This window comes from Sorex fumeus, unplaced genomic scaffold (assembly GCF_029834395.1).
Source record: "Sorex fumeus unplaced genomic scaffold, SorFum_2.1 ptg000129l, whole genome shotgun sequence".
Classification (NCBI taxonomy): Eukaryota; Metazoa; Chordata; class Mammalia; order Eulipotyphla; family Soricidae; genus Sorex; species Sorex fumeus.
The window spans coordinates 616,423-760,601 of record NW_026606186.1 but is presented as its reverse complement, the minus strand read 5'-3'; positions in this window follow the sequence as shown (position 1 = coordinate 760,601).

Below are 144,179 nucleotides of genomic sequence, written 5' to 3'. Positions count from 1 at the left end.
ACCCTGAAAGAGCCTCCAATGTGGCATTTGCTAAAATCTCAGGGCTAGGATGAATGGAGATGTTACTGATGCCTGCTTGAGGAAATCGATGAAAAACGGGATAACAGTGATACTGTGATATATCAATGAACAATGAGAGGACAGTGTTACAGTGCTACATATATATTTAATTGTCCACTTTCATTTGTTTAGTTTTTGGTCATACCCAGTTGTGCTCAGGGCTTACTCCAGGCTCTGTTCACCGGGATCACTCTTGATGGGACGCAGGGGACTATGTCAGTGCCAAACCAAGGTCTTATCTGCTGTGCTATCTTTCTGGCACCCATAATTGTATATTTAAAGTGAATTAAAGCCTATGTGCTGGGGAGGAGAATGAAATTGTCAATTATGTTTGAAACAGACAGTGAAATACAATGTGAATAACAAGGGTAACAGATTTAAAAAAAAAGCCTAGAAATACAGTGCATGATGTCTAAACTGGCAGAGAAAAAATATAATAAGCTTGTTTTTATTAATAAGTAAAAAACAAAATATTAATAAATAATGCATAATCAATTTAAGTATAATTGGTACATAAAATAATAATTTGATATTAACTAAAACATATTTGATGAAAGTGCTCTCCTATGTTAATCACTTAATCACTTAATCACTTAACTTCCCGTTAGTCGTGGATTTGCTCGAGCGGGCGCCAGTAACGTCTCCATTTGTCCCTGTCACGTGCTAGTGTAGCCCAATGGCATCTGTTCGCTCCGGGAACATGAAGGGCCTCAAACCGATCGTTCATGATCTTGACGAAGAAGTCTGACCATCTGGTAGGTGGGCGGCCACGCGGTCTTTTGACATCCCGTGGAATCCAATCAGTAACAGCTCTAGTCCAACGGTCGTCTTTAAATCTCATTATGTGACCAGCCCATCTGATTTTCGACACCTTGGCAAATGAGACAGCGTCCCTGATCCTTGATCGTCAACAGATGTCAGAACTCCGGATTCGTTCTCTCATTTGAGTGAAACGTGATATTCCAAGCATAGCTCTTTCTATTCTTCTTTGGGAGACCTGAATAGCGTTCTCATCTTGTTTGCGTAGGGCCCAGGTCTCTGAGGCATATGTTAATGCAGGAAGAACAGTGGAATCAAAGAGATGTGCCCGGAGCCGGAGGTTCTTCGTCCTCTTAGCTATTTCTTCGATGTTCTTGAAGGCGTTCCAAGCCGCTCTCTTCCTCCTGCGCAGCTCGGGTGCCAGGTCATTTGTCATGTTGACCTCTCGACCTAGGTAGACATAGCTGTTGCATTCGGAGATGGTCGTTCCATTGAGAGCGAATGGGGCGTCAGAAACAAGGCTGTTTCTCATAAACATTGTCTTTGTAAGATTCAGCTGTAGTCCTACCTTTCCACACTCACGGTCAAAGTTGGCCAGCATTTGTGCCGCTTGGCTGATGTTTGGTGTTATTAAAACAATGTCATCAGCAAAGCGGAGGTGGTGTAATTGCCGACCATCTATCTTCACTCCCATTCCTTCCCATTCCAGTCGTCCCATGATGTTCTCGAGGGTGGCACTGAAGAGTTTCGGTGAAATGGTATCACCCTGCCGCACCCCTCTCTTGACATCAACGATCACTTCTTTGTAGAATGGTGAGATCCTGGTAGTGAATCCGCAATAGAGCTCACGGAGGATCCTGATGTATTGGGCTTGAATGCCCTGATTGGCTAGGGCTTCAATGACCGCTTCTGTCTCAACAGAATCAAAGGCCTTCTTTAAATCAATGAACGTTAAGCAGAGCGGCATCTTGAACTCCCGAGAAACCTCAATGAGCTTGGTTATCGTGTGGATATGGTCGATGGTGCTGAATCCTTTGCGGAACCCTGCTTGCTCGCATGGTTGTCCTTCATCTAATGTTCTGCCAATCCTATTCAGGATGACTCGAGTGAACAACTTGTAGATGACAGACAATAGGCAGATCGGGCGATAGTTGCCAATGTCATGGATGTCTCCCTTCTTGAACAGTAGTACGGTCCTGCTGGTTTTCCATTGGGACGGAACCTTGCATTCAGACAGGTAGCGAGTGAAGAGCCGAGCCAGTGTATTGATGAGTACTGACGGCAGGTTCTTCAGGTGTTCAGGTCTGACCTTGTCTGGGTCTGATGCTGTTTGTTTCTTTACCAACGAAATGGCGTGTCGGATTTCGGAGGGGAGAATGTTGGGAACAACATACCCATCCTGTGGAATTTGGTATGTTGGCAAGTGGACATGGCTATCGAAGAGATTTGAGTAGAAGTCATGGATAATCTTCTCCATTGCCGTTCTGGAGGATGTGATGGATCCATCAGGACATCGGAGGGCAGTCATCTTGCTCTTATAGTTGGCGAAGGACAGGCGGGCCTTACGAATACTTTTCCCGGCTTCTGCCGCATCTACCAGTACTTCTGCTCTTCTCTCTTTGAGGTCTTCCTTGATCGCATCTCTGCACTGCTTTGCAAGCTCAGACGTTAGCTTGCGGTTGCCTGAGGCATGCGCCAAACCACGCTGGCGAATTAGCTCAAGAGTTTTCGAAGATAGGCGACTTTTTGTGGCTATCTCTCTCTTGGCGTTCCTCGCACATTCATGGAGGTGCTGAACCAGTCGATCGTATTCCTCGTCAATGTTGTCAACAATGGCATCTTCCCATGTTGCCGCAATAGTACCAAAGAGTTCCCAGTTGGTGGTCATTCTGGGAGTTCTCTTTTTGAACTTTGCAGCCCTTTCTCCCCGCTCTGTGAAGTAGAATTTTGCACGAAGGAGACGGTGGTCCGATCCTGTTCGAAATTTTGGGACAACAGCGACATCAGTCAGGCAAAACCGTCGATTGAATATGATGTGGTCTATTTCGTTGTGGAATCGTCCACCGGGAGACTCCCATGTCCATCGTTTAGATTCTGCCTTCTGGAACTGTGAGTTACCATGGATGGTCTTGGTCGACATGATGAACTCTGACAGTCTCTCACTCTGTTCATTCCATTCTAGGCCATGGGTCCCGATGTGAAGTTCTTCAGCTGATCTTCTCGGTCCTATCTTGGCATTAAAATCACCCACAATGATCTTGTAGAAGGTGTGGTCTTCTTTATAGAACTTCTCTAGCTCCATGTAGAACTTCTCGATTTCTCTTTCATCATAATGAGATGTTGGTGCGTAGACAACGAAGATAGAAACTGCAGGCAGTGAGCCACATCTATTCAAATGTAAACGTCCGATTCGGGTTGTTAGGCATTCGAATGAATCAATGCTCTTGGCCAATTTTGTGTTGACAAGGACACCGATGCCTCCAACACCTCTTTTATCGCATGTTCCGAGGAACAATTCTTCTCCAGTGTCGAAAACGGCATGGTGAGATTCGTGCCTTCTTGTCTCGGTCAGACCAATGATGTCGTACTTGATCATTCGCGCTTGTACCATCAGGTCCTCGATGGATGCATCTGATGCTAGCGTACGTGCATTGAAAGTACAGACGATCATTTTTGTCTTCCTTCGTTGTGGCAGCCTAGGTCGACCTTGAGATTTTGTCGGCCTCTCCTTTCTCCTATGTTAATAGAACATATTTTATATGTTAAATTTTGTGTATAACAGATTCCTATTAAAATTAGAAAATATTTAACACTAACCAAAATTATTACATATAAATACCTGTGATATACTGGCATAGTAGTACTTAGAAATTTTTGAATATACATGTCTTTATTTTCTATAGTGATAGAAAACTAAAAGAAATAATTTAATTTGATTTAGTTAAATTTTCATTTTTCATTTCATTTCATCATCCTGTTATTCGTCGATTGCCTCAAGCAGGCCCCATTAACGTCTCTTTCATCCTAGCCCTGAGATTATATTCAAGGCTCTTTAGGAGAATGAGACCCATCATTGTTACTGGTGTTTGGCATATTTGGTACGACACGGGGAGTTTGCCAGACTCTGCCCTGTGGGCAGGCTACATTCGATAGCCTGCAAGTTTGTCCAAAGTAGGAATGAGATAATAAGATGTCATAAAAAGATGTCCTGATAAGATGTCGCATGGCCGCAAATGTGGCCACGCGGTTCCGGGAGCTGGATTTTATAGTCTCTGGCGCCGTGTAATCCCATCAACGGCCAAGACTCAGAGACTATAAAATCAGCTCCCGGACAGAACAGCGCAGTCTTCTGCCCCCGCGCCTGGCTGTTCCTCGCCAGAGCCCCCTTGGAGGGGAGCGGGTTGAGCTTTCCTCCCTGCCCCGACCAGGGCTCCGGCAGCCGAAGACCTCCAAGACCAGCCACCACCATGCTGAGACCACTCTCCGCACACATGAAGGTACTGGCAGAGGGACAAATCCACGCGGGTTCCGGGGCCGAGATCTCCCAGCCTACTCGGATTGGAGTCGAGCATCCTCCACCCAGATCGTCCAAATTCCAGTAGACGGGGGTCACACCCAACACCTGGCCCCCTGGCGCCGTGTAGTCCCATCAACGGCCAAGACTCAGAGACTATAGTTAAATATCACAAAATAAACCAAAGAAGCAAACACAAATAACAATGGTAAGAAGAAATGATAAATACAATAAAAGGACTTTACCAAAAGACATAAGTTACACAGATCTCATTAATACAAAGGAGAATGAGCATTAAAAATAAGGGGAAAAGTTGAAATGTTTCAAAAATAAAGGAAATAGCTAAAAGATATATCACTATATTTCCATGGAAGAATTTTATATAATAAAAACATTATGAAGAAATATATGGTAATAAAATTAAAGATTTAGATGAAGCGAACAACTTTCCAGCCAAATGTGTTAGCAAAATTGCCTGAGGAAAAATAGTAAGATTAAACAAGTTTAGTAAATTATGGAATCTTACCTTACCTAAAGTACCAAAGTTTCTATGAACAAATAATTCAAACCATATACAAATGTTCTTGAGATTGGGCAATAAAGTAAAGCTACTCTACTGCTTTTGGATGGCAATATATATCTTAATACTCAAAGCAGACCTCCATATTAAAGAATGGAAAATTCTGAAGATAGGTACAAAAATTACAATAAACTTTAAGATTAATTTTTGACAACATTCTCTTAATTAGGACTAACAATAATAACTGAATGTTTTTTTTTTCAGTAGCACTGTAGAGACATACCAGTTAAACAGAGGATCTATATGATGATGCTTTCAATGACTGCCTTAACAAATATTACATAGGAGATTTAAGGAACACAATAAGTTTTAAAAAAATTAAGAGGTATGAAAAATACAAAAAAGGAGTCTGAGAAATAGTACGGGTATTAAGTTGCTTACATTACATGTGGCTGACCTCAGTGTGACTCCTGGAACTCTATAAGAACCCCAAACACTGCCAGGAGTGATCCCTGAGCACAGAGCCAAGATTAAACTCTAAGCATCAGCAGATATGGTTCCCAAAATAGCAAATTTGTCATATCAAGAAAATATTGGTCATGAAATCCATGAAAATTTACAACAATTGGAAGCAATAAGAAAATATTCAGTAAATTTTATAAATACGAGATCCAAATATAAGTTAGTAGTAGCATTCTTACATACATATAATTCAACTAATAAAATGATGGTAATAATACAGTAAATTTAATTGCCATAACAAGAGTAAAAACTGTGTGCTAAGTTATTGGTGTACAAAACTATATATTTTTATCTTTTAAAACACTGAATAGGAAATCATGTTCCAAAAATTTCTGGAAGACCCAGTATCAATAGATACTACTTCAATTTTGCTCATAACCCATTTCTTCCTAAACTGAAAAATAGTCTCAGAAAAAAACATGTGTTTACTGGAACTTACCAAGCGTATTTTAAAATTAATATACAGGAATAAAGATCTTCACATTTAAAAGAAAAATAAAATAGAAAGAACATTTTAAGATATATTTATTGTTGGCATAACTGAAATAGTCTAAAGAACTAAAATAAACCAGTAAGCAAGTTGTCAAAAGACAGAGCTTTTATATATATTGATGGATATGTATTGAATTTTATATGTATTGATGGATAAGAGAAAAGTCATTATGAATAAATGAGAAAGAAAGTTTGCTATAAATAGCATTAGAACAATTTTTTAATAAAGCAAAATATTCCATTAATCCAGATGGATAAGAAGAATACTCATAGTGATTATATTCATATGTGATACATCACCAAAACAAAATAATAAAGTAAAATTTTAAAAAGAATGAATGTTTAGACTATCCTAATGAATTAGCAGTTATCAGAACAAGAATAAGAAAGAAAAAAGAAAGAAGAAAGAAAGAAAGAAAGAAAGAAGGAAGGAAGGAAAGAAAGAAAGAAAGAAAGAAAGAAAGAAAGAGAGACAGCAAGAAGGCAAGTAAGCTCAAGCAATCACTGTGGGGTAAAAGATAGGAGGCTTTACCTTCCCAATTTCAAACTGTTCTACAAAGCAGTGATCAATAAAACTGCATGGTATTGGAATAAAGACAGATCTGCAGACCAATTGAATCTGGTTGAATATCCTGACAAAGACCCTCAAATATATCATGACTTAATTTGAGCAAGAAATGTAAAGTGAAGAAAGGAAAGACTCTTCAATAAGAGGTTCTGGAAAAAATGGACAGTTACATGCAAAAAAAAAATGAACTCGGACCTCTCTATAACAGTACTCTATAATCCATGTGATATATAAAGTCAGATCACATGGATTAAAGACCTCAATATCAGATTTGAATTCATAAGAAAAATGGAGGAAAATGTAGGCATAACCCTCCATGACATTAACACTAAAGGCATCTTCAAAGATGAAACACCACTGATAAGTAAGTGGAAGCAAAGATAAACAAATGGAAGTACATTATGCTAAAACTCTCCTGTATCTCAAAAGAAATCATAACCAAGAAACAGAGAGTTCACAGAACGGGAAAAATTATTTACCCAAAATGTTAAGGGGTTAATATCCAAGACATAGAAGGCACTATGTATTCGTATATGTTTTCTTTACAAGAAGAAAACATCCAAGCCCATCAAAAAATAGGGAGAAGAAATGAACAGAAACTTCTTCAAAGAAGAAATACAAAGGGCCAAAAGACACATGAAAAAATGTAGTACATAGCTAATCATCAGGGATATGCAAATCAAAACAACAATGAGATATCATCTTACACCACAGAATGTGGCACACATCCAAAAGAACAACCAGTGCTGGCCCAGATGTGGGGGGAAAAGGACTCTAAATCATTGGTGGTAGGAATGCTGATTGGTCCGGCCTTTTTGGAAAAAAAATATGGGGATTCCTCAATAAAACAGAAATTGAGCTTCCATATGACCCAGCACACTGCTTCTGGGACTATACACAGAGAGCACAGAAACATACAGCAGAAGTACCGTCTGCACTTCAGTGTTCATTGTATCATTGTTCACTCTAGTCAGAATCTGGAAACAACCAAGTGCCTGAGAACAGATGACTGGTTAAAGAAACTGGTACATTGACACAATGGAATTATATTCAGCTGTTAATAATTATGAAGTCATGAAATTCACTTTTGATGGATAGACATATGTAGTTATCTTGTAACTACTAAGACCCCAGGGATGAAGAGACAGTCCGTTCATCTAGAGCAGCAAATCTCAGAGATTTGCAAGTGCAGCTGAAGCATAGGCACCCAGAAGGTCCATAGACTCGTTGTCATTTGACAAGGTTTATTAGAAAAGGCAATGATTAAATAGAAGCTGGGGGATATTGCCGACATGCACTAATCAACAAGTGGCAGAGGGAGGCAGCATATTGTTATGACTAGGAGGAAACTGCTAGAACACTGTCTTTATTGCTTTAAGGTAGAGGCAAGGTTGAAATCTTGCTGACACACAAAGATGTCTTTTTTCCACATCTCAAGCCATTTGCAGGCAAATCAAGGCCAATTAATCTATGTTATTCTTAGAAATGTCAGGTTCTCCTGGCAACAGCCCAGTCAGTTCTCTTCTCAGAAGCATGGAGACTCACTACAGGACCAGTGACCTCTATTGGTCAAGGGGTCATTCCGGGGAGACTCCAACAAGCATGGAGAGTATCATGCTAAATGAAATCCATCAGAAGGAGAGGTTCAGACATTGAATGACTGCACTCACTTGTGGGATATAAAAAACATAGTATGAGAATAATAACCAAGAACAGTAGAAATGAGGGCCAGAGGAGTGGTCCATGGTATTGTGGGAGAGGACAGTTGAGATAGAGAAAGGACCATTATGACAATGCTGGTTGGAAGTGATTGCTCTGGATGGGAGATGCTTCCTGAAAGTGGATAAAGGGTCAAACATGATGTCCTCTCAGTATCTGTATTGTAAACCGTAATACCCAAAAGAAGAGAGATAGAAAGAAGGCAAAAGAGGGACATAGATAGATAGACATAGGTAGAGAGGGAAAAGCAAAAAGTGCCCTTTTTAAAGGGCAGGAGGAGTGTGGTGGCAGGAGGGATATTGGGGATGTTGATGGTGGGAAATCTACACTAGTGGAGGGATGGGTGTTGGAACATTATATGACTGAAACCTCATCATGAATAGCTTTGCAACTGTATCTTACAATGATTCAATTAAAAAAAAGAAAAGAAAGGAAAGAAAGAAAAGTGAGGTAAAATTGGGTAAAATGAGCCATTTCTATGGTGGAAGATAGAATTGGAGTGATAAACTTAATCTAGTGTATACTGACACCACTTTATAATAATGCACAAATGAAACATTTAATAATAAAATTTACTAATAAAATTTAATTCGAATAATACAATTTACTTACAAATTAGGATAGTCAAACATTTGAAAAATTTGAGTATAAAAAGAAAAATTTAAAACTTGTAGAGAAAATACATAGCATATACCTCCATGATTTTTGAATTTGATAAAGATATATTAAATAAGACCTAAAGTGAAAGTTCATTGAGAACTTATGCATTTGCCTACACTACCAATAAAAACTTTATATTTAGTAAAATACTACAAATCAAGTGGAAAGAAGTCAAGGAATGAAAATTTGTAGTTGCGTAGGCATCCACCAATGAATGACCATGTACTCAAATAAATAGTACCAGCTGTAGATGCTTGCCTTACAAACAGCTCACCCCAAATTCTATCCCCAAACACTGCTTATGGTTCCTTCAATGTTGTATAAATCATCCCTGAAATCAGAGCCAGGAATAAAATCTGAGAACTACTAGGTTTGACCCCAAAACAAAAAATAAAGTAAAATAAAATACCATAATAAAATAATAAAATGATATAAAACATGGATGACAAATACATCTTGACACTCATGTTCAAGGAACTTGTACATACACATAGAAACACATACTCTCCACAATCTCGGATTCCTGATTTTGTCTTAAAACAACCCCATAGTCCCCAAACAGTCTTGGATTAAAAATAAAACGTGGTTCCACAATTCGGACTGTGGAGAGCAGCTCTTTAAAAAACAAAGTGGAATAAATTGTTGAAGTGTGATTGAATTTGGGGTGCTGCTATTGTGACCTTCGCAGGAGAAAACTCAGTTTCTCAATTGTATGATCTTTTTCGGACATATACTAAGTGCATAGCACATCTTTAGTTACAGTGGATCTTATCCCCCCTTCCCAAATGCTAATACTGTATAATTATGGTAACTGTCTGTCCTAGTTTAGTAGCAGACAGTGTTGGACTATGGAACAAACATTTCCTGGCCAAGCTAAAAAAATGTGGCCATGAAAATCCCAGAGTGATCTTTCTGCCAATGCCAAATCGTCTACTGGGCTGGAGAAAGCATTCCCTTCACATATGGTCTCCCACCTCACAATTGCTTCTTTTGTCCTGTGTGAGAAATCAACTCAAGGGATCTCCCAGATTTTATACCTCGGTTCATTTCTTTGGACGTTATTTGGCATGTCTTTATAAGCAATGTCTTCTTCAATAAGAACGAACTACTTACTTCTGATGACACAAATTCTTGAGTAGAACTCTGACTGGGACACACATTGCCTAAGGCAGCAGGCTGGGATCATTGGCTTCTTCAGAACAATCCTACTTTCAAGTCCCAGTTACTCAACTTCTAGCACAGCCAAAATTTTTCTCACGCCAAGTTTTTCTGGACAAAAACCTTTCAGGATACTTGCTTCCAGCCAGTAGAAGACTCCAGCCGGATATTGTACACGTCAAATAAATTTAATCACAAAAAGAAGAACATATTTGATTTTTGTTTCTGTTCTTTGTAGTATGGAAGCCACATGCTTATATGCCATCCCTGTGTGTAAATTTTCTATTTTAATTTAATTTCTGTGTTGATTTATTCCTTCTGTGCATAGACTTTCTCCAAAGAACCATGAACGTGTTTTAATCATAACATGAGTCTTTATTTTAGTGGAGACTATTCTAGGTTTTGTATGGTCCTCTTCACTTTTTTCCCATTGCATTTTACCCATCTTTTTCTCATTTCCCTACATTTCTGTAGTCTTGACCTGAGGTTCATTGTTTTCTTCCATAGCCCATTGAAAATTTATGAGGACGAGTTATATGAGTCATAGATATTTTTTTTCCTTTTTTTTTATTAGTGAAACACCATGAGGTACAGTTGTAGATTTACAATTTTTTGTGCTTGGGTTTCGATTATACAATTATCAGATGCCCATCCCTCCACCAGTGTCCATTTTCCACCACCATGGATAATATCCCCCCCACCCCCATCTTCCCTTCCCCCCTGCCTCTGTGGCAGGGCAATCCCCTGTGTTCTCTCTCTCCTTTTGGGTGTTGTGGTCTGCAAAAGAGGCATTGAGTGGAAAACATGTTCAGTCCATAGTCTACTTTCGACAAGAGTCATAGATATTTTAATCAATAACTTTATTCATCTGTCACATCCTGGAGCAAGTTCATCTCTGATAGTTCAAGATCATCTCTCTAATTAAACAACTGATCTTTTAATTCACTCAGATATGAACATTGTTCTATTCTTTGAGACGTTCCTGTTTATTTGTTCTTTTGGTTTTCACGTACCTTCATATTTGCTCCTTTCTTCCCTCTTCAAGTCAGATGAAATGATCCAGAATTTCAGTAATTATTCTAATAGAAGTATAAGTTTATTGGTCTTTATTCCTCAAAAAACTCTAATGCTGTATTAATTCCATCATCTTATTTTAAAAATGTGTATCAGTTTCTATTTGAAATCACAAACTCTTTCACTAGCAAACTTTATCTACTATGTTCTAAAGGATTATTTCAAGCTTTTCTGTCTTCAAACTGCAACTTCTTTCTCACCTTCAGTAAAACATAATTTCATCTGATAATATTACTATTTACTTTCCAAAGGAAAATAAAATTCCCTTAAAAGAATCAATAAAATTCCTGATATCTAATCCAGACGCCTATCTGATGTGCATGCATTTTCTACTGTGGGTTCTGCTAAAGTAGGCGTTCTTTGACCTAAATTTCTTCTTCTGTCTCTCATGGTCTTCTTTCACGCTCTCTACTTTCCTCTGAATTTTTGATCTCCACTTTTATTAGATCCTTCCCATCATCCATGCCTAATCTAACCATTTTTTTTAAATTTCAGTAAGACTGAAAACCTGTATTTATTCACTATTTGAATTAATTTTCCTGTTAATATTTTGTTCATTTAGTTTGTGTACTTTCTACAAGGTAGAAGTTATCTCGTCTGAAAGGGACTTAATAGATATATACAGAACACTTCATTCTGAAAAAGTTGAATATACTTTCTTCTCAAGTATACATGGAACATTCTCCAAGATAGAGGACATGATGGGCCACAAAACATACGCCCATAAAATTAAGAAGGTAGAGATTTCATCAACGATCTTCTCAGACCATGATGTGCTAAAAATAGAAATGAATCAAACACAAAAACAGAAAATAAAATAAAACACCTGAAAATTAAACAGCTCACTATTGAACAACGAGTGGCTTAGAAAGGAAATAAAAGAGGAAATCAAAAGATTTTTGAAAAACAAACAAAAACTAAGACACGAGTTACTGGAACTTATGGGACATAGCAAAAGCTGTGTTAAGAGGAAAGTTTATATGCTCTATAAGCATTCCTGATGAAGGAAAAATGAGCCCACATAAGTAACTTACCCTCACAGCTTAAGAGCTTGAAGACTGATGAACAAAAGGAGCCCAACCCAGGCAGGTGGAAGGAAATAATAAAACCTAGAGCAAAAAATAAGGAGATGGAAGCTCAAAAACAATCAAAAAGATTAATGAAACCAAGAGCTGTTGCTTTGAATATTAAACAAGATCAATAAACCTCTAGCAAGATTCACAAAGAAAGGGATAGAGAAAACCCTAATAAACTGAAAAGAAAAGAAAAGGGAGACATCACAACAGAAACTACAGAAATTCAAAGAATCCTCAGAGATTGCTTTGAGAATCTTTATACCACGAAACAAGAAAATCTCAAGGAAATGGATAAATGCCTGAATTCCTATAGCCTCCCAAAGCTGAACAAGAGGACCTGGAGTACCTGAACAGACCTATTACCATCGAGGAAATTGAAATGGTAATAAAATGTCTTCTCCTGAAAAAACAAAATTCTGCAATACAGGCATTGAGTGGCAATCATGTTTGGTCTATAGTCTACTTTCAGCATGCTTCTTCCATCCTGGGAGGATCCTCCCAACACCCTTTATTTGGTGCTACTTTCTCTATCTTAGCTCCCTTTTCCCCTAGCATGTGTGGCTGGCCTTCAAACCGGAGCAAACCTCCTGGTACTAATCTTGGCCACTCTTGGGTGTTAGTCTCCTAGTTTGTTACTTTATGTTCCTCAGATAAATGCAATCTTTTAATGTCTATCCCTCTCTTTCTGACTAATTTCACTTAGCATGATAATTTCCATGTAGTACCACTTGTATGTGAATTTCATGACTTCATCTTTTCTAACAGCTACATAGTACTCCATTGTGTAAATGTACCAAAGTTTCTTTAACCAGTCATCTGTTCTCAGGCACTCAGATTTTTTTCAGATTCTGACTATTGTAAAGAGTGCTGCAATGAACAAACAAGTGCAGATGTCACTTCAACTATACTTTTTTGTCTCTTTGGGATATATTCCCACTTTGCAAACCACAACACCCAAAAGGAGAGAGAGAACAAAAGAGAATGCCCTGCCACAGAGGCAGGGTGGGATATGGGGGAAGGGGAGTGGGAGGGATATTGGAACCCAAGGTGGTGAAAAATGGGCACTGGTGGAGGGATGGGTATTTGATCATTGTATAATTGAAACCCAAGCACAAAAATTTGTAAGTCTACGACTGTACCTCATGATGTTTCACTAATAAAAATTTAAAAAAAAACCAAAGTTCTGACCCAGATGGATTCACTAGTGAATTCCAAATTTTTAAAGAGGACTTACTCCCAATACTTTTTAAGCTTTTTCAAAAAATTGAAAAATCAGAAACACTTCCAAACAATTTCTATGAATCAAATATCTCTCTGATATCAAAAGCAGACAGAGATACCACAAAGAAAGAGAATTACAGGCCAATATCCCTAATGAACACAGACACAAAGATCCTCAACAAAATCCTAGCAAACAGAATCCAACGACTCATCAAAAAGATCATACACCATGACCAAGTAGGATTCGTTCTGGGGATGCAAGAATGTTTAACATTCACAAGTCAGTCAACATAATCCATCATATCAATAAAATAAAAGATAAAAAACATATGATCATATCAGTAGATGCAGAGAAAGCATTTGACAAGATCGAGCACCCATTTATGATGAAAACTTTCAGCAAAATTGGCATTGAAGGAACTTTTCTCAAAAGCCATCTACCACAAGCCCATGGAAAGCATCACTCTCAATGAGGCGACACTAAAAGCCTTCCCTCCAAGATCGAGGACAAGAAAAGGTTTTCCACTTTCACTACTCCTATTCAATATAGTACTAGAGCGATAGCACAGCGGTAGGGTGTTTGCCTGTGCACAGCCAGCCCAGCCAAGCTGGGTTCGATTCCTCTGCCCCTCTTGGAGAGTCTGGCAAGCTACCAAGAGTATCTGGCCGCATGGCAAAGCCTGGCAAGCTACCTGCGATGTGTCCGATATGCCAAACACAGTTACAACAAGACTCACAATGGAGATGTTACTGGGCCCGCTCAAGAAAATCGATGAACAAAGGAAGGACATTGTTACAGTGCTACTAAAAGTTGTGGCCATAAAGTTAGGCTGGAAAAAGATATCAAGGGTATACAGATAGGAAAGGAAGAGGTTAAGCTATCACTATTTGCAGATGATATGATACTAAGTAAAGTAAAAGTAAAGGCCCTCCCGTTGATCATCGATTTGCTCGAGCGGGCCCAGTAACGTCTCCATTGGAGACTTTGTTGTTACTGTGTCTGGCATATCGAATACGTCATGGGGAGCTTGCCAGGCTCTGCCGTGCGGGTGAGATACTCTCGGTAGCTTGCCGGGCTCTCCGAGAGGGGTGGAGGAATCGAACTCGGGTCGGCCATGTTGGCCGCTTGTAAGGCAAATGCCCTACCACTGTGCTATTGCTCCAGCTGGAGCTGGGCTGGAGCGATAGCATAGAGGTAGGTCGTTTGCCTTGCACGCAGCCAACATGGCCGACCCGAGTTCGATTCCTCCGCCCCTCTCGGAGAGCCCGGCAAGCTACCGAGAGTATTCGATATGCCAAACACAGTAACAACAAAGTCTCCAATGGAGACGTTACTGGGCCCGCTCAAGCAAATCGATATGATACTATACTTAGAAAATCTAGAAAAGATCCTCTGGGCCCCATAAAAATATCCTCTTTTGGGGGCTGTAGAGATAGTACAGTGGATAGGGAATTTGCAATGCACATGGCCGACCCAGGTTTGATCCCTAGAATTCCATATGGTCCCCCAAGCACTGTCAGGTGTAATTCCTGAGTGCAAAACCAAGAGTTACCCTTGAGCATCCCTGGGTGTGACCCAAAATAAATAATAATAATAATTAATAATAATAATAAGCACAAGCTCCTAGAAGCAATAGATTTGCATAGTAAAGTGGCAGGCTACAAAATCAGCACTCAAAAGTCCATGGATTTCCTATGTATGAATAATGAAAGAGAAGAAAGAGGTATTAAAAGTCCCGTACACAGTAGTAGCACTGTAATATTGTCCTCCCTTGTTCATCGATTTGCTTAAGTTAGTACCAGTAACGTCTCCATTGTGAGACTTGTTACTGCTTTTGGCATATCGAATACACCACGGGGAGCTTTCCAAGCTCTGCCATGTGGGCGGGATACTCTTGGTAGCTTTCTGGGCTCTCCAAGAGGGACAGAGGAACTGAGCCTGGGTTGGCTGCATGCAAGGCAAATGCCCTACGTGCTGTGCTAACGCGTCAGCCAATTTGTGAGGTATACAACAGTACCTCATAAAATCAAGTACCTCGAAATCAGCTTAGCTAAAGAAGTAAAGAACCTGTAAAAGGAAAATTACAAAACACTTCTTCAAGAAATAAAAGTGTGCAAACCACAGTACCCAAAAGGAGAGAGAGAACAGAGGGGAATGCCCTGCCACAGAGGCAGGGTGGGATGGAGGAGATGGGGGGTGGGAGGGATATTGGGATCCGTGGTGGTGGGAAATGGGCACTGGTGGAGGGATGGGTATTTGATCATTGTATAATTGAAACCCAAGCACAAAATTTGTAAGTCTATAACTGTACCTCATGGTGTCTCACTAATAAAAATAAAATGAAATTTAAAAAAAGAAATAAAAGTGTACACTAGGAAATGGCGACACATCCCCTGCTCATGGATAGGGAGGATTCACTGTATCACTGTATCACTGTCCTCCCATTGTTCATCGATTTGCTTGAGCGGGCGCCAGTAACGTCTCCATTGTGAGACTTGTTGTTACTGTTTTTTTGCATATCGAATACGCTACAGAGAGCTTGCCAGTCTGCTCTGTGGGCGAGATACTCTAGGTAGCTTGCAGGGTTCTCCGAGAGGGGCAAAGAAATCCAACCCCGGTCGGCTGCGTGAAAGGCAAAAGCCCTACCCGCTGTGCTAACATTATCAAAAAGGCAATACTCCCCAAAGGACTACACAGATTTAATGCTGTCTCTATCAGGATACCCATAACATTTTTCAAAGAAACAGACAAAACACTTCTGAAATTCATATGGAAAAATAAACCTCCACGAAAAGCTACAGCAATTCTTGGGTAAAAGAAGATAGGTGGCATCACCTTCCCAACTTCAAACTGTACTACAAAGCAGTAGTAATTAAAACAGCATGGTATTGGGCTAGAAACAGACCCACAGAGTTGAATATTCTGTCACAAAGACTCTCAAATATATGATCACTTAATCTCTGATAAAGGAGCAATAAATGTGAAGTGGAAGCAGGAAACCCTCTTCAGCAAGTTGTGCTGGGAAAATTGGACAGTTACCTGCAGAAAACATGAACTCTGACCTCTGTCTAAATCCAAGCCAAAAAGTCTGATCAAAGTGACTTAAAGACCTCGATATCAGACCTGAATCCATAAGGTACATGGAGGAAAATGTAGTCAGAACCCTTCATGACTTTGAGGCTAAAAGCATCTTTATGGATGAAAAACCACTCATCAAGCAAGTGGAAACAAGTATAAGCAAATGGTACTACATTAGACGAAGAAGTTTCTGCACCTCAAAAGAAACAGTGACCAAAATACAGAGAGAGCTTACAGTATGGGAAATAATATTTACCCAATACCCATCTCATTGGGGATTAATATTCAGGATATACAAGACTCTAGTAGAATTGTACAAGAAAAAACCTCCAACCCCATCAAAAATGGGGAGAAGAAATGAACAGAAACTTCCTCAAAGAAGAAATACAAATGGCCAAAAGGCACAAGAGAAAAATATTCTGCATCCCCAATCATCAGGGAGATGCAAATGAAAGCAGCAATGAGATATCATTTACACCACAGAATGTGGCACACACCCAAAATAACAACCAGTGCTGGCACGGATGTGGGGAGAATGGGACGCTTCTTCACTTTTGGTGGTAAAGCAGATTGATCCAGCCTTTTTGGAAAACAATATGTGCATTCTTTCAAAAACTCAAAATTGAGCTTCTATATGACCCCCCCCCCAATACCATTTCTGGGAATATATCTCAAGGATGCAAAAAAGCATAGTAGAAATGACATCTGCACCTGTATATTTATTGCAGCACTGTTCACAATAGCCAGAATCTGGAAAACACTCAAGTGCCCTAGAACAAATGACTGGTTAAAGAAACTTTGTTATATCTACAAAATGGAAAACTATGCAGCCGTAAGGAAAGACGAAGCCATGAAAATTGCTTATAAGTGAATGGTCATGGAGAGTATCATGCTAAGTGAAATAAGTCAGAAATAGAGGGTCAGACATAGAAGGACTGCACTCATTTGTGAATATAGAATAATATGAGATTGACACCCAAAGACAGTAGACACAATGGCCAGGAATCAGGAATATTGCTCCATAGCTGGAAGCCTGCCTCATGAACTGGGGGAGAAGGCAGCTGGAAAAGTGAAAGGATCATTAAGTCAACGATGGTTGGAGAAATCGTTTGAGTGGGAGATGTGTGCTGAAAGTAGATAAAGGATCAAACGTGATAGGTTCTCAATATTTATATAATAATAATATTATATAAATAATATTATAATTTATTATAATAATGCCCAAATGTAGAGAGAGAATATGGGGGAAAATTGTCTGCCACACAGGAAGGGGGGGACTGGGAAGGAGGGATACTGGGGACACTGGTGGTGGAAAATGTTCACTAGTGGATGGATGGGTGTTTGATCATTGCATGACTGAAACTCAAACATGAAAGTTTTGTAACTATATCTCCTGGTGATTCAATTAAAGAACAAAAACTTAAAACTACTAAAAACTATTAAAAACTGAACCGAATGAAAAAAATAGAAATTTTCTGCCTGGGCCTAGTGCTGGAGCACAGTGGGTAGGACATTTGCCTTACATGCTGCCAACCGGGTTGACCGGGGTTTGATTCCTCCGCCCCTCTCCAAGAGACTGGCAAGCTACCTATAGTATCTCACTTGCACAGTAAAGCCTGGTAAGCATTCCATGACCTATCCTATATGCCAAACACAGTAACAACAAGTCTCACAATGGAGATGTTACTGGGCCTGCTCGAGCAAACTGATGAACAACGGGAGGACCCTGCAGTGCTACAGTGCAGGGCCTGGAGAAATGGTATAGGAGTTTGGCAGCTGACTCCAAGTCAATCCCTATCACCACGTTTGGTCTATCTAGGGCAAAGAACAGGAGTGATCTCTGATCACAGCTTGGGTCATGATTTTCTAGCCTAATTAATTTTTTCACTATTAAGAAATTAAATTTTGTTTTCTTTTTAAATAAATGCAGCATAAAGTTTTTTTTCTTTCACTCAGAAAGGGTTCATAAAGGACAAAATCTCTCTCTAGCAGAATGTGTATTACGTCAAAAAAGTAGTTTGAGGATCAAAAATTTATTATATAATCTAAATGCTATAATTTTATTTTCTTTAATTTCCTTTTGTAGTTTTCCTATCTTTTCAAATCCTTAGAAAAATATTAAATTCAGCTTTCCTTTAGCATTTAGACTTTGCTGACCATGGTTTGAAGTGATCACAGGCAATAAATTTTTAAAAATCTTCACAATTTCCTCCCAGACCCAATAACTCAAAGCTGTAATTTCTTGGTTCCTAATTTTGATGTTTAGATGCCTTGTTGGTTGATATGAACAGACTTTTTATTGGCAGTTTATTTTGGTCAAGTCTTATTCTTGCAAAAGCACTTGTTTAATGAAAGAATATAATAAATCTGGTTTTCAGAGTGCATGGAAAAAAATGTGGATCAACGACAAATTCATGGAAGGTCTAAGTTATGATCCTCTTAAGTTTTCAAATTTCCCCAATATTATTTATTCTTTTTGTTTTTATTGTACATTTATTTTTACATGGCTGTTTACAATGGGTTTTCAAACCAAAGTATTCCCACCTCTGCTCCTTAAACTCCCCCTTTCCCCTTCTCTTCCAGATTGTCGCCACCTCCTAATTTGACTCTTTAATTTTTATTTTTACGGTCACGGTCCTCCCGTTATTCATTGATTTGCCGTGCGGGCGAGATACTCTCGGTAGCTTGCCGGGCTCTCGGAAAGGGGCGGAGGAATCGATCTCAGGTCGGCCATATTGGCAGCTTGCAAGGCAAATGCCTTGCCTGCTGTGCTATCGCTCCAGCCCTTGTATTTTTAATTGTAGTTTATTTCTCATATTTATGGTTAAATGTAGTGTTGAACTAGTAATTTAGAATATCAAATTTTTTTAATCATACAAGCATCCTCTTCTATAAAACTGGTTCTTGAAAAATCAATGTGTAACACTGACACAAAAAAAATGTATACTGTTTTGGATTCAAGAGGACATTCAATATGTGGGTTTTACTAAAGACATATTCTGCTCTACCACTGAAATTAAAGACTAAGAATTTGAAATTATAACTATACTTATCATGAAGGATTATTAAACATCTAGCAAATTTACTCTTATATATGGTAGAGTTTCATTAAAAATTGATAATAAAAATTCTTAAGTAGTATTGATTTTCTTTCTTTTTGATACACTGAAAGGAAAACAATAACTGTGCCTCTAAGACACTTGACAGTGTTTCTTCAAGAGTGTCATTAATCTGTTTCTCATAGTCATCATCTGATATTGATAAAATGCCTGGCTCAGCTGCCATTGTTACTCTCTGCCCCCAGTTGTGTCTATTCTGTGACACCATTCATTGATTTACTGGATATTGTGTCCTGCAAACACAGATCATCCTTGTTTTCTCTGTACTTGAATGCTGACTACCCCACTCCAGGAAACAGCCGAGACTCTCCTGGGAGGAATCCTGATTCCAGTCCCAGTTTTGATCTGTCTTAGCATTGACTTTAACTTTGTACATAATTTTAATGATCCTCTTTTCACCAGATAGTTCTTTAAAACTCAAAGATTCATTTGCTTTAACTGCCAACTCCATGCTAACAAAAGGACTGAGAAATAGCTCAGTCTTTCATCTTCAGCATAAATTAGAACTATTTCTTTCTCACCCATACCTATTGGGATAAGTAATATGAGCAAACAAAACCTTTGGTAATAGAGAAGATCTGAGTACTACTTTCCAAGAGAATGTAAATTATTAGACAAAACAAGGACTGGTGGCCTTGATCTGCTGAGATAAAAAGGCAGAAGGAAAGAGTGCAGAAAAATTAAGGCTAAAAAGAGAAATGTGGGGGCTGGAGCGATAGTACAACAGTTAGGGCATTTGCATTGCACACAGCCGGCCCGGGTTCAATTCTCGGCATTCCCTATGGTCCCCTGAGCACCACCAGGAGTGATTCCTGAGTGCAAAGCCAAGAGTAACCCCTGAGGATCTCCTGGTGTGGCCCAATCCCCCAACCCCACCCCCCCAAAAAAAATTTAGTTAAATAATCGGAAATGAAGTTTACCTCTTTAAAAAAAGATAAATGTGATAAATTTAGCAATTTTACCTGGATCAATCACTGTGAATAGTTTAACTGCTATTGCTATTCAGAGAGTAGGAAGCAAATTCCTTTCTTCTATCTCTCTCTCTCTCTCTCTCTCTCTCTCTCTCTCTCTCTCTCTCGGTGGGGGGGGGGTGCGAGGTGGGTTACACCTGGTGATGCTTAGGGGTTACTCCTGGCTCTGCACTCAGGAATTACTCCTGGTGGTACTTGGTGGAATATATGGGAATCCAGAGATCAAATCTGGGTCAGCCACATGCAAGGCAAACACCCTGCCCTACCCGCCGTACCCTCTGGCCCCTAGCTAGCAAATTCTTTTCCCTCAAGACTGAATTCTTTGCAGAAGACTCCTATTCTGAAGTATGTAGAGAAGTTTATAGGGTCAGAGGAGACTACAGGAATATACTCTTTATAGTAGAGTGTATTGATTCTTCATTTGGGCATGTGGAACTGCCCAAGTAGTTCTCAGGTGGCTGAAGGCCCCCATCACCATGACGATTCTCTGCCAACCAATCCCAGATACTCAGTTTGAAAGCCTGAGGATGAGGTGCCCTCTGGCCTTAAAGCACAGGGACTACAGAGGGATTACAGGGCAACTCTAGAGATGCTTAAGGGTTTTCAGCACTGCATCTTGCAGTGTTCAAGGGACCATATAGTGCCGTGAATAGAATGTGGGTCAGCACACGCTCTTTAACAGCTATACCACCATCTCTTGGTACCTGCTTCTGAGTTTTTTTTTAAATTCTTTTTTTTGGGGGGGGGGCAACACCTGGTTGGGTACAAGGCTTACTCCTGACTTTGTATGCAGAGATCATTCCTGGAGGAGTTCAGTGTGAAATAGATGCTGCTGGGGATTGACTCTGGGTCAGCCACTTGCAAGGCAAATGCCTTATCTGCTGTACTATCATACCAATCCCTTTCTCTGAATTTTTAAGGAAAGGATGGTTAAGCCTAAGTGAATTACTGTCACTGTCCTCCTGTTGTTCATCGATTACTCAAGTGGGCCCATTGACATTGTGAGACTTGTTACTGTGTTTGGCATATCGAATATGTCACGGGTAGCTTGCCAGGCTTTGCCATGCAGGCGAGATAATCTCTCGGTAGCTTGCTGGGCTCTCCGAGAGGGGTGGAGGAATCGAAGGAAGAGTAATTGAATTTAGGTTAGCCGGGACGGCCATGTTAAAAGCAAACACCCTACCTGATGTGCTTTCGCTGGATATAATATGTATCAGATATACCTTGAGTATTTATTGTGTAATAGATATAACAGGATTCAATAGGAAAGTGTTTAGAGGAACACAGTGTTTTGTGGTATTTACATTTAAAGACCAAATGAAAACCAACTATAGATGATTGATTGCCTAAGTCTTTGCATAAGGAATTCCCAGTATTTTTCAGGAAATTCACTTTAGAAAAATCACACCATATACCACTTAAACTTCATGCTAAGTCATGTTCTATATTCCAAGATTTTGCAGATGAAGATACCTCTTTTAAAATTTATAACTATTATCTCCTACACTGGCTGGAGCGATAGCACAGCGGGTAGGGCGTCCGCCTTACAAGCGGCCAACATGGCCGACCCGAGTTCAATTCCTCCACCCTTCTCGGAGAGCCCGGCAAACTACCGAGAGTATTGGGTATGCCAGACACAGTAACAACAAAGTCTCCAATGGAGACGTTACTGGGCCCGCTCGAGCAAATCGACGATCAACGGGAGGGCCTTTACTTTACTTTACTTTATCTCCTACACTGATAAAATCAATGGTTATAATTCAGTTTCAATTTTTTTATAATTATGTCATAAAGATCAGGAAGTAGTGTCATGCCAATTTCAGATCTGCCTAAAATACATATTGTAGGATAACATTGCCACAGGCAGCTTAGGTTTATCTGTTTACACCCATCACAGTGCTCCCGAGTCACTCCCATTCCTCTGTTTATCTGTAAACTCTTCGCTGTGCTCTCCTCCCCAGCCAGTAAATCACCTTTTATCCCTAATCAGATTATGTTAGCTTGTAAGATCAGATCCTTCTAAAGACACTGAACTTGTATTGTAAGTTTTGCATAGTTTACCTTAAAGCAATGTCCTTTCTGTATAGACACAGGAAGACAGTTAATGTTATGCTTTGTAACTTGAGAGTTATTTGACTCCAAATAATATTTATTCCTGGGCATCTGCTTTCTTGACTCAGTTGTCTTTAGTTCCTAGAACCCCAAAAGCAGGGTCCCAATGAGGGACTGAATGGACCCAGGGCAAGCTGTGAGCTACTCTGGCATCGAAATGAGGTAGGCCAAAGCACCACGATACTCAACTATAAGTTGAGGGCATGATCATGGACAAATGCTGTCATGATCCAGAAGTAAGTAACGACGAGACTAGGACCCTGCTGGGGCTAGGAAGACTAACCTGGCCTGAGGACTACAGAATATATAGTTAGATGTCCTCAGGAAGAACCAAACTGTAAGTTTATATCTCTTACCATGCTCATACAGAATGACATTGCTAGAAATATTGGAAGTAGACTTTCTACAACTATTTAAGTAGATTACTAGCTGAGGAAAGAACACACCTTTGTTGGGATCCCACCCTTGAGCATATCTCCTAGTAATCTGGAATAATCTCTTTAGATGAGATTTTTTATCTTGAGTTAATCTCCTCGAGGAGTGGTCTTACCTCTCTTTGCTGACTTGTTAATGTTCAACCCACCTTTGTGTCACCACCTTACATGATTGCTATATAAACTAAGACTGTAAACTCGAAGGGAGAGAGAAGGCACAGGCGCAGTGAGAAGGTGGCTGAGGCTCAGACTCAGGCTCAAGCTTGGGCTGGGGCTTAGGCTCAAGAGAGCAGAGACTGAGGCTCAGGCTAAGGCTCAGGCAGAGGCTCAGGCTGAGGTGCGGGCTCAGGCTTGGGAGCTGGGGTTCCAGAGGGCAGAGTCATAGGTGAGAGTGAAGATTGGAATAAACTACAATTGATACCGACCAGCGTGGCCCTCGTTCATTCCTTCACCTGCCAATGGTGATTGACCTCCCCCGGGTGAGGGAAGTGATGTGAGACTACCAAATGCAGGCGGCAGGAGAGATAGATCACCGCTGGACCTTCTGAAAACACACAACATATAATACACCTTAGCATTTTAACAATTACATTACAATCATAGGATAAGAGAGACAGTTTTTAATTTTATGATTAAATCTCAGTATTTTGAAGGGAGTGGATGCTTTTTGCCACACCCATCAGTGCCCAGGGTTTACTCCTGGCTCAGTGCTCATGAATCGCTTAATGGAAGTGTTCAGGGAATCACATGTACTTCTGCATGTGGCCAACCAAAAGATTTTATCAGGATTGGCCACATGCAAAAGTATCTTAATCTTTATACTATCTCTCTGGCTCTAAATCTCAGTCTTTTTAGAAGTTTAATTGTATTTCTATTCATATTTTTTTCTGGATCTAGAAGAGTTTTATTAACTTATTTTTTATAACACACATTCAAAGTATTTCCCCCCAAGACTTTTGGTTTTGGCTTCGACATAAAAAGAACTTGGAAATTGTCACTCTTGCTCTATGAGAAGAAAATGAATAAATTGAAAATAAATGGCATTTCTTGGACTCTGGGTAGAATTATAGTACAAAGCAAACCTCTACTTTAAAATCTATAAATACAGAGAGTCACAGTCCAGACCCACTCACCTGACACAGAAGCCATGAACTTGTTAAAATTATGTAGCAATTTTGATAAATTTCCAGATACTTAGTGGAGTATGGGAAAGTAAAAAGTATCTAAACTTACAATCTAGACAAAATAGGAAAAGCACACTGTATGACCTTTATTTACAGAAATTATACTGGGTTCTCATGATAAAGAGCCAAGAAAAAGAATATTCATAGTTTGACTGAAATATAGTAAGCATCATCATTATGAAATAGATCAAAAAGATTTTCACAACAAGGCCTATTTTCACAGGAAAAGATTTTACCTCTGAAAATTTCTTCTGAGGTAAAAGTACTCTCTGACTTTATCACTCTCTGGCATTACTCACCGTATAATCTAAAGAAGAAGACTAAAAAACACCATAAAGCTTATAAACATCACAGAGAAAGACAAAGCCCTGTTAAAACCAATTGAGTTTAATAAAAAAAAGTTAGAGAATATACTCACTTTTGTACTACACACCAACTAAATTAAGTTCATTAACATTGGTTTAGCAAGACATAAACTCTGTTTGAGGAAATCCTTAGGGAAGTTCAAAGTTAATAGAAAGACTAAAATAAAGGTTATTAGAGTAATTTAAATTGTGACCCAAAGGTCAACAGTCAATATTATATAGAGTTTGACTGGCAAGATCAACACAAAGGCTCTCACTGGAGGACTGTTTGCCTCACTTTCCATCCTGTCTAGTTTTTAGCAACTAAAGGTTTTATTATTTTTTTTTACAAGTCATGTTGAAAGCACTGAAAGCATTAAAGATCAGTCTCAAGAGACAGAACAAACATCAGGATTAGTCACAAGTGTTGGAATTTTCAGAAAAATTTTAAATAATTATTATTAATCTATTAGGTACTGTTATGGGAAAAGTCAACAACAGGAAATAATAATTGGGTAAATGAAAACAGTGTGATGAAGAAATCTAAGAACGAATAAAAAATCAAATAGTAATAGAAATGAGGAATGTGTCCCATAAAAAGACTAGCTTAGGTCAATATAAATTTATCAAACAAAAATACAAAGAAAATATGATAGAAACATAACAATATTCAAGAACTGTTGGATAATTTCAGTAATTCTAATATATATATATTTGTATATATTAATACTTAATAAAATAATTCTCCTATTCTATTCTGAATAGAATAGGAGAATTATTTTAAGTAATAATGATCAAGACTTTTCTAATTAACTGTAGATATTAAGTCATGGATTCCAGAAATTGAGAGAACATAAAACATAGTAAGTACCAAAAGAACATAAAAAAATCATAGTCAGTAATTTTTAAAAAGTATAATCAGTAATATACAAGCTAGAGAGTGCAAAAGAAAAATAAATTTGAAAATAATATTGAAGGAAAATAGAACTTTACCTAAAGAAGAAAAAAGCAGGTTAATAGTTTTAGTGAATTTCTATTCAAAAACATGCATGTAAGAAGAAAGTGGGATTACATATTTAAAATGTTTAATTACAAAATCACCACACTAGAATTTTATATTCAGTGAATTTATCTTTCAAAACCATAAAAGAAATAAAAATTTCTCAGACAAAAAATGGAAGGGATTACTATCATATTTGTGTGTCAAATATTTTAAAAAGTTGAGCAAAACCTATTATCATTAGTTTATCAATCTAGTTATATGGCTTCTTAATGGGTCAAAACATACATAAAGGAAAAGCATTTGACAATAAGTATATTAAACATGAAACAAGCTCTCCTATTTTTTTTACAAACAAAAATATAACTGTTTAAAGTAACAATAATGGGTGGAGTTCATGCCCAATTCAATCAGCTAATCAGTGGCTGAATAAATAGCAGTACTCCTACATTTAAAAAAAAAAGAAACAAATAAAGTAACAATAATGATGTATTGAGTGACTATAAAACATAAATAATCAATGTCAATTTAGTAATATATGAGAGATGTTAATAGTTTGCTAGAGCGGGCCCAGTAACGTCTCCATCATGAGACTTCTTGTTACTGTGTTTGGCATATCGAATACGTCACGGGGAGCTTGCCAGGCTCTGCCGTGTGGGCGAGATACTCTCGGTAGCTTGCCGGGCTCTCTGAGAGGGGTGGAGGAATCAAACTTGGGTCGGCCATGTTGGCTGCGTGCAAGGCAAACTCCCTACCGCTGTGCTATTGCTCCAGCCCATGTTAATAGTTAATACTTTTAAAAAGTTTGTGCTTTATAAGTAAAGCAGTACAGTGTTATTTGAAAGGTGATTATAGTATTTAAAATATATATAACAATTTTTTTAATTTTCATTTTTATATATTGCAATTTTTAAGACAATTACTAAACTATTTTAAAAATAAATACTATTGATTTTCTAAAAAGTGTGATTATAAAACAGGCATATAAAATGTCCATTTATATCAAGAGTAAAAGATGTAGTTAAATTAGTATTGAGTGATTTTTTTTTTAATTTAAAAGAGTTTGAGAGAAGATTCTGTTCACATGACACCAAGAAAGAGCTTTCACAACTTTGCAGATATCCAAGTCACACAATCACAACCATCCTGTTATTCATCGATTGCCTCTAGCAGGCCCGAGTAATGTCTCCTTCATCCTAGCCCTGAGATTTTTTTTAAAAAACTGCCATATTCAAGGTTGTTTCAGAATTAGGAGAATGAGACCCTTCATTGTTACTGGTATTTGGCATATTGGGTACACCACGGGGAGTTCGCCAGACTCTGCCGTGTGGGCAGGTTACATTCGGTAGCCTGCCAGTTTGTCCAAAGTAGGAATGAGATGATAAGATGTCGCATGGCCGCGAATGAGGCCGTGCGCTTCCAGGAGCTGAGTTTTATAGTCTCTGAGTCTTGGCCGTTGATGGGATTACACAGCACCAGGGGGCCAGTTGGTGGGTGTGACCTCCGCCTACTGGAATTTGGAGGATCTGTGTGGCCCTGATCCGAGCAGGCTTGGAGATCTCAGCCCTGGGACCCGCGTGCCTTTGTTCCTCTGCCGGTACCTTCATGTGTGTGGAGAGTGGTCTCAGCATGGTGGTGGCTGGTATCCAAGTCATAAACTTGTTTCCTAATGTCTAAATGACTTTACTTGTCATTAATTTGTCAATTGCTCTTGAGGCTTGTATATTCATCGACTGAGTTACCTAAAGAGATGACAGAGAACTCTAAAAAGTCAGTTTTATGGCTTCCTAAGGGCTCTGTAAAGAAAGCACTGTCCACACTGTCCTCCCATTGTTCATTGATTTGCTCAAGTGGGCACCAGTACCATCTCCATTGTGATACTTGTTGTTACTGTTTTTAGCATATCGAATATGTCACGGGGAGCTTGCCAGGCTTCGCTGTGCAGGCAGGATACTCTCGGTAGCTTGCCAGGCTCTCCAAGAGGGTTGGAGAAATTAAACCTGGGGTCGGCAGTGTGCAAAACAAATGCCCTACCCGGCATGCTATCGTTCCAGCCCTTACTGTAAAGGAAAATAGCATAAATTCTTTATCATATTCTTTATCTTACTTCTAGGATTGACAAGATGATCAGAACAGGGTCATATCCTTGAAACAGTTAGACATTTTATAGATAGTGAGTACTTCATTACTTCTACTGCCATTTCTGTTGTCAAGCCATTGTCAATTTGAGCTCAAATTATGAAGTCAAAACTGTGTTTTCAGCTTTTGATTCTTTTTTCATGATGCCATTTAAAAACAGTTTGAATAAACTAGATTGTAATATTTTTACCCTTAGAAACAATATATGGGTAATGTGTAATTTACATTCATTGATTTTCTACCACTAGCCATTTTATTTCTTTAGTCTTTCGTTATATGTTTTGTATCTGCTTGGAAAATAGTCTTTGTGATTGTTATTTGCTAAAACTCTTAAATCACAAACATTTTTCCTTCATATTATATGCTATATTTATATATTTTTCTCACAATCACCTTACATCTAAATAAAAAGTAATATTCAAAAAAAAGAGAAAAAACAAGGTTGAAAATGATCCCTTAAGAGACTTTTCAAATACATGACTACTTGAAGAAATGGTAGCCAACTCTTGATATATTTCATTTTTAGTAAATAATTTATAATAAAATATGTGTAAATATTAAAAAATACATAAATAAATATATTTTGTGACTTTTCACAGTAATGGCTATCTTTGATGTAGAACTCTAGGCCAGGGACTTTTGTTTCCCTGTTTGTAGATGACACCATAATACACATAAAAACCCTTAAGACATCACCAAAAAAAGTACTAGAAAAAAAGTATAATAAAATGACAGGATAAAAAATTAACATACAGAAATCAATTTTATTTCTATCTATGAAAAATAAATTGGAGAATAGCAAAATTAAGAAAACATTCCCATTTGTGATTTTATTAAAAAATATAAAATACTTATGTGTTTACTAAATAAGAAAGTAAAATCCTATACGAGGAAAAATATGACATCCTTAGACATGATCAAAATGCAAATGGAAAGACAACCTATGTTTATGCACTGGAAGAATGAATTTTATTGAATATTTGATGCAATATTTGAGATAATATTCAATGTGATCCATATCAAAATAGCAATGATATTTTTAAGGGTAATAAAGCAAACAAATATGACATGTATGGAAAAAGAAAAGGCCATAAATAAGTAAAGTAATCCTAAGAAAAGGTAAAATGGTGATATTATATTTCTTGACTTCAAAATATACTGCAAAGCAATGTTAGTCAAAATAATGTGGTCCAGTTGGTAGGGTGTTTGCATTGCATACGACGCCAGGTTCAATCCTCAAAATCCCCCTATGGTCCTTTGAGCCCACCAGAAATGAAACCTAAACACAGAGTCAGAAGTAAGCCCTGAGCACCTCTGGGTGTGGCCCCAAACAGTCAAACAAACATAATAGCAAAACCTGGAGCTAAAGACAATCTGTTAACTGGGATGCAAATTGATGCAGCTTCTATAAGAAACATCTGGAAATTTCTTTAAAGGATTTATAAGACCAACACAATAAACACTTGCCTTACATGTGACTGACGCACTGCAGCCACCTCACCTCATAGATCCCCCAGGTACTGCCAAGAGTGATTACTGAGCACACAACGGGAACTAAACCCTGAGCAAAACAGAATAAGCAGCTCCTCAAAAAAAAAAACAAACAAAAATGAGTAAATAAAATTTTAAATCAAATTATTATATAATACATTGATACTATTCCTAACCACTTATCTGAAGGACATAAGACCTCTTATTCAAGAAGATTCTCCTACCTTAATGCTCACAGCAACAATAACACAATCGTGGCATCAACAAGTGATTGGAGAAAGTATATGCCATAAATTCACAATGGAAAGCTACTCAGCAATTAAAAACAATAAAATCATGCTTTTTTGGTGATAATATGTGTGCAATCTTTGGTTATGAAGCTAAATGAAAGAAATCAGGAAATAAAAGACAATTACTACATGGTTTCACTCATATATGTGATATAAATAACTATAGTGAATGAACTGGAAAAAAATGAACAAAGGAAACTGTTAGAGTCCGAGCAAACTTTGGTGGTTACCTGCAAAAAGGAAAGAATAAAGGTGGGAGGAATAGGTATAAAAATCATTTTGACAGTCAATTACTCTGGAACTTTGGTAGTGGTTCTGCTGAGGCATATATTATACAAAAGTGTGAAACTATGCTTCTGCAATTCCTTAATTCTTTAAACATGATAAACAAATAAAATTAAAAATAATTAAAATCTGGGGCTGGAGAGATAGCACAGCGAGTAGGGCGTTTGCCTTGCACTCGACCGACCCGGTTTCGAATCCCAGCATCCCATATGGTCCCCTGAGCACAGCCAGGAGTGGTTCCTGAGTGCAGAGCCAGGAGTAACCCCTGAGCATCACCGATGTGACCCAAAAAGCAAAATAAATAAATAAATAAATAAAATAAAAATAATTAAAATCAGATTGAAAATAAGAGCAAAAATGAAATGGTTGTAGAAGGAAGTTTACAAAAACTTGTAAAAAAGAAATAATTTTCCAAAGGGGAAACCATGAAATGAAATCAAGTTACACAAACGTAACTTTCAGATTTAACTATTAAAATGATTATCTTATTAAACATAACTGAAAAGATGAGATCACATGTCTATTATATATTTTTCTATTGGATTTTGTATAATTCTATAACTGTTTTCGTGTTATATGTAAGAGAAAGTTTTAAAACTCTGTTCCAAAGGACAGTCTTTCAACATTTTTTTCTGCAACAATGCCAGGATATCTTACATCATAGATATCTATGTACCCAAAGATTCATTGTGCAGAAACTAATTCCAAAATATTCCTCTTTAAAAGATGCTTACTCATTTCCTTATGTAAACAAAAGTGAAGAGAGTCAGACATAAGAGAAGAATAAGAATGCTGATACATTTACAAAAATAAAAACAATATCTGTTTTTAAATTCTGTGGCATTTCAATTAACCTAAAGAAAACCTCCGAGAGAAACTATAAATGGTATACTCCAGGAATGCACATTTAATAATGACTAGTACATATGGTATTTGTAAATATGGGAAGAAAATCAATGCTTCTCATTGAAAACAGTCTAAGAGTGGAGAAAAGACTCAGAAACAGAATACTTGTTATGTAGAATCCAGTGTCAATCAACCCTTAAACTTAGCAAAATAAAATCTGATCATGGTTTTTAATAATTAATGATCAAGGTTTTTATATGATTTATAGACATGATGTCTCTTAATCTTCTCCTCCAGACTGAAATACACGTAAGTACATATCACTTGATCACTTGACATTCATTACTCATCTATTTGCTTGAGAGGGCACCAGTAACATCTCCATTCATCCCTGTCCCATGCTAGTGTAGCCCAACGGCATCTGCTCACTCCAGGAACACGAAGAGCCTCAAGCCAATAGTTTAGGGTCATGACGAAGAAGATGGTCTTGATCATCTCGTAGTTGGGCAGCCATTCAATCTTTTGACATCCTGTGAATTCCAGACAGTAATGGCGCTAGTTCAGTGGTCATCTACAAATAGCATTACACGTCCGGCCCATCTGATTATCAACACCTTGGCAAATGAAAAAGCGTCCCTGATTCTCGATCATCGACAGAGGTTGGAATTCTGAATTCTTTCTCTCACTTGACTGAAGCGTGATACTCCAAGAATAGCTCTTTAGATTCCTCTTTGGGAGACCTGAATAGAGTTCATATCCTGTTTTTGTAGGGCCCAGGTCTCTCCAGGCTTATGTTAATGCAGGAAGAACGGTGGAGTCAAAGAGATGTGCCCAGAGCCAAGGTTCTTCATCCTCTTAGCTATTTCTTCGATGCTCTTGAAGGCATTCCAAGCTATTCTCTTCCTCCTGCACAACTCAGGTGCCAGATCATTCGTCATGTTGAGTTCTTGACCTAGGTACACATAACTGTTGCATTTGGAGTTGTTCGTTCCATTGAGAGTGAATGAAACCTGCCCATATATCAAATTCCGCAGGATGGATATGTCATTCCTAACATTCTCCCTTCCGAAATCCAAAACGCCATTTTGTCAGTAAAGAAGCAAACAGCACCCGGCCCAGACAAGGTTAGACACAAACACCTAAAGGACCTACTATCAGTACTCATCGATACACTAGCTTGGCTCTTCACACGCTACCTGTCTGAATGCAAGGATCCATCCCAATGGAAAACCAGCAGGACCATTCTACTGTACAAGAAGGGAGACATCCATGACATTCGCAACTCTCGCCCGATCTGCCTGTTGTCTGTCGTCTACAAGCTGTTCACTCGAGTCATCCTGAATAGTATTGGCAGAACACTAAATGAAGGACAACCATGCGAGCAAGCTGGGTTCTGCAAAGGATTCAGCAACATCGACCATATCCACATGATAACCAAGCTCATTGAGGTGTCTCAGGAGTTCAAGATGCTACTCTGTGTAACGTTCACTGATTTAAAGAAGGCCTTTGATTCTGTTGAGACTGAAGTGGTCATCGAAGCCCTAGCCAATCAGGGCATTCAAACTCAGTACATCAGGATCCTCCATGAGCTGTATTATAGATTCAGCACAAGGATCTCACCATTATACAAGGAAGTGATCATCCACGTCAAGAGAGGGGTTCAGCAGGGTGATACCATTTCACTGAAACTCTTCAGTGGCATCCTTGAGAACATCATGTGACAAATGAAATGGGAAGGAATGTGAGTGAAGAGAGTCATGGTCACGGTCACGGTTCTCCCATTGTTCATCGATTTGCTCAAGCGGGCCCAGTAACATCTCCATCATGAGACTTATTGTTACTGTGTTTGGCATATTGAATACGTCACAGGTAGCTTGCCAGGCTCTGCAGTGCGGGCGAGATACTCTCGGTAGCTTGCTGGGCTCTCCGAGAGGGGCGGAGGAATCGAACTCGGGTCGGCCATGTTGGCCACTTGTAAGGCAAATGCCCTACCACTGTGCTATCGCTCCAGACCCGAGTGAAGAGAGATGGTCAGCAATTACACCACCTCCGCTGCACTGATGAAATTGTTCTAATAACACCAAACATTAGCCAAGCGACACAAATGCTGGAGAACTTCAACCGTGAGTGTGGAAAGTTCGTACTGCAGCTGAAATTCATGAAGACAATTTTTATGAGAAACTGACTCATTCCTGACGTTCCATAAGTACATAAATGTGTGTATATAATATATATATATATCTCAACTAAAGAAGAAATAGATTCAGAGGTTAAATAATTAATGGAATATGTACAGTCAGATAGTAGTGGGGTAGAATCTGAGTCCAAATGTAACTCAGACGTCTTGACGCTTTTCACGTCTGCCTGCTTTAAATTATTTCTCCTCGAGAGAAAACCCTAATAAACCGAATCAGAAATGAAAAGGGGGTCATTACAACAGAAACTACAGAAATTCAAAGGATCCTCAGGGAATACTCTGAGAAGCTTTATGTCACGAAACATCAAAACCTCGAGGAAATGGATAAATTCCTAGACTCCTACAGACTCCCAAGGCTGAACCAAGAAGACCTGGAATACCTGAACAGACCTATCACCATCAAGGAAATTGAAATGGTAATAAAAAGTCTCCCCAAGCACAAAAGCCCTGGCCCGGATGAATTCACTAGTGAATTCTTCCAAATCTTTAAAGAAGACTTACTCCCAATCCTCTTTAAGCTTTTCCACGAAATTGAAATATCAAATACACTTCCAAACAGTTTCTACGAAGCAAATATCACACTGATACCAAAAGCAAACAGAGATAACACAAAGAACGAGAACTACAGACCGATATCCCTGATGAACACAGATGCAAAGATCCTCAACAAACTACTAGCAAATAGAATCCAACTACTCATCAAAGGGCTGGAGCGATAGCACAGCGGGTAGGGCGTTTGCCTTGCACGCAGCCAACATGGCCGACCCGAGTTCGATTCCTCTGCCTGTCTCAGAGAGCCCGGCAAGCTACCGAGAGTATTTGATATGCCAGACACAGTAACAACAAAGTCTCCAATGGAGACGTTACTGGGCCCGCTCGAGCAAATCAATGATCAACGGGAGGGCCTTTACTTTACTTACTCATCAAAAAGATCATACACCATGACCAAGTAGGCTTCATCCCAGGGATGCAAGGATGGTTTAACATTCGGAAATCAATCAACATAATCCATCATATCAACAAAAGAAAAGATAAAAAGCATATATCATATCAATAGATGCAGAGAAAGCATTTGACAAGATCCAGCATCCCTTTATGATGAAAACCCTAGCCAAAATGGGTATAGAGGGGACTTTCCTCAACATAGTTAAAGCCATATACCACAAGCCTACAGCAAGCATCATCCTCAATGGGGAAAACCTGAGAGCCTTCCCGCTAAGATCAGGGACAAGACAAGGATGCCCACTCTCTCCACTGCTGTTCAATATAGTACTGGAAGTACTTGCAATAGCGATCAGGCAAGAAAAAGATATTAAGGGCATTCAGATAGGAAAGGAAGAAATCAAGCTCTCACTATTCGCAGATGATATGATACTATACTTAGAGAACCCAATAACCTCCACCAACAAACTCCTAGAAACAATAGACTCGTATAGTAAAGTTGCAGGCTATAAAATCAATACCCAAAAGTCCATGGCTTTCCTATACGCAAACAGTGAGAGAGAGGAAATCTACATGAAAAAATCAATCCCGTTCACAATTGTGCCCCAGAAAATCAAGTACCTAGGAATCAGCTTAACTAAGGAAGTAAAGGACCTGTACAAAGAAAACTACAAAACGCTACTTCAGGAAATAAAAGAGGACACAAGAAAATGGAAAGATATCCCCTACTCATGGGTCAGGAGACTTAACATTGTCAAAATGGCAATATTACCGAAAGCATTGTATAAATTCAATGCAATCCCTATAAGGATACCCATGACATTCTTCAAAGATATGGAGCAAACACTCCTGAAATTTATATGGAACAATAAGCCCCCACGAATAGCTAAAGAAATTCTTGGGGAAAAGAAAATGGGAGGAATCAACCTCCCTAACCTCAAACTTTACTACAAAGCGGTAATAATCAAAACAGCATGGTACTGGAACAAAGGCAGAACTGCAGACCAATGGAACAGAGTTGAATACACGGACATCTCCCCTCAATCATATGATCATCTAATCTTTGACAAAGGTGCAAGAAATGTGAAGTGGAGTAAGGAAAGCCTCTTTAACAAATTGTGCTGGCATCACTGGACGGCTACATGCAAAAAAATGGGCTCAGAACTCTGCCTAACACCATGTACAAAAGTAAGATCAAAATGGATTAAAGACCTCAACATCAGACCAGAAACCATAAGGTACATTGAAGACAAAGTTGGCAAAACCCTCCATGACATTGAGGCTAATGGTATTTTCAAAGATGCCACGCCACTGGCCGAGCAAGTGAAAACAGAGATAGATAAATGGGACTATCTTAAACTAAGAAACTTCTGCACCTCCAAAGAAACAGTGACCAAAATACAAAGACAGTCTACAGAATGGGAAAGAATATTCACCGAATACACATATGACAAGGGGTTGATATCAAGGATATACAAAATACTGGTTGAACTCCACAAGAAGAAAACATCCAACCCCATCCAAAAATGGGGCAAGGAAATGAACAGAGACTTTCTCAAAGAAAAATTCCGAATGGCAAAAAAGCACATGAGAAAATGCTCTACATCATTAATCATCAGGGAGATGCAGATCAAAACCACAATGAGATACCATCTCACACCTCAGAGACTGGCCCACATTCAAAAGAACAAAAGCAACTGTTGCTGGCGCGGATGTGGCGAGAAAGGGACACTCCTTCACTGTTGGTGGGAATGCCAACTGGTTCAGCCCTTTTGGAAAACAGTATGGACGTTCCTCAAAAAATTCGAAATTGAGCTCCCATTTGACCCAGCGATACCACTCCTGGGAATATATCCCATAGAGGCAAAAATGTGTAGTCGAAGTGACATCTGCACTTGTTTGTTCATTGCAGCACTCTTTACAGTAGCAAGAAACTGGAAGAAACCTGAGTGCCCAAGAACAGATGACTGGTTAAAGAAACTTTGGTATATCTACACAATGGAGTACTATGTAGCTCTTAGAAAAGATGAAGTTATGAACTTTACATACAAGTGGTACAATATGGAAAGTATGCTAAGCGAAATGAGTCAGAAAGAGAGGGATAGACATAGAAAGATTGCATTCATCTGGGGGATATAAAATAACAAAATATGAGATTAATACCCAAGAATAGCTGAGATCAACACCAGGAGGATTACTCCATAGCTTAGAGGCCAGTTGGGTATTCTAGGGGAAAGGAAAGTTCAGATAGAGAAGGGAACACCAAATGGAGGGTGTTTGGAGGATCCTCCGAGGAGGGGAGATGCAGGTTGAAAGTAGACTGGACTGAACATGTTTGCCACTCAATCCCTCTTTTGCTGATCACAACACCCAAAAGGAGAGAGAAAACAAAAGGAAATGCCCTGCCACAGTGGCAGGGGTGGATGGGGGGAATGGGGGGGAGGGATATTATCCTTGGTGGTGGAAAATGGGCACTGGTGGAAGGATGGGTATTTGATCATGGTATGACCGAAATCCAAGCACAAAAATTTGTAAGTCGACAACTGTACCTCATGGTGTTTCACTAATAAAAATTTAAAAAAAAATTATTTCTCCTCTCTTTTTAAAATGTCTTTTTCAGACTAGTTTTAAAGTTGCTTTACATATTGTACTCTCTAGCATGCTCTCAAATTTTCACTCCTCTTACCAATTTGTCTCTGTCAAGTCTGAGTACTTAATTGAAATTACTATGGAAAAAATTTAGAAACATGTGAATTCAGTACTCATCTAAGCAGGGAGTAAATAATTACAAGCAATTTACATTTTAGATCCTCTTTTCTTTCTCTTTTACTCTCTATGGTTACAGAATACTTTTTCTTTTAATTCAATTTCATTTTATTTCTATAAAGTTGTTCACAATAATTCATTACATTCAAACATCAATCCCACCACCATTGCACCAAAATATTTTGTGTAACCATCTATCCATTAGTACTAAAACAGTAACGTGAAAAGTTGAGGAATATTGTAATTGGGGCTGGAGAGATAGCAGAAAGTTAAAGAGCTTGCTTTGTACATATGTGACTCTGATTCTGGTTTGAATATCTGGCACTACTGATAGTCTCTGACCACTGAAGAGAGTGATCTTTGAGTAGAGAGTGAGGAGTAAACCCTGAGCACAGCCAGTTCTGTCGCCCCTATCTCCACCACCCCCAAATAAGGATTTGTATATTTATTCTTTACCAGTTTATTCTTTACCAAATCCCTGATGCATGCCTGAGCTTATTTAAGTTCTCCCCTTCAAGGTAATTTAACTTAAATGCTTTTAAAATTAAATTAAATAATTAAACTTTTAAATCTGAGAATTTTCCTCTGAGTAGGAGTTTAACTTATTAATCTAAGATAACAAAAGAGGGGATAATCCTTAGCACAGTAGTAAAGTATATTTCCTACTCTATACATATGTGTTATTATTTCCCTATGTATAAAAACAGAGTAGACATTTTTTAAAAGACCAAGTCCCCCAGATTTATGGACTATCTTTTGTTAAACTTTACATTCTAACACTTGTTAGTGTAATCTAGTCTTCAATAAAATATATAACTTCATTGAAGTCTGATGATCTATAAAAAAGTTACAAAATATATCATGGGATCTTTGAGGATTAAATAATATGTTTAAAGGAGACATGAGGAATTGGAGATCATGGCATTGATAGGAGGTAGCAGACACTCTGTGGGTTTGCTGTTATAAAAAAAATTGTATGCATAAAACACTGGCATGAACAGTAAATTACAATATTCCAATAAAATATTAAAAATAGAGGATTAATGAACTATCAGTAACTTGAAATTAGATTGAAACTATATTTGCCATATATCAAAGGTCATATTTTATTTAGTTCATGAGATTTTCACAGTAAAGCTCTTACAAGGATAAGAAAAATAGTTTTGACTAGACTGACTGCACAGGGGAATTTAAATATATGAAGGACAAATGATTCCTCACGCTAGCCAACTAATCTATCAAAATTGAGATCTGGTCCCATCTCCACTGTGTTCTCTATGTTCCAATTATTTCTAACCAATGACAACAATCTTGCTATAAAATTGAAGTTGAAATAGACATACAAGAAATAAACATTTTAAAATTATACACACATATGATACATGACCAGAAAATTTGCATTAGATTTAAATTCTCACAAACAGAAATGTACTCTGACAATAGTAGAATATCATTTTCCCATTATAAATTGTGCATAAAGGAATATTTAATTCTATAGAAAAATATTCTTAAAAATGTTGGATTTATTTATTTATTTATTTATTTTGCTTTTTGTGTCACAACCATTGATGATCAGGGGTTACTCCTGGTTCTGCACGCATGAATTACTCCTGGCAGTGCTTGGGAGACCACATGGGATGCTGGGGATTGAATCTGAGTCGACTGCATGCAAGGCAACTGTCCTGCCTGTTGTACCATCCCTCCAGCTCCCAAAGTGTTAAATATATTGACAATCTGTTAGCATTGTCACCTAGTTTTAAAGTTGCTTTATATATTTAATATAAAAAATATATAGAGAAAAGACAAAAATGCGCAGTTTAAATGGCCCTTACAAAGGAGATGATTGAGCTCTGTATTTTATTTTATTCTATTTCCTAAAATAAATATACTTTCAAGATAATAAAATAAAAAATTCTGCTTAAAACTAAAACAAGAGGGTGTGTAGGGCACTTGTCTTGCATGTGGCCGACCTTGGTTGGAACGCTGGAATCCCATATGATCCCCTGATCCTGCAAACCCCTGAGCAGAGTCAGGATCAAGCCCTTAGCACAGCCAGGTTCACTTGATCACTTGACATCCGTTACTCATCGATTTGCTTGAGCGGGCACCAGTAACATCTCCACTCATCCCTGTTGCGTGCTAGTGTAGCCAAATGGCGTCTGCTCGTTCTAGGAACACGAAGAGTATCAAAACGATCATTTAGGGTCTTGACGAAGAAATCTGACCATTTCGTAGGTGGTTGGCCATGTGGTCCTTTGACATTCCATGGAGTCCACTCAGTAACAACTCTAGTCCAGAGGTCGTCTCCAAATCTCTTTACATGTTCAGCCTATATGATTTTCAATGCCTTGGCAAACAAGACAGCATCCCTGATTTTTGACCATTGACAGAGGTTGAGGAGGTTGAGTGAAACATGATACTCCAAGCATAGCTCTTTCAATTCCTCTTTGGGAGACCCGAATAGCATTCTCATTCTGTTTACGTAGGGCCCAGGTCTCTGAGGCATATGTTAATACAGGAAGAACAGTGGAATCAAAGAGATGTGCCCAGAGCCAGAGGTTCTTCGTCCTCTTAGCTATTTCTTCGACACTCTGAAGGCATTCCAAGCTGCTCTCTTCCTCCTACACAACTCAGGTGGCAGGTCATTCGTCATGTTGACTTCTCGACCTAAGTACACATAACTTGCATTTGGAGATGGTCGTTTCGTTGAGAGCTAATGGAATGTCAGGAACGAGACTGTTTCTCATAAACATTGTCTTGGTGAGAATCAGCTGTATTCCGAGCTTTCCACACTCACAGTCAAAGTCGGCCAGCATTTTTGCCGCTTGGCTAATGTTTGGTGTTATTAGAATGATGTCATCAGTGAAGCGGAGGTGGTGTAGTTGCCGACTGTTTATATTCACTCTCATTCCTTCCCATTCCAGTCGTCGCATGATGTTCTCTAGGATGGCACTAAAGAGTTTTGGTGAAATGGTATCACCCTGTTGAATCCCTTTCTTGACATGGATGATCACTTCTTTGTAGAATGGTGAGATCCTGATAGTGAATCTGTAATACAGCTCATGTTGGATCCTAATGTATTGAGTTTGAACGCACTGATTGGCTAGGGCTTTGATGACTGCTTCTGTTTCAACAGAATCAAAGGACTTCTTTAAATCAATGAACATTAGACAGAGCGGCATCTTGAACTCCTGAGAAACCTCAATGAACTTGGTTATTGTGTGGATGTGGTCGATGGTGCTGAATCCTTGAGGAACCCGGCTTGCTCTCATGGTTGTCCTTCATCTAGTGTTCTGCCAATTCTATTCAGGATGACTCGAGTGAACGGCTTGTAGATGACAGACAATAGGCAGATCTGGCGATGGCGATAGTTGCCAATGTTGTGGATGTCTCCCTTCTTGTACAGTAGAATGGTCCTGTTGGTTTTCCATTGGGATGGAAATTTGTATTCAGACAGGTAGCGTATGAAGAGCCAAGCTAGTGTATCGATGAGTACTGACGGCAGGTTCTTCAGGTGTTCAAGTCTGACCTTGTCTGGGCTAGGTGCTGTTTGTTTCTTTACTGACGAAATGGCATGTCAAATTTCGGAAGAGAGAACGTTGGGAACTACATATCCATCCTGCAGAATTTGGCATGTGGGCAGGTGGACATGGCTATCAAAGAGATCTGAGTAGAAGCCATGGATAATCTTCTTCATTGTCCTTTTGGAAGATGTGAAAGATCCATCAGGACGTCAGAGACAAGTCATCTTGGTCTTGTAGTTGGTGAAGAACAGGTGGGTGTCACAAATGCTTTTCCCAGCTTCTGCCAAATCTATCAGCACTGCTGCTCTTCTCTCTTTGAGGTCCCTTTTATCGCATCTCTGCACTGCTTTGTGAGCTCGGACATTCACTTGTGGTTGCCTGAGGCATGTGCCAAGCCACGTTGGTGAAAATGCTCAAGAGCTTTCGAAGCCAGGTGTTTTTTTGTGGCTATCTCTCTCTTGGCATTCCTTGCACAATCATGGAGGTGCTGAACCAGTCAATCGTATTCCTTGCCAATGTTGTCAAAGGCGGCATCTTCCCATGTTGCAGCAATAGTGCCAAAGAGCTCTCAGTTGGTGGTCGTTTTGGGAGTTCTCTTCTTAAACTTTGCATTCCTTTCTCCCCACTCTGTGAATTAGAATTTTGCACGAAGGAGGTGGGGGTTCGATCCCGTTTGGAATTTTGGGACAACAGCCACATCTTTCATGCAAGACTGTCGATTAAATATGATGTGATCAATTTTGTTGTGGAACCGTCCATTGGGAGACTCCCATGTACAACGTTTAGATTCGGCCTTCTGGAATTGTGAGTTACCATGGATGGTCTTCGTTGACATGATGAACTCAGACAGTCTCTCACCCTGTTCGTTCCATTCTAGGCCATGATTCCCGATGTGGAGTTCTTCGGCTGATCTTCTTGGTCCTATCTTGGCATTAAAATCACCAACAATGATCTTTTAGAAGGTGTGGTCTTCTTTATAGAACTTCTCCCGCTCCATGTAGAACTTCTCAACTTCTCCTTCATCATAATTGGATGTTGGTGTGTAGACAATGAAGACAGAAACTGCCGGCAGTGAGACACATCTATTCAAGTGTAATCGTCCAATTCGGGTTGTTAGGCATTCAAATGAATCAATGCTCATGGCCAAGTTCATGTTGACAAGGACACCAACACCACCAACACCTCTTTTGTCGCATGTTCCGAGGAACAGTTCTCCAGTGTCAAAAACGGCCTGATGTGATTGATATCTTCTCGTCTCAGTCAGACCAATGATGTTGTACTTGATCTTTCATGCTTGTACCATCAGGTCCTCAATGGATGCATCTGATGCCAGCGTACGTGCATTGAAAGTACAGACAGTCATTTTTGTCTTTTTTTGTTTTGGCAGCTTAGTTCGGCCTTGAGATTTTATCAGCCTCCACTACCTCCACTACCCAGCCCTCGCCATGCTCCAGGAGGCTTTCTGGATGCTCGGGCCAAGACTCATGCACGAGTGAAGCCCCACAGAACAAGATAAGTGGAAATCTGAGAACTTGGACTCCAGACTCAACAGACCTGGGGACAGAGACATATCATGAGACACTTAATTCCCATCTTCCAGGATTGCAGAACCATATTTCATAGAGTTCAAATATGATTTGAACCATGGGAACACCTACAAGGGCAATTAGAGGCTGTCTCCAAAACCTCTATCCCTCTCAGAGAGCCTGGCAAGCTACCGAGAGTATCCCGCCCGCACAGCAGAGCATGGCAAGCTATTCGTGGCATATTCAATATGCCAAAAACCAGCAATTACAATGGGTCTCATTCCCCTGACCCTGAAGAGTCACCAATACGGCAGTGTTGAGGAGGGTGTGGAAGGACCCAGGTTCAAAAAGCCTAAATTAATTAATTAATGAAACTAAAATTAGAATTTTTCATTGTCTTTTTGTTTCTTTTTTCTCTTACACTCACATTATTTTTCATTTACTTTTACTGTTTCCCTCATTTTATTTTCTTCTGTAATTTATTTCTTTCCACCAAGATACTTCGGTTTTCATCTCTTTAATCTTAATTTCTTTCAATCCTAAAGACTTTTTCTAATTGATATTTTTATCAACCTCTATCCCCCTTATTCTAGAGTGGTCTAGCACTTTAGAGCAAAGCCTAAAAATTTTAAATTCTTAGATTATAATATGTAATGCAATAAATCTAGAATATGCGGCAAAAACATTCATTAAATTTATATGCCCTTTTATAAGAGAGTAGAAAATCACTATCTACCTGTCAATATTTATACAGTCTCATCAATAAACAAATATCCTTTTTGTATAAAATTGAATTCACCATAATTTCTAGAAAGCTTGGAGAAACAGGTTATAATTTTCAGTGCCCCACTTAAGAGATTAAAAGAGGACTCAATTTATAATTTAAAGTGAAAAGGATTAAAATGGACAAAATGTATGGATTTTGAATTTCATAATAGGTAGAATAAGAACACTAATATCAGACCAATATGTTCTAATTGTATAATTGTCTTGAACAATAAATAATTTTGTTACTAAAATTTAGATTTTCATAAATGCCTTTTTATAAATATTATATATAATACAAATATATATGGTCTGGATTTGCTCAGAGTCTTTATATTCATGCTTGTTCATACTTAAATGATAAAAACATAGTATAAATATTTTGATTAATATTTAACTTTGGGTGAAGTAGTGCACTAAATTTAGTTTATTTTTCCAGTAACTGGATTAACTAGAAATTTTTGAAGAAGGAAAGAGGTCTTAATTCATAGAACATAATATCTGAAAACTCTTAGAAATCTGAAATTTAGAAAGGAATTAGATTTGTTTCTGAAGGTTATATTTATGAGTGCTTTTCTAAAATAAACAATTTTAAAATGAATTAAGTAACTTCTTAAGTTGAAGGAATGCATTTTACAAGTTTCATAATTTGAATAATTACCAACAAAATTATTGTGTACACTTGTATGTTATATGTTTAAATAAGTCAAACATTTAATTTGAAAGACTTATTTGAACTGAATAGAAGATCACATTTTTCCATATATTTTAAATCTTTGTAATCAGATTATTTTATAAAATGTGTATTCAACAGGTAAATTTTTAGATTTACTTTAACAAAAGCTATTTTAATAATGCTACCATGATCAAATAAATTCACAAACACATACTTTTTATAATGTAGAACTTTATAGTTTCAAATGATTTTTATTTGTGTTTGCTTGTTTTGGGAACTCAGCTGGCTGTGCTCAGGGCTTACTCCTGGCTTTGCAGTCAGGGATCACTCCTGGAATCTTGTGCTTTTATTCACTGTAAACGTATCACTGTCACTGTCCTCCCATTGTTCTTCGATTTTGCTCGCTCGGGCCCAGTTACTTCTCCATTGTGACACTTGTTACTGTGTTTGGCATATTGAATACATCAAGGGGAGCTTGCGAGGCTTTGCCATGCGGGTGAGATACTCTCAGTAGCTTGCTGGGCTCTCCGAGAGGGGCGGAGAAATCGAACTCGGGTCTGCCATGTTGGCTGCGTGCAAGGCAAACGCCCTACCCACTGTGCTATCGCTCTGGCCCCTGTAAAAGTATAAGATACAATAAATTATATAAAAAACTTAACTAGTTTCTAGGTTAATCTAGTGAGAGAAGTATTGCCTAGCATATACAATATTCTTACTTTTCCCCAATTTACTGTTACTAATTATAATATATGCAACTTTCCAACTATAGTTCCGAATTTCTTTTTTCTATTAGTCCTATCAATTTTACTTTATATATTTTGAATTTTTATTATTAAGTCTTGTACCTGTTTAGTTATTGTCTCTTCCTGTTGGATTGACAATTTTATGATAAATTATTCCTGGCTCTTTCATTAACATGTTTTAATTTTTCTAAAATAATAATTTTTATTTTTTATTTTCACTTTCCAGGAGCTGATTTTTATAACTATTTTAATTGATTGAGATTCTGTAAATTGCAAAATATTATTAGTAATGGTTTTTCATTTCATCTTACTTTTTTTCCTGGTTCATCTTTTCATGTTTTCCCCCCGTTATCTTGTTTTTTAAACTGTTTATTATAAGTAGAACACGATTGTGCTTCAATATTTTTGTAATCTGAGATTCTTAGCTGTTTAATAAAACTTTGAATTTATATAAACTTAATTTACTTTTCCTGAATTATTTGAATAATATCTTTACTACATTTCTTCCCCTGGGTTTACTGTTTTTTCCTTTTGAAATTTATTTATCATTATTACTTTTTGTTTGTTTGTACTTTTTCCTTCCCTTCCCTCCCCTCCCCTTACCTCTCTTCCCCTCCTCTCCTCTCCCTTTCCTTCCCTTCCTTACCTTTCCCTCTTTGTTTTAGTTTTTCTAAGGGATTCCTCCTGTTTCTGTGCTCAGTAATCATTCCTGGGGGTTCTCACAGGACCCTATACAGTGTCTGATGGAACCTGGGTTGTTCACATGCAAGTCAGAATCTCAGGCCCGGCAACTACGTATTTTCATTCTACAAATTTTTAGAAAATTTTTATTTTAAGTGGTTCACAAAAAAGTTATTGGTATTGTTTCATTCATAAAATATTTCTGTACCACACTGTCCACTTTCTTTTGTCCTTACTCGGTCTCTTTCTGGACTTCTAATGATAAATGTTAGTAACTTTACCTTCTCTTTGGTATTTTATTATTTTGTATTTTTTATATTTTTTATTTCACTTTAAAATGTCTAATTGTCTTCAAAGTCTCTGATTCTGTCTTCTAATGTGTTGAATCTATTGGTTAGCTTGGCAAAAATTATTTGTATCTTATATCATGCTTTTTATTTCTACCATTTTCCTTTGGCACTTGATGGTTTTGATTTCTGTTAATATCAATCACTTGTTCAGCGCTTTCTACGTTATCCATTACATTCTTTAATATATTGCTGGGATATTTTGTTGGGGCTGTGCACACTGCCAGACATACTAGATCTGGTGGTAAGAACCTGATAGCTCAGTTCTCAGGTCTAGGGGTGCAGGCTTGGCTGTTCTTTGAGGGATTATCAGGATTATTGCATGTGTTATTTTGGCAGGCCATGCAATGTAGTGAATATACCAGAATTTCACACATATGCTAGGAATGTTCTTTATCACTTGAAATATCTCCCACCCTACAGAACTATTTTTATTTGTTTGGGGGCCACACCTGGTAATGCTCAGGAGTTATTCTTGGCTCTATGCTTAGGAATTAGTCCTGGTGGTGCTCTGGGGGACCATATTGGTTGTCAAGGATTGAATCAGGTCAGCCGGCTGCACTATTGCTCCATTCCCCTACAGGAGTATTTTTAAAGTGCCCTGTCTGGCAATTACAGTGTCTAGATAATCTGTCTTTGTTCCTGTTATTCTATGATGCTTAACCATAAGCAATAGAACAATTTTCATGCATTTTTGTGTATTTTATTATTTTAAAATAAATGCGTGACATTGTAAATGAAAATAGTAGAGCCCAAGATAAATATTACTTATGCCAGGAAATAGAAAACTGGTTTCTTAGTCAGACTGTCACATTTTGGACTGAATCAATGTAAAAAGTAACTTAGTTGGTTTTGGTTTTCTTGTCTTAGTTAACTTCAGTGTACCACATTCCTCAGATTCCTCTAGTAATGGATGATATTTTGTGCTCAGTATGCAGTAAGAGGCTGATGTATGAAATAATTTTTTTCAGCATTCTTGCTCCAACCCCAGATTTAAGTAAACCCAGGAATCTATGCATTAGATGGTTTCAATGCTCCTTTGTTACTTGGTGCAGTTTGTGATGTTTGTGCTTTCTTATTTCTGTTACTCTAGTTTTCGTCTCAGACAACTATTATACCTGAGTCCCAAATGTAAAAAAAGGGAATTTTTTTTAAGTATGTTTTTCTTTCTGAATAAGACAGCCTCTGCTTCTTACTCTTTAAGTCACAAGCAAGACTTTTATTGCATTGTCCCATTGGCATTGAAAACCTTCCTTCTATCATGAGATCTGGAATGCAAGTGGATCCTATGCTTCTGACATGTAATAGTTTTGTCAGAAGACACGCACAGGATTCTGGATAGGACTAGGTAATTCACCCCTCACTAAAGGGATATATTTTGTTTATTAATGACTTGCAGAGTCTGGTGACATGGTTATGGGGGCCTTGTTTTATGCTCCCTTCCGGGAGAAGCAGCCGTGAGTTCTGGAGGATAGCCGATGAGATTATCTGGCTGTTTTTACTCGGGGTGCCCCACCACAAGGGACCCAGCCCTGGCAGCTGACCTCCACTACCCAACCGCCACCACGCTCCAGGCCATTTTTCCACATGCTCAGGCTGAGCCTCACATAAGTGAACATATTCCTGGACATATCATAAGACACTCTCAACCCATTCTCCATAATTACCACACCATATTTGATGGGGTTCACACAGTAGGCAATAAATCACAGAGGTAAATATATATATTTATTATTATTATTATTATTATTATTATTATGAGCAATAGCACAATGGTAGAGCATTTGCCTTGTGTGCAGCCAGCCTGGCCTAGCCGGGTTTGATTTCTCCGCCCCTCTCAAAGAGCCCGGCAAGCTACCAAGAGTATCTCACCAGCATGGCAAAGCCTGGCAAGCTACCCGTGACGTATTCAATATGCCAAACACAGTAACAACAAGTCTTAAAATGGAGATGTTACTGGGCCCGCTTGAGCAAATTGATGAACAACAGGAGGACATTGACAGTGATACACACACACACACACACACACACACACACACACACATATGTATATGTATATATATAGATTGGAGCGCCCAGCAAGCTACTAAAAATAGCCTGCCCGCACAGCAGAGCCTGGAAGCTCTCCGTGGTGTATTTGATATGCCAAAAACAGTAACAATAAAGGGCCTCATTCCCCTGACCCTGAAAGAGCCTCCAATATGGCAGCGTTGGGAAAGATGAGTAAGGAGAGGCTGCTAAAATCTCAGGACTGGGATGAATGGAGATGTTACTGGCACCCGCTCATGTAAATTGATGCACAATGGGATAACAGTGATACAGTAATACAGTGATATTAATGATGCATATTATAACATGTAAATGTTCTACCCTTCCTCCAGGGCAGCTGGCCTTTCCTGGACTGGGCTGAGTAAGAGAGCTGCTTCCTCCTCCTTTACAGTTTAAAGCAGAGTCAAGTTATGGGGGTTTAATGAAGTTGCTCATTCCTATTTAGAAATGGTCTTTCTTTTTTATAATAGAACTGTGGATATCAGTGAGCTGTAGGACTGTCTCCTGTGCGATCTGATTATCGTTACTTTGTGTTTTTACAGGGTTCAAGGTGCAGATGGATTTTTGCGGGGATTCCTGGTCCATTTTTCTTAATTTTATCAAAATTTGAGAGCCTACCAATTTTAGAGTGACTCAAATCTTTTTTGTAGAGTTTTGATCTATTTTTGTGAGCAGCCAGTGGAGGAAGGCCCATGTACAAAAACTAGCATCTGTTGGTAGAATTCGATTGTTTCTAAGATCCAGAGGTCCTAAACTATCATACCATTCCCCCCCATTAACTTAAATTTTGCTGTTTTTTTTTTGCCAAAAATTGTGATTTTTGTTTGTCTGTTTTGTTCTGGAGCTGCAGGTTGCAGTACTCAGGACTTAGTCCTGACTCAGTTCTCAGGAATTCCTCCTGGCAGTGCTTGGGGTACCATATGAGGTGCTAGGAATCAAACCCGCGGTGGCCACATGCCAGGCAATGAAAGGGAGGCCAAGGTAGCACCATGACAGGCTCAGTGAAGTACTTGGCCTGACTAGGCCTGAGTTTTGTTTTCCAAAACTTAAGTCGTAGTCTTCCCAAAATAAAGTGACAAGGTCCGCAGAACAACTAATCAGACATGACACCAGCTAGAACATCTAATCTAATGAAACCAGGAAAGACCCCACCATGCACGCCCTGTAACCTCGCCTCCACCCATGTAACCTCAACCTCCACCCACTCAACCAAGTAACGGAAAGTCCCCTAGACTGTTGCCAGAGGGAAGTCCCCGCTGTGTAACTGTTATGTATAAAAACCCCCGCGCTTTAGTGGCTCTGTATCGCTAGCTCTGAGTAAGTTGCTGTGTCAGTGAGCCGGACAGGGGATCTAGCTGGGGCTAGTCCTTGCTCAAGCTAGTCAATAAAGATCCTCTTGCACTTGCATCAGAGTCGGCTCCTTGGTGGTCTTTTGGGAAAACTGAGTCATGGGCTAATAGCAAGCGCCTTGCCTGTTGGGCTATCTCTCCAGCTCACCTAATGACATTCGTACCTCTCTTCTTTAGGTGGGTTTCGTGCTTGATAATTGAGTTCTCTTGTCTGATCATACTAACCCTCTAAAAGGCAAAAAATATTTTATTGATTACTTAGTTTTGCTTCAAGAGGTTCAGAAGTTGCCATTATGTATTTTCTGTTTCCTCCCTTTCTATATTGCTATGGGAGTCTACTTCCAATCTTCAGAGTGTTTTGTTTTATATTTTTTTGTTGGTGGAGGATGGCACATCCAGCGATGCTCAGAGCTTACTCTTGGCTCTGCAGTCAGGTATCACTCCAGGCCACTCGACGGACAATAATGGGGTCCCAGGGAACTAGGGATAACTGTTCCCCAGGCATTACTGGTGATTGGGGGACCATGGATAGAACCCTGATCACATGCGTGCAAGGCAAGTGCCCTACCTGCCATTCTGGTCCCTTTAAGGTTGTTTTTCACACAGAATTTTAGAGTTAAATATTTTCTCTCAACATTTAAAATTTCTCATGTTACCACGCTCTATATGATGTTCTTTTCTGTGAGTTTTTAATGAATTCCCCCCCCCCTTGGCATTTCTTATTTAGTTTTACTACTATTATGCCGTAAATTTTCTATACTATGATACCTTTCCTTCAGAGTTTACCGAGATTCTGTTTCTGAAAACTCTTAGGCATATCATTTCAGTAATTACCTCAGTTGTATTCTCTCCTTCTGGAACTTCGAGTTTAGATTTTGTTATACTTTTTTCATTCTGCCTACACTCATCTTATGGTTATGTTTATGATAGTTATTCATTCTTCTCCTTCCTTGTAATTTGATATATATTTTTTTTCTTTTGATTTGATTTTCAATTTACTGATTATGACTTTTACTTTGTCTAACATAAATTTATTCTGAAATATATGACACAATCTGATAAACATCATAATATAAAAATAAATGTTTTTAAATGGAGAAAATATTGTTTAACTGATAACAAGGCACATCAGTTTCTAGTCTTGTTTCAGTATTTTTGAAAGATCAATTTGCATTATATCACAAAAATAATTCCAATATTGAGTCTTAGAATACCATGTTTTTTCCATTTGGAAATAAAAATGGGTAGGTTTTGTTCTTTTTATATATATATATGTATATATGTATATACATATATATATTTGCTGGTCTCTATGCCCTTTACAATTCATTCCTGAACATTTTTATTTTTAATTTAAATTGTATTTCTATTTCTTCAAATCTCTAAATATCTTCAAATGAATTAAAATGTGATCCAGCACTTACCCAGACCCTACTCAATGTTCTTATTTGCAACAGCACGATTGCTACATATCTTTAATTTAAACCAGGGATGGCAAATGGATTGAATCTTGTATGGCAGTTCTAATCAAATGGAAACATATTTTAAGCGGTTTGAAAAGATTCTCAAGGCACATCCAAGCTCAATATGAAAATGCACCAAGATAATTTAATGGGGTCAGCAATGTAAAGAAAAAGGAATAGTGAAAGGCAATGCTATTGGATCTTTGTTAAATTGGACACAAAATTTAAAATTTGGAAATATTTTGTTAATTAAATTGAAGCTTACTGAAGACTCATAACACAATAACAAAGGAGAAACTTCTGATTTGATTACTATTTTATTGAAAGATGGTTAGTAATATGAGAAGTTCACTGAACATCTCTGCTGAGCTCATGTTTTACTTATTTTTGTGTTCTGCTATAGGATTTGTCTAGAGTCTGGTGGTAAAAGCCCACTAAATAATTTTTATTTAATTTAATTAATACTATTTTAAGTTACAAACAGTTTAAATTTAATGAAATGTTTAATAGTGTTTTACCAAAAATGTAACCATGTGATACAGAAAAACATTTTATTTACATAATGTATTTGAGAGACGTAAATATAGAAATAGAAGGAAGATTTCTGTTTCAACAATTTAAAATATATTTTGAATGATTATATTATTCCCAAGCTATTGGGGAAAATTGATAATTAAAACTTATTTAAAAGGGCTTTCAAAAAATTTATGATTTTTATTATTCGGAAACAGTCTTCTTACGAGGGTCTCAGAGCTTACTCTTGACTGTGCTTAGGGACTTCTTTTGGTGGTGTTGAAGGGACAAAAAGTGGTGCTGGGGGACCCAATTAGTTTTAGAAAAATGCAATGCTAAGACTGTACATTCTGTATTGCTTTTTCTGGCCCGAGAAACATCTTTGAATCATATACCTGCAAGATATCATCTTTGGGCAATTGTAATTAATGTTTTTATTTTTTACCATGATACCTATATCCTTCATATAGAAATTATTCAACTATTTGTTATTTGATATATCTAGAATAATAGAGAAAGTTGTAAACATACTACACAATTTAATTTCCATAAGTAATTAAAAAAGATATTAAGTGCTAAAAGGACACACAATAGAAACAGAAATCCTATAATCTCAATATTTTATATCTAAAAGACAGATGTATAAAGACAACAAATTTACAATCTGAGAGCTAACTTTTCCTGGACTAACTACCAGTAATCATCCATCCTTTTCTTCTTACAGATGTTTCCAATCTGGTCTCCACCCTGCACTTCTCATTTCCTGCCCCACTAAACCATTTGATGTGTGACATGCTAGAATACTGAGGAGTGGAGTACATTCATCAAACAAGAAAATAGAGCTGAACATAGAACTAAAGTCCCAGTTTTAAGGAAAGCTCAGTAGAATTCAAAGTTTCCGCTTCATGCTGTAGGGTCTCCACTGTGATTGAAAATGCTAAATAGACACAAAACGCTTTCATTACATTGTATTAATGAATGTCCTTGACAAAAATATATCTTTAAAATATAAAAGAAAAAAATTTTAAAAAGTACAAAAGGTGTTTAGGCTTATTTTCTAGTAAAACACTTTTATTTTATTTATTTTTATTGAGATATAATTGACAAATCACTGTAAATTTAAGGTATACAATATAATTCAATATAGGCATATATTGTGAAATAATTGCCACATTAAGTAAACACATCAATCAACTTACATAGCTCTTATTTTTATGTATTATTAAATATTTAATTCTCGCAGCAACTTTTAAGTAAATATCTTGTACATTAGACCCCAGAACTTATTCTTCTTAAAATTAGACATTTTACCCTTTGACCAATGTGTCTCCATTTCTATACCCATACCTCTAGCCTCTACATAGCACAAATAAGTGAGATCATACAGAATTTATTTCTATCTGACTTATTTCACTGATCATAATATTAGAAGATCCATTGAGGAGATTGTACATTGAATAAGGTGTTTACCTTGCACATAGACAATCTTGATTTGATTCCTTGTACTACATAGAGTACTCTGCGAAAAGTGACTTCTGAGCACAGAGCTGGGAGTAAGCTGTGAACACAACCAAGTGTGAACTTAAAGCCAAAAATCGGAACCAAAAAATATATTTGCCATAAATGGCAATTTTTCTTCTCTGTGAGAAACTGAGGTTTCAAAGAAGTAATGCTAATTGTCAAAGTCTCATATATATCTGATGACAGAACTTGAAATGGAACCTAAGACTGAATGCTATTATTTTTGTGTTGTATCCAAGTTTTTTTTTAAAAATGTGAATGCCTAGGGAAAACATTAATTGTATGTCAACATTATTATTTATTTATGTAAATAATACAACTTCGGTATTATCATCTTATAGTTCATAATTCCTCAGATATGTATAGGATGATACAATGCTAATGCTCTTATTGATGCACCATTAAGATAACTACCTCTGGGTTGCTTTTTTTTAAAAAATGTGCAGTTTAGTTATTATATTTAATATTATTGGCAATAGAAGAGAATTCTTTTTTTCTTGTCTTTATAAGTGGTGAAATTTCATCCAGTAAAATTGTCCTCAGCAGTTTGAAGAATTACCACTGCCTTCATCTAGCAATAGAAGCAATAATCATTAGTAAGAAATTTAAGCATTTGATTGCAGGCAAAACTCATAGATATTATGATCCAAGAGCCAGATACAGCAGAGAAAATAAAATGCACATTACCCCATTTGTATTTTTACTGGTCTATGAAGTCAAATAGAATAAAGGAATTGTGATTCTTGTACACGTTCAGTATTATCCTGCGGATAATGGAGAAAGAGAGAATGAGCTGGAAACCTATTTGAGGTCTAAATAATGTATTCACAGACAACATGATTCATTTTGGCTAATTCAAAGCAGTGTTTAATATAAATCAAATGTTATTTCCCAGTAACTAGAGTCTCACTGAAGTTGTACAATTCACATGAGGTGTTTTGTCATTCCAAGTTGGTTAGCTAATTTGAATAAGGAACCCAAATGCATTCTTTCTTCCCCAGACTTCTCTTAATAGTAGTTTATTTCCTTTCTCATATCCAAAACACAACTATTTAAATGGGAAATGTTAATGAAATGTTAAGAAACTCAAGAGAACTCCTTTAAATCTTCAAAGTATAAAGTATGAGTGGGACTTGGTACATGACTCATGGCTGAAATATATTTAAGCCAGTGTTCAGGACCTCTGTAGGGCATAATTCCAGAGTCATTTCTAACACTTTAAAACACAAATGGGCACTCAGACTATTCGTATACTTAAAATACAAAATGTCTAAGAAATGGGGTAATGGAACAGTATCATATATCAAGAAAACATGAACTATGTGAAAAGCTTTGATGCCAGTGAGAAAGACACAAAGAAGAACATGTTAATTGTGGGTAAAAGAGAAGGAAATGAATTAATAGTCTAGTTTGGGGAGCATTGCAATCATGTGGGAGACATAGATTCCTACTGGAGATCCCAAAACTAGAGTGGAGCCATAACAACCCCAGTTTCCTGTGCTTTAAGTGCTCAGTCCCTGAGATCCCTGGGGCGCTTTTATTTTTCCAATGATGCATGAATCCACTCTTCTCACTGGACTCAGAGTTCCTTAATAAAATTGTGTGCCACCACCATGATTGAAACTCTTTAGGATCATTCCACATACGTGTCTTGTCTACAATTTTTTCCTTTTTGGGTCACACCCAGCAATCCACAGGGGTTACTCCTGGTTCATGCACTCAGGAGTTACTCCTGGCAATGCTTGGGGACCATATGGGATGCTGGGATTAAAACATGGGTAAGATGCATGCAAGGCAAACACGCCCCAACTGCTGTGCTATTGCTCCAGCCCCATTGTCTACAATTTTTTGGACCTGTACTGGCCTCTCCATTTATGGCTGACTCAAAAATTTTTTTTTAATTTTATAATTTTGGTTTAATTGGTTTAATAATTTTGATTTCTATTTATATGTTTTAGGGGTACAGCATTACCACACCACTCCCATCACCACCGTCAGAGCAGTCGACATTCCCACCAGCAATAGATGAGGATTCCTTTTCCCCCTCATCCATGCCACCACTGATTATTATTATTTTTTTATTTTTTATTTTTTATTCGATGGGCTGGACATGTAATGAGATTTGGAGACGACCACTGGACTAGAGCCATTGCCGACTGGATTCCACGGGACATCAAAAGATCGTGTGGCAGCTCACCTATGAGATGGTCAGACTTCTTCATCAAGACCCTGAATGATAGGTTTAAGGCTGGTTCGTGTTCCTAGAATGAGCAGATACCATTGGGCTACACTAGCATATGACAGGAACAAATGGAGACGTTACTGGTGCCTGCTTGAGCAAATCAATGAGTAATGGGATGTCAAGTGATCGAGTGATTTTTTATTAGTGAATCACTGTGAGGTACATATACAGACTTGCAAACTTTCATGCTTGCATTTCAGTCATACTATGGTCGAGTACTCATCCCTCCACCAGTGCCCATTTTCCACCTGCAATGGTCCCACCACCCCCACCCCGTCCCCTCTACCTCATCCCACCTCTGTGGTAGGGCATTCTCTATTGCTCTCTCTCTCTCTTTTTGGGTGTCGTGGTTGCAATAGAGTTAAGTGGCCATCATGTTCAGTCTATAGTCTACTTTCAGCCCGCTTCTCCCATCCCAAGTGGGCCCTCCTAGCACCCTTTACTTGGTGGTCCCTTCTCTATCTGAGCTGCCTTTTCCTCCAGCATGTGAGGCCGGTTTCTAAGGTGCAGCACTGATTATTTGTGTTCTATTTGATGTGAGTCAATCTCACTGGTGTTACCTTGCTTTCCTGTAGAAAAATGATGTGGGGCATTTTTATATACTTATTGGCACCTATATGTTTTCTGTGAATAAGTTTCTGTTCATCTCTTCCCTCCTAATTTCTGATGGAGTTAATTTTTGTTGTTGTTTTGGTTGTTTTACAAGTGTGTGATACACCTTGGATATTAAAACTTTCTCAGATGTGTGTTGGAAAATTATTTTCTTCCAGTTTGTGCGGTATCCTTTTATTCTACTTATTTATTTTGTGGTGCAGAGCCTTTTAAATTTGATATAGTCCCATTTTTTTTTTTGCTTTTTTGGGTCACACCCGGACATTGCACAGGGGTTACTCCTGGCTCTGCACTCAGGAATCACTCCTCGCAGTGCTCGGGAGACCAAATGGGATGCTGGGAATCAAACCCGGGTCAGCCAAGATGCAAGGCAAATGCCCCACCCGCTGTGCTATCACTCCAGCCCCCTATTCCCATTTCTTGATCCTTATTTCTGTTTGATTGGCCTATGGCATTGAATCACTGAAGATTCTTCTAGATTCAGTGTCATGAAGGATCCTGGTTATGTCTTTCTCAGTATATTTAAAGTTTGATAGAGGTGTTTAATATTTTTGAATAGAACTGTGTGTAAGATGTGAGATGTGAGATAGGGGTCTGAGTTCATTTCTTTTCCTTGACCCTCTCGGAGAGCCCGGCAAGCTACCGAGAGTATCTCGCCCACACTGCAAAGCCTGGCAAGCTTTGAATACCCATGACGTATTCAATATGCCAAACACAATAACAAGTCTCAAATGGAGATGTTACTAGGCCCACTTGAGCAAATCGTTGAACAATGGGAGGACAGTGTGTGGACTGTGTTTGTGTGGGCTGCGAAACAGCTTTCCTATTGACTATTTGCTTAAGAGGCTTTCCTTGTTCCTAGTACTCTTTGCTCTTTTTTGAAGATTAGGGGTCCATTTACCTGATGATCTGTCTATAGGTTCTCAATCTCATTCCATTGTTCTGAGAATCTATTTTCTGAGAATCTTTTTTTCCAGTTTCAACAGTCTTGACAGTTTTGATTATTATAAATTTATAGTGCATTTTAAAATTGGGAAAAGAAATGCCTCCCATCTTCATTATTTTTTAGAATTGCCTTGGTTATTCAGGGGTGTGGGATGCTAGTGCTTCATATAAAATACAATTGCATTTAGTCAATATATTTTTTATAATTTTATGGTATTTTTATATCAACTGCACTGAATGCCGACATTTTGGGGGGTAAGATTGTCATTTTGACAATATTGATCCTCCCAGTCCATTAGCAGGGATGCCTTTCCATTTGTTTTTATCTTTTCTTTCTTTTATCAGTGAATCTTAGTTTTCTCTAAATAATTCTTTTGTTAAACTGAATCCAATATACCTTATTTTTTAGGTACAATTATGAATGGAATTTCTTCATTTTTCTCTATATTCTATTTATTGTTTGCATATAAGAGTGCTATAGGTTTCAGTGCCCTCATTTTATAGTCTGAAACATCATTGCAGAATTTTATTGGTTTTTAAAAATTTTTTTTATTTTTTATTTTTTTTTAGAATTTTATTGTTTATAGAAGTTTTTGTTGTAGAGTCAACCCCCTATTCTTTGTGCTAAGTCATTTAGCCTGCTTCCTTTTTCTAGAATAGAATAAGTGTATTCACAGTTCCTCTGTGTAAAAAACTACCCAGAAATATTTTTTTTTTACCTTCTCCTTGGCATACATATGTCAGTTCAAATGTTACTTCCTTAGTGATGTCCTTCCTATCTAATTTAAACATACACACCTCTGGCCTAAGCTTATCTATTGTGCTTGAGTATTTTTTATTTATGCAGTATGTTGTTAGTTATTTAAAATTATTTTGAATTTTAAAAATATGTCACTTGCTTTGTCATTTTGTTCTGCTACCAAAGTTTTTCCTGCATAAACTTTGACTGGGATATAGTAGGCACTTAATAGATATTAAGTGAGTTAATCACTCACCAGATTAACTCAAAATTACTTTGCCACTAGTTATAGCTTTCAGTCAGTGAAGAGAAAATGCTTCTTTGGACCATATTCTCTGCAACAAGGAAAATACTGATTTAGTCAATGAGAATAATAGCAGCTTTAGAGAATGAGAACAATGTTCTTGGAATTAATGATAAGCTGTGGAAAGGAATGCTGAGAGACAGCCAGACATCTCTCAGGATTTCAGAAAAGTACATTTCAAAAAAGAAAAAGACAAATTAGGTATAACTTCATGGTCAATGACTCTGAAATGAAAAATTACTTCAGAGAGATGAAAGATTAACAATAGTATTCTCATAATACAGTCACTGATTGTATCTTAAAAATGAAAGTATAACCTTTGATACTGTCTAGAATAAAATCCTACGTGTAAAAAAGCATGAACAAAGCCAGGGAGATAGCTCAAAGGACTAGCGTTCGTATTTGCATGCAGGAGGCCTGGGTTCAATTCCTGATACTTTGTGGTCATTTGAGCACTGCTGGGACTGTCCTGTGAGCATGAAGCCAACAGATGGCCCTATGCACCACCAGGTGTTTCCAAAAAAAATAAAATATAAACCAAAAAAAAAAAAGAGTGTGTGTGCAAAAGATAGAGTGAGCAGTGTATAACCAAACCAAATCAAACCAACAAAAAAACCGACAAAAAAAAAACAAAAGAAACAAAAAGAAAGCAAACAATCAAACCCAAAACAAGAGTGATATAAGCACAGTCTGTGGAATACACAAATATAATATAGCACTTTTAAGCAAATACAATTAGTCTTGCCTAGAGTAAGAAGAATACAATAGGTCAAATAAGTCCTGGTTAGAAAGAATAATGTTAGTAAAAGACTAAATTTTTATTGTGCTTTTCCCAGCTCTTTATCAAAGGATTTCTGTTCAAAGTGATAAAAGAAAAATATGGAGAAAAGAAGCTAAGAAACAAGATAGAATGACAACAAAATGAATGGAGAGGGCAATACAGTTCAGGGAATTAAAACTAGCTGTAATCGCACAATCCTTTCAAGGCCCATTTGCTCGAGCGGGCCCAGTAACATCTCCATTGGAGACTTTGTTGTTACTGTGTGTGGCATATCGAATACGTCACGGGGAGCTTGCCAGGCTCTGCCGTGCGGGCGAGATACTCTCGGTAACTTGCCGGGCTCTCCGAGAGGGGCGGAGGAATCGAACTCGGGTCGGCCATGTTGGCTGCGTGCAAGGCAAACGCCCTACCACTGTGCTATTGCTCCAGCCCAAAAGGGCCATATTGAATAATATAGAGGAGGGGGAGAAATGCCTGACCTTAAGGCTCACAAAGAAGGGAAAGGATTTTTATTAATCTATTTTATTTTTTATAAGCTATTAATTTGGGTTCTTTGTGGTAGCTTTCTACAGCATGTTTGTTGAGTTGTAAAGGAATGTATCCTAAAGGGCATGCCATTTCCATGCCACGGATAAGATTAAATGTTGAAACAAACAAATCAAAACAACTGTCAAACCAGTCTCATAAGCTTGGAAAGTTTAGATAAATTGAAATTTAGAAAAGACGTCTTATTCCTGCAAGACTCATACTATACATACCATTTCTTAGATGTAACATACAATATATCTAAGAAATGGTATGTATAGTAAGTACATGGTATTTCTCAATCATGAACTTATTTTTTCCCTTTTTTATAGCATTCCATAGAATTACTATATTGAAAAATGTACTTGGGGAAGTGCTGTTCTGGTGACAGGCTGTAACATTTTTTGTTTATATTTATGTCTCTTCAACTCTTTCTAATTTTTTTAATGAAGAAAAATAGGTCTATTTTTCACATCTCTAGCTAACAGTTAGTTGGGAGAGAGATGGGTAATATGATGGATGGGACTGAGTCAAGTTTTTTAAAAAAATATTATTGCAGGTTGAAATATTGGGCTGACTATCAAGATATCGTTGTGTTCCAAGCTTGTCTCAAAAGATAGGAGACACCTGGTGTAACAGTGCTCTGAGAACAAAATCTAGAGGGTTTATTTGACTGTAAATGCAATGAGCCAGAAGCATATGTTGCCCTTGCAAAAGAAACAATGTAGTAAAATTTTTTCACTGGAATGTTTTCACAGATAATAATGAACCTTGACAGAGGCACTGCCAACTTTATAATGTTATGTACTGACCAAACATATGGACACTGGAGTGAAAGACTGTCATGTGCTCAGTTGAAGGGTCACAGGAAAAAGGAAGTTTCTAGATGCTGTGTCTCAACAGTAACAAATAATTGGAAATATTTTGTCTATAGAAAAGAGTACTTCAGTGAGACTCCATAAAAAGAACTACTTTTTAGTCTTCATATTTCAAGAAGAAAAAGAATAATACTAACTTATGAGGTTATGTGCTCCTCACACTGCTGAATATGTTTAAGTAAGGCTGGGTGATCATCTTTTTCGGATGTGGTAGGTAGAATTCACTCCTACTCTTAGTCTGAGTGGTTTCTAGGCATCTATTCTATTGTGTATTTCAATATATTTTTTGGTCATTTGAATCTTATAAGATTTTCATACACATCAGTATAAATTATTAGATATGGAAAAGCCTTAGAGATAATCTCTTTTTAGAGGCTATAAACCAAACTCATAAAATTACTTTTCTTTCATTTGCCAGATGTTTCCTGGTTGCTTGGTTTGTGCAAAATCTTAAGTATGTATGGAGAATACCATGAGCAAAGAGATTTTGTTTGACATGGCTTATAATCTAGTAAAGACTGACAAAAAGAAAAGTCAAAATATGAAACAAATTACAGAGCATGCAGTTAAGGAATGAACAATTCATTCTGAAGAGAACATTAGGAAATGGAAAGTTTTCCAGAAAAATTTATTAGCAAACTTTTATCAAGCTGAGTACCATCTGAGAATTTAGAATACTAAAGTCAGTAAAAAAAAGCATAAGGATTAATTTCTTTCAATTTTTTGCTTTATATGTTTCATAATTAATTCATTCACTATATACATGTGAGTAAATTATATACATATGTGTGTATACATATACTGAGCACTTACTGTGTAATTTATTGGGGGCTAGAACTAAGTAAATGAGTAAGACAAAGATCAATGTTCTCAAGGTTCTAAATAATTAAAAAATGGCATTTCTACAAATAGTAGAAATAATAATAAATCAATGGACTGGAGCGATAGCACAGCAGTAGGACATTTGCCTTGCACGCAGCCAGCCCGGCCAAGCAAGGTTCGATTCCTCCACCCTTCTTGGAGAGCCCGGCAAGCTACTGAGATGTATTCAATATGCCAAAGCACAGTAACACTGTGGGATGGGGGGTTAGGGGTGGGAGAGATACTGAGACCCGTGGTGGTGGAAAATGGGCTCTGGTGGAGGGATGGGTGTTTGATAATTGTACAATTGAAACCCAAGCACAAAAATTTGTAAATCTACAACTGTACCTCATGGTGTTTCACTAACAAAAATTAAAAAAAAAATGTAAATGATGGAGAATGGGCACTGGTGGAGGGATGGGTACTGGATCATTGTATAACTGAAACCCAAGCACAAAAACTTGTAAGTCTACAACTGTACCTCATGGTGTTTCACTAATAAAATTTTTTTAAAAAAATTAAAAAAAGAAAAAACACAGTAACAACAGGTCTCAAAAATGGAGACGTTACTGGACCCACTCAGGCAAATCGATGAACAACGGGAGGACAGTGACAGACAATAAATCAATATTTTAATTTCCATACAAAGTTATGTGAAATGTATATTTGACACAGAAAGCCATCAATCATCTAGAAGGACTAGAGATCATTTTGAAAATAGTTTTATACCTACTATATTAATAGGTGGACTCAAAAAACCATTTTGTATATTTTTTGAGCATTTCATAATAGCAGTTGCAATGGGAATATTCCTTGTTACTAATATTATCCTATGTCTATTTTTTTTAAAGTAAATGCTGAGTTTTCTCTCTTCTATTGAAGCATACCCTAAATACTTGGCTACTCACTTTATGGTTAACTCGGGTTTTCAATTGAATCTATAAAATAAAATTGGTAAGTCTTTGGAGAGAGTTCTTTCTACATTCATAAATGATGTCAGAAAGTCCCATTTCTATCTATAATGACAGGAACTGCTGTTTTTAAACTCTTCCATATCCAGGTTGGAAATATAGGCTCACCACCAGTGAACGTGTAGCACAGTTCCACACGGCAAATAAAACAGTTAGCACATTCATCGCTTGACTTATATGGGGGAAGTACATAGATGCCTGGGCTCCAAAGGCATGACTTTGTACAACTCTGTTTGTAGTTACACATGGTCTGTATAAACAGATGAAGGGTCCTTGGCTTCCTTTTGACCAGGAAGGGTAGTAAGATTCTAGCAGCCAAAAGCAAAACACTGATTGTTGGCTACAAACAAGTTTGATCAATGGCCTGGGAGCTTCAACTCGCCATTCTATTTCCTTAGCAAGCACTTCATCTTATGCCAACCACTGCTGTGTGCCCTGTTTTACTTGGGGGACTAGCTATTCATCATCTTTTGGTTTTTCTCAAGAAGTATAAGAGTGCCAGCAAGGCAGTTTGCTGCCTCAAGATAGCAGGTGGCAATGTTGGCAGTTAAACAGTCAGAAGGTGCCAATCTTACTTTATTACTTTGTTCCAGAAAACCTAAGGACTGAAAGGGAACCCATTTCCTCACACTCAGAGTTTTTTGAACTGTCAAATTGTTTAAAAAGAAAAAAATAGGAGGTTCTTATAATACAAGGACTCTGATAACTATATTAATAATAACTACATAATGGAGCCTAATATTGCAGAAAAAGAAAATACTTCTTCATAGGTATTTATAGATGTAATATGGCAACTGTCTCATAGTAAGAGTATGAATGGTTGTTTGATTGATTCATGTCAATTCACACTCTGTCAATCTCAGCACAAAGAATACTTTAGAACAAATGTTTTCCCAGATTAAAATAAAATATGATGATACTTTATTCTCTGCCTAGGTCAGCTCAGAATGATTTCACTTGTTTCTTTCTGGTCTTCTACCATCTTCCGCTTCCCTCAGCTTCTTTGTATTGTGTCCTTTAAGGCTAACAACTGTCCCTTATTTTTTTTCCTTAAATTTTTATTAGTGAAACACCATGAGGTACAGTTGTAGACTTACAAATTTTTGCACTTGGGTTTCAGTCATACAATGATCAAACACCCATCCCTTCACCAGTGCCCATTCTCCACCACCACCAGTCCCAGTATCCCTCCCACCCCCTTTCCCCCCATCCCACCTTACCACTGTGGCAGGACATTCCCTTTTGTTATCTCTCTCCCCTTGAGTGCTGGGGGAGGGGGCAGCTCGGATAGAGAGGGGAACAACTGCCCCTTATTTTAAGGGACCGTCCTTAAGTGCACAAGTGCCTTCTTTACAGGTACAGAGAGTTGGAAAGGCTTGGGAGATACTGATTGTCAGAACAATTCATAGTGTATAAGATAGACTCTGTAATAAAATTTACATTATAATATCTTCTAGAGATGACTGCAATTAGGCCTTTTCCTCAGTTTTCTACCTGCTCCATCAGCAGCCCCTGGGAGAACTTCCTTAACAAATAACCTACACAATCTCACAGGTAATTATTTTGAAAAGATCCCTTGGGCAACCATACAAACAGCAAGTTGCCTGAAATGACATGCAAATAAATACTGTCTCTTAAATATTAAGCATAGATTAAAGGTAATTTCTCTAAAGTAGAATAATCTCTGAGGGTTAGTGAAATCTAACTTTCATGCTAACCAGTAGAATTTTTACAACAACTTCTATTATACATTATCTTAAGCTTGAAAGTCTAAAATTTACTACAAAAATTATTTTTCACATAGTTTCAGCTCTTATAAACTTATAATTATTATTATTTTATTAATATGCTAATAATATTATATTTTATTTTTCTCTAGAAGTTCCTTTGAGAATGGAATTTTTCATTTAGGGACATTTTATATAAATTTGATTTAAAAACAATTGATATTCCAAATATCATATTAGGTCCTCTGGCTTATAAAAAATTTTTGACATTGACTACATAGTTTTGGATTAAGGCAATCTCTATAAACCTTTTGTTAAATACAAATTGATTGGAGAGTAACATGAGAAAAAAAAGACATTCATTCAAGAATAATGCCTACTGCAGCATTAGAACTTTCAGTAGATGAGTAACAGGCAAGTAGACTTTGATGGGGGATGTAGAAATCCTGATAAGAGAATCAGCACAGAAAGTGAGAATACATTAAGATTTTGTTACTTATCTTTCTAGAAATTCTGCGTGACATGAGGTGTTTGAGACAAAGAAGAATACAATAAGTAGACAAAATTTATATTTCTCAGATTGGTCTGTCATAAAAATAAATTTCTGGGGTTTGAGCAATGTAGAGGGTAAGATTTTGCCTTGCCTGCAGCAAGCCTGGGTTTTATTTCCGGCATCCCATAAGGATCTCTGAGCACCACCAGGAGTAATTCCGAAGTGCAGAACCAAGAGTAACTCCTGAACACAACCAGGTATGGCCCCAAAATGAAAAAATATATATATTGTTTATTTTAACAGATACCTAATTTGCACAAGCATGCACTGTAGCATTGTCCTCTCGTTGTTCATTGATTTGCTTGAGTGGGCACCAGTAATGTTTCTAGTGTGAAACTTATTGGTACTATTTTTTATTGGCATATCGAATACACCATAGGGAGCTTGCCAGGCTCTGCTGTGTGGGCGGGATACTCTTGGTAGCTTGACAGGCTCTGGGAGAAGGATGGAGGAATTGAACCCGGGTTGACAGTGTGCAAGGCAAATGCCCTACCCTCTGTGCTATCGTTTCAGCCCAAACATAAACATAAGGCAAATATTTCCATTTAATATACATGCTTACAATTTTTATAAATGAACTATTTTCTTTTTTTGGAGGAGAAGGGTTGTCTCTCAAATAGTGCAAATAGTGCTCAAGAAGGGCTGGAGCGATAGCACAGTGGGTAGGGCTTCGCCTTGCACGCAGCCAACATGGCCGACCCAAGTTCGATTTCTCCGCCCCTCTCGGAGAGCCCGGCAAGCTACCGAGAGTATTCGATATGCCAGACACAGTAACAACAAAGTCTCCAATGGAGACATTACTGGGCCCGCTAGAGCAAATCAACGATCAACGGGAGGGCCTTTACCTTTATACTTACCCAGGAAATTAGTAAATCCAGTGCCAGGGATTACCTAGGACATGTGGGAAGAGCTCAGAGAGCTTCCGGACTGCACTCAGTGATGCTGTAGCATGTAAGACTTATGCCCTTGTTCCTATATTATTTCTCCAGAGTCATCCTTTGGTTATATTATATGAAGGAACCCTGCTGCTAGGAATAAAATTCAATAAAGTACTTTTGGTTATCAGAAAAATACTGTGACAGATAGAAATAACTTACCTGAATAGCAATTTTGGGATAAACCTCTGAGCATATAAGTCAAAGTATAAAACAACCTCATGGCTCTAAATTACAGTCATTCACATAGTCTAAGATTTTAAGATCTTAGGGCATATAAACTTCGAAAGGCATAAAAAAATCCAAAAATCATAGGTTAGTGTAAAAATTATTCTCTGGGATTAGTTAATATCTTCATGAGGAGACTAGTTTAATCTATTTTTAATCTTGGCCATTTTTCTTTATGCATTACCCAACAATTAATGAATAAACATAAATGAACAGACAGTAAATTATTTGTGACCTAGGCATCTGGAATTTTGTAATTTAACCTTGCTTATACAATAACAACATTTTTAATTTTAATCAGCTTTATTCATAAACTTTAAGAGGATGTTTATTTTTTAAATGTATGCCTATAATACTTTTGAATAACATACTATCACACCAATTACATTTATTCAATCTTATCCTTAATTTCTAAACATTTAAAAATAAAAAACACTGATCTAGAGCTCCAAAGTATTAGCTGAAAACCTGGGAAGCTTAAGGAAAGCCATCATATCGTAAAATCAAAATATATCAGAATTTTTCCCCCTATGATGACAAAAGGGACTTTTAGTGATATGATTTCGGAAACCACCCTCAATTAGAATATTCTTCAATTAGAATGGGTTCTTCTAAAGTTAACTATGCACATACTCTTATTTTAGCAGTATTTGTTTTTGTTTTGGATCCTATGTCTGGTTGTATTCGTTGCTTACTCCAGGCTCTGTACCCTGGCAAGGCTCAGAGAACTATATTTATAGTTCCATTTGGGAATGGAACCAGGCACAAGACAAGTGCCATACCTTCGGTATTGCCTCTAAAGGCTCCAATTTAAAAAAAAAAAAACTACCAAAAAAGCAATTTCAAATATTTCTAGGAATCCCAGGGAAGAAATTGGATTCTCTTCATCACACTGACTTTATAATACTTAGCTTTTAAAAGTGTGAACAATAACAGAAGAGTTGGGGAGAGACAGGAAAGATAGCTTCTTTCATCATGCTAAGTACTACCTCTAAAACTTAGTAGACTCATTGAGTCTATTTGGTTGTTTTTGGAAACTAAGCGAGGGCCGAGCTTCTTTCTTCACTCCAGATTCCCTACTGGTACTGGGCTTACATCCCAGTATGAGTGGGAAATTAGCGTTTCATTGAATTATGAGTTAAACTGTGTGGTTTCAACTGATAGGGAAGACAGCTGCCAGACCACTGGCATAACCATACATTGTGCAGGATTTCTAGCAAAAAGTATCAAGAACTCTTCAGAGAACGCACTTGGAAAGCACATAGTGGTCTCTCTTCTATAATAATCATATCCTATAAAGACCCTAAAACTAGTACTTGAGGCACACACATACACAGGGATGAAGCCAGCATAAACAGGAAAGAAATGTATGTAGGTTTGCATACCCAATAGAATCAGTGCATATTTTTTGTTTGTTTGGAGGCCACACCCAACTGTGCTCAGGGCGTACTCTTGACTCTGTGCTTAGGGATGAATTCTGATGGGGTTCAGGGAACTCTATGTGTTGCCAGGGCTCACTCAAAACCCTGGTGGGCTGTGTGCAAGGCAAATGCCTTTCCCTCCAATACAATTTCTCTGGCCGAAGCTTCAGTGTCCTTTATGCCTTTTAGAAAATCTCAAACATCCTCTGAATTATTTATTCACCACTTAGTCATATGTTAGGGTGGCTACTGAGTCCCTATTAATTTGGGAGGTATAAAGATGAACATCACAGACATTATCAATAATGAGATGACCTTATTTAAAATATAGACATATAAGGAAGAAAGACACAAATGCACTAATTGAAATATGCATTAAGGGTGATGATAATATATAAGCAAAATAAATTTCACTGAGGTAGCAGGGCTGAATCTGAAAGAATGAACAGCCTTTCTACAGAGGGGCTTTGGGTGGTAAAAACATGTTGAAGAACTGGATTCACAGAATTGGAAAATGCATATATAAAGCATATCAGGCTAGGAAAACCATAGTCTTTTGGGAAACTATAGAAACTGACTTGTTATGTTTGATGCTTAAATATGAGAGGCAGGTAGGAAGTATATAGGAAAGGTAGACTATAGGTTGGTGTTTTAAGACAAAATGATAAAAAGATATATATCGAATTATTGGTTCAGCATCAACAAAATTTCCTTCTACATTTTAGAGGACATATTAATCAACTTTGTGCTGAAGTTAAATGCTAATTACTTAACCTATATAAATTTATTACATAAGTTGTTACCAAATAGACTCTACAAGAAGACAAAATTAGACAAAAACAGGCAAATATAAAACTCAAGATTATCCATTCTGCTATGCAGTAATATGCTATTACACAAGAAATATGTGAAAGGTCTGGACAGTTAGTTCAGCAGGTGGGTGCTTGCCTTGCAAACAGCTGACCTGGGTTCAATCCTCAGCATCCCATATGGTTCCCTGAGCACCACCAGGAGTAATTCCTGAGTGAAGAAGCAGGAGTAAGCCCTGAGCATCGCTAGGTGTGACTCCCCATAAAGAATTTTGTCCGAGTGTGAATCAACTGTGCTTTCCCCCTCAGCTTCAGACCACAGTATAGCTCATCATATAAGACTGCAAAAATACACAACTTTCCTAGATTTAATACATAGCTTGCTATATTTAGATAGTATAAAATACTTTTAATACACGTTTTTTACACAACATAAGTCAACTGCTTTGCCAGATGCTTGACCAGAACAAATGTCATATTCCAATGAACTGGATTAGAATACTTGAAAGGTACTACATTGCTCATTTAAATTTTTTTATTTTTAAAAATTTTATAAGGTAGTTCACAATATTTGATTACATTTAAAATTACATTTAATATTCAAACACCAATCCCACCACCATTACACCTTCCCACCACCAAATCTGTCATGTTTCCATCTCAACCCCTGATTCCTGTCTCAAAGCACAACCGAAATAATAGATTTTGTATTGTCTGTTATGAAGAACCACTGAAAACGCTTACAAAAAAGTATTCATATGGGATACAGGGTGAAGATTGTTCTATTTTGACAGGGGCCATTAAGACATTCTTTAAGATATCACTAACATGTTGTTAAAGGTTGAATGATGTGAGCTTTCGTGTATATATGAAAATATGTACATATGCATATATATTTCCCTCTATGATTTATTGCCTACTATCTGAACCGCATCAAATGTGGTGTGGTACTTATGGAGAATGGGTAGGGAGTGTCTTATGATGTGTCACGTGGCCGCATTCCCACCAAGAGTATGTTTACTCATGCGTGAAGCTTGGCCCGAATATGTGGGGAGCAGCCTTGAACATGGCGGCAGTTAGGTTCTGGAGGTTTTCTGCTGCCACGTCTGGGTCTCTTGGAGCGTGGAGGGCTCTCACCCACCCCCTACTACGTGGCTTTTTAATGTTTCAGTTATTAAGACATAGAATTTTGTTGTCCTTTTGTTTTTATATTTTTTTTGTTCATACCCATCAGTGCTCAAGGATTCCTCCTGGCTCTGTGCTCAGGGAAATCTTCTAGGGACCATATGTGATTTCAGGTGTTTAATTGGGAGCAATCAGAATCTTTTCAACCTCTAAGACAGGATATTTCTGATTTTCTGTTATTGCTTTTGGGTCACACCTGTTATGCACTGGGTTTGCTACTGGCTTTGTGCTCAGAGATCACTCCTGGTGGTGCTCAGAGGACTTTATGTGGTGCCAGGGATTGAACCAGATTGTATTCAAGGCAAGTGCCTTACCTGCTGCACTATCTCTCTTTCAGATTTACACAAATTTCAAACTTTATTTCCTGTTTTGAATCCTAATACTGATAAAACAGTAACTTCACAGTAGCACTGTAGCACTGTCCTCCCATTGTTCATCGATTTGTTTGAGTGGGTACCAGTAACATTTCCATTGTAAGACTTGTTGTTACTGTTTTGGGCATATCAAATATACCACGAGGAGCTTGCCAGGCTCTGCCATGCTATGCCGGCAGGATACTCGCTAGCTTGCTGGGCTCTTCGAGAGGGACGGAGGAATGGAACCCGGGTCAGTCACGTGCAAGGCAAATGCCCTACCCGCTGTGCTATCACTCCAGCCCTTTAAACTTCACAGTGTATGATTAAAATTGAAAACTGAAAAAGTATGTATTATGGAATTATATTTTTCCCTTTTCTGATTAATAATTCAAGGTTTTGTATATATTCAGTATTTCATGTCAGAGACAGAGACTGGGAATAAAAGATCATGCTGGGGGAAGTTTGAAGAATAGAACTTAATGCCAGGAGTTGTAAGGGGTAAAAATGTGGATAGATTAGAAATAAATTAAAAGTTAAAAGCTAGACAAATAATATGAAATATCCTTTTCTAGAGTAGGAATGTTGGCTATGCTCTATTGTGGTTTGTCTGGGCAGAAATTTCTAACACTATGTGTGAAATACCACTGATGTGGGAAGTATGTATGCATGAACGCATGAAGAAATACATTGATATTCAAATCTACTATCAACTGAACATGGTCTAATGGGAAAAATTAGATAGACTCACAAAGAATGCAACCACAAAGAATTATATTTTAATTCTATGAATACCTGAACCAAATATGGTTCCTCAATAAGAAACAAAATATGGACTTTGTTTTTTCAAATTAGATAGAACCTTAGAGAATTTATAATAGAGAAATAAATTAGGGGATATGTGAAAAGTCAAGATTTCCTATAACATCTTAGTAAGTGAAATAGTGTATAGAAAACCCCTAAGATGGTTCATAAATGGTCCTTCCTAAGATTTAAACTGGAAATATACTCATAAATAACTAAATTAATATTGTTAATATTGTATTCTGTGTCTTTAAAGTAGAAGTAGGTTTTAAAGACTATTTTAGGGGAGGTCAGAAGAACCCATAATTTGGAAGTTGAATTTAATTTGTTTGAAGGAAGAGTGAATGTAAAGTCAGACATAAACAAACACAAACTCTTCAGACAGAGGACAAATAGTTTAAATAAAAGTATAAAGGTGGGTCTGGTCCCTGGCATCACATATGATCATCTGAGCTCACCAGGAATGATCCCTGATCTCAGAGTCAAGAGTAAGCCCTAAACACCACCGATTATAGTCCCCAAAAGACTTCATGTGTTAAAAATTAAAAGACAAAGTATAGGTAGGAGAGATAAAGCAGTGGTTAAGAATTTTGCTTTGCTTTTCTCATTTACTCAAAAAAACTTTTTTTGCTTTGCACATAGCTGACATGAGTTGAATTTCTCAGAATCATATATGGTTCCCAAATACCCACTAGAAATGATCCCTAATCCCAAAGCCAAGAGTAAGCCCTGAGCATAACCGGGTGTGGTCCCAAAGGAAAAAAAACAGATAAGAAAGATAAATATATTATCTTATATTATAAATAAAAATAATACATCTCTTTGGAAGATAGCCTTTAGCTTTTTATAAAACTAAACATATTATTACCAAATAAGAATTAATTACTTAATCAAATTAATTCAAACCTTTGTTCACACCAAAATATAAGCATGAACTTTATAGTCATAATCAGTCAAATAAAATTTTAATTGTCAAAATTTTTATTCAATAGTTGAATAGAAGAGTGGAGAGAGAGTACAGTGGTAGGATGCCTACCTTGCATGTGGCCTACCTGAATTCAACCCCGAGCATCCCTTGCTGTCTCCTATGCAAAGCCAGAATTAATTCCTGAGTGCAGAGCCAGGAGAAACCCCTGAGCATCCCGAGTTTTGGCCCCCAAACAATGTTGTTTAGAAATAAAGGAAATATGCCATCATTCACAAAAAGACGTGGGAGAAACTTAAATGCATGTTGATAGATGAAAATAAAACTTGCTATGTGATTATAAGGCTTTCTAGAGAAAGTAAAGTTATGGATAAAAGTAAAATATCAGTGGTTTTGGGGAGTAGAAGAGATTAATTAAGATGATTAGGTGGAACAAAGAAAAAATTTAAGATAGTTAAAACATTCTGCATGATACTGTAATGGTAGTTGCATGCCATCTACATTTGTCAAACTTATAGAGTGAATAACACAGAGACCTCTAATGTAAACCATGGGTTTTTAGTTAATAATAATGTATCTATGTCTAATTTTTAGTCATAATTCATGAACTACATTTACATAAGAAGCTAATTTTTAGATGAAATTATCTTGGGAGTATATGGAAATTCTCTTTTTTCTCCAATTATCTTTGAATAAACAAGAAATTTTTAGGAATAGAATGTATTAAAAATAAAAGATAACAGGATATAGAATGAACAAGCAGTTCTGAGTTATGTCTGTGTAGTGAAGTTCCCACAGGACAGTATTGTAGCAGATATTCTTAATGATTTTTTAGGAGCCAACTGAATAACTTGCTAAAAATGTAAGTTTTCAATCCTCTCTCTGCCACACATTAAAGATGAAGGGATCTAGGATTAGATTAGATTCACTCCATTTTAGGGTTGCTTAATTCATTGGTACAATTTGAAAATTAAATTGCCATCTCAACATCTCAATCACAAGAAAACATTTCTTGAGTAATAATTCAGACCAAGAACTGTAATTTCTCTTTTCTTCTTTAATTATATAATCTATACACTTGGTATAGTTCTATATTGAAAATAAGCTGAGAGAGAACAAAAGACATTAGGAATTGTATACTGATCACCTGTGTACGAACATAGATCTGAGAAAAGAGGTTTTGTTGTTTGGTTTCCCTTCTGTCTCTATCTCTCTGTCTCTTTCTCTGTCTCTCTGTTTCTGTCTCTCTCTCCTTAGCAATCACTCCTTATAAGTATTGGCATAGTGTTAAAAGTAAACAAGACAAAGTTCATGGGAAATCAACATAAGTACAAGAAAAAATTTCTCTAGTTACTGGACATAAGAATAAATCTTTCAAAAACATGTAGCAGAAAAAAATTTATATTATTTTGGCTCTCCTTTAAAATTTAATGTTTCCTATTTTGCAAAAGGTATAAGGAAAAAAGTCAGACAAAGTTAATTAAACACAATGAGAAGGTTAGAAAAATGAAAAGGGAAAAGAAATTACAAGAAGAAAGAAAGAAAGAAATGTGATACACAATATCAAAACTAAGAAGAAATAAAGATTTCAACAGCAGCAGATAACTCAACAATTGAAGAAAAGAAAGAAAAAGTTCCCTTTTAATATATTTTGAGTCCCAGTATCATAGTTGGATTATATGCTGGATAAATTCTGCAGTTCAGAAGGAATGATCACTTTCTATTATTTTCTATATTTTCCTTTAATTTATGTACCTTTGTCAACTCCACGTATTGTGCAGAAAGCTACATAATTTAACCAGGTGTTGAGCTGAAGTCTTTTGTTATTTTTTTAAATAAAAGAATACATTATTTCTGCTATTTTTATTTAGCACTTATAAAACAAAACTATTTTCAGGAAATACTCTGCCAGCAGAAACTTTCTTCAGCAATTTCTATAAAACAGAGCCACACATAGCAAAACCTTGCCAAGTATGCTGAGTAAATATTTTTTTGCATGGTCAAAAGTCATGCTAAATGGACTGAATAATTTTAATTAAGAAAGACCAATAAACCACCCAGGGTCAAATTGTAGCTGTCACCATACTCCCGTGATGAGCATATATTAACATTACTGTTTTATATATATATATATGTGTGTGTGTGTGTGTGTGTGTGTATGTATGTGTATCTTAAAAACCTTATATCAAGTAGTTATAGACTTGAAGAAATAAACTTAAAATATTTAGTTATAAGCCCTAGGGATAAACTATGTATAATAGGGACTATAGTTAATGATTTAGTATTATTTATTTCAAAGTCACTGAAAATATATCTTAAAACTTATAATCACAATAAAAAACTAAAGCCCTTTGTGGATATGAATGTTAACTAAATGTTAACTAAAGTTAGTGGCAAACATTTTGCTTTGTACATATTTATATGCACGGACTGGAGTGATAGCATAGAGGGTAGGGTGTTTGCCTTGCATGCAGCCGATCTGGGTTCCATTCCTCCGTCCCTCTCAGAGAGCTCGGCAAGATACCGAGAGTTTCCCGCCTGCACAGCAGAGCCTGGAAAGCTCCCCATGACATATTCGATATGGCAAAAAACAGTAACAACAAGTCTCACAATGGAAACATTACTGGTGCAAATCAATGAACAATGGGAGGACAGTGCTACAGTGCTATATATTTATATATAAAAATTTGTTACTTTATATACTTAAAAGCAAAATATTATATTTTAAACATATTCCAAAATTTAAAAATATGCGAATTATGCATATTAAATTATACAATATATTTAAGGAATAATGTATAGTAATTATATGTACTAATATTTACAACATATTTGCACCCACGCTTGTTTTACAAAAGTGGAAAGAAACCTCGTGTACTCTTGGAAAACAATCTATATCATAGCACCGATTGCTTGCTGGTGAAAATTATTTTATATTCTTTTATAATTTCTAGATATTTTATAACAATTAATTTCTTAAATAGGAAAGTATTTTGATATAAGTATAGACATGTGCATTATTTACATTCCTCAATTTAAAAAGAGTTGACATACAACATTTCTCCTTAATTATGATTAAATAACTAAAATTGATACTAATTGCAAAAAAAAATTGATACTAATTGCTTACTTTAAATTGAAAAAATATTTTTAAAAAAAGCCTCTTTCATATATGGGAAAGCAGGAAATCCAGGACTAGGATTCCTAAGAAAAGGGGAAAACTGAAATGAGTTTTATAACCCATACTGGTGTTTTTGCTAACTTCCAAAACTAAATACAGGGCCAGAGCAATGACATAATAGGTAGGACATTTGCCTTTCATGCAGCCAACCCGGGCTTGATTCCTGACATCCTATATGGTCCCCCGACCATCACCAAGAGTAATTCCTGAGTGCAGAGCCAGGAGTAATCCCTGAGCACCACCGGGTGTGAACCCAAAAAAGCAAAAAGAAAAAGAAAAGAAAAGAAAAGAAAAGAAAAGAAAAGAAAACTAAATACAGAGGTGAAGGGGAAGGGTAGGAAGAATTCAGAGTTCATTTGTGGGAAACTAGGTATAATGTTCTTGAAGGTAGGTATAAAGTTTCTAAAAAGGGGGATCTTCACAAATATCACACTGATACCAAAAGCAGACAGAGATACCACAAAGAAAGAGAATTACAGGCCGATATCCCTGATGAACACAGATGCAAAGATCCTCAACAAACTACTAGCAAATAGAATCCAACTACTCATCAAAAAGATCATACACCATGACCAAGTAGGATTCATCCCAGGGATGCAAGGATGGTTTAACATTCGGAAATCAATCAACATAATCCACCATATCAACAAAAGAAAAGATAAAAAGCATATGATCATATCAATAGATGCAGAGAAAGCATTTGATAAGATCCAGCACCCCTTTATGATGAAAACCCTAGCCAAAATGGGTATAGAGGGGACCTTCCTCAACATAATTAAAGCCATCTACCACAAGCCTACAGCAAGCATCATCCTCAATGGGGAAAAACTGAGAGCCTTCCCTCTAAGATCAGGGACGAGACAGGGATGCCCACTCTCTCCACTGCTGTTCAATATAGTACTGGAAGTACTTGCAATAGCGATTAGGCAGGAAAAAGATATTAAGGGCATTCAGGTAGGAAAGGAAGAAATCAAGCTCTCACTATTCGCAGATGATATGATACTCTACTTAGAGAACCCAATAACTTCCACCAAAAAACTCCTAGAAACAATAGACTCGTATAGTAAAGTTGCAGGTTATAAAATCAATACCCAAAAGTCCATGGCTTTCCTATACGCAAACAGTGAGAGAGAAGAAAGCAACATGAAAAAAACAATCCCATTCACAATTGTGCCCCAGAAAATCAAGTACCTAAGAATCAGCTTAACTAAGGAAGTGAAGGACCTGTACAAAGAAAACTACAAAACGCTACTTCAGGAAATAAAAGAGGACATGAGGAAATGGAAAGATATCCCCTGCTCATGGGTTGGGAGACTTAACATTGTCAAAATGGCAATACTACCGAAAGCATTGTATAAATTCAATGCAATCCCTATAAGGATACCCATGACATTCTTCAAAGAAATGGAGCAAACACTCTTGAAATTTATATGGAACAATAAGCCCCCACGAATAGCTAAGGCAATTCTTGGGAAAAAGAAAATGGGAGGAATCAACCTCCCGAACTTCAAACTGTACTACAAAGCAGTAATAATTAAAACAGCATGGTACTGGAACAAAGGCAGAACTGCAGACCAATGGAACAGGGTTGAATACACTGACATCTCTCCTCAATCATATGCTCATCTAATCTTTGATAAAGGTGCAAGTAATGTGAAGTGGAGTAAGGAAAGCCTCTTTAATAAATTGTGTTGGCATCACTGGACGGCTACATGCAAAAAAATAGGCTCAGAACTCTGCCTAACACCATGTACAAAAGTAAGATCAAAATGGATTAAAGACCTCAACATCAGACCAGAATCCATAAGGTACATTGAAGACAAAGTTGGCAAAACCCTCCATGACATTGAAGCTAATGGTATCTTCAAAGATGCCACGCCACTGGCCAAGCAAGTGAAAACAGAGATAGATAAATGGGACTATCTTAAACTAAGAAGCTTCTGCACCTCCAAAGAAACAGTGACCAAAATACAAAGACAGTCTACAGAATGGGAAAGGATATTCACCGAATACACATCTGACAAGGGGTTGATATCCAGGATATACAAAATACTGGTTAAACTCCACAAGAAGAAAACATCCAACCCCATCCAAAAATGGGGCAATGAAATGAACAGAAACTTTCTCAAAGAAGAAATCCAAATGGCAAAAAAGCACATGAGAAAATGCTCTACATCATTAATCATCAGGGAGATGCAGATCAAAACCACAATGAGATACCTCAGAGACTGGCCCACATTCAAAAGAACAAAAGCAACCGATGCTGGCGTGGATGTGGCGAGAAAGGGACACTCCTTCACTGTTGGTGGGAATGTCCACTGGTTCAGCCCTTCTGGAAAACAGTATGGACGATTCTCAAAAAATTAGAAATTGAGCTCCCATTTGACCCAGCAATACCACTCCTGGGAATATATCCCAGAGAGGCAAAAATGTATAGTCGAAGTGACATCTGCACTTGTTTGTTCATTGCAGCACTCTTTACAATAGCCAGAAACTGGAAGAAACCTGGATGCCCAAGAACAGATGACTGGTTAAAGAAACTTTGGTACATCTACACAATGGAGTACTATGTAGCTGTTAGAAAAGATGAAGTCATGAAATTTACATACAAGTGGTACAATATGGAAAGTATCATGCTAAGCGAAATGAGTCAGAAAGAGAGGGATAGACATAGAAAGATTGCATTCATCTGGGGGATATAAAGTAACAAAGTATGAGATTAATACCCAAGAATAGCTGAGATCAGCACCAGGAGGATTACTCCATAACTTAGAGGCCAGCCGGGTATCCTAGAGGAAAGGGCAGTTCAGATAGAGAAGGGAGCACCAAATAAAGGATGTTTGGAGGATCCTCCCAGGAGGGGAGACGCATGTCGAAAGTAGACTATGGACTGAACATATTTGCCACTCAATGCCTCTTTTGCAGACCACAACACCCAAACGGAGAGAGAGATCACAGGGGATTGCCCTGCCACAGAGACAGGAGGGATGGGGGGATGGGGGTAGGAGGGATATTATCCATGGTGGTGGAAAATGGGCACTGGTGGAGGGATGGGTATCTGATCATTGTATGATTGAAACCAAAGCACAAAAAATTGTAAATCTACAACTTTAAAATAAAATAAAATAAAATAATGGGGAAAAAAAAGGGGGGGGATCTTCAGAGAGATCCTACTCAATCTTTGGTGAATATTAGGCCTGACATGTAAGTCTGTGTACAACATGACAAACTCGTTCTTGGCAAATTGACTTTTCAGCAGATGATAATTACAAACTCTGGACAAAATGCAAAATCAATTACCTGAATGAATTTGAGAGATCAAACATCAGGAATATTCTCTAACTTGGAAGAAAAAAAAATTTATAGAGCTTTTACCTGGAGGCCAAGTTACATTAGGATCATGTGGATGGCTAAAACTCAATAAAAAAAGACACTCTTCCAGACCAGTGAATAGCTGCAATAAAGTGAACAGGACACATAAAAATGTGTAACCGAGAGGAAGAATCACAGATTTTGTGCAGATCCATATTCTGTGAGTCTCTACCACATAAATTATTATGACTGCATGAAGATGAATTTAAACTACTCACCTAAAAATTAGAGACTTGAACAGAAGATTGAGCTGCTATCTCCAAGATACATTTTTCAATGAGTTTAATTAAGGTGATAGTCCACAAAACAAACTGAACTAATATGGCAGGATGCCATATTAGAATCCCCAGAACATATTATCAACAATACCAACATTCAATCCAAAATTCTCAACATTTGCAAGAAAACAAAAAATAGAACATTCTCAAGAGAAAATATTAACAGATATTTTATTTTACTGAATAATGGTTACACACCCATTTTTTAGTAAAAAATAGGTTACAAAACATTTTATCATGTAATTATTCCATCAGGGCTGGAGTGATAGCACAGCGGGTAGGGCGTTCGCCTTCCAAGTGGCCAACATGGCCGACCCGAGTTCGATTCTTCCACCCCTCTCGGAGAGCCCGGCAAGCTACCGAGAGTATTCGATATGCCAAACACAGTAACAACAAAGTCTCCAATGGAGACGTTACTGGGCCCGCTTGAGCAAATCGACGATCAACGGGAGGGCCTTTACCTTTACCTTACCTTTAATTATTCCATCATATAATTCTTTTCAGCATGCCACTTTAGAGATAGAGAAGAAACACATTAACCAATTGCACATGAATGTGTTTGTCTTCTCATGCATTGTTAGCTGCAATCTCAGTGAATTTTTGTTCTCAATTAATTTTGAAAATTGACTTGTTTGGTTTATTTAGAGCACTGTAGCAGTACTAATGGTATTGTTACTCAACCCAGTGAAGAATCTTGGTGTAAGAGAAACCAAGAGGGAGGAGAAGCTGCTATATGTATGTTACATGATATGATAAGATTCAAATTTTGAAAAAGCTAAATTGCACCATTCTTATTTCAGCAATACTCTGAAACAGCCATTTTTGGTCATTTTAGATCATTTCGGAAGGAAGTTATGTCATGAAAGAAGTGAAGCAACCTCTCCATGAAAATGAATGCAATAGGTAGTATTCTCAGTGATTGAATATCTCTCTTGAAGCCATTGAATGTATGAGCAAATTACAACTTAAAGACCCCTGGTGATGTTTCTCCAATGAGTGGAAGATAAGCAGTGATCAACGACTGCCATTTGCTGGATATACTAAGCTGCTACCCTTATAACTGCTATGCATAGGATTAATTATGAAGTGGAACCTTATAGCATAGGAATTAAGCATCAAAAACTGCAAAGAGACTGGAATATTTTGAGGCAGGCCTTTCCTAATAGTATTCAAGGTTTAATCCTGGCTTAGTGCTTGCTCAGGGGTCAATTTCAATGTGCTTTCACGAAATGAATACAAAGCCTCAGCACTCTCTTACTGCTTGCATTCAGTCGTCTTGGGCCACTTCTCCCACCCAGACAGCTGATGACAATGTGCAGATGATGGAGGAAACTTGGACCAGGCTGGTTGGTGATCAGTTGCAGTTTATTCCAATCTTGTCTTGATTCTCTCCCATTCTCCTTGGAGCCTATTCCAGCCTCACTGAGATCTCCATTCCTGTCTCCTCCTGTCCCCCATGCTAGTCTCTCCAGGCCCTGTTTGGCAGCACTGGTCTCCTGCCCAACCTCTAAGCATTCCAGGTTGCAAACTACATCCTGGTGATACAGCATAATCAACATATGAAAACCCTTCCTTCCTGGGAAAGGTCTACTAAGAGAGACAAAGATCTCCTGCAGCCAGGAAACCTGTGAAATACCACTTAGGGGTGTGTTTCTCCTTTCCTTAGTCTGGCAACCATCTTAGATTTACTTACCTCTAAATAATCTTTCTAGTCATTTTGTATGGACACAGTAAGAGATATGTTAAGCATATAGGGTGGCTCTCCTGGGGCCATCTCGCTATAGATCCCAGACTACAGTGCTCAGGCCAGATTAGTCTTTCCTAACCTGAGCAGGATCCTAATCCAGTTGCTGCTCTACTACCTTAATATACCAAATGGTAACACATCTTTGGTCTTCTAGGAAACTCTAGTTTTTGTATAAATTGAATAAGCTGGATAAGTTGAAGAGAATCATGACTTTTGCTTATTTTGTAATCATGAATACCTCAGTCCCCAGTACTAAGTACTCCTAGTACTAAGTCACTGGGATTTTTTTCTCCCATAAAATATTGCCAAAGAATATTATCAGCTTTATCAAATGACTTCCACAAAAAATGAGCTCATAAAGAATATGAAATTTTAGCATAGGCAGTTAGAAACCAATATTTTTGTGCTGCTTCAACTAACTCTCCTTTGTTTGATGTCTGATTTATTCTTTGGTAGATGGAAAAAACTAGTAAAATATTTTTTATTATATAGCATAAAGTCTTTCTATGTCTTTTTAATGTCAAAGATCTTAAAGTAAAAACTTAAAATTTATTTATAAGAATTTTAGGTTTATTTTTCAGTTGCTCTATGCAATTTTATCAATTATAGTCAGACTACTTTGACTAATTGAAAATAAAGTTTCAAATCAGTAGTTTTTGATCAACCAATAATATGTAGTTAGGGTATATTTTTTAATATGATGAATAAAATGATTTTTTGGAAATAAGGAAAAGAATAGCTAGAATGGAAAATTAACATTTTATTTTAATTTTTTAGTTCTTTAACTAATAAGGATATCTTTTTTATAAAATATAGGGAAACAAGGGGAAATATCCTTGAACTTATTAAAACAGAAAGCCTTCCTATTTCTCTGTCTTGTGTGTGTGTATATTTTTCTTCTTACTCCAGCTAAATTTAAGTACATTTAAGGTATGTCTAGAGAAAAATCCAGTAATTTAAGAAATCACTTAAACCCTATTTTAATGTTAGTGTAATAATTTAGAGTTAACACACCAGGAGTAGTAAGAGTCCTATGAGCAATGCCAACTGTATCAAGGATCGAGATAAAAGAAGACCTTGTATAACTCAGTCACTAGCTATGACAATTGTCAGCAATGCTCTCAGAAGATACTGTTAGAAGAACTTTTATCTTTCTGTACTGGATCCCTGATATGTGAGACACCTATGCCTCCATAGGTTACTCAGACTACGCCTCCAAAGTCCCAGTCTACTTTCAGTCCCTTCTCTATTAGGTAAACTATTCCTAAAGCAATTGGATGCATTATCACTGTAGATTGAAGAGAATGCTGGTCAAAGGGGCAAAGACAGGGTGTGGCAGAGACAATCCTTATAAATCCTTATTAATCCTTTACTTCCTTATAAATTCTCCAAGAATAGGGATAATGTCGATGGGCCCCATGGGTGGCTTATATGAAGCTGGGAAGAGAAAGACAGTCACTTTCTCCCCATTCACCTCTGCCACCTGGGATCCAGGTTGGCTGCGTTCTTGTCTCGCCTTGGATGCAGAAAAGAATTTCAGGAGTAGACAAAGAGTGAAGGAAACAGATTTTATATGGAGATTTTTGAAGAAGAGGAGGAAGAGAAAGTGAGAGGGAATGGAGAGTGATGTGCTCAAGAGAGAACCCCGGCTTCTCCAAGGACGGAGAGAGCCCCTACACATATCCCAGCATTAGACAGGAAGGCATGAAAGTATACATCTCAAGAGGGGAGATGCAGGTGACCCATATGCTCAGCCATATTGCTAAGGAAGTTGTCTAGAGGGGTAGGGTTTGGAGTGGTGATGGTCTTTGAAATTCCTTTCCTGGCTTTCTGTTCTGCTGTAGCTTCTGGGGTGTGTGGGGGTTGAGCCTCCTCAGGGTCTGTTATAGACTGGCACCAGGTGGGGTCTTATCAGGACTTAACTCCTGGATATCTGCAAGGTGGGCTTCAGGGCTATTACTTCCCAGGAAATTTACTGCTATTGCCATGGGAGGGGGCCTTCCCTATCTGCCTGCCTGCCTGCCTACATCAAGGAGACAAAAAGTAAAATATATTAAAAAGAAAGGAAGAAAGAGTAACTGATGAGCCAAGATTGTGGTTCGCAGGAGAGTACATGCCTCACATAGAAATTAAACTCTTGAGTTTTATTCCCAGTATTGCAAAAACCAAAAGCTTGATTGCATAAATCAGCATGACTTTTTGACCAACTACCATGTATGCTGCACTAGACACACTGGAAATTTAAATAGGTAGGTTATTGTCACTGTCACTGTCCTCCCACTGTTCATCGATTTGCTCTAGGGGGCCCAGTAACATTATGAGACTTGTTGTTACTGTGTTTGGCATATTGAATACATCACAGGTAGCTTTCCAGGCTTTGCCATGTGGGCAAGATACTCTTGGTAGCTTGCCGGGCTCTCCAAGAGGGGCGGAGGAATCGAACTCGGGTTGGCCGAATCGGCCATGTGAAAGGCAAATGCCCTACCCACTGTGCTATCGCTCCAGCCCCAGTAGGTTATATTTGTAAAGATATATGCATACATATATACATAAACATAAATGGAAGTTAGAAAGCCACTTCTCAATTTGCTTACAATCTAGTGAACAGGCAAAACAGTGAAGAGGCTATTTCACTTAAAACAGCAAAAGTAGAATTAATTCATATATATGCATACATATGGTTTAATAGATAAAAAAGAATAGATTGTTACATTGTTTTATATTTTTTGAGTTTCCCATTAATTTAAATTAAAACAGTTTAGTAAAAAAAAATCTGAACATCTACCAAGCTCTCACTTATTCAAATCATCTAGCTTATTACCAGAGCTGAACCCTTAGCGGTCACGGTCACGCTCACGGTCCTCCCATTGTTCATCGATTTGTTCGAGTGGGCCCAGTAACATCTCCATCATGAGACTTTTTTGTTACTGTGTTTGGCATATTGAATACATCATGGATAGATTGCCAGGATTTGCCGTGTGGGCAAGATACTCTCAGTAGCTTGCTGGGCTCTCTGAGAGGGGCGGAAGAATTGAACTCGGGAGGGCCATGTTGGCTGCTTGCAAGACAAACGCCCTACCCGCTGTGCGATCGCTCCAGCCCTTAGCAGCAGAGATAAATCTATAGCTCTCCCTCCACAGAGTGTAATATTAAAGTTGGAGCTAAGTGCTGTATTCAGGCTTTGAATTTATCATGTGTTGGTCTTGGGCATATTACTTGACCTGTCTTGCTAGATTTTTCATATTGATGCAGTGAGGTACTTACTGGCCTCTGATAAGCAAGATCATTTCTAATACAGAACTTGATGGCAAAAATTATGTATTTGCTATTACTTCTAAGTTCTATCTATACCACAAACTTTCTGAAAGGTATAAACAATATGTGAATGACAGGCCACTACGCAGCCCAGCAACAAGAAAGTCTCAATGACTTAGAAAAACTATCACTATCACTATATCACTATCATCCTGTTGGGGATCGATTGCCCTGAGCAGGCCCCAGTAACGTCTCCTTCGTCCTAGCCTTGAGATTTTAAAAAGTGCCACATTCGAGGCTCTTTCAGAATCAGGAGAATGAGACCCCTCTTTCAAACCTCTATCTCTTACTGAAAGATTTTCCAGTGAAACTTTAAAAACAGAATAGTAGTCTCATATCATATCATATTTTACATTTCTACAACATTTCCGTTTGTTTGGTTTTGGGCCACACCTGGTGATGATCAGGGGTTACTCCTGGCGCTGTACTCAGGAATTATTCCTTATGTGTTCAGGGGAACATACAGGATGCCAGGGATCAAACCCTAGCTTGCCACATGCAAGGGTATGCAAAGACATGCAAGTCCAACTTGCTGTACTATCTCTCTGGCCCTCACATTTCTAGAACATTTTGGAAATGTTTCCTCCCCCTCTCACAAATTTTTACATGTTATTTCTAAGTTTCTTTAGAATAATGTGGAAAAAAGCAGTTGTCTTTATCCTTCCTCTTACGAGAAACTGGCTTAAAGACATAAAATTGCTTTATCCAGTCACCTTTTCACAGCAAAAATAAAACTCATTGTAGTCAAGTTTATTATCAATCTTATTTTCTTTTTAGCACAGTGGTAGGGCATTTGACTTGCGGCAGCCAGCCTGGTCGAGCCAGGTTCGATTCCTCCGCCCCTCTCGGAGAGCCCGGCAAGCTACCGAGAGTATCTCGCCCACGAGGCAAAGCCTGGCAAGCTACCTGTGACATATTCAATATGCCAAACACATATTGCTTAACAACAAGTCTCAAAAAAAATAATAAATGGAGACGTTACTGGGCCCGCTTGAGCAAATCGATGAACAATGGGAGGACAGTGACAGTGACAGATTTTCTTTTTGATCTTCATAACTAAAAGCTTGCATATCCACAGATGCGGACAAAATTGCAAACAGGTTAAGCTTTTCTAGGGAAATGTCTGCATATGATTGTGACTCTCATTGATTTATAGTTTACCCAGTTATATGTGTATCAAAAAAGGATTTAAAAAAGAGAATTTTTTACTTTCTATAACACAGTACTTTTGATCCTATCCTGAAAAGAAGACTTCTGTGATTTTATCACTGATGATACAACTTCAAATTATATTATCTGTTTCTATTAACTTAAAAAAATTACTTCTTAGATCCTAGTTTGGCAACTAGTATCTAGGTACACTTCTCCTACCTCTTCTTTGCAAGGAAAAATAGATATAGATCAATTTCTCAAAATCAATGTCAGAGCAAAATTTTAAGACATAACATATTTGGCAGTATTTGTAATGTGATAACATATTTTGAGGAGGCATGAATTTGTACTTCTAACACAAGCACACTTGTCTAAACCAATCCCACATTAATAGAAAACAAAAATATAAGTGGGTAAAAGTAAAAAAAACAAAGATATACACTTCAGTTATAAAATAAATAAGCCCTTGGAATATGATATTCAACATGGCAACTATAGTTAACAATACAGTATTGCATATTTGAAAATGTCTGTAAATCTATTTCTTAAACATTTATAACTGAAGAAAATAAAACTGTAACTCTGAAGTGATAGATGGACATTAAGAAAATAATCATTTTGTGGTAATCATTCTGTAAAATATAGATATATAAAAATCACTGTGCTGTATGCCTAAAATATCATAGCATGCTAATTATATTGCAATAAACTTGAAACTATATTTTGAAATTTGTGAATTTATACAATTCACAAATTTTTGAATTTTGAGTTTTGTGAGTTTTTAAAGCCTTTAAATTTTTTAAAAAATTTAATGGCTTATAAAACTACATATATACTTTAGGGGTACAATTTAACTCATCTTCAAGGTTTATGTGGCCAAACTATACCTACACTAAAGTACCAATATCTCAAAAAAAAAAATAAAGTACCAATATCTCTTACTTATAATCCATTGGACTTCCTCCATTGATGATTCTTCTTCCTGCCTCCATGGACAGAGACCAACATTTTATTTGTGCTTGTCTGTCGGTTCCCTTTCTTCACATCTCTATACCCACATATAAGTGAGTTCCTCCAGTATTTGTCTTTCTCTGAAGGAGTTTTGTTAATGTTGCTTATAAATAGTATTAGGATTTCCTTTCATATCTTTTACTGCTGTAACTATAAGTTCATCTTTTTGTCTTGTGTTTACATACTTCTCTCACAGCTGATCTGAAGACTCATAGGCCATAACCAAGGGGGAAAAGAATTGAGCAAACTAGATGGCATTTGTCAAAATTTGGACTAAGAGTTCAATGATCTGTGGACAACGGAATTTATAAATGGGGTGAACTCAGATGGGCAGAACTCTAATGGCTTATTGCAGAAGGTGAGAGAAACAAAAAATGTTCACTGGTAGGAAGAGAATAAAAGGAGAAGGGAAGAAAAAAGTAAAGACTGAAAAACATTGTATTATTTTTCCCCAGCCCTGAGATTTTATTTTTAATTTAAACTTACAAGCTTTCATGCTTGGGTTTCAGTTATACAATGATCGAGTACCCATCTTTCCACCAGTGCCCATTCTACACCACCAATGATCCCAGTAGTTCCCCACCCCCACCCCATGCCCCCTACCCTGCCCCGCCTTTGTGGCAGGGCATTCCCTTTTGCTCTCTTTTTCTTTTAGGGTACTGTGGTTTTCAATAGAGGTATTGAGTGGCCAATCGTGTTGGTCTACAGTCTACTTTCAGCACGCATCTCACATCCTGAGCGAATCCTCCAAACATCCTTTACTTTGTGTTCCCTTCTCTATCTGAGCTGCCTTATTCCTCAGCATGTGCTGCCAGCTTCCAAGACGTGGAGCAGACCTCCTGATACTTATCTCAACTATTCTTGGGTGGTGGTCTCCCATTCTGTTACTTTATATTCCCCAGATGAGTGCAGTCATTCTATGTCTGTCCCTCTCTTTCTGGCTCATTTCACTTAGCATGATACTTTCCATGTAAAACCACTTGTATGTAAATATCATGACTTCATCTTTTCTAACAGCTGAACAGTATTCCATTGTGCAGATGTACCAAAGTTTCTTTAACCAGTCATCTGTTCTTGGGCACTTGGGTTTTTTTTTTCCCAGATTTTGGCTATTGTGAACAGTGCAGCAATGAACATACAAGTGCAGATGTCATTTCGACTGTATTTTTTTTTTACTTCTCCTGGATATATTCCCCGGAATGGTACTGTTGGGTCAAATGGGAGCTCAATTTCTAATTTTTTGAGAATCATCCATACTGTTTTCCAAAAGGGCTGAACCAGTTGGCATTCCCACTAGTAGTGAAGGGGGGTCCCTTTTTTGCAACATCCTCACCAACAACTATTTTTCTGCAGAAAATAAGAAATTGTCTGAGATACTGTTTCAAGTCCTCACTAGACACATACCATGCATGAAAATGATATTTGTTGCTAAACTTAGAAAAACAGTAATTTCTTTTTAGCCACACTGAAAACGCTAAATATAAAATTTGAGTTACTCTTATTGACAAGTATTGGTCCTTTAGAACTGTCATTATGGGGCTGAAGATTCAGTATAACAGGGAAAATACTTGCCTAGAATGTGACTGAATTGGGTTCACTTTCTGACACCCCAGTGGTCCCTACCCAAACTAGCCAGTAATAAATCCTGAGCACAGACATAGGAATAACCCCTGAGCATTGACGGGTATCACCCAAAAACGTTAACAAAAGGAATTGTCTTTACTTGTGTAATAGTAAAAATAAAACCCACAGATGATTTAAAGATTTCTTCTTGGTTCAAATTTTCAATTTCTCCACCCAAAGCATAGAGCTACAGCATGTCATTCTGGACTGGAAATTAGAATTTATCAAATGCAAATAGACCGAGATAATTTTATTGCATTTCACCATAATATATCCCTGTAAGAGTGAGAGAAGTGTTTAAGATGGATGGAGAAGCTAAGACACAGTGAGACTCCTTTTGGGGCACAGAACTTAGAGCAAACAGCTCCTGTGTTAGAATTTTCTCTCTTCTTTAGCAACAAGTACAATCTCATGCATGTTTTATTTTCCTAATGCAGTTCCCAGAGACGTTTTGCCAAACTCAAAATATCTAGCATTGTCTAGCACTGGCCTCCCGTTGTTCATCGATTTGCTGGAGCGGGCACCAGTAATGTCTCCTTTGCGAGACTTCTTATTGCTGTTTTTGGCATACCAAATACACCACGGGCAGCTTGCCAGGCTCTGCCACGCAGGCAGGATACTCTCGGTAAGATTGTCATGCTGTCTGAGAGGGACGAAGGAATCAAACCCAGGTTGGCCGCGTGCAAGGCAAATGCCCTACCCCCTGTGCTATTACTCCAGCCTAAACTCAAAATATAAAACAAAGAAATAAAAAAACTAAATTTATGATCCTCCACTTCAGGGTTGTGACAAACACACACGTCTGAAGTGGGTGCAAATAAGATTTTAAAAAAAAGTAGGGTCTGGAGTGAGAGTGGGTAGTTGCTCGCACACCATATAGTTTCATCCCTGGCATACCTTTCATACCCCGAGACTGCCAGTAGTGATACCTAAGCTCTGAGCTAGGAGTAAGCACTGAGCACTGCTAGGTGGGACTCCAAAACAAACCAAAACGAAAAGGTTAAAAAGTAGGTATTGGGTCAGAAGGAAGCTAATATGAGATCTAGTGGATTTTATAAAAACAATGTCTAAACTTTTAAGCTTACTTCCTGCCCGCTCCTTGTTTATTGGAATCACTTACCAAATTTATGTAATTTACCTAAGTCCAAATTTCTCTGACAGTAAAAGCAATAATAATCAACAGCACTGTATGAGGAATACAAATGAATAGCAAAAATGGATGGCATATAAAACCATGAATTGGAGAGGCCTAAACTGTTCGCCCTAGATTTGAAATGTAGATTAAGATGAATTGCATACACACATACATATATGCATATGTATGTATATATAGACACATATATATGTGAAACATATACATGGTTTGGCATCTATTACAAACTCACATATACTTTTATTTACATTTCTGGAACACATCTCGTAATTGGAGAAGAGGCAGAAAAGAGAGATTTTCTGAGTTCCACCCTCCTACCACTGGACCTCTCTACTGTAGGGCCCTTTGTTCAGTACACGACAAAAGCATAAATGGAACAGAAATAAACAAAATAAATAAATTTATTTTTAGCAACTTTTTGTCTATTCTTCCCATGATCTTTTGCCATACCTGTTTTTCTTCTGTCTGCAATTATTAATGGCTACACACCACTGTCTTAAATTAGAAGGAGTATCCTCCTATAGAAAAAAAAATGGTTCGATTCCCCTCTAGGTTTATTAAGGTTATAGCTAATGTTTTCTGTAATTTTTTTAAATTTTGTTTTTGTGTTGGGTCACACCCAGTAGTGCTCAGGGTTTACTCTTGTTTCTGCACTCTGGGATAGTTCCTGGTAGAATAAGGGGCCATTTGGGGTGCTGGGAATCAAACCTGGGTAGGCTATGTGCAAGGCAAACATCCTACCCACTGTATAATTGCTCCAGCCCCAAAGTAATAGCTACCTTATAAACTTCATGTACATCTCCACGAATATTTGTGAAGCCCTCTTATTTATGACATATCAGCATCAGATTATAGATGGTATTTTCACTACGAATTTTTTTTTATCACAAAAGTACTACACATGTCAGTCAACAAACAATAAAACCTGGTACTCACAAACCCCAAACACTGAAAGAGATTTATATGTTAGAAAGCTGGCACATCAGTAGCTAAAAGGAGGCAGGATATGATAGTGGCCTCGATCTTCTGGTAATTTTCCATATCTTCAGTCTCAATACTTATCAATAGATATATAGGAATATAAGGGATATAAGGGAAACTCAACTATGGGCACAGAGTCAATGAACAAGAGTACCCAGAGTATATTGATCTTATTATAAAATATAAAAAAATCTGTCTGAGACTACAGCTTGCTTTGTCCACTCCCCCAAAACAATCAAAAACAATTGAATGATATAAACACACAGCTGAATTCAAAGAGAACAGAAAAGTATTTATAGATTTCTCAATTGATGATCATAAATATGCCTGCTTTTTTCCCATTTAGATTAAAAAAAACATGTCTTCAACTTTCAGGAAAAAGCCAGACTGACTTCTCAACCGTATGAAATTCTATAGCAAGTATTTTTCAGCTTTGGCCAGTACTCTAAGGCGAATTACAGGATTCTCACCACCACAAAGTCCAAGGAAATCAGAATATGAACCAACTGTAGATATATTCTTTCACCATATATAATTTTTCTAAAACTGCTGACTTGGAATTTGAAATGCAAATATATTTTATCTGAAAATTCTCTTAGTAGTTAGAGATTCAGACAAGTCCATTCTACCCCTATTGCTATAAGGTTGTATCACCTTCTGCTTCTGAATTCACTATGTTCTTTTATTTAGAAGCCCTTTCCAAAAGATTCAAACTGTAATCCCAACCATAACACCCCATTTTCTTGATATTTCACTTCTTAATTGTGAGTCAACTTCCAATATGAAGAAGGCTTCATTTAACACCATCGTTAGCTGTTTATATCCATTGCCAGTTTCTGAGGCCTTTGCCAAAATATGTATCTCAGACCATGAGAGAAATATCATGGAGTATGTGTAGATTTCTGTTTTCTAGGAAGATACATGAGATGAAATTGGTGAATTGCACTTTAGAGTATCTGGTGAAATTATTTTGGATCCTTGATGTATGGGAAAGTGGTTTGGATAGTTAGCCAGACTGTGCATTTTCATGCCAGGGGAGTCAAACCTATACCGTGACCCATTCCAAACCATTACGGGGAAAGCTGCTTAACTAGGGAAGTCTCTACTTCTGAAAGCTGAGTGATTTAAATCCTCAGTGAGGAAAGATATTGGTCAGTTGATAGGTCAGCCACGGTCTGAAGACTTTTTCTCTTAACATAACAATTTGTCTTAAGACTTTTTAAAACCTCCAGTAGACTCAAACTTAGCCAAAAATTTAGTGGTTTTGTGAAAGTTTTCGCTATTCATGTCAATTGTAGTTCTTCAGGAACCCATTGAAAATGTTGTTTCTTTTCCATATGGCATGCTGAAAGGGAACAGAGGATTACAAATTTAAGATTGTGACAAAAAAGAATTCTCTGTGTAACTATTTCCGTGCTTTCTAAGCTTCTTAAGCAAGTTTGATTTATATTGTGCCAAGACAGAATACATGTTTATCATTAGGACTGTTATTTAAAGAAAAAATATGACATCCATAACTGAAATAACTATAGGTATGGTGTGTTATAGGTTTTTAGGTTTTTTTCCTTGCTATGTTTTGAAGTTTGATTGACAGATTCCATAGGAGAATTCTGAACGATAAATCATCTAAATCTCAGCTCAACACCTTCAAAGCACATTTTGCACGGTTTTAATGTCTGGGACTTTGAACATCACTTGTAAATTGTTTGTCTGGCTTGCTCATTGTCTCATTAAGGACACTGGGAACAGCATATTTTCTTAGATATTTTAAGCATTGAAAATTTTCTCGCATTCTCATCAATACAACTCTGTAAGACAAATCAAATAATGTACCCTTTTGAGAAGCCTTGGAGTTTCTGCCAAACCTATGGCTCCCTTCAGGGTGGTTCTCTCTCCATAGTTGGTTTTTCTTTCTGTTCTGTATTTTTCCTCAACCCCCGATTCTGGCATCAGTTCCTCAGTCCAAATATGTATGTTCAACCCAAAGACAGTCATCTGTAGACTAGAAAAGGGGCAAGAGAGGGTATAGTGGAGAAATTTTCTGACAAAATGGTGGAATGACTGACCCCATCATTCCACTCTTGCTTGCAATTCTAGACTTGTACAAAGTTTGAATCGATAGTAAGAAAAAAGATTGAAAGATACATAAAACAAGGTAAAAGTCATGAAGAAGCCGAAAGGCAGCAGAAAATATATTGCAGGTAAGGAAGAACAAACGACTCAACCATGTTCATGCAGATTATTGGGATTGTCTTCCATCAAGGGTTAGGGTTTGTTAATCTAGTCCTACATGTTGACTTGCTCTCTTATTCTCTATCAGTTTGGCTGTGAAGTTTCTAAAACTGTTTTCTATATATCTTTATAACACATCTCCATTAATATAAGTTTGTTTTTTCTATTGTCTTGTGAATAGTGGAGACCTAAAAATAAATTATTTACTATGAAATCGAATACTTATATTTGATATACATTTTTTGGCAGAAAGAAAATTAGGGAGAGACTAGAAAGATGAAAATCTATAATAGATGCTCATTAAGTGGCTCGTTTCTTTAAAGCGATAAGACCATTGAAAACTGATGGAAGCAGTTAACAGTCAAGACTGAATAAAACTTCTGATGTCTGACTACCTACTGTAAATGTTGTCCCAGATATCACTAGTGTCTGACCCTGTATAGCAAATTACTTAACCACTATGTGGCAAGATTTCCTCTCTATAAAATTGGGCACTATTTTAAAACCTACCTTTTAATGTTCTTATCAGAATTACGTCAGGTAACAACTATGAATGGTTTAAAATATCTTATGGAGCCCATGCCCTGGGAGAAGAAGGAATTGACAGGATTAGAAATTATTCTGTATATGCCGTTCCTGGGAGGAAGCCCTCCTTCATGCCAAACTAGGCTGAGTGGTTGAGAAGTTACACCTAGACTCCAAGATCCATCAAATAGCTACCCACACAATGCCCTTGATCTCTGGCTCAGAAGAACCTTCCTTTTATAGGCCACTCAAATGCCAGGAAAGGAATTTTGCTCCTCTGCTTCCCATTCTCTTTCATTCTCTTTGCCAGACATCTGCTACACATGGTGCTCTTGTGTCTGTTTTACCTTTCCCCACATAATCTTGTTCTCTCCCCCATTTCTTCCCTCCTTTTACTTTCTTACAGGAAAGAACTAAAAGCAATTTTCTTTACAACATATGTAACCACACAAAACATACATTTCCCACTTGGCTCTGATTGTTCATGAGTCAATCAAGACCATCTGTGCTTGCATATCCAATATCCCCCAGTCCACCCCACCCCCTAAATCTAATCCTTTCTGTATAATTTAACAGGATCTTTGTGTTACAAAGCTCTTAATAATTTTTAAACACAATTACCTTAATACATAGCAATTGCTAAATGCAATACGGAAATAGTTATTTCTTTTGCCAGCTATGAATTCCAGAGTCTGTAGCTGTGTTACATAAATTGCAGACCTCTATGTGATACAAACCATAAAAGACACATTTCTTAAAAGTTATTCCTTTGGGGAGTTCAGAACCACATCACATTCAATTCTATGAGAAGTGAATGCAAATTATCAGCAAGTTAATTATCCAGGGCAAGAGCCCAAGCCAGCTCATAATGTTTAATTTTTCCTTGACCCTTCAATGACTGACATCTGATAGGCAGTTCTGAGTATTTCCTGTGGCACCTGATTTCCAATTGTTGATTTGTGCTTATCGTCACTGTAAAATACTCAGACATAAGTTCCACTGTCAAACAGAAATTCAGCTGGAAAGCAGAGCATCCCAGAATATTAAATAATGTTGCATAACTCTGTATATCATCACTGAAGATAAAAAATCAATTCTGTAATTCTATATTTACAAAATTGTGTGAATGTTCATGAATTTTCCAGTGGATTTGGAAATATGTAAATAATGACTATTTCAGGAATTCTTGAAATCCCATGAGTTTGCCATTTGTTCCAGTGAATTTTTGTATTTGAGTCTTACCAGGTCATTCCACAAATACTAGTTGAACATTTTGTTGTAAACAATACACTTGGATAAATTTCAGGAAGAATACAACAATATATCAATATGTATTTGTGGTAGTTACAATTTAGTAGATTTAATAAAACACATATCCATATATGATGTGTAGTAATAGTGTCTCAAAGGTGCCCACTCCTTTATAGCCTGATACTGTTGCTTACAAAGCAAAGGAGACTCAGCAGTAATAATTAAGATTAAGAATCTTTATATGAGGCAGGTTACTCTGGGTTATTTGGCTGAATTAAATATATTAACAGAAGTTCTTTAAATTAGATCATCTTTCTCATCTATCATCAAAGGATGTTGTAAATAACTAGAGATCAGAGAGATGGCATGTTGCTGACTTTGAAGATGGAAAGTTTCATGAATTAAAAATGTGATTTGGGTGGTCCCTCAGAGAATCCAGGAAGAATTAAAGTCCTACCCACACCTTGATTTTAGCCAAGTGAAAGCTGTTTTAGATTTCTCATCTCTAGAATGCTAATTTTTTAAAAAGATGTATTCTACATCACTCTGCTTGTGTCAATGTATTACAGTAGACAAAATAACTTAAAATTCATAATTTTATACAAATTATAAAATTCTAATTACTATAGGAGAGACATAAATTAAGTGCAATTATAAATAAAATTTAGCATGACAAAGTTGACCATCTCTATCTTCCTTCTTTTTCATCCTTGTTTTTCTTGACTCCAGATTTATATTATTTATGGGTGGAAATCAATAATTTCCATTTCAAAATAGCATCATAATGCCTTACCCATCTTTATAGAAATTTTGTAGCAGAAATATAAGGAGACTATGTAAGTGGGACCAGTGATTTGTACAAGTTGGCTGTCTGGCAAAATGACCTAAGCTTGAATTTAATACTGTCCATACCAAAAGGAAGTTTTTGAAACTATAGCAAATGTAGTCACAATTAAAAATCTGAGATTATAATACTATATTCATGATAGAACCACAGTCATGTTAAAATATATGATAAAACCACTTTTTAAAAATTATAAAATGATTTATATAGAATTCCTAGAGTCTAATGCCCACTTTTGCTATGGGTAAAAGAAACAAACTAGTTCCAAAGAAAAAACCTGAATAATTTTTGGTTGTCTCTGTGGTAATTCAAGGATGAAGTTAGAATTGCTAAAACGCCTCTGACTGAATAGAAACATAAATTAAAATCAACAAGATGAAGAAAATAAAATGTAAGTGAGACACAAAAAAATAGTGCCATATAAATGTTCATGCATAGTTTTTTGCTTAATGCCACTTAATTCTAACTATGCTATACATGCTTAGTTTTTTTAAAATCTTATTTTTTCCTCAGAAGTTAAAAAAAAGTGCCCTAAGAGGGTATTATTTTGTTACAAAATGGCAGTAAGGAAACTTAAATTTAGGGTTAAACATAACCCCATGCCTCTTTTTTAAACTAATGCCATTTAAAAGAGGAGAAAGATATTAGGTAGAGGTAAGAGGTAAGAGCAGTGGATGCTAATAATGTTAGTATATTGAAAGCAATTAATATAATGTGTATGCAAAATAAATGTGAAATGAAGGCATGTAGCTCAGTGATCACAATTCTTTCTGTGTTTCCTATATCAGTCTGCTTTCAAAATAAATTCAATTTAACAAAGACTTAGACAAACACCTCAAGTGTTTCTAAACAGAAGTCTGAAATCTTGGGCTGATTTCATATCCCCTGTGAAGATTTTTAAAAGTTAAGCTCTGTAATATTATCTACAGTTACTATTTTAAACTAATCAAAATAATACCCTTCTAGAGCATTTTAAAAAATACTGGCCATCTCCTGTGGGACTGGTTACTCTTCGATGATGCTTGGATGAAACAGTGGCGTGGTGAGAACCAGATGTGCTGGTGTTAGTGTGTGACATGTTTTGATTCTTGGTGGTATACAGGACCTTCATCCATCAAAACTGGGGGGCTCTGCAATGCCAAGGATTGAACACAAGGCTCATAAAGGCTTGTCATGTTATTTACTCATTCTTTTTGTATGTTATTTCATTGTGTTTCTTTCAGTCCTATTGAAACATACATTTGAAGGTACTACAAAGTTAAGATTTCCAACATGGGCAGTTGAACCATGTTTATATTGTATTGGAAAGGTTCATAAAGTTGCATACGTATCCAAATATTGAAGATTTGTGAAAATGTTGTGCCATAACTTTTTGCCCCATTATGTTCTATGAGTTTTTTTTTAGTTATCTCTAATATCTATAAGAAATCTAAAGGTAAAGGTAAAGGTAAAGGTAAAGGTAAAGGTAAAGGTAAAGGTAAAGGCCCTCCCGTTGATCGTCGATTTGCTCGAGCGGGCCCAGTAACGTCTCCATTGGAGACTTTGTTGTTACTGTGTTTGGCATATCGAATGCTCTCGGTAGCTTGCCGGGCTCTCCGAGAGGGGTGGAGGAATCGAACTCGGGTCGGCCATGTTGGCCGCTTGTAAGGCGAACACCCTACCGCTGTAATTTTAAATAGGGTCAAAGTTTGAATGGGAATTTTCCAAACATTTTATAATCTCTCCTGTATTGTATCACACAATTATTTTTCTTAATATGGGGCACAGATATTTGGATAAATTAGAACAATGAACACAATTTATTGATCTAATCTCTTTGCAGTTATTTTCTTTTAAAAAATGCTAAATTGGGGGCTGGAGTGATAGCACAGCGGGTAGGGCATCTGCCTTGCACGCGGCCAACCCGGGTTTGATCCCCGGCATCCCATATGGTCCCTCGAGCACCACCACGAGTGATTCCTAAGTGCAGAGCCAGGAGTAACCCCTGTGCAATGCCCGGGTGTGACCCAAAAAAGCAAAAAAAAAAAAAATGCTAAATTGTTATCTGATGGTGTATGGGTTTTACTTTTAAAGTGTATTCAGAAGTATGGGTTAGATACCAGATTTTTAAAGTGCTTTATAGGTCATCTGAATGTACACCAAGAATAATGATCAATGTCCTATAATCAAAATTCCATGTCTGACTATAGGTTAATCATGGGCAGTCTTTATTTCATCCATCATAAAGTGAGTCTGAATCTTGGATCTACATATGCCCAGTGAAGTCATACTTCTCTTTGCTCCTGAGTGAAAGAAAAGGAACATTGAAATATGGGAAGGGTTCATATTGTACCAAAAGATCTTTGAAATTATAGTTATAAAGTATCAGAATAATAACAAGTTATTTTAGAAGGCCTAATAGTTTTTCTCAAAGGAGGAAAACAAATGTTCAAGTACCATTTGCAAGATAATCCCAACAATGAGGTCAGTTAAGTAAAGCAACATTTTCATTCCTTGGAATTTATTGAGGCATTCGGGTCATAATTGGCCTTGGCCATGGAATTTGGGAAAATGTAGGGGAAAAAACTTAGCTATTGGAAATGATACATAAATGTTTGCAATACCCCAGAGGTTCTCTTCCAAACATCAGATCTGCATTGAAATATTTAGACTTTAGACTTGTGATTAAAGAAGGGACTATATAGAAACCAGGGATTGTAAACAAAAGGGAAGGTCAACAAAATGGTGCCATACAGATGTACAAAAATATAATATTTCAATTTTAAAATTTAAAAAACTTAATTCTACTATTGACTCTACTATTTTAACAAACTTTTCATTTACTTTCTTACAGTACAAAAATCTCTGAAAGATACTAATTGAACATTCTTAGCTTCTGTTTCAAATGTCATTGTTTTATCTCTGGGCTTATTAATACTGTTGGCTTATTAATATTGTTGGTTTAATTAAAATTTATGGCTATCCATACAGTCAGTTTAAAAATATGAGACAACAAACATGGTTAGTAAGTAGAAGTATGTGATAGTGATTTATTCTCCTGCTTTATTTAATTTGCCCTATAATTCTCTCCTCTGCATGGGAAGGCTTGCTTCAAGCTCTTTTTGAGCGCACAGAGTTATAAAGGGATCCCTTATATTGGAATATAGACATGTAATGTGTAGACATGTACAATATTTCTAAAAGCTATGTAAGGAGTCTTTTATCTTAGTCACACACAGTACAACCGTATTTTCTGCTTTAGACATGAGATGTTTCTTTTACTACAATTCAAGGATCATTTTATCAATATTTGTCCTTTTCAATTTGTAGAATATTGCATAACCTTTCAAATAGTCTTAACAAATTATCCTCCTTTTAAAAAATCACATAATTGGAAAAGTATCATTTTGTCATAGGTTGGAATTTTCTAAAGTATATTATATGGAATATAGGTTGTTCAAGAAATTGATAGCAATAAAAACAACTCATGGCCCTGTATATTTGAAAAAAACAGTTAAAACAAAATTAAATATGTTTGTTGATTATATAATATCATCTAAAGATGTTTAATGAAGGATAGAAATATTTCATATTCACAGAAGAATGAATTGTCAATTTCCCAAATTTATTAGGCAATGGAATTCTATGTTTGTGGGGAACTTCTATTTACTATTTCTTTTGAATCTCTTTGGGAATGCTAATGTATCTTGCTATATCAAATATATCTTTGAAGCCTCCTATTTAAAACTATCTCATTTATTTTACACCTTTTTTGCTAAAAGAGTTACATACCTTTTTTTCAAGGCAGGCAATTCAATTTATAGCTTCTTTCCTTCTATTTGTGAGTCTTGCTATTGTATTCTTTAGCTTCTTTCTGCTTGAATGAGTTCTTTCCTTTGTTACAGTCAAACTTTCTTTTAAAATATTAAATCTTTTTTCCATCAATTTTCTCAGATCATGAAACATCACCAAGTTAAAGTTAAAGTTTTCCTTCAGTCATTTAGAAAGGTCTAAGGCAGTTGAGAATTTCCTGGGCTTCTTCGTCGTCTTCTTCGTTGTCTTCTTTGTCGTCTTCTCTTCTCTTCCTCATCATCATCTTCTTCATCATCTTCTCTTCTTCTCCTTCTTTCTCCTATCTCTGTCTCCCGCCCCCACCCCCCTCCTCACCCTAGTTTGGGCATTATGATTTGCCATCCAGACATACAGATACCAAGTCAGATCTCTTCCTGTCAGATCTCTTTCCAGGATTCTGCTTGCTCTTTTTCTAAGGACAATAAGTGCACTTCCTCTACTGTTGCTCAAAATACTGTTCCACTATATTCCCATGGATTCCTCGCGGATGATCATTAATCCCTCTGATTAGGTTTCCAGGTAATGTACTGCAATTATGTCTATATGATTAATATTTGTTTTCAGGCCCAGGGAACCTGTCTATTTTGTTCTTTTTTCTTTTTTCTTTTTTTTTCCTAGTATTGGTTTTTTTTTATTAGTGAATCTCCATGGGAGACAATTACAGACTTACTTTTCATGTTTGCATTACAGTCATACAATGATAGTTTACCCATCCCTCCACCAGTTCCCATTCTGCCCCACCAATGTTCCCAGCATCCCTCCCACCACCCCCACCCAATCCCTCACCGCCCCACCCCACCTCAGCCGCAGGGCATTCCCTTTTATTCTCTCTCCTTTTGGGTGTTGTAGTTTGCAATAGGGGTATTGAGCGGCAATGATGTTTGGTCTATAGTCTATTTTCGGCACACATCTTTTAATCCAAATGGGTCCTCCCAACATCCTTTACTTGGTGGTCCCTTCTCTATCTGAGCTGCCTTTTCCCCCAGCATGTGAGGTCGGCTTCCAAACTGTGGAGCAGACCTCCTGGTCTTGATCTCTACTACTCTTGTAGTAGTAGTAACAGAATGCCTCCCATTCTGTTACTTTATATTCCACAGATGAGTGCAATCTTTCTATGCCTGTCCCTCTCTTTCTTGTTTCTCTCTGTCCCTCCCATTTTAGGCTACCATTTTTCTGTGTGCTTATTTTTCAACCTTTCCTTTTTAGATTATATCTATTATTAGAATTCAAACAAATATACCATAGAAGCAAAAAAATTAGTTTTGGTTTTCCAATTTATCAATATACATGGTGCCTTTTGATTGGCAAACTAATTAGCAATAGATGTAAAATGTATTCCCATTTTTCTATGTGAATTCTAAATGTCATTGTATTATATCTCTATTACTTGTTTTCTTATGTTTGCACATTTATACTTTGACATTTACTCTTTCATTCAATGATTGTGTTCCATTTTCCAACACCACATTTCTATCTTCCATTTTTATTTTGAGGTTACCATAAGGTTTGCATAAAGAATTTTAATGTTTTGTTTATTTTATCTTGTTACTTTATTTTTCTTTTCAACGTGTACTTTTGATCTCTATGGGTACTGCCTGTGATACTTGGTTCAGCTTTATGAGTCTTTGTGGTCTATTGGTATTTCTTGGGTCTGGTGGAGTTCAGAGTAAACAGGGCTATACCCACTGATGCCCTGGCATGAGGAGGGATGGTGAAAGGAGAAGAGTCTATACTGTGCTGGGAGTTGAATTTTTGTCTTAGACTCTTTGAACCTTTGAGCTATCTTCCTTGCCCCTATGTCTTATTTTTATTTATAGTCACATTTTAGCTAATTTTTTTTGTGGTGGGACACTCCTAGTGGTGTTTAGCGCAATGCCGTTCTCTGAGATAGGGGTCATTCTTGGATATATTTGTGATTGGTTGCAGTATCAGAAATTGAACCCTAACCTCAGGCATGCAAAGTATGAACTCACCCTGTTAAGATCCCTGTGACTCTACCTTATGTTAAAACAGAACAAATGTGTGTTGAGTTTTGTCAAAGGAGTTCCAATTGCTCACATAATTTCCTATATTTTGTGACTTTTATTTTTTAATATTCTTCTACTTCCAGTGTTTTTCCCTTTATAAAGAGGTACAATATATAAGAAATTAAAAAAAGGGCCCTTGCTTCTCTTGCTGGCTTCTTCTTGTGTCTGTGTCCTCTGAAGCCAGGATGCCTGTGACAGGATGGCACTTGCCATCACTGCCCACTGTGTGCAGAGCCCCTGTGCAACCAATCACTTGTGCACTGAATGCTGGCAAGGACTGACCCTCCCTAGGCTAGGACTCAGCTAAATCTTGGCCATTTTTTTTTGGTCCATCTTTAACTAGTTTCACCTCATCCTTCCACATTCCCCACCTCTGCTTATAACTGCCACCTTGTTTCCCAGGTTTCTGTCCCAGTCCCACCTCCAGCATTACTAAACAGACCCCTTGTCCCATCCCCTGCCCTTGTTCAGTTTACAATCCCCCTACTCCTCTGCCAATGAGCAGTAGGGAGTCTGCATAGGAAGAGAATGACCGGTACAGATGTTCTTGGGAAGCAGAAGTAGGGCCTGATCAACTTGAAGTCAGGGAACAGAGGTGATGTGTGTGTGTGTGTGTGTGTGTGTGTGTGTGTGTGTGTGTGTGACTAATATGTAGGTAGAGAGGGGGAGCATAAAGATGCTACCTCATATAAGGGAGGCAGTTGGAAACTATGGGTCTTCACTGAAAAGGCACCTTAGGAAGTGACTCAACAATGGAACAATGGGTAACATTGTTTGAAGTGGATTCTCCAGAAATACTTTCTGAAACAAGAAATTAGGCAAGCAACTGGCTCATAAGGCCACAGCACATTCTCCCACATATGTGGGAGCCCAACATTTGGTCTCTAGCATGACACTGCTGGAGAGATGGGAGATCAGACCCCTGGCAAATTCGACAATTTGGGTCTTCATATTTTTTGTATTTTGCTTTTTCTATGCTTTTTAATATTGTTTTAAATTCATACAAACTTTCTTCTCTAGGCACAAAAGAATTAATCTGTACATCTGTACATCAAGAATAAAAGAATGCCACAAATTGTTTGAATGTTTCAATATTTCTCATCAATTTTAATGATTAAGATCAAAATCTTTTAGAAAAACATTCATAGCATTCAATCCTGAGTGTTTTAAAGAAAGAGGTTTAGAGCAAAAAGTCTAAGCTTCTCCCTCAAGAATATTTAAAAGCACACAATAGGCCATAGTCAAGCAGAAAAAAGAAATGGGAAATTTGGAAACAGAACTGAGAAAAGTCAATAAAGTCAAAATATGTTTTTGAAAGGTCAGTAAAATTGATGAACTTGTGACAATACAGAAAGGGGAGAAGAGAAGTTAGAAAGGTTATCAGTCTCAGATATGAATGAAATTGAAGCTCTCACCCTAGATCTTCCCCCCAAGTGTATGATCATGAGTCTCAGAAGGAACTGCAATGAATCTAAATTCACATAAACATACGAAAGAAATCTATTCCTTGTAAACTATCAAAACTTTCTCCCAAGTAGAATTGTTAACAGAAACTTTGAAAAACAATTCTTTTATAGCTCTTAGCTGATTGTTACCATACTCTTCCCCTGAAGCATTTTTTTACAGAATCTATTGGTCATTTGTTTTGCTGTATTTTGAAACCAGTGAGATTCCCAGAGCACCTTTCTTCACCATCTTCTCTCTGGTGTCATCACTGTAATCCCAAATAGCATATGTAGTATCACTCAACACAATCTACAACACCATTAGTGACTTGAATCTACATTTTCTTCTAATGTTAAGGAGAAGTTTGAATTTAATATAAAAAATGTAGTTCAGAGCGTTTGCTCCCATTGGTATCTGTATTTAATGAATAAGTGTATTTTCACTTACTGTCAGATAGCCTCACACTTTACCAGGTTGTAGTAGATCACACACAGCTCAAAGAACTGTTTTTAGTCTGATAAATGTAAAAATATGATCCTAAGAAGGTCATGAAAAGTTATTCTTGTTCTTAATAGTTTCTTCATATCCATATAGAAATTTTGATCAGCTTTTAGTAATTCTGGAAAGTTCTTTTTTTCCATAAATCCTGCAATTACACTTTCATGATCTGTCTGTAGTCTATATTAACCCATTGTTTTTCTAGTAAATTCTTCTGAACACAGATCATTAAAGCAAAACATCTTTCAAGTGGTAAATAATACAAAATGATGACAAAGTTCTCATGATATAACACAAGAGTTAGCCCAAGTTATGCCAGAACATTCCAAAAGACCCAGAACTCATCAGAAGTTTTCAAGCATCCAGAAATTCCATGTGATCTTTTACTGCCCATGTGAATATACATATAGGTGAAGAGGGTCAAATATTTATTTTTATGAAACCATACGTCTCATCAATGTTAACATACCAATTAAGCCTAATTCATATATGTTTCTGCTTCTACAAGGGGAAGGATTATGGGAACTTTATTCTTTTTTAAAAATTTTTGGGAGGCCACACCAGGATTGCCTGGGCTTGCTCATGAATCCATTCTCAGAGATCACTCCTAGAGAGTTCAGGGGACTATTTGGGGCTCCAAGAACACAACCCATGTATTAAAGCTGAAAAGTAGATCCTCTTCTTTTGAATAATATCTGTATCACTAAGCTGAGTTTGTAGGTTTTCAGAATTTCAATCTTACCTAAAAAAAAGTTAGATAATGTTTAAATTTCAACAAATAGGTAATCACCCTCTCATTCCAAGTAAGACAATAGGCAGAAGAAAAGGAGAAATGGATGGAAGAAAGAAAGGATAAATTAAATTGATATTATTTGAATGCCCACTACTTATCAAATATTGTTATGTTCTTTTTAAAATTATTTCTCATTAACTCGTGTAACAAGCATCAGTATGTTCATTTTTGTTGATGTGAAATTTGAGATTTAGAGAGTTTCATAGATAGAAGAGACTAAGACAATAATAGTAAATAATTTTAGTGAAGTTTCCTTAGACTGTCTCCTTTATCCACCCCGATTGATATTTTGCAAAAGTGTTTTTGTAAGTTATTTGTATTCTACAAAAGTGTTTTTTGTTCTTGAGGATGTTTCAAGGATAGTCAGAATTTCTTAAGAAGATCATATATGTACATATGTACTTATGTGTTATATATGTGTGTTTGTATATATAGATATTTTTCTGATAGTAGAGAAATTCAGGTTGAGTTGATCCTATTCCTTCCTCATATACTTTCTCCTTTGATTTATCTAAAAGAGATTTACTTTCTCACTTTAATTAAATATTTTAATTAATAGAGACGATTTTTAAAATTAGTTTATTTGTTTTGGGGGCCACAACCTGTGGTGTTCAGGGATTACAACAGCCTCTGTACTCTGGAATCACACCTGTTTGAGCTAATAGGACCATATGGGGTGTCGGGGATGGAATCCACGTCGACTGCTTGCAAGATAATGGCCCCACCCACTATATTATCTTTCCAATTCCCAATGGTTTTTAATTTTAATTTTTCTTTTCTTATTGAAGTAGTTCTGGCTTATTAGAATAAGTTTTAGACCATACTGAATCAAACACCAAAGTGACATACCCCTGCACCACAGCTCACCCTTTTTACTTCTATTCCTTTACCTTTTCCTTCAGAAACCTTTCATCAAAGAGTCCAGTGGTTTGCTTTCACACATTTCTCATTTTGTAGAAGTTCTCACTTATCACAGTACCCCACTTTGACAATTTTTGCCCTCCCATAGGCTCCGTTCTAATGTGTTTTCAATTTATTTATTATTTATTAGTATTTTTAGAATAGTTATATCGACTAAGATAGGTGAGAAAGAAAGAGAATAAATTAATAGCATAGGAATAACATACTTCTATTCTACTTTAGTGGTTAAAAATGGTGATATTGAGGAATTTATATATAAATTTCTTAGCCATAAGGTGTATCTATATTATATATTATACTTGTTACAAGTAATTTATACTTTAGATTAATTTACATGTAATCTACGTATAGAGGAAGACTCCTAGTATATTCCCACAAATCCCCCAGTTCTTGGAACCTTTATTAACATTAAGATAAGAATAAAAGATGGTCTAAAGCAGTGATTTTCAACTGTTGACCCCCTTCCAAACTTGTTTTCTTCCTGTGATTCTTATCCCACTGGCTGACTCCTTAGTCTGATGCTAAGGCCCATGAGATTTACATAATTGTCATTTGTGGCCCCAGTAGAATGACCACAAGAGACCATATAACCTATAGTTGATAAAAATTGATCTAGAGAACATTTTATAATGTAAATCTAGTTCTTGAACCAACACGGGTTGTGGCGTTTTTTGCTTCAAAAGACTAAAAATGGTACAGAGATGTGGTTTGTGTATCCATTAAATTACATGCCCTCCATTTGAAGGGATATTCATCAATTTTATTTAATAGGAAGACTTAAATATTTCTTTTGTAACCACTATGAATTGAAAAAATAAATTTTAAATAAGAGTGTAAGATGAGCTCTATATCTTGGGTCCCTGATTGACCTGCTAAGGACAAAATGAGGATCCCAGAGATTCACGTCAGGACATGAACCTGGCCAGGCTGAAAACTAGACTGGAAAACAAAACACAGACAGTCCGTGACCTTATGGAACTTACAGGACAGCAAGGAAGTCAGAAAGGAAACATTGCAAGAGATATTTGGGGCTCTAAAATTTAAATCTGACTGAAAAAAAATGTGTTTGAATCATCTGGATAGATGTCAGATCCTGGTTACATGGGACTTGTAGTTTATGGCTTGCTATCACCCAATTTAGAATTCCTAATTCCCTTGTCTTCAAGAAAGATGAAGTCCCTTGCCTATATAAACTACTTTATAACACAGTATATATAGATCCTTGCCCTTTTGAATAAAAGAACATGTTCTTAACTTGAATTTGTCTGGCATGTCCACAACCATATTTTGGGCCAGAACGTCAGTGAAAGATTAAGGGTTCTGTTAGAATAACGTTTTTCACACTAGTGTTCTGAGGAGTTGTTAAATATTCAATGATTTAGCAGTGAGAGTAATCAGTTGGAACAAAAGTAATCTTGACAGGAATTGTCCCTGTCTATTATTTTCAGTCTATCTTGAGGGGAAGTGGAGGTCTCTTGAACTTGTCCCTTGAGCTAAGTAGTTGGAAAGCACTTTCACTCCTGGCAACTTACCCAGTAGTCTGATAAATGAGACTTAGCTACCTCAGTTCTGGTTTGTGGGAAACAGCAGAATTTTCTATGGTTATTTTGTGTACTGTTACAAACAGAAATCTTTTCTTTCATTTGTGTGGGCTCTGTAGACAGGAAGGATTGTGAAGGAAAATTATATGGTAACAACAAATCTTAATGAGTCCTGGGATTTCAAGGATGACAGGCAGAGCTTTTCTCTTCACATTATCAATTTCATGGTGTTTAGAGGTAACTGCTAGGTTTTCTAAAGTCGATTAGAAAATTTTAGTGAATATTTTGCTGTTAATATGACACATGGAATGAATTTTTGTAGAAAGAATGCTCACTCCCATATGCAATGTGGATCATTATCTCTTCTCAAATGAAAAATGCATTGTACTTTTTATTTCACTTGATGGAACTGAAAATTTATAGCAAAAGTTGTACTGAGATTAAGGAAATTTTAGAACTATTTTATAGCCATCTTTTTGGATAACATAATAATATAAATTATAAAACAGAAAGAAACCTAAGACCATACAGTTCTCTGAATGGCTTTACATTTAAGGCACCACATCATATGACCATTTAATTATAAACTTAACAAGTGCTGATTGACTAATTAATATATGATATCTGTCACTGAATCACTGTCATTCCATCCATCATCGATTTACTGGAGCGGGCACCAGTAACATCTCTATTCCTTCCAGCCCTGAGATTTTAGCAGCCTCTTCTTACTCGTCTTTTTCAATGATTGGAGGCTCTTTCAGGGTCAGGGGAATGAGACCTGTTGTCATTACTGTGTTTGGCATATCTAATTCGCCACAGGGAGCTTTCCAGGCTCTGCCGTGCTCTACTCTAGGTAGCTTGCCAGGCTCTCCAAGGGGCATATATTTATATATTTATTAATATATGATAAGCACTGCTAAATACTGATACTATAAATGAGCAAGATTGCTATAGTCCAAACCCATGATGAAGAAAAGATCTAAAAAGAAAATTGCAATTGATGTAAGAAAAATGCTTTGAAAATCACAACAAATAAAGGAGCAATGTGAAAGGGGTATAAGAATAATTAGGGAGAACATAAAGATAAAAGGGATATAGAACAAAATACGAATTTTTTCAGCTGAGATCTGAGGTATGAATGGGAGTTACACAGCAGAAAAGAAAAATGATTTATGAGGAACAAACTCTGGGTGAAATTGAAGAATTACAAATTATTCAAGAAGCTGAAAGAGTTCTAGTTTCCTTGACTGGTATGAACAGTAAGAAGGTGTACAGTAGGCAAAATATGAAAATTATTTTACTGTATGGTTAGGACTTTTTTATCCTAGGAATAAATGAAATAGGGATTCTAATTTGACAATTTTTTTAAAATTGTTTTAGGTTAAACATGTTTCAAGAGTTTATCCAGCAAGTAATTGGTTGCTATATTTTTAAACAGGTTCTAAAAATATTGCTCCAAAAATCTGCGTCTTTTTCTCTTAATGTGGCCTTTAATCCCAATCATATAAAATCCAAGTGCCATTTACCCAATCTTTACAGTTGACCAAATGTAGCATTCAGAGAAACTTTTATCCAATATTCAAAATTAATTCTTATTTTGTTTTGTTCTTTTGGGCCAGACCAGTTGTGCTGGGGGCTATTTCTGGTTCAGTTCTCAGAGACGGCTCCTGGCAGTATTCTGGGGACCAAATACTGCTGGGTCTGAAAACTGGACCCTCTTGCATTCAAAACATGTGCTCAGTTCATTTATCTAACTCTGGCTATAAAACATGATTTTTTAAAATAGGAATGTCTATTGAGGCACTGTCGCTTAGAAAGTTGTTCAAAATAGTGTTGTTTCAAAACAGGTAATCAATGTTCTAACACCAATCCCACCACCAGTATCCCAGTCTCCCAAAATTCCTATGTTCCCACTCTCCTTCCACCTCCCCCACTCTGGAAAGCACATAACAAATTCATTTCATAGTATTTGGTCCAGTGAAACTTAAAGGAATGGCAACTGGAATTATCATAAGATAACTCAATAAAAATCAAGTTGCAATGATGAATTGTTTTATATCAGATATAATATTTGAAGGTTAAAATGCAATTATCACTCAAAAAGGTAAAAAATATTATGAGATATTAGGATCAAAATAAATATATATATGATAAATATAATTAAAGTAATATTAGAATATAACTTCTGTGGGATAAGGTATAGTGTACTTTTTAAATCATTGCCAATACCTACCTTGATGACAAATTCAGAGAAGATGATCAGTAAATGAATAAATTAAAGGAAAGAATATACCTAAGTTAATAATGTAGAAGATATACTGCTAGATAAAGACCTATTTTCCCCTATTCTTTCCTGACAAGAACTATAAAATATGAATTAATGATTCTAATTGAATTAAAAATTATAAGGTAATAGTCAAGAATTTATATCATAAAAGTCTATGAAGAAAAATATTACTGAGAAGCCAGAATACTACTTCCATAAACTTGGGATTTGGAAGTGAAAAATTGATTTGGAAATAATCATCCTAAATATATGATTTCTATTGGGATGATGGGCAAGAAATGCCAAATAAATACAGTGGGGATCATTACATTACTTGATCTTTACATACTCGGTATAATTAATCGTTACAGACAAATAAAGATACCAGTCACTTGTGAAAGGGAGCTGGCTAGTCAAACTTCCAAATTTAGAGAGAAGAAGCCTAGAAAGGAGAAATACTTGTAAAAGACTAAAGGAAATAGTTTGCTTTAGATTTCACAACCAAGTAGAGATAAGATTCTATCCAAGGCCCATCTCTCTTCAAAGCCTGTGAATTTCTACACTGTTGTTTGGATTCTTTATATGTGCTCTCGACAAGTCTAAACTGAAGACTATCAGGGTAAAGAGCATCTACTTTACTTTTTCAGCATTTCCAAAAGCAGAGAACCAAGCAAACCTTCAATTTATTCTTAAAGCTTCATTTGCTACTATAAAATATTGGAAGTAAAAAAAAAAAAGGAAAAGGGCTGGAGTGATAGCACAGCAGGTAGGGCATTTGCCTTGCACGCGACCGACCTGGGTTCGATATCCAGCATCCCATATGGTCCCCCAAGCACCACCAGGACTAAATCCTGAGTGCAGAGCCAGGAAGAACCCCTGAGCATCGCTGGATGTGACCAAAAAAAAATAAATAAACAAAAAAAAAAAAAGGAAAAAAATATTAGGAGTTATGCCTGAGCACAACTGCATGTGCCTTCCATCCTCCTTCCCCCCCCCCCCAAAAAAAAAACAATCCAAAGCAAGCAAACAAAAGTCCAAGAAGAATACAAGGCAGGGAGGGGGTAGGAAGAAAAGAAGATAGAGGGATATTACCGTAGGTAGGTGCTTGCCTTGTATGTGGCTTACCTGGGTTCTATCCCTCACACCCCATATGGTTTCCCAATCTGCCAAGAGTGATCCCCTGAGTACAGAGCTGGAAATAAGTCCTGAGAATGGCGGGTATGGTCCAAAAACAAAAACAAAAGAACAAAAGGAGAAAAAGACATTTGACACACTCAATGACTCCTGGAATATCAAGATGGAAAAGACTGGAAGAATTTGTTGTGTCCAGACTTTTGCCATGTTAATATTTGCTATATAACTTTTTTCACACTACCCTTATTTATTTTGACAATAAAATAACTTCTACGCATCAATTTCAAAAACATATTTGTTTTCTTACAACATGAGCTTCAAATGAGGTTTCCAGCACTCAGTAGAAAGAATCCTGTCAAAAATAAATCTGCAATGCTGAGGGCACATAGGAAGAGTAAATTAGATACCCAAAGAATCTTAAAGAAAAATTGTAACTTTAATATTTAATTTTTAAATATCTGTTACTCTCTCAAAATAATTGTGTTACCCTAGGATGTCTCTAAATGTAAAAAGAACAGAAGTGTTCTTTTCCAGTGCCAGCTCAGTATAGATCCTTTACACAGTGATGCCAAGTTCTGTAAATGAGGTTTCATGGATAAGGTTGATCTTGAGTCAGGAGCTTTGGAGAAAATAAGAAGCACCACTCCTTGATGTTACAACTAAAATCACAGAGACATAGAACTAAAGCCACAGAAATGCAAGCCCTTAATTATTTAAACCCTGTGATATGTGTGGATATCATCTCGTAGTTTCTGAGAGAAAAATCTCCTGCTGTGATTTGGACCTTTCATTCCAAAACAGTCAGAGCACTTTAATAAGCACACATATCAAAAAGACGGAAATAGCTCGACACTCTGATCAAGAGGAAAAGATGAAAGACCTAGTTCAAATGGCCGGGTCCAACAATGACTAAGGAAAAATAATAACCATCTGTAAATATTTGAGGAAATATGAATATGGAGTAAGAGGGGAAGAGGAATTTCTTTGAGTTATCCAAATAGGTAATAACTAAGTGAAACGGGATTAAATTGAGCGAAGGAAAATATAGGCAGAACTGAGGGGAGCGGAGGGCAGGAAATGGCCACGTAATGGGATCTGTCAGTGTGTGGAACAGTCATTCCCAGGAAATGGTAGAAAACCCATCACTTGAATCACTTTCAGCTAAGTGGAAAATTTGTTCTGTTAAAGAGAACTATCCAAAGCTGGAAGAGAGACTTGATGTTGAACAACGTGTCTTTTTCTTTTATCTTTAATGTCTTTAACTTTGGAAAAGAAAGAAATAGGAGGGCTAAATTGGTGTGCAACCTAATAGGATATCTTGGAGTCAAAGAATTAAATAGAAACCATAGAATAACAATGATGAAGAAGAACAAATGCTGGGGGTGGGGGGTGGGGCGGGGAACCATCAAATCACATCAATTTCATTACATTTTTAAAAACAAAATAAGGTCAAATAGGGGGTGGGTATTTCTTTAGAGATTTTTCTACCCATAATGACATAATAAATTCATTTCAACATTTCTCTTAAGTCATGTAGGACTCTTGCGATTTTCTGAGTTAGCTAACTTAAATGTGTTCCTCTAGGATTGCTGAAGACCTATATAGTTCTGAATAATCTGAATGACCAAATCATCTGTGGTGCCTGAATCTCAGAAAATTCAGGCTTTCTGGTTAGTCTAGGCAAAGAGCAAAGCTAATAATAGCAATAATGCATGATTATATATTTAGATATGTAAATTTATAAATGCATAGTCATCATCTACAAGATCAGATGATATCAGGAATGCAAAAGGGCAAAAGAGTTAGTTATTTCCATCCTTGCACTTTGAATCTATTAGGAAAGACAGACTGATGTTAACCTCCAAAGGTTTTTGAGTAATTAAGCATAAAGAGATCTGACTTTTCCTTTTATTTTTTAAAATAAGTTCTAAGAGTTTAGTCTCCTTCTTTCTTCTTTGTTTTCTGCTTTTCTCTTCTCAGTGGTAAACTATTTCTTCCCCTTTTATTATTTTTTCACAAATCACTAGTAATCATTTTGAATTTTTCATTTTTAAATAGTCATAGCTCTGAATAGAAACCTATACTAAAATTAGGTATTGTGCATTTATTCTGTGCCAGTTACTGTGCTGGGTTCTAAAATGAACTATTGGGGCTGGAGTGATAGCACAGCGGGTAGGGCGTTTGCCTTGCACGCGGCCGACCCGGGTTCGATTCCCAGCATCCCATCTGGTCCCCTGAGCGCCACCAGGAGTATATTCCTGAGTGTAGAGCCAGTAGTAATCCCTGTGCACCACCGGGTGTGACCCAAAAAGCAAAAATAAAAAATAAAAATAAAATGAACTATTTCTTTCCAGCATGTCAAAATGCTATACATTTAGCAATGCAATTATCTAGATTGTCATATTGAAGTAAAACATTCTTGTAGTTTGTAAAAGTTCTACAGGAAAGAATTAACAGTCATGATATGAACATATATTATTATAAACTAAATTGTATCATACAGAATTTATATGTTGAAGTTCTAATCCCAAGTATGAATGCATTTGGAAACAGGGCTATTAAGGAAGTAATTAAGATTAAAATTGAGGCCTCTTAGAGAAGTACTTAACCTGAGAAGATAGTGTTCTGGCAAGAAAATATGTTTCCATTTCTCTGTGCAGAGAGTAAAGACCTTGTAAAGATACAACAAGGAAGGGGTTTTTCTACAAGTCAGGAAGAAAAAGTCTAACCAGAAATCAAGTCTTCTGGCATCTGGATATTGAACTTCAAGCTTATGGAACTGTAAGAAAACAAATTTGCATGCTTACGTGACCCAGCTTGCTGTGTTGTATTAAGGCAACCAGAGTTGACTAATACAGCTTATCTCATTCCACAATCTTTCTTTAATGCATTCATGCCTTTTTGTGATTCATCATTTATCAAGTCTGAAAAAAACGATAATCTTTCAAAAACTGAAAGCTACAGTATGAAAATCATAATATAAATATTTATTTCCATTATAATATTTTTGCTTACTAAGATATAAAAATCTTTGCTCCGTTCTATGAGCTGCCTTTGGATTTGGATGTTCACCTATGAACATTCATAGGTGAACATTCATAGGTGAACATCCAAATCTAAATATTTGAAAAAGGTACCATAGGATCACAGGTAAAACAAATAAAAATCTGGAAGATTCACTCCAATTTGAAATTAAAGATGAAAATAATGGCACCTATGATGTCAGAATTAATATTGTGAAAAGGGAAATGGTTTGAATCACAAATTGTAAATGATCATTAGATAAATTTAGTGAAACTTTTATTTCTTTATAAAATTGACTACCTTCTGTAAATGTCAGATGTAAAATGAAGACTATCAAATAACTTTTTCTTTCATTTTTTCATTTCATCATCCTGTTATTCGTCGATTGCCTCGAGCAGGCCCCAGTAATGTCTCTTTCATCCTAGCCCTGAGATTATATTCAAGGCTCTTTAGGAGAATGAGACCCATCATTGTTACTGGTATTTGGCATATTTGGTACGCCACGGGGAGTTTGCCAGACTCTGCCCTGTGGGCAGGCTACATTTGATAGCCTGCAAGTTTGTCCAAAGTAGGAATGAGATAATAAGATGTCATAAAAAGATGTCCTGATAAGATGTCGCGCGGCCGCGAATGCGGCCGTGCAGTTCCGGGAGCTGGATTTTATAGTCTCTGAGTCTTGGCCATTGATGGGATTACATGGCGCCAGGGGGCCAGATGGTAGGTGTGACCCCCGTCTACTGGAATTTGGAGGATCTGGGTGGAGGATGCTCGACTCCAATCCGAGTAGGCTTGGAGATCTCGGACCCGGAACCCACGTGGATTTGTCCCTCTGCCAGTACCTTCATGTGTGCGGAGAGTGGTCTCAGCATGGTGGTGGCTGGTTCTGGAGGTCTTCGGCTGCCGGAGCCCTGGTTGGGGCAGGGAGGAAAGCTCAACCCACTCCCCTCCAAAGGGCCCCGGCGAGGAACAGCCAGGCGCGGGGGCAGAAGACTGCACTGTTCTCGTCCGGGAGCTGGATTTTATAGTCTCTGAGTCTTGGCTGTTGATGGGATTACAACGGCACCAGGGGGCCAGGTGGTGAGTGTGACCCCCGCCTCATTCGAATGCTTAACTTTTTCTTATTCATCCATAAAATATTTAAAATACTTATTCTTTCCTTATAATACAAACTCATAAAGTAAAATTTATTTGATAATAATATAACTTTGTTTAATAAATATACTTTTATAAGTTTGGGGTATATTTATTAAATATGTAAGTTATATAGTGTAAGATTTAGCTAACCTTTTGTTCTCTGTAAAATATAAAATTATTTCTCTATTAAAGTAAATTCACTACACTTTTTAGCATAAAGAAATTACAGAGCTCATAAAAGTCAATGAATACACATCTCAGTTGTAGTTCTCTCATTTGCTTTTTACACAATAATGGAAAACTTTTTGGCACTTTCTTCTACTTTTATTTACAGACAACAGCATTAATTATCAATCAATAAATTGTGGTAATTGCCAGTAAAGTATATTGTCTGTACTTAAGCTCTAAATTTAATTATTAACTTTTGAACTTTTAATTTTGTTTGACTCCTCTGGTGAAAATTCAGACTATAAAAATGTGGTCTATGTTCTTTACTAGCACAGTTGTTCAATCTAAAGATGGGTTCAATAGATAGAGAGGTAAAAGATCTAAGAACAAAGCAGGATGTTATTTGGAAATAAGCCCACATCATGATTAGAAATAATATCCTACATCTTCAATTATGGGACATACACAAATATACACAAAAGCATTCATAGACATATATAGACCCATAACAACATACAGGATAATAAAAGCTAATCTTTGAGAAAAATACTACTTTGGGGGAGATTCCTTGTTCATATTGGTCTTTTGCATTATTAAAATATTGTCTAACACATTTTCTGAAGCAATATGTCTTACAAATTAAAATAACTTTACTATTTTTTAAAGTTTCAAACCTTTCCACACTATGAGACTTATGACTATTTCTGATATATTCAATTATTCCTTTTGCATTTTTTTCCTGGCACTACGCTGAAAGGGTGATTTAAATGTCAACATTTATGTGTCATTTAAAGGCAGTCCAATTGTTTGCAGAGAGGTAAGATTTGGCTGCCATATATCGAAAGTAATGACTCCTGTTTAGTGGCAAGGGGAAAAAGTGAAAAGAACCAGAGAATAATATTATTGAATCAACAGGTTTGGGTAGAATTTTTGTATTTATAAAAGATTAGAAAGCACTGGTTTTTGTGGCAGACAGATCTGTGTTCTGGTTCTGAATTTCCTGGCCACTATATAAACTCCGACAGCCTCCTCACCAGTGGAATAGAAATAATGATAGAATTTTTGTTAAATTTAAAATTTGGTTTTATGTATTATATATATAAATATATATGCTTATACACATATATATTTGTTGTAATCAAAAAGTATGGCAGGAAAACCAATAAAATTATAGATTATAAGGTAAAGGTAAAGGCCCTCCCATTGTTTATCGATTTGCTCGAGCAGGCCCAGTAACGTCTCCATTGGAGATTTTGTTGTTACTGTGTTTGGCATATCGAATACATCACGGGTGGCTTGCCAGGCTCTGCCGGAGTGATATGGATTATAATATCATCAAAATACATTATAAAAATAACAGATTTTTGTAAATGTCTCACAAATAAATCTTTCTTGAAATATGAGATGGAGAAACTTTTTCATCAATGTCAAAATGTCAGGGTTACATTTAAAATGATCATTTTTGGTTCCCACCAAAATCCACTTAATGTTCTTAATTTATCTTTTAAATGAATGAGGGAGAGTTTCTGTATCCTTGATTTGTACTCATCACTGCCATTAGGAAACCAATATGACTAAGACAATGTCCCTATCCATATAGAACTTATACTCTAGCAGAGAGAAAACAATTAAATAAAAATAGACAAAAAATAAATTCTAAAAAGCCTATACTAAAATGATGATATGGGACATGACCTAGAGAGGTAACTTTAGATAGAGTGGTATGTGAAAAATATTCAGAGTTTAGTAGCTATCTGACTTGGAGAATGAATGAAAACACTGACGCTACCAAGGGAAAAGCTAGGTATCAGATCATTCCATGCAGAAAGAATTATAATCACAAGCATAAAAAAACTTTTCTTTGTTCATAAGGAGACCAATCTAGTTGGAATGTGATGCAAGTAAAGAATGATTAGAGATGACCTTGAAGAGGTAAAAATTAAGTCCTGATTTACACTACTCATATTCATTGTCTTACTGTTATAAGTAGGAATATTTTTCCAGAATTTCTGTTCAGGTCTCTTTTTTCTGGGGTATCATAGAAAGCTTATTGAGATAAACTACAGGTTACATTACATTGCTGACTCAAGATTATTAGTGATACTCTTTCTCTTCTGCTAACCTAGACCTCTAGACTTTCTTCAATCTTAGTTAACACTTTTACTGTTATACGGATTTCATTATTAGAGTGGCTGAGATCTTTCACGAATAATCTAAACTCCTAATCACCATGTCACGTTCAATCTATGATTACAGTACCTTCAAAATTGGGCCAATTACAGAGATAAGCCAAAATATACCCAATTGGATCATCTGATTGCCAAGTATATTCTATCTTTGTCCTATTGTATAGTAAACATTCCATTTCCCCCTAATTTATAATTTGTTTTTTTTAAATTATGCTTGCCTAATATCTATTTCCATAGGTATCCCCATTTCTTGGAGGCCAGTCAGACTTTAAAGTTTAATGCTAAATTTTACTCTATTCCCTAACTAAAACATTACCCTGGTCATCTCAAAGAACATAATAAAGCTGTTGAATTGGAAAGTATGTATTATCCATATGGATCACTGGAAACATTTCTATTCTGAGGTCTTCTAATGTCTTTGTTCATGAACCTATGTTTTCAATCTATTGAGAAATAATGTTATATGATAGACATTGTTTAAAAACAGGTATCAGGATATGCTTTGTGTGTATGCAAAAGTTCAATAATAAAAAAAAATTGCAGACTCAGGGCAGGAAGGTAATACAGGGATTAAGGTGCTTTTCTTGCTCCAAGCTAAATCCTGTTGAATTCCCTGCAATTTATATACTTCCCTGAGTACCTCGAGGATGAGCTCCAAGCATAAAGCCAATTGTAAACACTGAGTACTACAGGATGTGGTCCAAAACTTTAATACCATATGTTTTTGTTGCAATTACTCAACTTTGTTGATAGAATAGGAAAAAAGAAACCATAAAATATGCAAATGAGAAAGATTATCTTCTAATAAAACTTTTTACAACAGCAGTACAAGCCTAGTACTTATAATAGTTTGTTGACTTCTGACTTAAATAAAGTAGGAAAGAAAACATCTCATCTTTGAAAAAAATACATCTAAGCTGGTGCCAGGACTACATAATCAAAATACTTTTGCTTCACCTTACCAACTTGGCAACTTTTGTACATTCTGTTTCCCTATGATGTGATCACTGACATCTCCATTTTGTTGTAGGTAAGTTTTTTCTTCTCATTTGATGGTTTACAGAATCTTTATTGATGATCTGGCTGTCTAGTTGTCTAGTAAGTGGTTTAAATGTTTCACAGCCCTAAAATAGTGGTGGTTGTGAATACCCTATCCGATGTAATGACAAAATAAATTGCTGAATTCTCCATAATAAAAGAAAATATTCCACATAACCAATTTATTACAAATTGGTCGGTTACCCTTCTCGGTGAAGGGTATCCATCTCAATGGATAGAGCTCTAAGAGAGCCTTGGTATTAGTCTCTGTTGCTAGCATGTTTCAAAGAGATAGTCCCTAGATAAGCAGTAACAGAGGGGTTTAGCCCAGGCATAATTTTCATTCTTGCTACTTTAAGCCAGTTGCCCCAGAACCGAGGTACTGGAAGATGTATGTTCCAAGATAAGTTGAAAAAAATTCTGTCTTGTATTTTAGCTTTTCATAAGAACATACAGTAACACAATGCCTGGGGCCTGTATATTATATCTTCTTGTGTAGTCACCTGAATTTGCTAAAAGCATGACTTTGTCACTTTGTAAATAGGCACACAAATTATTCCCAAGTATAAAATGTTTTGTTTGCCACAAGATATCATTGTGTTGCCTTGCTACTGGTGAAATGCCTAAATTAATTTGTTCTTACTTTCCAGGTGATACATAACATTGTTGCTGACCACTGTGAAATTAACTAATGTGTCAGTTTCTGCATCTTTTTAAAGTTAGTCTGTCAGGAGTGCACATGTCTTATTAAGGATCAGAGTGAATCATCCAGTCTCCTGCTACAGTTTCACTTCATTTTTCTAATTAGCATCAGTTCCCAATATATTTGATCAATATGACATACTAAGGAAGATGCAAATTATTGAGGTTTCTGGAACTATTTTAAGAGATCTGGAAAGTTAATAGAGTCTATCAAACTGTACACATTGTCTATGTCATGTGGAATTCAAGCTGACTTTTTAAAAAGCAAAGTAGTGTTATTTAGGAAATTCTAGAGGAGGAAGAGAAACAAAGAGAATCTTCTAAAATAAAGAAAGGATATAATGCACCTCAATTGTAGATTTGCTCTACAAACTGACTTTAATTCTGTTTTTTTTTTTACAGAAACAGAAATACCACTACTGCCAGATCAATAACTACTTGCCCATATACCTGTGTCTACATTAATCCTCTCCAACAATAATCCTGCACCTGAGACAGCAGCTACAAGTGGGGACACTTTTGTTCAGTTTACATTTCAGGTATGTTCATTCAACAGGATTCAAAAGTTTTCAGAGGGGCAGCAGTGGTAAATTAAAAGATATAAATAACCATGTATGCCTTTCTTAGGTCTTTATCACTGCTATTATAGAAAGCAATATAGATTTTATATGGTATATTGACTAGAAATTCTGATAAGATATTTCAATATTTTCACTGACAATCTCTACCTCACATACATATTTATTCAACGTGACAAGGAACCATTGAAAGAGTTATACCAGTTATCCATTTGGAGATAAGATTAGAAACCCACAGTGTGCTATATCTAGGCCAAAACTCTGTGTGTTAACTTCATAATTATCATTCTAATGCAGTCCTTGGGTATACATTTAATTTCAATATTAATACAAGAACAGTTCAATGTAATACAAGAACATTAAATTGACTGGATATTATCCATCACTTAGTATATGGTACTTAATTCGTGGGTATAAATCCTTTGGAGGAAAAGTTGGGGAAACTATTCCAATTCACATTTACCATGGAATTCACAAGGCCTTTTGTGGAATCAGCATGTTTTAAAACCAGGTTCTGGATTAGGTCTGGAAATGAAATGTGGAACTATCACATTCTATTAGGACTGGTACCCTAAATTTCTAAGAAATGATTTTTATATTGTTTGAGTGGACTGGAGCAATAGCGCAGTGGTAGGGAGTTTGCCTTGTGTGCAGCCAGCCTGGACAAGCCGGGTTCGATTCCTCCGCCCCTCTCAGAGAGCCTGGCAAGCTACTGAGAGTATCTCACCTGTGATATATTCAATATACCAAACACAGTAACAACATGTCTCAAAAAATGGAGATGTTACTGGGCCCACTCAAGCAAATCAATGAACAATTGGAGGACAGTGTTTGTTTGTTGTTTGAGTGAATAAAAAAAGCATTATCTTTATTGTTTTTGTGCAAATTCTTCCCTCATTGAGAATATTGTACCCTATTAAACAACTCTCTTCAGGTCAGATACTAAGTTACTACTTCATTCTTGCCTCTCATAACAATAACTGTATTTCAGCTTACTTATAATAAGCATTCTATTGTCCCCATTCCCAGGTCTATAACATGCTTTTACAATTCTTACCTACAGAGAAAAGCGACCCATGACTTTCCTTGTTGTTTTAGTGAAGTGTCTTCCTAGCCCTCCCATAAAATGTTGTAAGTTGGTGGATTTTCCTACCATGTATATATACTTTGTATATAAGTAACACTGCATATTCAGTTTTCTCTGCTTATTGACTTCAATCTCAGCTAGCTGTCTATCTCAATTTTAGAATTTCTACTTTATTTAGAGTAGGCCTTTGTTTTACCTTGCATCCAGAGACCATACTTTTAGAATGTTAGCATTTTATTTCCAATCAAGCCAGGGAGCTAATTCTTAGATCAAAGGCAGCGGCACAGAATTTCATTTATCCAAATTTATGTTTTGTCTCCCACCTCAAGAGCAAGTCTGGTAAAAAATTTTGGTGCCTAAAATTATGGACAAAAGGAAGATACCTCAAGATAGCCATCTACAACAAACCCATAGTCAATATCATATTTAATTATGAAAAATGAAAGTCTTTCCTTTAAGATCAGGCACAAGACAAAGATTTTCTCTGTCACCAATCTTGTTCAACGCAATATTGGAAATTTTCAACACAGCAATCAGACAAGAAAAAGAGATTGAGAACACACACACAAATCTCGGAACCAAGCGACTCTGTGCCTAGATGCCTCCAGACTTTGCAATGGGGCATTTTTGCCGGGCTACTCCAGATGGGAGCAAGTGCTGTCCCTCCACCTTCCCCCTAGGAATTCCGGCTGCCACCATATTCTAGAACTCAACAAAATCTCCAGGCATAGGGTGGAAGTGGAAGAAATGCCAGACCTCCAGGATAGAGGAGGAGCTGGCCCTTCTCCTTCCCCCAGCCCTGATGGGACTCTGAGATGATGCCCATAAATGGCCACCAGCTACTTAAGCTCCCACATGGCCATGATCCAGAGACACGCACAAGAATCTTGGAACCAAGCATCTCACTACAGAGATCTCTCCAGAACCTAATGATTATCATTTTAGAATTCCTAAAGCACCCGGCTGCTCTCGCGGCTGCGTGGCATTGTATTTTATCCATAACAAGCAATACAAAACAAATTGTCTAGCATTGCCTTTTCGACAGGATTGAGTGGTGGTGGGACTGGTGCTGAAATATCAAATGTAACCAAAGTAGAGAGAGAGTATTGTGCAAATTGTCTGCCACACAGGCAGGGGAAGGGGTGGAGCTGGGGGGAAATACTAGGGATTTTGGTGGTAGAAAATGTGCACTGGTGAAGGGATGGGTGTTTGATGATTGTATGATCGAAGCTCAAACGTGAAAGCTTTGTAACTGTATCTCATGGCAAATCTATAAAAAGGGTGAAAAAAAAGAAAAGGAGATTGAAAGGATAAAAGTTAGGAAAAAATAGGTTAAACAATCAGTATTTGTAAAGCACATGATAATATACATAAAAAAATCAAACAACTCCAACAAAAATCTCTTTGAAAAAATTCAATATAGTAGAGTAACAGATTACAAAATCAATACACAAAAATCAATGACATTTGCATATGCTAATAATGAACTAGAGAGAAAAGAAATTGAAGAGACAATCCCACTCAAAATTTGTTCAAAATCTTCAAATACCTAGCAATCAACTTAATAGAGGAAACTAATGACATACAGTAAGCACTAAAAACTACTGTTAAATAAAATAGAAAAGGACACCAGAAAATAGAAATACCTTCTCTGTTCATGGATTGCAAGAATCAACATTGAAAAAATTATTTTCCTACCCAAAACATTAAACAGATTAATTCAATACCATTAAAATTCTAATGATCTTTTTCAAATATTTGTATAAACTACTAAAATTTGAATAAAACCATAAAACTACTCAAAAAGGCAAAGAAAAAATGATAATGGAAGGCATTTCATGTCCTAACTTTAAACTTTATAACAAAACTTTAATAATTAATATATGATATTGAAATAAATCACAGGCTAATAGAACAGAACTGAGAGTTCTAATTTAGACCCTCAGAATAATGGGCAGTTAATCTATCAAAAAGGAATTAAGTACATGGAATGAACAAAAGAAAGTTTCTTCAGCAAAGGGTGTTGGAAAGACTGAAAAGCCACAAGTTATGAAATGAAATTGAAACTATATCTCATACTGATCAAAAAACAAATTCAAAGTGGATAAAGGCCTTGAGATTAGACCAGAATCCATCAAATACATTGAAGAAAACATTGGCAGACCTCTCAGGAAATGAATGTCAGAGGTATTTTCAATAAGATGAAAACAGAGGCAAAGACAGAAACAACAAAAACAAACAAATGGAACTACATCAAATTAAAAAGCTTTTGTACAACAAAGCAAACTAAAGCTAAAAAAAAAAGACATTCTATTGAATGGGAGAAAATATTTTCACCAAGTAAAAATAAAGGGCTAGTATCCAAGCTCTATAAAGCACTCCCAAAGATAAACAACAAAAAATCCAAAACCCAGGGCTGGAGAGATAATAGAGCAGATGGAGCACATGCTTTGCATGTGGCTGACTTTTGATCCCAGCTCCCTCATATGGTCCCCCAAGCACTGCAAGGAGTTATATTTGAGCACAAAGTCTGAGTAAATCTAGAGCACTGCCAGGTGTAACCCTCAAATAGCAACAACAAAAATCCAAAACCCCACTCAAAAATGGGGAGATACACATGCTGGGGGAAAAGGTAGCTCAGATAAAGAAAGGACCACCAAGTAAAGGGTGTTTGGAGGGCCTGCTCAGGATGGGAGATGCATGCCGAAAGTAGACTATAGACCAAACATGATGGCCATTCAATACTTGCATTGCAGACCACAACACCCTAAAGGAGAGAGAGAGTAAAAGGGAATGCATCTGCCATAGAGGGGGGGTGGGGGGTAAATCGTGGGGGGGTGCTTGGGAGGAAAAGGAGGAATACTGGGAACATTGGTGGTGGAGAATGAGCAGTGGTGGAGGGATGGGTACTTGATCATTGTATGACTGAAACATAAGCATGAAAGTTTGTATGTCTGTAACTGTATCTCACAGTGATTTATTAAAAAATGAAATATTAAAAAAAGAAGACTCAGTTTGCTTTGTGGTATTGACTGACATAAAATGGCACCTCTGCAAGAAAAAGAGGAAGAAAAATAATGGGGAGAGAATATTAAGCAGATAGTTCCCCCCAAGGCATATGAATGAACTATGGAGGGAAAAAGTACTTTGTAATGACTAGAGAAACATCAATTTGCTCAAGCGGGCCCTGTAACGTCTCCATTGGAAACATAAATCAAAATAATTGTGAGGTATCATTTCACATTAATAGAGTGGTATTTATCAAGAAGGCCGGAAACACCCATGTTAGCATGGTTGTAGAGAGAAAGAAACACCTACTCACAATTGGTGGGGTTGTTGTCTGTTCAACCTTTATGGAAAGCAATATAAAGATTTCTCAAAAACTAGTAGGAATACATGATAACTAAGCTGCAACCACTGTAACTTCGTAACGTGTCTGTCAAGTTGACAGATGGGGGTTGAGGCAGAGGTTGGGGTTGACAATAAAATATAGGAACACTAATGGAGAGAAGTTGGCACTGGTGGTGGTGTTGAAATATTATCTGCCTGAAACTCAACTATCAATAGCTTTGTAAGTAAGTTATTCCACTTTCCACTGTCCTCCCGTTGTTCACTGATTTTCTCGAGTGGGCCCAGTAACATCTCCATTGGAGACTTTGTTGTTACTGTTTTTGGCATATTGAATACGTCGGGGAGCTTGCCAGGCTCTGCCGTGCGGGCGAGATACTCTCGGTAGCTTGCCGGGCTCTCCGAGAGGGGCAGAGGAATCGAACACGGGTCGGCCATGTTGGCTGTGTGCAAGGCAAACGCCCTACCGCTGCGCTATAGCTCAAATAATTAAACAGTAGAAATAGAACTTTCATATGATCCAGTGATACCATTTCTTTTATCTACTACCCCCCAAATAAAGAGACATTAATTCAAAATAGAATATATGCATACATATGGTTATTACAGCACTTAATACAATAGGCAAGATATGGGGGGGAGGAAATAAATGCCCAACTATGGGTGAATAGAACAAGAATTGTGTTATATAAACATAATGAAATACTATGCAGCTGTAGCAAAGGACAAACTCATGCAATCTAACACTACATGGGTGAAAGTAGAAGGCATTCTGCAGAGTTAAAACAATCAAAAGTAAAGGAATAGATGCACAGTGATCTCTCTCATATGTGGGATTTAAAGAAACACATAAAGGAAGAAAGAGAATGAGAAAGAGAGGAATACTGAAAGGAAGGAAGGAAGGAAGGAAGGAAGGAGGGAGGGAGGGAGGGAGGGAGGGAGGAAGGAAGGAAGGAAGGAAGGAAGGAAGGAAGGAAGGAAGGAAGGAAGGAAGGAAGGAAGAAGAGAAGGAAGGAAGGAAGGAAGGAAGGAAGGAAGGAAGGAAGGAAGGAAGGAAGGAAGGAGAGAAGGAAGGAAGGAAGGAAGGAAGGAAGGAAGGAAGGAAGGAAGGAAGGAAGGAAGAAGAGAAGGAAGGAAGGAAGGAAGGAAGGAAGAAGAGAAGGAAGGAAGGAAGGAAGGAAGGACAGAAGGAAGGAAGGAAGGAAGGAAGGAAGGAAGGAAGGAAGGAAGAGGTGTTGAATTCAGTGTAAGAGAGGCAAGTATACAACTGTAGAGACTAAAATCAGTTTTTGCTTTTAAATTTGAAATAAACACCAATATTGCATTTACAGCACACACAAATACCTGCAAATATACATTAACTGGTCTAATCAGATAATATATATTGATGATTCTTTGCTACATACTTTTATCCTGTTACAGAAAACATTTAGCCCTTCCTTTGCTGTACAGTAATATAAATTGACCCTAGATATTTATCTAGGTCAAGAGATAAAGTAGAGAAAGATCATAAGAGTGCATATTGTTCTTTAAAAATGTACTGGAGAAGCATTGGCCTTTCTCAGGGATGCATGAACCACTTTGGTAGTCTCAGAGGGACCAACATAATCTAAGTCAAGACTTTGATAAATAGGTGCATTGGATTCCATCTGTAGACTCAGAATTCCCTGCAGTCTTCTGATCTAGGCATATCACATTGTCACAGTGAAGAAGTCATGTTTCTTTAGAACATGTATAAAACTCTTTGATTCCATTTTAGCTGCAGGAAATGAGTCTCATTTTTGCATCGAACAAAGCTCTCTGGATACAGGGATCAGATTTAATTATTATAAAGGTAAAGGTAAAGGCCCTCCCGTTGGTCATCGATTTGCTTGAGCGGGCCCAGTAACGTCTCCATTGGAGACTTTGCTGTTACTGTGTCTGGCATATTGAATACGTCACGGGGAGCTTGCCAGGCTCTGCCGTGCGGGCAAGATACTCTCGGTAGCTTGCCGGGCTTTCCGAGAGGGGCGGAGGAATCGAACTCGGGTCGGCCATGTTGGCTGCGTGCAAGGGAAACGCCCTACAGCTGTGCTATCGCTCTGTAATCTTTCATAAATGTGACAATAAGATTTGGATTTGATGCTCTTATAATTATTCTGTCCCAGTACTTTTCAATGACAAAGATACTCTCTTGCTCCTGCTTTTCTTTTCAGCTTCACTCCATTTTATCTCATCATTACTGAAGGTTTATCAAAATAACATAAAAATAACGTTTTGTGATCTATACACATTCCACCCCTCAAATAGTTAACTGAATCATCATAATTTAGCAAGACGGATACCCAGCTTTATGATATTACTTAATATTGTACCTCCTGGAAACACTTCCAATATCATCAAATAATAGAGAATAGGTTTCCTCTGATAGAAACTTTGTGGTAAAGATTGTATAACAGAATACTTGTGGAAAAATACTCTTGAAAACAACATATAACAGGGAACAAAAAGTAGTTATCAGACAGACAGATATGTTGAATGTTGAACACTGCCATGCAGGTTGATCCTGGGAAGGAAATAGAGCATTAGAAGTGGTGGCTTTATTTGGGCAAGATCCAAGACCCAGAGAAAGAATTAGTCAAGAATTACCAGTAAAAAACATATTTGCAACCTGTGGCAACAAGTATTGTCATTCTAGAAGGGTAAGTAAGTATCTGGATTTCACACCAAAGTATCCACTAAACCATCACGATTGAATCTACTTCCAGGTAAGGCTAGGTCAGTAGACATCTTTCAGAATCACTGTGTCAAAGAATCTCAGCCAAGAGGTTCTTAGGTGTGTAATTCAGCAGACAGTTTGAGAAAATAAAATCTTCACAAGAAATGACTCCTCTCAAATCTCCAAGAGTTTTACATTACCACAGCTGCCTTTGGTATAATTCTCAATTGTTTCTAAAGACCCATGACAATTAGTTATTTCTTCCCAAGAAAATCTCTTCCAATTTTACAAGTGAGGAAGGAATGTCATAATATTTAGAATAATATAATGAGTTGGTATGTGTCCAGTAAAGCCAACCCCACAGTTGAACTTTTTATTAAACTGATTCTCCTGTGGATAAGTGGTCAGAAGAGCCAAAGTCATCTCATCATCTTCTGAATTTGATGTATGAGTCTGCACAATATAATGTTTCAGGATAGGAATTTCTTCTAATTCTTTGTAATCAAACATCATTTGCTCAAGCAAAAAAAATTTTAAATACCTGTGTGCCCATGACAAGAGCTATGAGATATTGAGCTGTGGTAGTATCAGTGACCCCAAAAGAAATATGCAATTTCTTCCGTCAACATTTTATGTAGGTCTGAATGTGGCCTTTCAAGTCTCACTTTTCATTCCCTCCGCACTTTCCTCTCATTTTTCCATTTTTAAAGGTAAAAACTCCTAATTACTGGCACAACAGCTTTCTATGACTAAAGAATTAACAGGGTTCAGAAGCAAATGTCTTGGTCTTCAACATCAGAATTAAGTTTAACTCTAGTTAAAAGAACACAAATTCAATGGAAATCAGTGATCCTGGAGTATCTAGAAGCACCACATTATGCCCTATTGATTTTTGATTATATGTAAGGCAAGCACCCTACCCACTGTAATACAGCTCTAGTCCCTGTTGGCGATACTCTTACACCAATTTCACAAATAAAGACTATGTAAGAAAAAATTTCTTGCCCTTCCTCACAAAACTAATAAGAATAAATTTAAATTTTATGATTCAGTCCTGTGTTTTCTTGTTTGGACAACCTAGAGCTTAATTCATTGTCATTGCTGAGTTTTACTCACATTAGCAGGAGTATTTGAAAAGGAAAAGCAGAAATGAAAATTAAGTAAATTAAGTGAATTAAACTGGTTACTCCATTAGAACTGGATTTTCACCCAGGCAGGCACCTGCATTTAGTTTGAAAACATTCACAGCTATGACCTTCTGTCTCACAATGGTTTCAGACAATTTTAAAGAAAATGAATGGATAACATTTTGTTAGTGGTGAAATAATATTATCCAGCCCACCAGCTTTAAAGTTTTGAGTTATCCCATTGTCATTAATTAATTTTCATAATTAATTAACTTATTAAATGGATTATGAGTGCAGTTCTGTCGCATGTGATTCTTCAGCTTCTCTAATTTTCCTTAGATTTAGCTTTCTAAATTATATTATATTCCAGTTATTATGGTTTTGAGAAGCACTTATACTTGATACATAAAATATATCATCTAGAGCAATCTACACAAATGAAAATAAATCTCATTTATGTTTCTGCTTAACATATATTGTATTTTCATATATATACATATATATATCTTCACTCTTCTTTCCTCTTTCTTTTCTCTCTTGGTTTGTTTTTTCAGTGCTTTCACATTTATAATACATATAGTAAATGTAATTACTGCCAAGGTGTCGAAAATCAGATGGGCTGGTCACGTAATGAGATTTAAAGACGACTGCTGGACTAGAGCTGTTACTGACTGGATTCCACGGGATGTCAAAAAACCGCGTGGCCGCCCACCTACCAGATGGTCAGACTTCTTCATCAAGATCATGAACGATCCGTTTGAGGCTCTTCATGTTCCCGGAGCGAACAGATGCCATTGGGCTACACTAGCATGTGACAGGGACAAATGGAGACGTTACTGGTGCCCGCTCGAGCAAATCGACGACTAACGGGAAGTTAAGTGATTAAGTGATAGTAAGTATGGCTTTCTATTCTTCTTTATTTAATTGTATGTTTACCTAGATTATTAGATATTTTTCTAAAGCAAATTTTAGTGGCTGATTAAATAACACTGTATTATGTGAGTCTAGCTTAAGGGACACGTTACCTGCTTGAAAAATAAAAATTTATTATTTTTCTATTCATTTCCTTAGTCTATTTATCATGACTGGTTCCTTAGATTCCTTCATCAGTCTTTTAAATGAGTTCCCACTTCTTATTTTAATACACTACAAACTGTTTCCAAGTCGCAGCCAATACTATTTGCAGAAATAAATTACTGCTCTTGACTTTACGAAATTTCACAAATCCCTAAAATGTCTCACTGCTTGTTTTATCACCATGTTACCCTTAAACCACTTTTCACTTAATTTCCTGAACTCTCACCACAGGACATTTGTAAGGTTATTTCCTATTTTTATAATTCAATTTCACCTAAAAAATACTAACTCATTCTCAAGTTTCAAGTCAATTGTCACTTAGAGAAACTTATCTTAATTATCCAGTATTTAGATTTCTATGAAAAATTATATACATACACTCATAGAAATGGCTGTAGTTTTTAATTATGCTTTTTTGTATATTTTTTATTCTTATCTTCTTCCCTATGGATGTAGGTGGCCTGATTGATTATTCAAATAAATTAGGTTTCCTGGAGTTCCCCAAAAGATCTCAGTGAGAGAAGTGGGGAAAAAGGGAAGTTGACATAAACAACTCTACATATTTAGTCCATACAACTGAACAAATTTGGAGTTAAATATTTCTCTATTAAGCTATCACCACCAGGTAAGCCATTATACATTAAACACCTTTCCAGAAGTCTCTCCTACTCCCATTATTGTTGCTATTAACTATTATTGTATGGGTACTTTTCAACAAAATGTCTACTTTCATAGCAAATTTTAAGTATAGGAAACAATCCTCTCTGATGGTTGACATCCAGAATTCATTGACATTACTTACCTTCAACTCAACTTTGTATCCTTTAAATATCCCCTCTTCTACTTCTACTTCCTCAAGTACCTAGAGAATCCCGTTTATTCTCTGATTTTATGAGATTCACTATTTACAATTTTACACATAAACTGAAATCATAAAGTATTTGCCTATGTCTGGGTTATTTTACTTAGTAATGTCTTCCAGACTCAAACTATTCTTACAAATTAATAAGGCTGCCTTTGCTGTGAGGACAAAATCTGATTGTATTGAGGGGTGGGCCAGGATCACTCCTGTAGAGCCACTCCAAATTGTGTTCAGTGGCCACCAGGGTTAATCCATGAATGCACAGGGCAATACAATACCTAGAATTGAACCTAAGTCTTGCACAGGAAAGTTTATACTCTGCTACATGAATTATAGCCTCAGGACCAAGGAGTGCTTTTAAAGACTGAACAATATTCTATTGTATGTATACACCACACTTTTTAATCCATTTGATTTTCAATAAACATTTGTAATGTTTCTATATCTTGGCAATTATTACAATGCTGTAATAAACATGGGAGTACTCTTTGACATTTTGCTTTCAATTCCTTTGGGTAAATACAAAGGAGGAAGCTTGCCAGATCATAAGGTAATCCTATTTTTTTTTTTCATTGTTTGAGGAACCACCATACTGTTTTCCATAGTGAATTTACAGCATTGAGACAAAGCTTCCCTTTTCTTTGCCAACAGTTAACACATGTTCCTTGTTTTACAAAACAATTTCCATCCTAACAGTTGTGAGGTAACTGTGGTTTGACTTGCATTTTCTTGACAATTAGTGATGCTGAACACTCTCATTTTACATTTATATGTCTTCTCATAAGAAATGTTCATTCACATCCTTTGACCATATTTCATACCAGGTCACTGATTTAGTTTTGTTTTTACACCAAACTGCAGATGTTTTCTATGCATTTTGATATTAAGACTTATCAGATGTATGATTTGGCAATATTTTATGTTTTACTGATGGTTGCCTTTTCACTCTGGTGATTGCTTTCTTTATGTTTACTTTTGGTAGAAAAGGGAGCACCTGGTGATGCTCAGGGCCTATTCCTGGCTCTCTCTGCTCAGGGATTATTCCAGGTGATGCTCTGGTAACCAGATGTAGTACTAGGGATTGAGTATGGGTAACTGAGTGCAAGGCAAGTGGCTTACCCCTTATAATATCTCTTTATTTGGATTTTTCTTGAAAGAAACAATCTTTAAAACCCAGAAACTTTTTAGCTATTTCCAATTCCGTTTGACTACTTTTACTTTTGCTGCCTATGTTTCTAGAATTATATCTGAAGAAACATTGTCAAGACTCATTTCAATGAACATTTTCTTTATGTTTTTAAAGTTTTAGGTATTACATCAACGACTTTAATTATTTATTTAATTTCACTTTTGATTCTGTTGCCACAATCAGCTGTGCTAACACTTTACCCCTGGCTCTATGCTCAGGAATGACTCCTGATGGGATTTGGGGGATATAGACAGGGTGTAGGAAATTGAATCCATGTTGATCACATGCAAAGAAAATGCCTTAGTCACTGTACTATTACTTCAGCCCACAACATTTATGTCTTTAATACATTTTGAGTTATTATTTTATGTGTAGTATAAGATGTGAGTTTAATTATTTTACAAGTGCATATCTAGTTTCCCCCAAACCACCTATTTGATAACTATACTCTCACCATTTTTCTTTTCAATGACTTTCTAAAAAATAATAGGAATGCATATGTGTAGGTTTATTTCTAGTATCTATTTTGTTCCACTTGTCTCTGGTATTATGTCAATATGCATGGTTTTCATGACTAACTTCATAAGATAGTTTGGGGCCAGGAAATATGATGCTTCCAGGTTTGTCCTTCTTGCTCGAGATTGCTATTCAACAATAACATAATGCCATGTGAATTTTAGGATTGATTTCTCTAGCTTTTAAAAAAGGCCATTGAGATCTCTGGGGCTTTTCTAGAACAAGAGTTACCTTCCTTCCAACTAGGTCCCGGCAGACTCCATGCCTGACCTCTAACCATATCAATGGACCCAGTTGCATATATCCTGAACTTCTGCTTACTCCCCTACCTTTCCAAATGAGTTTAACCTCCCAGCTGACATCTCTCGCACCTTTCTAGAATGGGAGGCAGATTTCCCCTCTCTTCTGGTTAGGTCCCAGCTGCCTCAATGCCCAACCAGCACCATATCTCCTGAAGCACACAGTCTCATCCATGGTCACAGCACAGCTCCACTCATCAAATTTAACCCTGTCCTTATCTTACCTACATCTCATTACTGGGTTAAGATGGGCAGGGAAGAAAAAGAGCAACATTGAGCCTTATTCCTCAGAGACATCCAAGTACAACTACAAGATTAACTACAACTTCCAAGTAGACAAACTATAAAGATTTACTCTCAGTTGCAACATGAGCACAGTAAAAGCATAATGGGAAAATTTGTAGAAGCTTACCAAGTTTATTGAGTGAAAACAATGCAGAAGACAATCGTATAATATAATATTTTATAGCATAAAGCCAGTATTCTCTTTCTTAATATAAAATATACTTTTATAACTTTTTAAAACCTATTCAGTTTTCCCTCTTAAATTTTCTTAATTCTCTCTCTTCTTTTATGTGTTTTTTTGGGGGGGTCACACTTGACGATGCGCAGGGGTTACTCCTGGCTCTGCACTCAGGAATTACTCCTGACAGTGCTCAGTGGATTATTGGGATGCTGCGAATCAAAAACAGGTTGGCTGCACGCAAGGCAGACGTCTACCTGCTGGGCTATCGTTCCAGTCCCTTAATTCTCTTTACTCTTACTAAATTTTAAATTGTAGGATAGTTGATGTAAATTTTAAAATGTATCATACAGAATTATCAATAATATTAATTTTTTATATGTATATACCTAGCAGTTTCTCCCTCTCGGAGAGCCCAGCAAGCTACTGAGAATATCCTTTCCACACAGCAGCCTGGCAAGCTCCCTGTGACGTATTCGATATGCCAAAAACAGTAATAATTCCCCTGACCCTGAAAGAGCACCCAATAGGCCACTGGGCTATGCTAGCACGTGACAGGGAAAATGCACACATTACTGGCACCCACTTGAGAAAATCAATGAACAACAGGACAATAAGTGATACAAGTTATTTATATACCAGTGAAAAAATATGTAAAATTATTTGAAAAACTATGATTTTATCAATATAGTATTGATTTATAATTCTTGAAGAATTTAAGGAGTCTAGAAATCTATATATTTTCTTGGGTAGAAAAATAATAAAAATAAATCTATGTATTTATTGACCTTATTTAATATTAAATTTTACTATCTATGAATATGAATTGTCTTTTACTTATGTTTCAATTGGCTCATAAATTGTTTATAGTTTTCAGTGTGCTGTTCTTTTACATCATGGTAAAATTCATTCCTAAGAATTTTATTTTATTTTTGATGGTATTATAAGTTTTTAACTTTTACTTTTTTGATTGTTATTCATATATAGAAATGTAACTGAGTCTCCTACAGTTTTGTATTCTGCATAGTCTATTGTATTTGTTCAATATTTACAAGTATAGTCTGAAGGAATCTTTAGGGTTTTGTACACAGAGAAGTATGTAATCTGGAAACAAAATTTTACTGTTATTTTAATGTGCTTTTTACTTCTTCATTTTAATGAAGAGTAGCAGTGACATGGACATCCCTGTCTTGTTCCTGGTCTTAGAAGAAAATATTTCTTCACTGCTGTTGATTATAGTATAGTTATGGTTATATCTCCCTCTCAGAGAGCCCGGCAACCTATCAAGAGTATCCCACTCGCAGGGCAGAGCCTGGGAAGCTACCCATGGCCTATTCGATATGCCAAAAAGAGTAACAATAACTGGTCTCATTCCCTGGACCTTGAAAGAATCTCCAGTTGGGAAGGACGAGTAAGGAGGGGCTACTAAAATCTCAGGGCTGGGACGAATGGAAACATTACTGGCACCCACTCGAGCAAATCGATGAACAACAAGATGAAAGTGATACAATGATGGTTTTATCATTTTTGTCTTCAGTTTCAAACTAAACTAAACTGAGGCAAACGAACTTTATGTGTCATTTGTTTATAAGTTACATCATGAATAAAAGTTGTGTTTGTCAACTACTTTTCTGTAGTCTGTTGTGATGATCATATGACTGTTATTTTTCATTCTGTAGTATATCACATTTGTTTATTTGTATATATTGAATAATCTCTTCATTGAATAATAAATTATACTTGATTTTGGTCTATTTTTAAATTGTTGAATAATTTTAAGTTCCAGCCATTTGCTGAGGATTCTTTCACTTTTCTTTCAGCAGAGACATGACCTGGGATTTTTTCCTGTTTGTTTTGGGTTTTGAGACCACACATAGCATTTTTCAGGGCTTACTTCGGGCTCTGCATAAGGGATCACTCCTGGAGGGTTCTGGGGAACATGTCTGGTGCTTGGGATAGAACCCAGGTTAACCATGTGCAAGGTAAGTGACCTACCTACTGTACTATCGCTTTGGGCTCTAACAGCATATTTTGTGTTTTGTTTGTCTTTGTTGAGTTTAGACATCATGGCAATACATCGTGGTAATTATAAAATGAGTAATATTTCTTTAAATTTTTGAAGAGTTTAAAAGGTTTTGGCATTAATCATTTTTTAAATATTTGATGGACTTTTATATCCAAAAAGTCATCTGACCCGTATTTTTCACGTTGGTACTTTTTGATTGCTCAGTTTCCTAACTCAGTATTAATCTGTTCAATTATTTTCTATTTTATTACTAACCAGTCTTGATATTTTGCATGGTTTTTTTCCTTTTTCTTTTTGGGTGACACCCAGCTTTGCACAATGGTTACTTCTGGCTCATGCACTCAGGAATTAACTCCTGACAGTGCTCAGGAGACCATATGAGATGCTGGGAATCAAACCTGGGTTTGCTGCATGCCGGGCAAATACCCTACCCGCTATGCTATTATGGATCCAGCCCTGCTTTGTGTTCTTAAACCTGTGCATTGTAGTATTCACATTTGAAGAAGTCTCCTCAAGTCTTTACTGGTTCAATAGAGAAAGAAGTTTGCCAAAAGTGAGCTTTTCTAAAGCTACTGGGTTACTCTCAGACCACTGTAATATTGTATCTGCTCCAATCTTCATATTCTCTCTTTGGAGGGAAAATTTGGATTCCCCACAATTCCCTACTTTTCAATCCTGCAGAATCATACTGAGTGCCTGAGATTTGTTTATATTCCCTTGGATAGTGCCCCAAAACATTTAAAGTTATGTGCCATCTCCCAATCTTCAGAGTTCATCCAGATTCTAACATTTTGATCTGTTAACATGGTGAGCAGTACTTAAAATTCTTGAATTTCAAGAATAGCTTTAATTTTATTCTCTATATTATATTTAAATACTATTTGAATTTAGCTTCTTTAATTTCTCTTCAACATTTTGCCTCCATATCCAGGAGTATAATGTTAGGCTGATATTTTCCTTTTTTTTTTTTTTTTTTGCTGCTCTCTGGTTTTGATATCAATTTTAAAATGGCCCTGTAGACTGAATTAGGGGCTTTTTCCAATGTTTCTTGACACTTTGGAAGATTTTTATAGGATTAGATTAACTGTTCACTGAAAGCTTGTTAGAATTCCCCTGTAAAACCATTTAAGATTGGTGTTTCTCTGTGGGAAGACTTCCTTGCCAAACTCTAACTGTTTGTTTCTACTGAAAAAAAAAACACTGAACCTAGAAAATTGAAATCCACTATCCCCTCTCTCTATTAAACCCAACCTTAAAAATGTATACTACCTTTAAAATTGCTCACACTCATGGTAAAAACTCATCAGACAACCTCAATTAAAAGTCTAGAACTATGTATCTTTCCTTTAAATCTAAATGGCATAGAATTATAACATTGTCCATTGTATAGTACATTCATTCAAATTTTCTTAAAGATTATACTAGCAGATCCAGATATTTACCCTGTCCAAAATTTTTAAAATAGCAATCAGATCATAGTTATAGCAGAGTCAACTAATTATCCTTTTCACAAAAGACTTGTTTTATAAATCACTATCTTTAAGTTAATCTATTTGCCTTTGTTAGACAAAATCAAATAACAAAAGAGATTAGTATAATGAACTCCATGTGCCCCACACTTAGTCTCAACATCCATCAAATTATAGAAAATAGCGTGTCAAATGTGCAATCAGCCACTCTTTAATAATATCACCTTATAAAAAATACCAAAAATAATTTGATTTTAAATATATTGGAATATGTTTCTATACAGTGGTTCTCATAATATGCTCTGGTTGACCTCTATGGTTCCAAAGCTTCTTTTGGGGCGTTTATTTTTATAATAATATTAGGCATTTGATGGCCTATTTCTTTCCCATAGTCTCATGAGTGGACTGTGAAGTTTTCCAGAGGCTACAAGACATGTGATATCTTAAAGGAGTAAATGAAAAAGCAGATACTAGAATCTGTTTTTTATTAAGAAAGCTTTTTTAACATTTTTGTAAAAATGTAAAATAATGTCACACTTTTGACTACTGTTTGGGAAATAATAGTATTTTCATAGAGCATATTATTGTGTAAAGGATAAGCATTGTTACTTTGAATGAATAAGCTAATATTTGTATTCAAATTTTTCATTTTAATTTATAGCACACAATGTCGATAAACTGCAAAGTCTTCAAAAATGTTAAAGGTCTAGGACATATTAAGACAAAAATATTTAGATTAAGTTCTATAATGATAAACAAAATCAAGTAAAAATTTACAGGAATCTCAATATATTATAAAATACTACAGTCAGTAATCAAATTCTCATTTTAAGCAATTTTTTGCATAAAAATTCAAATTAGGCCTATACATTATAATGTAAATAAACGCTTTTACATCCAAATCCCTTGTTACACTTTTATTTTGTTTGTTATGGAATGCAAGCATGTCTATGCAGATTTAAACCTCCACAATAAATAAAATATCAGGATTAAGCAAAATACATAACATATTTTTGTTTTTCAGTACATGTAAAATTGATCTTTATAGTCCACAGCAGAGTTTCTTGTATGCATTAATGCCATGTCTAGACAAAACAATACACATACCCTAATTTTACTCTGGCTCTGTGCTCAGAGATCACTCTTGGCAGGATTTTGGTGGGACCATTTGTTATATCAAGGATTTAACCTGGGTCAACCATGTGCAAGGCAGGTACCCTGCTCACTCTACTTTCATTTCATCTTCATACCTTAGTTTAAAATTTTAATATAAAAAATGTTAAATTGCATCTCAGTATTCAGCAAGTAACCAAGTAACTTTTTTTTTGATAGAGGGTCTTGCCTAAAGATGATGTTACAGATTGGTTGTTGCAGCAATGTTTAAATAAAACTAGATGTTTCCCACATCAAAGGAATCTTCCTTTCATGAAAGATTCTCAGCAGCATGTGCTTCTATTTGGTAGAATTTTATCCTCAGTAGAAATTCTTTCAAAACTGGAGTCAATCTTGTTAAATCCTACCATTGCTTTGTCAACCAAGTTCATATGTTATTCAAAATCCTTTGCTCACATTTCAACAATGTCAGCATCATCCTGACCGAGAGTAAACCACATATCAAAAACTGCGTTATTTTAAAATTTTTATTTATTTGTTTATTTTTATTGAATCACCTTGAGAACAGTTACAAAGCTTTCAGGTTTAAGTCTCATTCATACAGTGATCAAACACCCAACCCTTCACCAGTGCACATTTTCCACCACCAAGAACCCCAGTATATCCCCCCTCCCACAGCTCCCCCGTCAGTGTGGCAGATGATTTCCACTTTAATCCCTCTCTACTTTGATTGTATTCAATTTTTTTTAAATTTTTATTAGTGAGACATCATGAGGTACAGTTGTAGACTTACAAATTTTTGTGCTTGGGTTTCAATTATACAATGATCAAATACCCATCCCTCCACCAGTGCTCATTTCCCACCACCACAGAGCATTCAATTTTTTGACAGAAGACCTATCATTGCTATTTGAATTTTTTCCGAACATTCAGACCTGCTGAGAAGGCATCATTAGATAGTTTGTTTTCTATTGCTGATAATGAAGAGCATATTGGATTTCTGATATCTTAGAAATTAAGTCTGGAGGGATTTCTGCCAGCAGCTGCTAGGTTCTGAGATTGGTTTGTGTGTGCCTTTGGGATCATAGCCATTCAGGAGCCAGAAGAGCCATTTGTGGGTGGCAACTAGGGGTCTCGTCGGGGTGGGAAGAAAGGCGGGTTCCAGCCCCCATCCCGTGAGGCCCCGAATTTCTCATCACTGCAGGCACTTTCATCTCAGTCCAATAGGCTCTGAAAGATGGCCGTCACCATGCCTCTGAGGGGAGGAAAGCAGAAGGGACAATGACCTTTACGTCCCAGGGTGGCATGGGGCCATAGTTTAATTCACAGTCCAGAAGTATGACCCACCATGAGATACAGTTACAAATCTTTCCTGCTTGATATTCAGCTATACAATGATTGATCACCCATCCCTCCACCAGTGCAAACTTTCCACTACCGATATCCCCATTATCCCCTCCATTTCCATCTCAGTTGTTACCCTGCCTCTATGGCAGACAGTTGTTCAGGTACTCTCTCTATACAGCAGGTAGGGCACTTGCCTTGCATGCGGCTGACCCGGGATGGATTCCTCTACCCCTCTCAGAGAGCCTGGAAAGCTATAGAGAGTATCCTTCCCGCCTGGCAAAGCCTGGCAAGCTACCCATGATGTATTTGATATGCCAAAAACAGTAACAAGAAGTCTCACAATGGAGACGTTACTGGTGCCTACTTGATCAAATTGATGAACAACAGAAGGACAGTGTTACAGTGCTACTCTCGCTACAGTTTTTGTCCTTATATTTTGCTTGGATATTTCCACCACCATTCAAACCTGCCTTGTAGGGGCAGATACTAGACCATCTATTTTCCATTGCTCACTTTTTATATCAGGGAAGCCTATGCGGCCACGTGGTTCAGAGAAATAGTCTCGGTTCCCACATACTGGAGCCATGCTTGTAGAAGCTCATGGTCACTGGAATTCCATCTGGAGAAGGCGGGGAGACTGCACCTGCTCCATCTGGAGTACCCCAGTGATATTGGCTCGGTTTGGGGCCGTATTTACTCATTCTTAAGCAGCAACTCTTTAATCATTCAAAGTTGTTCATAAGATTTTAACAGCTTGGCTATATTTTCAGGTTCCGTTCTAACTCTAATTCTTAGACAATTTGAACTACTTATACTATTCAACTACAAATATAGTAACTTCCTCTACTGAAGCACTGGACTCCTCAAAGTTACCCATGAGATGTAAAATTTAGCTTCTTCCAAACCTCTGTTAATGAATTTCTTCCATGAGTCAAAAATGTTATTAATAAGATCTATAATTGTAAATAATCTCCAGAAGATTTTTAATTGACTTTTCCTAGATCCAGTGAAGGTATCATTATCTATGGCAGCAGTAGCCTTAAAAAATGTATTTCTTAAATAATTAGACTTTAAAGTTGACATTACTCTCTTGATTTGGGCTATAGAATAGATTATTTATAAGTAGGCATTAAAATAACATAATCCCTGTGCATCTCCATCAGAGCTCATGGGTGACTTGGTGCATTGTTCAAAAAATAAAAACAGCAATGATTTGAATGTACTTTCTTTCCTTAGTGGTAGATTTCAACAGTGCACTTAAACTATTTTTTAAAAATCATCTTGCAAACAGCTATATCGCCATTCAACCTCCCCCTGCCCCACTCTCCACAATTAAAAAAGTACAGAGTGACTTTAGCATCATTTGTTTTTAGAAGTAATTTCCCTTTATTTATTTTTTGTGGTTTTTTTCTTTGTTTTTTATTTTTAAACCAAAATTCTGAGGGCAGTGCACTGAAACATGAACACAGGTTTTTGACTTTGAGGTTACAGAGGCCGAAGAAGACGTTTTTAAAGACCCAGTGTTTGGGGGGTCCTCTGCCCACTGTCCTCCCCTGAGGGGCTCCCACCCCCCTCCAGGCCACAGCTGCTTCCTGGGATGAGGAGGGGGTTATCTGCCTGCAGAGTGGGAGTTCTCCTGACTGTGGCCCGCGGTGAGGCTGGGGTGTCCCTGCGAAGTTCCCGAAGTCCCCTGCCTTCAGCCAAGTACTCACCCCACCATCCTGGATTTTCCCTTTAAATATTTTGTTGAAAAGCATAAATTACAGAGTTACAAAGTTACTCATGATTGTGTTTCAGGTGCACGATGTCCCAATACCAATCCCTTCATCATTGTCCACTACCCTCCATCAGTGTCCCCAGTTCCCACATACCCCCAAATTCAACCTATCTCTATTCTTATGGATTCCAAGATTTTCAAAATGATAAATGAGCACTGGCATCAACTAAAGTCACCTCATCAGCTACATTAACCACTAAAGTTAATCCCTTAAAGATTTGAAGTCTGACATTGCCTTGCTCCCTTTTTGTCATTAAAGTCCTAAATTAAATCTTCTAAAAGAACATTGCCTCCTCTAATCAAAAATCTGTCATGTAGAAATGTAACTGATCCTAGTTAGATATTTGGAATGTTTGCAACTTCTTTTGGGCTGTGTATCACATTCGGAAATGCTTAGAGGTTACTCCTGGTTCTACACTCAGGAATTTCTCCTTGTGATGATTGGAGGACCATATGGGATTCCATATGGGATCGAATCTGGGTTCTGCCACATGCAGGGCAAGTGCCCTACTTATTCTACTATAGCTCACATGTTTGCAACTTCTATAATTGCAGCAACTCTTCTACCTTGCACTTTTATGCTATTGAGATTTTTTCCCTTAAGTATCATAAACCAGTCTCAGCTAGTTTTTAACTTTTCATTTGCACCTTCATTATCCCTCTCAAATTTCATAGAATTGTTGATTCAACCTTTACTTTGGTCTAGGCTCTGGCATAAGGGAATGCTGTGTTTGATCCTGGTTTGATCTTCTGTTCAAACTGCTCAGATTTTCTTATATCAGCAACGAAGCTATATATTTTTTATTTGTGTGTCCACTGGATGTAATAGTTTTAATTTTCTTCAAGAACTTTTCCTTTGTTTTCACAACTTCACAGTTATTTGATGTAAGACACTTTGCACAGTTGGCTTTTGGTATGCCTTCTTCACTAAACATGATGGTTTCTAGCATTAGGCTTGAAATGAGAGGCATGTGATGCTTCCTTTCATTTGAGCTCTTTCAGGACATTATAGAGCTATTAACTGACCAAGGTTGTATCTCGGGGAATATGGAGAACAGGAGAAATAGAAATATTTATGTTGGACCAATGGGTGGAAATTCAATACATATATATTGATTAAATTCATTTTTAACACAGGATAGTTTATGGTATGCTAAAACATCTATAATAGTAACATTAAAATCCCTAATCACAGATAATCCTAACAAATATGATAATGATAAAAAATTTTTGAAATATGACAATCACCAAAATGTTATAAAGACCTATGAAGTGAACACATGCTGTTGGAAAATGGTGGCAAGACGATTAATACAATGAAAAGGCAAATCGATGTTTTAAGAAAAGAAAATAAACCTTGTGAATCTTAAAAAGCTAAGTACAGTAAAAAGGAGTTATGCATCTTTAGTTTTTTGCCATATAATTGCATCCCCGTTGTTTTATATGCTATGGCACACTGATTTATATATCTTTTACTTATACTTAGAGGCATGAGTAAGTTTAAATTTGGATTTTAGCAAAACACCTCATAGTTATTGCAGTTAGGTTGTTTCTTCCTTTTAGGATGTGACTAGTCACTGGTGAAATTACTTACATCTCTTAATTTGCTAGTGACTTCAAAGGGTAACAGAATAACTCTTACTCCTTTTTTTATTTTACAAGTGGAACACTTCCATAAAAAACAAATGTTTCCTCTAATTATTTAGTCTTCTTGAGACTATTTTCCTTTGTAATCCTGAATAACTATAGAAATCTTGTCAATTGTAGGAGTTCTCCCAAATTGTGCTACATTTGTGATAAAAATTAAAAGAAGCCATTCACACCCAAACCAATTAAACCAATTGTGAAAGTTTCTTAATGGTTTCTTTTTAGTTTGATGACAGCAAAGTTGACATCTGCCCCTGGCACTGCAAGTGGGGTGTGCACAGAGGAATCAGGAAAGAAATTTCTTCTCACCAATATATACATAAAATGTTTAACAGACTTGGAAAAAATCATAAATTGAAGCTCATGGCTCATTTGTACATATGATCTCTGTCACTGTCACTGTCCTCCCGTTGTTCATAGATTTGATGGAGCGGGCCCAGTAACGTCTCCATTGGAGACTTTGTTGTTACTGTGTTTGGCATATTGAATACATCACCGGTAGCTTGCCAGGCTCTGCCATGCTGGCGAGATACTCTCGGTAGCTTGCCGGGCTCTCCAAGAGGGGCGGTGGAATCAAACCCGGCTCAGTTGAGCTGGCCGCTTGCAAGGCAAACGCCCTACCACTGTGCTATTGTTCCAGCCCCATATGATCTCACTTTGTTGAAAATTCCTTAGGCAAAAGCCTAAACCCTGAAAAAGTCCTTACTGTGGTGCATTGTAATGACTTTTGAAAATTAACCCTTTAAAATTTTCTCTACCCTCTCTGGAAAAAAAAAAAACTTCTGATGTTTTAAGAAATCGCTTAACCAATAGTAGCAATGTGAGAATGAATACGATCAGAGCAGAAAATGCCGTTAGGGCTTCCTGTTGGATATTGGCTCATCTGACCTGGGCTGTCAAACTCTGTCTGGCCTTAGGTTGCTGAAGTACCAGTGTGCGTTCTTCACACATATGCTGTCTATTTTGCTTCAGCCTGCATAAATTGTCAGCACAAATTCACCGCGGCGTGTATATATGTTATCTAAATTCTAAAGTGTTTTGTCTCTTACAAATAAGCAAGTAAGCATGAAATGTGATTTTTAAAAAAGACTTTCTCTCAATTCCATCTGAAAACACCCATCAAGGGGCTGGAGATAGCACAGCGGGTAGGGCGTTTGCCTTGCACATGGCTGACCCGGGTTCAATCCTCACCCCCCAGCACCGCTAGGAGTAATTCCTGAGTGCATGAGCCAGGAGTAACCCCTGTGCATCACCGGGTGTGACTCAAAAAGCAATAAATAAATAAATAAATAAATAAAATTAAAACCCCCTATCAAAATGGCTAGAATTGTCATGCTTCGTTGGGTGCAGCATGTTTATATTTTCAAACAGTTTTCAAAAATTAGTTGAAAAAATTTCAGGCTTGATTCAGGAAAGAATGTGAGGATACTCTCAGAATAAACTGAAAATGGCAGGTGTATTTGTACAGATCCCAACTCAAGAAGTTGAACAAAAAGATCTAAAGGGATAGAATCAAAGATGAATTCGATAATGACAAGCTTTGGTTCTTTAATTCTAAACATTTTCGTTAGAAATTACAGGATTTCAGAGAATAAGAAAATTGTCCTACAGGGCAAGAAACAAAGGTATAGTCATAGCCAACACGTAAATAATTTCAACATGGACTCTAACATGTTTCATTTAATACATCTCTGATACAAAGAATAATTTGGGATGATAATTATAAGGTGTAGGGAATTGTTACGCACACTTTCTTTTGAAAAAAGATTTCTGTCTTCAACACCCATTCTCTTTTTATTCATTCAGTCCTCTTAACCATTTTTTATGTTCTGCTTTGATTATAGTGAAATGGTTTAAATATATAGTCTCACTGTTTATATGACATATTTTCTATAGTTTACTTTGATTCCATATTCATTTAGGAAGAGATTATTACTGTGATTAAAGAAAGAAGCTTATGATTTTTGAGTAGATGTGACATGGGAAAAAAAGATACGTAACATGCAACTAATGTGAGAGCAATCCTGCAAAAAATGACCTCAGATAATGAAACAATGAGGTAGATGTTGATCAGACAAAGACTGAACAGCACCTTTTGTAGGAATATTTTATCTGACTCATGAAAACTAAGTGATACTTCGCAAAGAACTGTGGGTAACAAATGCCCCAGGTGGCCCCCTCTCACTCCACTGAGTTTTGCATGGGATTTAGGAGCAGAAAGCATCTCCCTGTGACTGAAGAAAAATGGATTTTTTTTTGCTTGGTTCAGAGATTTTTTTGTTTATTTATTTATTTATTGAATCACCGTGACAACAGTCACAAAGCCTTTCAGTTCAAATCTCGGTCGGTCATACAATGATCAAACACCCATCCCTTCACCAGAGCACATTTTCCACCACCAAGAACCCCAGTATACCCCCTCTCCCACCCACTCCCTGCCTGTGTGGCAGATTTCCACTTTACTCTATCTTTCTCTCTCTACCTTGATCACATTCAATATTATGACAAAAGTCCCAACATTGTTATTTGGAATTTCCCCCAACATTCAGACCTTCCACAAAGACATCATTTGAAAATTTGTTTTCTATAGCTGATTATGAAGAGCATATGATGTCGTGTGGCCACAATAGTGGCCACGCAAATTTGGATTTCTGATATTTTAGGAATAAACCTAGAGGGATTACTGCCAGAAGCCCTGGGTTTCGAGATTGGTATGTGTGCCTCTGGAATCATGGTCGGTCAGAAGCCGGAGAAGGCGTTTGAGGGTGGCAACCCGGATCATTGTCATTGCGGGGAGCAGGACCAATTCCACCCCCATCCCATGAAGCCCCACGTGCCTCATCAATGCAGTCTCATACCTGGCTGTTCATTAGGCTCTAAAAGATGCAGTCCACCATGTCGCCTCCACAAAGGGGAAAAGGCAGAGGGACAGGCATTCTTCCCCTCCCAGGGCGGCACAGCACCATAGTTAAATACACAGTCCAGATGTATTTCGGTTGGGCATTATCTTTTGCTCAGATTTTCTCACCACCACTCAAGCCTAATTTTCAAAGACAAATGCTAGATCATTTACTTTCCATTGATCACTTTGCATATCAGGTAAGCAGCCACGTGGTTCGGAAAAATAGTCCTGGTACCTGCATGCCAGAGCCATGCTTGTAGAAGCTCATGGTCACTGGGATTCAATCTGGAGAAGGTGGGGAGACAGCATCTACCCCATCTGGGACCTCCTGGTGATATCGGGTCTAGATGGGGCCCGAAGAAGTCTCCACGAGCTGTGGGGCCCTCCAGCCGTTTTTTTTCTTCGCTGCTGTGTGATGTAAGATGGCACTGGGGGAGGTGAAAAATAGAATTTTTTAATGATTTTGGGATCTAACCTGGTGGTGCTCAGGTCTTACTCCTGGCTTTATGATCAGGGACCATTCCTGGTGGGGGGGCTCAGGCGATCACATGGGGTGCTGGAAATGGAACCCAGGTTGGCCAAAGGCAAGGAAAGCACCCTACCTGCTCTACTATCACTCTGGTCAAATGGGACATTTTTAAAGACATGGTGCCTTGTATTTCTGAACACAGGGCAGGAATGAGCTCAGTTTTCTCTTTGGGATGCTCCAGCCCAGAGTGTGAAATGGGACCAGAGGCTGCAGTTCCTAGTTGGCTCTGCTCCTCCTTCTTTCCCAGAGCCTTTCTAAACTCATTGCAATGATCATACAGCCAGGACAGAAAGGATGGGAAACGTCTCTAGACTGCAAAAACTTTCATTTTAATTTTTTCACATGGAATCTGAAGGCCCCTAGGAGCTCATCTCAGGCCCTTTCTTCCTTCCTCTGGACCCAGATGCCTCCAGGCTCTGGGCACCCTATAAAAATTTTTTTTAAAAGTGGGTAGGACATTTGGAGCAGATAAGTTAAATGATGAAAGAAACCAAACATTTAATAAAAATATTAGTGACCATATAAAGGAATGAAGGAGAGACTTTATTTTGGGCTACTGTGACTTTATAAAGCTGTACATAAATTAAGTATCAGTGCACAAACAGCTGCATATACTTCCTTTTTTAAAAACAACTGGGTACCATATCTGGCAGTGGTTAAGATTTACTCTGTTTGGGCTCAGAAATCCATATGAAGTGTGGGGGTCAGACTGAGGTAGGTCAAGAGCAGTTCTCTAGCCCCCAAACACCTGATTTATCCAAAGTAAAAGTGTATACAACTAGCACAGTACTGTGACCATGTCACAGTCCTGGTTAATGAAGTCATTCTATTAAAGTATGGTAGAATTTGGCTCTGTGACACGGTCCCATCCATATCTTTGATAAAATTTAGATGAGGTTCTTAATAAAAGATTGCACCTAGGCATTCAACGCAAATTTCGCACTTATATAACTGTATTCTCTTCCTGTAAGTCCTTTTATTTCTGTTTTAAAATTTTTAATTTATTTTAATGTAGACAAGAGCCACAACTGTTGATACAATTCTATAGTTAAAAGTTACTGGATAACAAGTCCCAATATTAAAATAGGTAATTATAAGGAAAACAATTTTTATGTGACAATTGTTATAACTGGTCATGGGGTCATTAAGTCCTTGTTTAAGAATTTATTAAGTTGTTTGTTGCTAGTTGAGTCTTCTGTGTTCTTGTTTTTATTTGTTGAGTTTAGTTGGCTTCTGTGTTATTTCCCCATTTAATTTGGTGTGGTCCTACTGGAATTTCAGTATTGAGAAATTAGGAGGTATGTGAGACCGTGGAGTTCAGAGACTTAAACATCTATGATCTCGACCAGTGAGTTGACATGGCAGTTGATATGGGAGATGGGCATGGCTACTGGGGCTTCTTGGAAATCAGCTGAGCAGGGCTGTTGGGTGAGTTAACAAATATGAGAAAGCATCACCAGTAAGAACTGCAACACATAGAACCTTCTGGTGTAATCCATAATATGCTTTTAAAAATATTTTTGGGTCACACCCTGCAGAGCTCAGGGTTACTCCTGGCTCTGCATTCACAGATCAGTTCTGGCAATGCTCCACCACTTGGTGCCCCAGTACTCAGTGCTCTGTGCTTGGGGGACCTTATAGGATGTTGGGGACTGAACCCAGGCCAGCTTCATGCAAGACAAATGCCCTACCTGTTGTTCTATCACTCCAGCCCCCTGAATGTGCTTTTGAAAACCAAACACAGATCTTATGACATATGAGGAAAAGAGTAGTAGTAGATAGTTCTATCAAAAAAATCTGTATTTGTACTTTTGTTTAAGTGTTAATCACTTATTTTTACGATTTCATTGATAAATCCAGAAGATGCCATTTTTTGGAACATAGTTGTTCTGTGCCTCAATTGATACTGGAGAAATTAGTTTTATTTTAGAGTGGGGTGTGTACAGTCATCCAATTTCTTTGAGCTCATGATGACTGTGAACATTATTAGGCTAGTAACATAATTGGAATGATATGCCATGTAGCCGTTCTTTTTAATGAGACACATGAAGATAGCCATACCCAGTTTTATTTAGTGCAATTGTAAAGCTTTCGTGTGTATTATTGATCTATTTTACTTGCTATAATTACTTCTCAAGTTTCAGAACATGTCTTTGGTACAATTGGTATTACAATTTTAAGCGGTGATAACTTGCACAGACTCATCTTATTATTCTGTTTTCTTCAGTTCCTTGACCAAACTTTCATTTTAAAATTTTAATCACTGTGAGATACACAGTTATAAAGTTGTTCATGATTGGGTTTCAGTCATGCAAAAGTCCAACATTTGTCCCTTCATCAGTGAATATTTTCCACAATCAATATCCCCAGTTTCCATCTTACTCTCTCTCTCTTTCTCTCTCCTTCTGGGCATTATTGTTTGCAGTTCATATACTGAAAAGCCCTCATGTGTATCCCTTTACCTACTTTCAACATTTAGTTCTTGTCCAGAATGATCCTTTCAGACTATTATTATTGTACTGTGCCTTCTCTATCCTCTATCCTTTATCTCATCCCTTTGCCCCCCATCCCCACGCACACATTCACACATACACACACACACACACACACACACACACACACAAACACACTAGTGGCAAGCTTCCAACCATTGACAAGTACACCTGACCTTGAATATTAGTTCCCTTGCCTTGGATATTAGTCTCATACTATATGTACATTTTATATTCCACAAATGAATGCAGTTATTCTGTCTGCTCCTCTTGTTCTGACTCATTTCACTCAGCAAGTAACTCTCCACGTCTGTCTATTCATAAATAAATGTCATGATTTCATTTTTTCTAACAGATGTATACTATTCAATTGTGTAGATGCACCAGAATTTCTTTCTTTCTTTAAATTTTTTTTTATTGAATCGCTGTGGAATATAGTTACAAAGATTTCATGATCAGATTTAAGTCATACAATATTCCAACACTCATCCTTCCACCTGTGTAAGTTTCCAATCACCAATATCCCCCATATCCCTCCTATGCACCCCCCCACACACAGCCTGCCTCTATGGCATGCACTTTTATTATCTCTCTCTTTCTCATTCTCTCTCTGTCTTTCTCTCTGTCTCTCTGTTCTTTGGGGCATTTGTCCTTATGGTTTGTAATACAGGAACTGAGAGACCATCATGTTTGGTCCTTTGCTCCCTTTTAGGACACATCTCCCATCCAGAGAAATTCCGTCCAACCATCCTTGTCAGA